Raw genomic sequence first — 144,179 nt, forward strand, 5'->3', positions numbered from 1 at the left:
TGAAAATATAATTGAAACATTTTTTCGTAATAAAGATATTTTATCGATTATGAAAGTAAAACATACAAGGATATTAAAAAAAAAAATTTCGTCGGCGAACACGGTGCGCCCCCAACTTGCTGCGCCCAGGGAAAAATGCCCTGGTTGTCCCGCCCTCGCGACGGGCCTGATGAAAGTTAATTAGTTGTAAGCCTAAAGCAATTACTGTAAAATGAAAAAAGATAGTTTTAATTGCCGGTCGCGATGAATCATCACTCCTCCCCACGCCACAGTACGCCTTCGACTACCTAGCCGCGCCCGCTCTCACTCATGTCAAGTTCTCTCACTCGTTGTTATCACTCACACGACACAGTACTGTACTGACAAACGCAATTGCACAATAAAAATTACTGCATTATTATTCCTTATTCATAATATTATTTTTTGCCTAGCACGGACTTAACAATACAGTAATAGTTGAAATTGCGTTTTCAAAACTATCGTATGTTTTAATTTTTTTTTCACGAACGCGGGGCCCGGGGCGGTCGCCCCAGTCGCCCCGCCCTAAGGCCGGAATTGTATAAAACATACAGTCATAGGCGGATCCAGGGGGGGGGCACGGGGGCACGTGCCCCCCCCAGACCCTAAAGGCCTGTTTACACGATACATTAACACGTACGAGTTAATGTACGTTTGCGTGAATGTTTGAGTGAAATTTTGGTGGACCGGAACGGAACATGTACGAATGCATGAACCAAACAAGAACAGGTTTTATTTTCTGTGCATGCATTCGCACAAGTTGGGTGCATTTTGGCGTTCATTTTCGCATTCATACATTCAGACATTAACCCGTACGTGTTAAGGTACCGTGTGAACAGGCTTTTAAAATATGCAAGATTTTTAATACGGTCCTATTATCATTGCGTTCGTTTTGTATTATGAAATATCCTTGTGCCCCCCCCCCCCAGAACAATATCCTGGATACGGTTTTGCTTGTGCCCCCTCCAGAAAGAAATCCTGGATCCGCCCCTGCATACAGTGTCCGACGTGATACGGCATGTAAAATCTTTGATATTCAGCTTACAATGGGAGACCACGTACCTTGCTCCGCCTTTTTCAATGCCGTATTTTTTTTATGTCCTTCGGAATGGTGAACACATGTCTGAACTAGTAGTGGTTCCGTTGAATGGGCCTTAGTTTGGCTCTAATTAATTATTTTCATGCGATACTTTTCACAAGCCGTATATATTTTCAAAATATCGCATACCTCATTAGACGGGTCAGGTGGGGAAGTGGTAGCGTATATGACTCCCACCCTGGGGGCTAGGGTTCGGGATTTCATCAAGGAAGTATATTTTGCTGTCTTCATTGTGATCATATGGCGTCAAGTTTTTCATCAATTTTAATTGCAGCAAGCATAGACATGAGACCATTTTTTATCATCATAATGGCATTTAGGTATTTAGGCAGTGTCATTTCAAACGCGAAAAAATGAAGGCTACACTTGCTACTCTCTTCAATAAAATATCGAAAGATTAACGGCTATAACAGTGGCATTTTTCGGACAAATGACATTTTTCGGTGGGCCTCTTATTATATTGGAAGGGCTACGGAATATTTTGGGAAGCGCCACAAGACACATTTGGCGTAATGGTGGCTTTTAACCCTCTAGCGGGCGCAACTGTTGTTTTTACACGACCGGGCGAATGGCGTACTTTGATCATGACATGTGCAGTGTCGCCGACTCCATGGGGCCTGAGGGGGCCCGAGCCCCCTCAAAAATTGGTTATGGGTGTGACTAAAAATGTGTCAGGCTTGTCGATTTTCCCCGGAGTGTCCAGATATCGAGATTCGAGTTATCAGGGTTCTAATGTTGATCGTATGACTCTTCTAAAATGCTTAAAAAACTAAAAACACACTACTTATAAAATTTCCTGGGGCAAGGTCCCCGGTTTGGGCCCCCGCAATATTTTTTGTAAGTCGGCACCCCTGGATATGTGCATATCTGATAACACTCGATTTTTGTTAAAATTAATCTTTATTTGTAGAAATTAGTTAAATGTTGTACATTTATAGGTGATACAGACATAAAGGTACACAGGTGGTACACGGCCGGTCGCGCGTCGTAATTTGTACGCCACGGGTGACTGGTTCCTCTTGGTGATCTTAAAAAAATAGCTACAATCAGGGGCGGATCCAGGATTTCTTTCTGGGAGGGGCACAAGCAAGGCCGTATCCAGAATTTTTTTCAGGGGGGGGCACAAGGATACCTTGTTATACAAAACGAACGAAATTATAATGGGACCGTAATTAAAATCTATCATATTTTTAAGGGTCAGGGGGGGGGGCACGTGCCCCCGTGCCCCCCCCTGGATCCGCCTATGCTACAATCCCTCGAACTTTTAAAACTCGCAATATAAACAGTCAAATTACATTGTAGGAATACACGAGACCATTCTAGCCCAGAATGTACTTACAATGTTGAAATCCTTGGTTTTCGAAGATTGGCGTAATATATATCCCAGCGCGCCCGGTCCAGGGTTATCAACTTTTATGTCATCCTATTTGTTAATTGAAATTATACTTCGGAATGGTTCTTTTAGCACATATGTACTGTGTATGTGGACTCCCTTTGGAGTAAAGGAAATTAAAAGTGTTCGAGAGATACGGCATTTTATATTCGTTTTGTGTTCGTATTAATTATGTCTCAGCGCATATTGTTGCTCGCCGCAAGCCTTTAATGGCATGTGCTCTCGCAAGAGTGGTTTTCATTTTTAATGTGGAAGGAAGTAATTATTTTAACGATACGAAGATACATGAAGATGAAGATACATGAAGATGAAGAGTCAATAAGGAAAGAAAAAAATTAAGATTTTAACGCAGACCAACCCTTGCTACTGTAGTCGTGGTACCTCCGCGTTTAAAATGACACTGCTTAAACACCTAAATGCCATTATGATGATAAAAAACGGTCTCATGTCTACGTTTGCTGCTATTAAAATTGATTAAAACTTGACGCCATATGGTCACAATGAAGACAGCAAATTATACTGCCATGACGAATCCTGAACCCTAGCCCCCTGGGTGGGAGTCATATACGCTACCACTACCCCCACCTGACCCGTCTACTAACTGTAAGAGGTGCGATATTTTGAAAATATATACGGCTTGTGAAAAGTACCGCATGAAAGTTAATGAAAAGCCAAGTTCAGCCTTCCTTCTGTTTTCTTTTTTTCGCCTCTTTAATGTAAATGAGACAGAATCCTTCACTTCCGCAAGCTTCCAAATTTGTTTACACAAGTATCGTCTTTCGTTTGTTTTTCGTCCAAATGAGATGCATCGTGGCACACCCCCGTCCCGTTGCATACAACTTTTTGCATCAAAATTTTTGATCCAAAAATTTTGATGCAAATTTTTTAATGCAAGTTTGACAGGAATCATGAGGGTTCTAGGGGAACCCTCTTGGGGTTACAACCACCGGGGCCGGGACCCAAGCCCGTGGCTTATTCGCCCGATCACCCGGGGAGGGGCAGGACGGGAAGGAAAAAGGATGGAGGCGCCGTCGCGATCGGAGCCCGCCGACGCCTCCAGGGAAGGGAAAGGGCTGGAAGGAAGTGGGAGTAGGGATAAAGCACCCCAGTGCTATGGAAGCAAAAGGGGCCCTACCTAGCGAAACCATGTGTACACAATTAATATTCTACCAATTCTAGTAGATTTTCCTTTGAGGAAGAAAAATCTATCGATCGAATCGGTAGATTGCAAGTTTGACAGTGGGACACCGGCTTAAGGCCCATTCAACGGAACCACCACTAGTTCAGAGATGTGTTCACCATTCCGAAGGACATAAAAAATACGGCATTGAAAAAGTTAGGTACCTTGATAATGGCACGAGTTGCCGAAACCAAGTTTAGGGAGTCGTCAAGGCCGTATAATTAGTAGTCTTCATTTTGATCACCCAGGGACAAGTGCAGTGAGTCCTCGTTTAACGTCACTTACCAAACAAAATCGACCTTAGAAACGTTATTATATAGCCCTTGCTTCATTTCCTACCCTTTTCAGCACATTATTATTGAGAAAAATTAATAAAAAATATTTTTATTGAGGTAAAGAAGATAAGAAAACAAAAGGAGAGGATCGAACTCCAACTTCCTACTATAGCATTCGACCACCCAGTCACCAATGTCCAGAAGAAAGTGATAGGAAATACGTATATGCGACGTAGACCCATTTTTTTAACGCTTTTCAATGGCTTTTTTCATGAGAAATTACGAGAGGTGCGCTGTTTTCCTTCGGCATCTTGAATTGATAGCCATGATCTGTGAAATCGGAAAATTTGAGCTCAATCGGCCACCCGAAGATCGTGTATTTCCCTTGTGAGAGAAAAAGTTGCCTGCAGTAAGATTCCTCAGTTAATCTGAAGGAAATTTCATTTAAAATGTGTAGTACATCAATGCTTTGAAAAAGGTAATTTTCAAATTTAAAAAAATACAAATAATTTTAATGAAACTTTTGACGAAAAACAGTAAATTTTAGGATACAGTGAGTCCTCGTTTAACGTCACTCACCGTTCCTGAAAAATGTGACGATTAACGAAATGACGTTAATCGAAGCGTAATATCCCATAAGAAACAATGTGAAAAGTGAATATCGGCTCCTAGACCTCACAATTCATACGCAAAAAAAATGTTAGCGTATCATATCTGGGGCATTTTGCACGGTGGGAATGCCAAACTATGGCATAAATGCGAGTTCCTGTCTTCATCGACTACAATAGCAGCAGTGACGTAAATCCTTCTCCATTTTTGTATCTTCCAGCAATTGCTTTTCGGCTTCGCTATGGTGGTCGCCCGGGCGAGCGTCGCCTGGGCATCATCATCGCTAAAACATCGTCGCAGTTACAGGAACCAAAATTATTGTGAAAACGGCGAAAAAAGTGACGACAAAAACTCCGAGTTCTACCGGAAAAAATGCCTTGAAATCACTTTTTAGGTTCCTGAAAACCATTATGTCAAGTAAAACCTTGCGCACCTACGCAAGAATTCATTTTGCAGAAATTTTTGCTAAAACCGTAATCGCAATTAAGAAACACACCGTTTTACACTTTGCTTAGACTGACTGCATTACCGCCCACAAAACGAACAACCTGCAACGCCCGCCGCTTCGCGTTTTTTCTCGCGCGAAATTTAAAAGCTTTGACGTTATCGCGAAGCGAAGGTGCGATAAACGAATGACGGTCTCAAAATTTTCGTGACGTTATCGCGAAATGACGTTAAACGGGGTGACGTAGAACGAGGACTCACTGTATTTCATTCATTTTTTCGCAACAAGCACATGCGCAAGAGAAATTTTTATCATCATAATGGAGTGTAGGTATTTACACAGTGTCATTTAGAACACGGAGGTATGACGACTACGCTATCAAGGGTTGGTGTGCGCTAGAATGTTAATAGGGTAGTTTCCTTCATCAAAGAAAGCGAAAGGCATTGATTGCGATTCGTTGCTCACCATTAGTGTATTCATAATATACAAATTATTTGGTTTTAGAAATACCGGTTTAGACGAATGGCAACGGTCAATTTTAATCTCATTTGAAAAAGGCCAGATTGGCGCCCATGCGATGCCACTCCACGTGACGTCACAGGGACCTAGTTTCCATACGAGTGGATAGGAGTTTTACATCGTCCGAGATTACCAATGCATGCATGAGGCACAGAGCTCAGGGAAACATCTCTTAATAATCACCCATTAAAATTACCTAAGTTCGGAAAGTTTCCTCCGTTTGATAGAGTAATATTAATCCTTATTTATGCCAAGCACAACCTACTAGGAGGGTACTCTGCTGTCTGCTAGTAGCCTGCATCGCAGAGAAGCACACATCGTCGCCCCAAGGTCATCTCACTAGCGGGATCCAGAAAGACGTCACACGGAGTTTTCCCATCATTCATACTTATCCGTCGCGTTATCGCGGTAAGGGTATTATCTACATCAATCGTCCCTTACAACGTCTGTACCCGCTGGAGATTTCTCAACAAGAAGGTGCAGCAATGTCGACGACAACACCTATGTTAGAAGAAACCTCGTCGACTTCAATGGAAAAGCCTGTCAAGAAGGCTGAGAACAAAGAGGGGTTCATCATTACACGTGGTGGAAGAAAAGTGAAAAAGCCGAGTCGCTACTCTTCCTGGTTTGGAGGAATCATCACATGAACTTCTTATACAAATGTTTAATTCATCAAGCTATTCTTTTGTGGATATAATTCCCAACTAATTGTAAATAAGGTTATAGGAATTAGTGGGAGGATGAAGAATCAACTTGAAATTACGAAAGTGAACGTGTTTATTTTAGTTTCTATGTAATATCGAGATAAATTTGTTGCTTTAATCTTTCTATTAACAATAAAAATTGGAACACTGAATCAATCGGTCAAAACTTTAAATCCTTAAACTCTGTCGGGTAGGCGAGTGGATTTTACATCAATTGTTCTCATTAATTATACACGATGTTGTTCTCTCTATGCCTCGTTCACATTACGATCGTCCGAGCCGTCGTCGTAACTATCGTGCATTCACATTACGATGGTTAAAACCTGTGCTGCGCTCTGGTGCTGACATCTAAAGTGAACGGGAAATTGAATGTTAGCAAAGCTGTTGAGATATGCATGGACAAGATATTACTGTGTTTAACGTGTAGTTACCGAATAATTTTTCTTCCGCCCATATTCTTCCTTCCTAGGACAAATCCATGAAATGCCCATGGAAAAAATAGAGCTTCACGAGCTTTTCGTCTTTCTCTTGTCGCTTCCGTTTCCGGTCTCCCAGCGCCATCAACCATCATAAAGTGGCGACGTTCGGAATCTACGTCAACTATAGTCAGAACTTGCATTCACACGGCTAGCTCGGTCAACTATCGTTAGGACGACGACTCGGTCGATCGTAATGTGAATGAGGCATTATTTTATTCATCTGCAGTGGTATCTAGTCAACAACTTTTTACCCCTGACAACCCTTTGCTTATTTATAAACTTCAACACTTTCCCTTGTTGATTTAAATTAACATTTCGTTAAAACAATTACTATTAACTTCAACAACCGGTATTAAAATTAGCCGTGCTTGGCAAGCCGTAGGGACAAAACACAATCGGCAACCCATTCCTCCTACCTCCCGCTGTCCTCCCCCTACCACCTGACACAGATTCCTATATAAAAGATTTTAAAGTCCCAACTCTTCGTAATCCCTTGAAAAAGCGACCAGCATTGGTAGGGAAACGTTGGGGCAACCCAAGAATAGGGTGGTTTCCTATTATTTTTTTTATTGCCTACATCGAAAGATTATTAACCCTTTCACTGCTGTGAACGTACTTTTTCTTCCTTCCTGCCATGCACTCTCGCAAAACCACTTCGAAGGGTCCCTAATCCTCGACGATCCTATCAACCGGTTTCCGGTTGTCCGCAGCCACATCTACATCTAAATCTACATAATACCCTGCGAGCCACCTCTAGGGTGTTTGGCAGGGGGTGATCAATCACCAGCATGCAGCATGCATTTGGACTCCCACATGTACACCACACCGTCCAAAAAACGTCACGTATACTAACAAACTATACTACTATATGCTGTTAGAAATAATAATTGAATTAAGAAAAATGCATTAATTTTTACATATGTTAGTAGACTAAACTACAAGTCATTCAATCTATTTACGAGTTCTATTGCTGCCGTTATAATCTCTTATTGATCGTGGAAAAAATGACATTCGGAATCTGTCTGTTCTACAATCTATCTCTCTTATTTTATTTATATGATCTGATCTTCCGTTGTATGTTGGTGTTCGTAAGATATGGCTAACTTTGTTAGAAAATACACTAATCTTGAATTTATCTAAAAGGTTTAGTCTGTTTTTCAATCTACGGTCCGACAGAGATTCCCATCCGAGTTTATCTAAGAGGTCAGTTACACTAACAAGACTATCGTAACGACCTTTCACATACCTGGCAGCTCTTCTTTGCACGCGTTCTAACTCTGTTATTAAGCCTTTTTCATGAGAGTCCCAAACACTGGCAGCGTATTCCGAATGTGGTCTAACGAGGGAAAAGTAGCTAATTTCTCTCACTTTGTCGTCGCACTTTCCTAATATTCTTTTAACAAAACCCATTTTACGATTAGCCACGTTTTAGCCAAGTTAACAAAATCGTTAATTTTCATCGCAGAAACACGGTTCAAAGACGTACTTGATTGCTTGATTGGCAGGAGTGCAATGCAAACAATAATTTTTTGATGATCGGATTGATTGATTGATTTTCAAATTGCAGACAGAGCGGTCACTTTTCAGGAGGGAGGCCCCCCACTGGTAGGGTCGATGAGACGGCCCTGCGTGGGTGAGCTCGTCGAGGATAGGGTCCAGGATTAGCGACCCTTTGGAGGGTGTACCACGCCCATTATTAAAGTACCTGCTCCATGGGCCCACAAAACGCATTTCAACCTTTTCGCCGCATGTGAGGAGAAGGTTTTCGCAGATTGAACAGCAGCGAAAGGGTTAAAAGCAGCAATATTAAAATTTGAAAATAGGAACTTCATGCAAGCAATTAAAAAGTGCATCGCTAAAAACTTGGAAAGCAAATTCACCATTCAAAATAATCGGGCTTCCTTAAAGGAAATATCAAGAGCATTCCTAGTAACTCGGCACTAAAAGAATTTTTTAAGAACAATAGGGTGGTTTCCTATTATTTTTTTATTGCCTTAATCGAAAGATTATTACTCCTGCGCCCTGATTATGTAACTGTGAGAAGGGTGAGAGCGATGTCGTTGCCAGGGGCAACGCGATTCCCACGACGGAAGGTGATAGCAGCGATTATGAAACCGTGATCGCTCTCTTTATCACGCTGCGAGCGTCATCGGCCTATCACGTTCGAAACCCATGGTGACAAGCATATGCTGACATAAAAACGAGCACGAAATGCATATGTTAGCAAACAATTATTGTTTATTTAATTTGAAAATGCCCTGTAACCGATTAAAAACCAATATAATTCTTAATTATTTCAACTGGAGTGCTCTGTTGACTTTATAGTTGCCCACGTTGTTCAATTGTTATATGCGCACGGTAGTGAATTCGATAGAGCTGCTTTATTTCCACACAGCAAATTGGAAAGTACTGCTAATTGAAGTACATCCGTGATTTAAACGTCAATTACTTTATATCGAAGTTTAATTATCAACATTTGCCAAGTACGTTCTCCAACATATCAACATCGTTAAACTCAACTGATTTGGGCGTTACCTGTTGGGACGATGAAATGTTCATGATGAAGCAAAACTCAGAACTATTCCACAAACTTTTATTTTAACAGACAGGTTAGTCTTGACGGTAATGACGGTATAAACGTCGAAACTAGTAGACTGTTACAATAAAAGTTTGTGGAATAGTACTGAGTTTTGTTTCACCATGAACATCGTTAAACTCCTTTTCGATTTTTTAATCATCATAAATCAACTATATAACGAACAAAATATATGGAACAAGTAAAGAGAGATGTGAAAGAGAAGAAATACGTAGGAGTGAAAAGATTAGCTGCTAGGAGAACTGAGTGGAGAGCTGCGTCAAACCAATCCTAGGATTGTTGACCAGTGATGATGATGAAATCAACTATTAACTACGTACATTCAAATCGCTAGCGCGATTACACTTCCATTATCATTTCAACATTAATTAGTTTCAATCCAAGATCACGACTTTTTGGCCATTCTCTACGATATAGTAAATATAATGACTGCAGCATCTCCCGGCAAGCATTAGCATAATGGATTACGTTATCACACATCGGAAAGTAATACAACACTTTCCCCATAACTTTACCATAATACGAGTACTTTATTATAATATTATCTATTGGCGAAGCGAAGTACTTAGCTTTGAACTGCATCCATTTTATGTTTTCGTTGTTTGTTATTGTTATTTCAAATACTCCGCAGACGACGCATTCTTGGACAGAGATGTGTCGAAGGATTTCATTGGCTCTTCAGATTTCTCAATGATACCAACCTCACGCGCTCGTACCTGTATGATACGCGCGATGACGGTGGCTTACATGATCGCGTGATACAGCGGAACGTGATAGGAGAACGTGATGGTCATCTCTCGCCGTCGTCGCTGTCACATTTACATAATCAGGGCGCTGGAGTACGTATTTCACGCTTTTAGATTTTTAAATGACAATATCTATTTTTCGCGATTAAATGAAAAGTGAAAATTTTCAATCGCGCGAAAACGCGACGCTCAAGTATGAATGCCGGGAAATATCTCCGTACGTCGTATTTCTGGTTCCCCCTCCCGCCCGGTGAGGTGACCTTGATCGAGGCTCTGAGCGCTGATAGGACGCAGGATGCTAGCGGGTAGCTGAGTACCTAGCTGGCTGGTAGCGCTTGGCTTAAAAAAGGTTTATTAATACCTTATCAAACGAAGAAAACTTTCCGAACTTAGCCAGTTTTAATAGGTGATTATTAAGACATGTTTCCCTGAGCTCTGTGCCTCATGCATGCATTGGTAACCTCAGACGATGTATAACTCCTATCCTCTCGTGTAGAAACTAGGTCCCTGTGACGTCACGTGGAGTGGAATCGCATGGGCGCCAATCTGGCCTTTTTCAAATGAGGATAAAATTTGACCGTTGCCATTCGTCTAAACCGGTATTTCAAAAACCAAATAATAAGTGTATTATGAATACACTAATGGTGGGTAACGAATCGCAATCAATGCCTTTCGTTTTCTTTGATGAAGGAAACTACCCTATTGGAAAAAAGGCATGCTCTATTATACAAAATATTCTGGCAGCTAAAAAAGAAGGAATGCAATGAGGGTGCCCAATTCCATCCCATAGGATTTCATTCCATTGCCACCCCGGTCACATTTTAATTGACTTTCAAAAATGTCCGCTGGGATGACCATATTGCAATCCACTTTTTCCCGTTATTTCGCACAATGGAAAAAGCAAATGTAAGGAATAATATTGAAGAGCTATGAATTTGATAAATATCATCATCCCGAATGCAAATTTCAGTTGATAACCCTAATCACAGCTTATTTCCCCATGAAACTCGTATGAATTTGTTTGTCACCTACGTGAGTTGAGACTTTTATAAACCCATTTAAATGCGTGGTGGGTGAAAACTCATTTTAATTTGAAGATCCTCTTTTGTAAAATTCGTTTACAAAGCCAATGTCATTAGAATCCTCATATACTCTGTACTATTCAACTTAAGGCTGGAAGGCGATACTTGGTGGAACTTGGTGACAGGAAACATTATGAAGACACACTTTTGTATGTTCCACAGGAGTTTCAATAGGGTAGTTTCCTTCATCAAAGAAAACGAAAGGCATTGATTGCAATTCGTTACCCACCATTAGTGTATTCATAATACACAAATTATTTGGTTTTAGAAATACCTGTTTAGACGAATGGCAATGGTCAATTTTATCCTCATTTGAAAAAGGCCAGATTGGCGCCCATGCGATGCCACTCCACGTGACGTCACAGGGACCTAGTTTCTACACGAGAGGATAGGAGTTATACATCGTCTGAGGTTACCAATGCATGCATGAGGCACAGAGCTCAGGGAAACATGTCTTAATAATCACTTATTAAAACTGGCTAAGGTCGGAAAGTTTTCTTCGTTTGATAAGGTATTAATAAACCTTTTTTAAGCCAAGCCCTACCATCCAGCAAGGTACTCAGCTACCCGCTAGCAGCCTGCGACGTATCAGCGCTAAGTCTCGCCTCAAGGTCACCTCACCGGGCGGGAGGGGGAACCAGAAATACGACGTACGGATATATTTCCCGGCATTCATACTTAAGCGTCGCGTTTTCGCGCGCTTGAAATTTTTCACTTTTCATTTAATCGCGAAAAATAGATATTGTCATTTAAAAATCTAAAAGCGTGAAATACGTACTCCAGGAGTAATAATCTTTCGATTACAGCAATAAAAAAATAATAGGAAACCACCCTATTCGAAAATTGCATTAATTTCAACTTAATGAATCTTAATCCGGAAATTAAAGATCGATTGAATATGTTGCTATGCACCGTCGTTACTTCTACGAACATAGTAATCACCATTGAACTCGTCATGAACTGCTCCTGTACGATAGAAATATTGACCAAACCCGATGTTAAAATAAGTTTTACGACATTACGCAGAAATAACTCACGACTTTGTTTCATATAATTCCATTTTCACTGTCAAAGCCCCCGAAAAAGAACGGTGCTACCTCTCGTAATGCAAGTTAATGCACTACGAGTGCGTACGTCCGCAGTTGACCATGCTCAAGTAAGATTGACGGACGAAAGATTGCGAAATCACTACGTTTTCGATACAAATTATTTTATTTTTACTACCCAAGCCCCTGGGAAATATCCATACTACATCAAGTAATGCCCCTTTGCACGCGAGTGAACTCGTCTGAGTGCGTGCCTCTAAATTTAACTTGACGAAAAGGTCGAAATATTATGATTTTCAAAGAAAAACAAAATCAAGCATAAAAATTCATTTAATGGGAAAATTACAAAAAGATTAATTCACGACACAAAAAATTTTCACATTGTTCAAGTACAAGATTCAACTTTGGCAGATCAACAGCAAATGTTAACGTACACAATGCATGGGTGAGTCCAAAAATGCAAAACCGAAATGCAAACAGCTAAGGCGATTGCAATTCATAATTTTTCCAGTGAGCAACTGCCACTCTTCATGATTCATCACAGGAAAGTAAATGGTGAAAGGTTTTCGGAAATGGCTTAATAAAAGGACCAGCAAACTTCCAAGGATATCCTGAAAAAAGTAGAAAGGCTGCGAAAAAGAATATGTATAGCTGGAAAGAAATTTCCTGTACAATAACCATTATTTTTATAAATACACCAATTCCAAAAAATATTACTATAGATAATGTATTTAAATTAAGGTACTAGCAATAATTACCACTTCCTGCCCCGTAAAGTTTAACATATGCTGAGAATAACAATCAAATAACGTAATTAACAGTGTTCTGTGATGCCTTTAGGTAATTACAAAGGGCAGAAGCTGGACTTATGAGAAAATTGACATTGTTAACTGCCCGCATATTCTTTGTAACAATGAAGTGTATTCTACCTAATTGCCTCATAACTGCTATGTCTTCTTCAATATTTTAACTGAAAAATTACAGAACACCACATAACTCCGCATAGTACCTTACAAGCCATCTAAAAGATGTGTGTGACACGTGTTTCAGTCGCATTATTTCCCATCGTTACTATTATACTCGCAACAAAATAGTTAACATGACACTTAAAATACAAATAAAATACTTAATTACTACCGTTGACTAATAACATTATCAACTATTCACATTAAAAGGCACCCCAAACACGAGCACGTTGTAGGTAACAAATTCAATATGTATCAGGTGTAGCGAACATCTCACGCTATATTGCATTTTTTTGACTATTTTATTCTATATTTTACTCACCGGTGGAAAGTAAGGCCTGTTTTCTTCCTTTCCGTGCGATTATTGCACCCGTAAGCCGAGCAGCAAACCATCTGCGAATGCAAAGTTTACATAGCATATATCTGCCTAACGGAATGTTTCCGGATGTAGATAATAATATCCATGAAAATAAACACACTAATAAATATTTACGTACCTTTATATGACCTCTGTAGCCACTGGTTCCAGAAAAAAACAATATTTACTTAACATGTAAGCTTACGGCAAATCGACGAAGCGGGGAAGAGCATGATGGCTAAATGCGCAAAAGTACCGTTATTCCTGGTTATGCCTGGCTTCACCTCAGAGCGCTTATGCCCCCTCCAGATACCTCTATGATGTCCACTATGTACTGAGAAATCTTTTGTTTGTCTACAACACTTGATAATGACATAGTGTACAGCGAAAGGGTTATTAATGAGAGGTGGAACGTAATATGAGAATATGAGGAATTTTATACGAAATTAATTTGTAACTGCGCGGAATAAATTACTGGACTTAATCTGTCTTAACTACAAAGTTGAAATGCAAAATAAATATAGGTTGAGACACAACAAATTGATATGGAGTAGGTCTACTCAGAATTTTCAGATTTCCTTCGTGGCTATTAGCACGAAAAACAATAGGGTGGTTTCCTATTATTTTTTTAATGCCTAAATCGAAAGATTATTACTCCTGGAGAAGATATTTCACGCTCTTAGATTTTTAAATGACGTTATCTATTTTTCGCGAATAAATGAAAAGTGAAAATTTTCTTGCGCGCGAAAACGCGACGGCTAAGTAAGAATGGTGGGAAAACGCCATGTGACGTCGTTCCCGCTGCCGCAACTGAGGTGACCTTGGGGCGAGGCTTTGAGCGCTGATACGACGCAGGATGCTAGCAGGTAGTAGAGTACACTGCTCGCAGGTAGCGCTAGGCTTAAATAAGGATTATTATTACCATATCAAACGAAGGAAACTCCGATCGTAGGCAGTTTTAATAGGTGATTATTAAGAGATGCTTTCCTGAGCTCTGTGCCTCATTCATGCATTGGTAATCTCAAACAATGCAAAACTCGTATCTACTCCGTATAGAAACTAGGTCCCTGTGACGTCACGTGGAGTGGCATCGCATGGGCGCCAATCTGGCCTTTTTCAAATGCGGTTAAAATTGACCATTAACTTTTGTCTAAACTGGGATTTCTAAAACCATATAATTTGTGTATTATGAATACACTAATGGTGGGCAAGGAATCGCCATCAATGCATTTTGTCTTCTTTGATGAAGGAAACTACCCTATTGGTCGTTGGTTTCGTGGGAAGATGAGGCCTAGTATGCGATAATCAGATATACGAGACTGAAGATGTTGCGATAAAATTCTCCATCATAATGTCGTATGTTTACCGTAAGGGGGGAGAGGTAAAGAAAGTACTTGCGTGGCTCGACGAGAAGAGATTGCCTAAAGGATTTGAGAATTATGACGATCAGCAGGCAAGGATTAGCATAGAAAGGACTATGAATAATGAAATCAGACGCATTTGTGAGTATATCCGAAAAAATTTCGATGAGGAGAGATGAAGCCTTAATGGGTGTTTTAATGAATGTCGGAGCGAATAAGGATGAAATTAAAGGAATTATGTGCATAGTACATTTGTTCTGGTGTGGAAAGGATTAATCCGTCCTGAAGAATCAAATATGTTACTCTGTTTGGACACAAAAAATCGATATGGTGTACCTTGAATTAGAATAGGGTGGTTTCCTATTATTTTTTTATTGCTTTAATCGAAAGATTATTACTCCTGGAGTACGTATTTCACGCTTATAGATTTTAAAATGACAACATCTATTTTTCGCGATTAAATGAAAAGTGAACATTTTCATGCGCGCGAAAACGCGACGCTTAAGTATGAATGCCGGGAAATATCTCCGTACGTCGTATTTCTGGTTCCCCCTCCCGCCCGGTGAGGTGACCTTGAGGCGAGGCTTAGCGCTGATACGTCGCAGGATGCTAGCGGATAGCTGAGTACCTTGCTGGATGGTAGCGCTTGGCTTAAAAAAGGTTTATTAATACCTTATCAAACGAAGAAAACTTTCCGAACTTAGCCAGTTTTAATAGGTGATTATTAAGACATGTTTCCCTGAGCTCTGTGCCTCATGCATGCATTGGTAACCTCAGACGATGTATAACTCCTATCCTCTCGTGTAGAAACTAGGTCCCTGTGACGTCATGCGGAGTGGAATCGCATGGGCGCCAATCTGGCCTTTTTCAAAGAGGATAAAATTTGACCGTTGCCATTCGTCTAAACCGGTATTTCAAAAACCAAATAATTTGTGTATTATGGATACACTAATGGTGGGTAACGAATCGCAATCAATGCCTTTCGTTTTCTTTGATGAAGGAAACTACCCTATTACTAATGGTTGAGAAATAACTCTTATTACCCTAACACTCATATGCAGGCCCGTCGCGAGGGCGGCGCAACCAGGGCATTTTGCCCTGGGCGCAGCAAGTTGGGGGCGCACCGTGTTCGCCGACTAAAACTTTTTTTAAATGTTGACTAACAACATTATCCGCTGTGTGGCGCTCTCAGCTCTCTTCAACAAAATGAAAGAGCTCCGAGGCTCCTTCACGTCGCAAAACGCAGACACACATAACATCGGCTCGTGACTTACGCGGTCGGCAAGTTTTTTTACCGACATTTTTAAATATCCTTGTACGTTTTGCTTTCATAATGAATAAAATATCTTTATTATGAAAAAAGGTTTTCAATTAATTTTCAAATCTCCCGATTGCAGGTATATCAATGTTATGGGGGGGGGGGGAGGGGAGGGGCACGATCCCAGTTTGCCCCGGGCGCCAGATCAGCTAGCGACGGGCCTGCTCATATGACTATAAATGTCTGAAGTTAAAATAACCTGAGCACAATAATTATTCCATTTATACAGAACTGAGAATAATAGTTGTAAAATATCCTTTCGCGAAAAATCTTCAGTTCTAGTGTTAATTACAGTTGAATAGAAATGCACTGTCGATGATGACAGTATTTCGATGCGTACGATTGTCGTTTTTATCACCTCTCTGTTGTATCTATTTTCATCTCGTGTACAAGTGTAAGCCTTCTTTTTTGCATTCATGAACTAACTATGGCACTCATTAGTTTATAAACATGATCATTTGATTTCACAAGTAATCACTCCAACGCACTGAATGGTTGAGGCGTTTACCTTGTAGAATTCCTATTTTAGTTGGGATAATAGGGTAGTTTCCTTCATCAAAGAAAACGAAAAGCACTGATTGCGATTCGTTACCCACCAGTGTATTCAAAATATACAAATTATTTCGTTTTAGAAATAGCGGTTTAGATGAATGGCAATGGTCCATTTTTATCCTCATTTGAAAAGGGCCAGATTGGCGCCCATGCGATGCCACTCCACGTGACGTCACAGGGACCTAGTTTCTACACGAGAGGATAGGAGTTATACATCGTCTGAGGGTACCAATGCATGCATGAGGCGTAGAGCTCAGGGAAACATGTCTTAATTATCACTTATTAAAACTGGCTAAGGTCGGAAAGTTTTCTTCATTTGATAAGGTATTAATAAGCTTTATTTAAGGCAAGCGCTACCAGCCAGCAGGGTACTCAGCTACCCGCTAGCAGCCTGCGTCGTATCAGCGCTAAGCCTCGCCTCAAGGTCACCTCACAGGGGGGCAGCGGGAACCAGAAATAAGTCTCACGGAGAGATTTCCCGGCATTCATACTTACGCGTCGCGTTTTCGCGCGCTTGAAAATTTTCACTCTTCGTTTAATCGCGAAAAATAGATATCGTCATTTAAAAATCTAAATGCGTGAAATACGTACTCCAGGAGTAATAATCTTTCGATTTAGGCAATAAAAAATAATAAGAAACCACCCTATTAAGAACTCAACTTATAACAAATTAATTTTAGTCGTCAACTAGTTTCGGTACTCTATATCATCTTTGAGACTAGTGTCGCCATTCATGATACTAATATATACAAACTATTCGACGATTAGCGTTAATTTATAGGAATAAATTTTTTTTCTTAACTCCAATATCTAATAAATCACTCATGTATAGGGACATGCAAAAGTCGCAAATGCGATAAAGCGAATTTTAACGCGAATTCCGGGGGTTTCGCGCGATTTCGCGAATTTCGAGTTAATCGCGATTTTCATCATTTTTTCTTCTTGTCATGCTTTTCTCATGAAACTGTTTTTCGAGGCGTTTATTTAAAAGTTTTGCTTTTTCAAACTCGTCCGACCGCACCTTGAATATGCAGCGATCGTATGGGATCCGGTGCAGAAAGACTTAATCCGCGAACTGAATGAAATACAAAGGAAGGCGCTGCGGTTCGTCAAAAACTGCTACGGGCGTACAGAGTGTTACCCAGATGTTAAGCGAATTAGGTTGGGAGCCGCTGGAGACTCGGGAGGCTGCGCGCTAGGCTTAGATTGCTTGAACAATTGAGAATGGATATTTTTAAGAGCGACACAGTGAAGATAATATTAGAGCCACACTATATTTCCAGGTACGACAGAAGCGATAAATTAAGAGAGATGCTTTGCCGAACGGATAGATATGGGAATTCGTTTTTCCTCCGAACCATTAAGGACTAATAAACGCTAGTCCCAACTTCGTTAGAACACTTAGATTGTTTATGTGTAGACGGCTGGTGTCCTATCACCCCCTGCCACACGTCCTTTTGCGGTTTGCGGGGTATTAAGTAGATATAGATGGAGATGAAGTCTATGGGACTAAGATAGTAATTTTTGTGAATAAATTATGTCGGTGTCTTTGTTGATTACATGAAATTTATATTTTTATGAAGCCTGGAAGAAAGGCTTGCTCAATTAAACACAAGGAAATGTTTGCGATTTAAATTCAAACGTTTATGATTTTAATTGAAGCTTATAGTTTAACTTGATACAATGGGTATGATCAAGAAACATAAATTTTTGAAATATATATAGCGTTCGTGAAATTGACAGGTTCTGGTCCTCACGGGTGGCAATGGTCTTGAAATTTTAAACGGAACATTAGAAAACGCATTCCTAACTGTGGAGATAACAATCTACCGATTTGATCGATAGATTTTTCTTCCTTATAGGAAAATCTACTAAAATTGGTAGCATATTAATTGCGTATTGCTTGGTTTCGTTAGTAGTAGGACCTGCCCGCCTTTGTGACGGTGCAGGATTCCTCGTCCCTTCCTTCCTTCCCCGTCCTTTCCTTGGAGGCTCCTATCGCGGCGGCGCCTCCTTTCCTTGTTCCTTTCTGTCCTTCCCCTTCTGGGGGCGAGGAGAAAAGCTAATCGCTTATAGTCCTCGCCTCAGGAGTGTATCCAGCGAACCCGACCCAAGGGTTTCGTTTTCATTGTGGAGATAACAGCAGATTTGGATCTAGACGAATGTTAGCACCGAGACTATTTTTTGTTGATTGAGAACATTTTCACTTATGCTTCAATTCGAAAATGTTTCGCTTCACACCAAGATTAAATTTTAGTACACATGAATAATTAATAAGGGATTTGTTTAGGTAAAGGAAGTCATGACCTGGATGAACATCGACATATGACGAACTTTTTTTCGACATCGACATATGACGAATTTTCACTTGTCAAACTGAACTTTTTGTATAAAAACCATAATTAACGAGGGATTTTGACGGAGACGTTTTAAAACGTTTATAAAATTAAAACAAACATTAGTGTGGAGTTTCATTGCGACAGAATTAATAGTTTCAAAAATATCCTATGATTTGTGCCTGACCGTTTGCAAAGACTCAATTTTCAAAATCAACATTAAGTAGTATAAACCATAATAACGAAGGGATTTTGATGGGGCTAGTTTTAAAACGATAAGAAAATTAAGGCAATTATTCAATGTATGTCCAATCCGTAATGACCGCCGTGCGGCTTTTGATATCGATCAGTCGATGTCCTTGCACGCTAGCATTTCGACTTTTGAGTCGACTCGAGCGATAACTCGATTAGTTCATGAGCATGAGCACATGTGGATATCCCAGCTGTGGATATCCCAGGGAAGAACAAACTATTTTTTTGTGCGTTTGAAGAAGTGTTCTCATTATTAGACATTGCTTTGGATTTGATTTTGATAAAGGACTTCCGACAAGTCGAGGTTAGTAGTTATTGTTGGTAAACATGTAAGGGGTTAATCTAATTATGTTAATGTGTTGTTGTTCTTAAACAAAGGTGTATTGCTTGTTAGCTTAATAGATCTTTAGCTGGTGCTGAATCCGTCGTTTATTGTTGTGATTTGGAGATATTATTAGATAATCTTTTATTCTCATGTCCTCGTCACTGAATTCGTATTCGTGTATCTTATCCATATTTATGGCGGAGAATACGGAGCGAATAGGCGGAGGTTGGCCAGTGTTTTTTGTGATGATTGGTATCAAGGGGACTCCATTACTAATGTAATATTCGTGATTGGTATCCGTAAAATAAATATTTTCATATCAGCACCTCCATCATGCATTTTGTTTCTCGTGTATCAAGATTACTTTCTCGTGTGTGTACCATTTGGCTATGGTCGGGTTATACGGAATGCTTTATTACCCACCAATCTTTACCAAATTTAGGATTTATGACTTATTCAGCATTATAAACAATCTTAGCCAGGCAAAAAAGCGCTACCACAACTATTTAAATATGATAAATACAGTACAAATCTTGATTAGGAAGTGGCTACTTTCAGGAGGAGCCAGCCAGCCATCTTGTTTGACAAAAGACAATCGGAATACAAAGACGAGGCTTTTCAAACGTTATTTGAAGGCCAGCAATCTCTATGTTTTTGGGAATGTTATATACATTTCGGTGCTGTGTGGCCCTTTCGTAATGAGATAGTGTTTTTTAAATGCTCGCCAGTATGTGCAAAATGTTATCATCCATCTTTTGTGACCTAATATTATGTAAATGGTAGAAAATCATTTGTATTAATCGTCTCTCGCAACGATTCCAGTTTCACATTCTTCTTAGTGTTGCGGAAATATATTCACCCTCGCGATATAAGAAAAATAGCGAAAACATGAAATTGTAGTTAATTCATAGCAAGAAACCGCTATCTTTTGGCTAATAAAATTGAGAAAAACTATGTAGAAAAATATTTAAGGAGTTTTTTAAATTATTACTCCTCCGTTTATAGTTTAGAGGTTTGTGAAAACATAAGTTCTGTTCTCGGATGTGATATTGAAAAGAGAAAATATTTTATGCTAACCGTGTTTTGAGCGTTTGTATCGGTTTGGTGCGTTTATTTTGTTTTAACCTTGAGAATTTACTGACTGACATTCTGGTTTAGGATAACTTGGTTCTAAAGTCGGCTTATCATTGATGAAAATATAAGCTTTTTGCGTTCAGTTAAACGTATCAAGGAGTGTTGAGGTTCTGTACAATTTCTCGGTTAATAATGTAGTCAGTCTCAATATCAACATGCCATGAGAGATGACTTGATCGAAATAAGCATAATTTTGTTTATCGAAAACAATTCAGGTTGGTGGTTGACTGATTCTATGCTTCATACATTGGGATGTCTGTAAACTCTTGGCAAGTTATTTGAGTGCAGATAGTTGCTCTTATTAATTACCGTCATGAAGTGGCTATTTCCATTCGTTCATTATACATACATCTTTTTGTGCTGGGTATCGGGGGATGCTAATGACAATAACTTTGAAGCTGTCTGGTTATTTTGAGCTTTTTACTTAGTTTTTGTAGTTCCAATAGACACTCTCTTTAAATGTCATCATGAAGACCCTATTTTCATTGGGTCACAATGCTTCTTTTCATGCTGATAATTGGGTGTTAATAATAACTACCGCCCTGAATCTGCATTATCATTTAGTGCTAGTGAACCTTCATTTTGAGTGCTGAGCGACTCTTATTATTTTCCATCATGAAGTACCTAATTCTAATAGGGGGGTTTCCTATTATTTTTTTATTGCCTTAATCGAAAGATTATTACTCCTGGAGTACGTATTTCATGATTTTAGATTTTTAAATGATAATATCTATTTTTCACGATTAAATAAAAAGTGAAAATTTTCAAGCGCGCGAAAACGCGACGCGTTAGTAGGAATGATGGGAAATCTCTCCGTACGTCGTATTTCTGGTTCCCCCTCCGCCCGGTGAGGTGACCTTGAGGCGAGGCTTAGCGCTGATACGTCGCAGGCTGCCAGCGGGTAGCCTAGTGCCCTGCCGCCTGGTAGCGCTTGGCTTAAATAAGGATTATTAATACCTTATCAAACGAGGAAAACTTTCCGACCTTAGCCAGTTTTAATAAGTGATTATTAAGACATGTTTCCCTGAGCTCTGCGCCTCATGCATGCATTGGTAACCTCAGACGACGTATAACTCCTATCTTCTCCTATAGAAACTAGGTCCCTGTGACGTCACGTGGAGTGGCATCGCATGGGCGCCAATCTGGCCCTTTTCAAATGAGGATAAAAATGGACCATTGCCATTCGTCTAACCCGGTATTTCTAAAACAAAATAATTTGTATATTATGAATACACTAATGGTGGGTAACGAATCGCAATTATTGCCTTTTGTTTTCTTTGATGAAGGAAACTACCCTATTGTTCGTAATGCATCCATAATGATTGGTTTTGGGGCATCCTCGGGACAAATGGTTCGATACGGCCTGATTATTTTGTGCTTGTGAATTTACGTAAATGTTTTCCTATGAAATTTCTTAATGCATGTTGATAGATGTTTGTTGTATCCATCATGAAGTGCCTATCTCCATTTGCTCATTATGCTTCTTTTATTTCTGATTGTTGGGAGATTCTCATTGAAGCTCACTGTTTGTTTTGTTCTTGTGAAGATGCTTTTCGAGTAATGAGGGTGGATCTCTTCAATCGCTATCATATACTACCTGCTTCCATTTGTGCGTAATGCTACTTAATTTACTTGAGTATTACGGGATGCTAATGACATTTTCTATGTAGCTGTCTCAAATATTTTGGGCTTGTGAATAGGGTAGTTTCCTTCATCAAAGAAAACGAAATGCATTGATTGCTAATCGTTACCCACCATTAGGGTTTACATAATATGTATACAAATTATTTGGTTTTAGAAATCCTAGTTTAAACGAATGGCAGTGGTCAATATTAACCTCATTTTAAAAAGGCCGGATTGGCGCCCATGCGATGCCACTCCACGTGACGTCACAGGGACCTAGTTTCTACGCGAGAGGATAGGAGTTTTACATCGTCTGAGATTACCAATGTATGCATAAGTCACAGAGCTCAGGGAAACATCTCTTAATAATCACTTATTAAAATTGTCTAAGGTCGGAAAGTTTCCTTTGTTTGATAAGGTATTAATAATCCATATTTAAGCTAAGCGCTACCAGCTAGCAGGGTACTCTGCTACCTGCTAGCAGCCTGCATCGTATCAGCGCTCAAGCCTCGCCTCAAGGTCACCTCACAGGGCGGCAGCGGGAACCAGAAATACGTCACACGGACATTTCCCATCATTCCTACTTAGCCGTCGCATTTTCGCACGCTTGAAAATTTGCACTTTTAATTTAATCGCGAAAAATAGATATCGTCATTCGGAAATCTAAGAGCGTGAAATGCGTACTCCAGGAGTAATAATCGTTCGATTTAGGCATTAAAAAAATAATAAGAAACCACCCTATTTCCTTTTAGAGTGGTGATAGACATCTCTTATTAATATCATTCATGATTGCTGTATCCATATTACGGTCATAATGTCTCCGAGTGCTGAATTTTAGGGGTTGCCCATGACATTTGCTTTGAAGTTGCCTCATTATTTTGTGCTTGTGAATTTGCATTTCTGAGCACTGATTTCCAGCTCTCTGAAAAGAGCTATGATCATCGTTGCTAACGGCTTCCGGGTGCTGCTGCGTGTTGCGCTTTGTCGTGCAAGCTTTCGCGACCGTTGCAGGACGCATCATCAGGCGATGAAACACATCACACAGCGCAACACGCAGCTGCACCCGGAAGCCGTTAGCAACGATGCCTCTCGCCGCAAAAACCTACGTTCAGAGCTATGATCACTCAAAAAGAGCCAAGCTACAAACTTTTTGAAATCTCTCCCAGGAATTACCTTAGATCTTTTCTCCTGCATAAAATGCTACAATGCATTTGGAGGAATATCATGAACATTAATTTCACTTAAATGGTAGCGATCAAATCCTCGAGACTGAAAAGGATGAAAAAATACCTCACCCTCCCAATGACCTGTTCTCCATACATTGAACCATGAAGACTATAGCGTTGGATTGCTGCATACACAGAAAAACCGTACAGTTTCTGGGCACAATCTTTGTGCAGCGAAAGTGGTGCCGCTCGATTTGTTGCAAGACTTTTGCAAATGATAGTACAACTAATACCGGTGTGTGTGGGGGTATGGAATACCCACCAGGATAAGCGGTAGGTGCGAGATTAATAAATTTTGAATTTTACGATAAATTGTTCAAAATGATGAGTTTTATGGCTTTCTGAGGGATATTTTTTCAATACTTATACTATTCTATTAGCAATATCAATCCATTTAAGTAAAATGGATTTAACTTAAAAATTTCTCAGAGCTCTGGGGGAGGGGGAGAAATGAAAGGTGAGGGAAACTTAACATTTTTATTTCTTCTTTATCTTTACTTTAACCCTTAACCGGTGGCGTGTTGTCTGAGAGACCTCTGTGTTTTTAAAATTATGAATATTTTCAAAATGACTGTTTTTAAATACAGTAAAACCTCTTTACATCGTAATGGAGGGGACCAAAATTTGGGCAATTTGATGTATGGAGGTTCACTATTATAGAGAGGTTTCAGTTATAGTCACCTTTATTTTATATCCTTCGGAAATGAAAGGCGGTATTGTCCTTTAAACCATGATATTTATGTGTTGAAACAAATATGCGTGCATTAGTGAATCTACATTTATTATTTATTAATAACAGAAAGCGAGCGCTATCGCGTGATTTTTACCATGATTCGAGAGGAAACAATGTTAACTCTCTTAAATCAACAGTCACTTAAAAAGATTAGGATAGTTGGATATCTTTTTTCTTATTTACTGTTAGGTATGCTCTCATGTGGAACAAAATGGCGGTAACTAATGATTAATGTGAAAATTACAGCACATTAAAGGTATATAAGAAAAAAAAATGTGTGAAACATTTATCACTGAATATATCATTCCATGTACGTAATCGCGGCTGCATTAATGGTCTCTAGTTGTCTCGGTATGATTTGCAGAGGTAGTTAGGCCATCTTGGGGGTGTCTCCTTGGTATGATAAGTGGAGGTTCACTACAAAGAGGTTTGCCTATAAATCTGACTGGACCGTAGGGGTGGTATGAAGTATGGAGGTTTATGATGTAGAGAGGTTCACTACATAGAGGTTTTACTGTACCTATATTCAGTGGCGCAGCGAGGGGGGGGGGGGGGGGTTTTGGGGATAAAAACCCCCCAGAGCTCAGAGAAATTTTTAAGTTTAACCTATTTTACTTGTTTGGATCAGAATTACTTATAGAATAGTGTCAGGAATCGTCAAATATCCCTCAGAAAGCCGTAAAACTTACCATTTTGAGCCATTATTCTTCAAATGTATTCAACGGTGTTCGGCGAGATTTTGTGGAACATAATGATACAATGATAAATGAAGAGCAAACTTAGTGCATGTCCACAGAATTTATTTGGTACGACGTGTTTCAGCGACCTTACTTCGCTAACATATGTAGGACAAACTGGTCGGAATTTTGAAGTAAGGACAGGAGAGCACAAAAGATGTTTTGAAAAGAAAGACACCAAATCCCAGCTAGCCACTCACCTTATCAACGAGAGCCATTCATGCAGTTTCCAACCTTAAATACTGGCCTTCGAAGGAAAAGGACGTCGGCTCGACGCACTCGAGCAGTGGGAGATCACCAGGAGGAGAAAACGCAAGGAAAATCTGATGAACGACATTGAGTTCCTGAGTCATTCCCCGCTGTTAGCCCTCCCCCCTCTCAAACCTTCAACCGAACCCCCCAATCTTTACGTATCCCAACCACCTCCCCACCCCCTTCCCCCATCCTTTACCCCCCAACCCCTCTCCCACTTCCGCCGACTCATAAATATACCCCTCCCATTTGCATGATTGTATATATATATATGACTTCTTGACGAAAATATGGCATTTTGTACCTGATGATAGCGAAGTAAGGTCGCTGAAACGTGTCGTACCAAATAAATTCTGTGGACATGCACTAAGTTTGCTCTTCATTTATAATTGTATTATTCTTCAAATTTTTCTGGAGGAGGGTCCCTGCAACTCCTGCTTACCCTGGTGGGTATGCAATACCCCCACACCCGTAAGTATTAGTTGCGCCTAAACCCCCCCCCCTATCCTTAATTCCTAGCTGCGCCCCTGCCTATAATCTTCATTAGCTTCAAATTGTTGTACGATAAGGGTATAAAACTATTATGATTAAACGTTTTTATAATTTAATTCCGCAAAGACATAAGATATTATCAATAACAGACACTTTGTTACTTCCCCAAAATATTTGTAAAAATTTCTGACCGGTTTCGGCTATTACACCATGTAATATTAATATTAATCATGGAGTGCACTTTTGCATTTGTTTATAATGCTTCTTTTGGTGCTAATTTTTTGGGGATGCTCACGACATTGGCTTTTTATCTGCATGATCATTTTGTGTGTGATGACAAAACATGACATGCATGTCTTGAAAGTTGAGATCTATCAGTAGAATAAACGACATAATATACAGGCGGTCCTCGACTTGCGTACACTCGACTTTCGTACAGTTCGCACTTTCGTACGTTCAAAATTGACACCTTTTACTTGACTCTCGTACGCTAAATTTGGACTTTCGGACGTTGGTCTTTAATTTTTTTTAAATTCCCACAGTGTTTATTGCGCATCCCAACATTCAATTGTTTCAAATGGCAGTATATGCGAACAATACGAACGTATATAATGAAGGGAATAGGGAAGTGCACTAATTTTTTTTTATTGCTGAATTTGAAAGTTTAGCCTAGAAAAGAAACATTAGTATAGTCACTTTTATTTCCTGCATCTGGGGTATGCACTTTAAAACGTTTTGAAAGTCGGAAAATTTCATGTTGCGCTGAAACACAGTGCCTCCATCTTGATTGAGATGTGACGTCACAAGGCAGTGGTCACCAGTGGAGTATCGCTGTATTCCGTCGCCTTCTTTAGCGCGGCGAGAGTATCCGGGAATCGGTGGAGTTTGCTTCCTAAAAATGTCGTCTAGTACCGAAAACATGAATTCAAAATAGAATTATAAATGATTTTTTGTTGCAAATTTCATCTCGACGTCGAAACAAAAGCCTGGAGAAGATATTCATTCCCGTGCCTTAAGCACAAGCTATACGGAATAAATGGTTCAAGGCTGCTCCTGACTCTTACCTATCGATGATATTCTGTTTTGAAGATCATTTGAAGGTATTGTAAGATCAAATTGATATTTATATTATAATAAGTTACTTAATAGGTACCTCAGTCACATCAGAAAGTGTGTTGAGTCAAAATATAGCATCTTCCGCGTAGACCTACTTAATTTAAGAACTGAAAGTAGTTTGGTTAAAGAATTATGGCGCGACTGTTATTTTACACGACCGGGCAAAATGCGTACTTTGCCCATGATATGTGCATACATGATAACAAACGATTTTTGTTAAAATTAATCATTATTTGTTGAAATTAGTACATTTATAGGTGATACAGATATAAAGGTACACGGCAGGTCGCGCGGCGTAATTTGTACTCCACTGGTGACGGGTTTATCTTGCTGATCTAAAAAATTAGCTAAAATACCTCGAACTTTGAAAACTCGAAATATAGGCAGTCAAAGTACATTGTAGGAATACACGAGACCATTCTAGCCCAGAATGTACGTACAATGTTGAAATTCTTGGTTTTCAAAGATTGACGTATTTTATATGCCAGCGCGCCCGGTCCAGGGTATCAACTTTAATTTCATCCTATTTGTTAATTGAAATTATATTTCGGAATGGTTCTTTTAGCACTGCTTCTGAAGCAAACTGGTAGGTACTGAGTAAGTAAACTCCCTTTGGAGTAATGTGAATTACAAGTGTTCGAGATATATGGCATTTTATATTCACTTTGTGTTCTTATTAATTATGTCTGTACGCATATTGTTGCTTGCCGCGAGCCTTTAATGGTATGTGCTCTTGCAAGAGTGTTTTTTATTTTTAATGTGGAAGTTGGTCAGTATAAGCAAAGAAAAAATTAACATTTTAGCGCACACCAACCCTTGTAGTCATCGTATCTCTGCGTTTGTAATGACACTGCTAAAATACCTAAACGCCATTATGATGATAAAAAAATTGTCTCATGTCAATGATTGCTGCAATTATAATTAATGATAAACTTGACGCCGTATGATCACAATGAAGACAACAAAAAATAATGCCATAACGCAGTCTTGAACCCTGGTCCTCAATGTGGGGGAACATCTTAGACATCGTACATGCTACCACCACCCCAACAGACCCATTGAGTTATATAGGAAATTTTGGATATATATATATAACTTGTGAAAAGTAACGCATGAAAATTAATTAATTACAGCCTAACTAAGGCCCTAATTGAAAAAGATGGAGCAAGGTACGTGGTCTCCCCTTGTTAGCCTTAACGTCTCGCATTTCTATGGAGGGTTGAACCTGTCCTCCTTTTTCAAAAATTCAGTGACCATAAATATGTACATCAAAGTTTGGTATACCATTTATAAATCGTTGGAGTTTTCCTTCTCCCAACCAAGATTATCTTTTCTTGAACCCATCCTGGACAGCGAACCATTGCAACAACCAGCCAGCACGGAAATAAGGCTAACATCCCATGATTCTAGTTGGGAAGGGCGAACGTTCCGGCCGGCCATACGCAACGAATAAGTCTTGCAGCAAACGTCTGAAATAGGTTTATTAGTTTGACTCGGTTCTTACAAAAAAAGTTTTGGCATGATAAACGGCATTGTGCCGAAATATACCCAGCGAAAAATAAATACCATCATCTATTTATTAAAGATTCAATGTGCTATTCGTACTACTCTTTCCAAACTTGAAGTTGACACGTAAATAAATATTAAGATATTACGCAATGATGAAGTCATTTACTCAAAAGAGAAGCAGCCACATATATATTCTGAAGATATTTTCTGACAGTAAAAAACGGATACCCTCAAATTCTGTAATTTTTCTATGCAATAATAGTGGTAGAATTAAACGGCATAGAAGCTGCCTTCTGCTACTGCCTTGTGACGTCACGGCCAATATTCAACATGGACACCCGTTTTAGCGGCCTTTGAATTTTTCCATATTTCGGACGGTCATGTCGGATCAAATATTCACTATTAGGATTTAAACTGTGGTTTTACGACATTATGTTATTCTGAACTCTAATTTAAAACATGTGTTTGGTGCATTTGAAACTAATCTAGGAGGGGGTGGTGGGCGGTAAGGCGGGGGAAGGGGATGGAGGGAGGGTGTACAGTCACGGGGACTGTTAAGTGCCGTAGTGCTCTCTCAACATTACGTTTAACAGTCCCCGTGACTGTACACTCTCCCTCCATCCCCTTCCCCCGCCTTACCGCCCACCACCCCCTCCTACCTTCCTTTTTAAGCGTAGCGCACTTGATATTTCTGTACCTGATGATGCTGAAAAGCGAAACCGGTAGTATTAATAAATGTAAAATTGTGGAAATTGCTCCTGCTTTTTCATTTTCATTGTGTCACGTTTCCACTCCATCTCGCCTGAAACCTCAGACTATGAAATAAAATCCGTGAAAAAAAAGGTTTTAGTACGTATATTACGCTCTTTTGGAATGTAACCTCTACTTAGTATGGAAGTCAATGGTTCGACTTTCGTATACGTTTTTGGGAACGCATTGTGTGCAAAAGTCGGGGACTGCCTGTGTTAGACCTAACAAATAATATCTGTACACTGTGCAAACGCTTTGAAATTCGATATTTTTAGGAAAAAATTGAAATTTTCAGTATCTTTTAGAATATGTTTAATCATATCATACCCAAAACACGTGTGCCGTAAAAGTTTTGCATTAGGTCAAGTATTTTTAATATAATATATTACACCTGTGGCACAACAATAGGGTGGTTTCCTATTATTTTTTTATTGCCTTAATCGAAAGATTATTACTCCTGGAGTACGTATTTCGCGCTTTTAGATTTTTAAATGGCAATATCTATTTTTCGCGATTAAATGAAAAGTGAAAATTTTCAAGCGCGCGAAAACGCGACGCTCAAGTATGAATGCCGGGAAATATCTCCGTACGTCGTATTTCTGGTTCCCCCTCCCGCCCGGTGAGGTGACCTTGAGGCGAGGCTTAGCGCTGATACGTCGCAGGCTGGCAGCGGGTAGCTGAGTACCTTGCTGAATGGTAGCGCTTGGCTTAAAAAAGGTTTATTAATACCTTATCAAACGAAGAAAACTTTCCGAACTTAGCCAGTTTTAATAGGTGATTATCAGACATGTTTCCCTGAGCTCTGTGCCTCATGCATGCATTGGTAACCTCAGACGATGTATAACTCCTATCCTCTCGTGTAGAAACTAGGTCCCTGTGACGTCACGTGGAGTGGAATCTCATGGGCGCCAATCTGGCCTTTTTCAAATGAGGATAAAATTTGACCCTTGCCATTCGTCTAAACCGGTATTTCAAAAACCAAATAATTTGTGTATTATGAATACACTTATGGTGGGTAACGAATCGCAATCAATGCCTTTCGTTTTCTTTGATGAAGGAAACTACCCTTTTGTAAATTGTGCAATGGGGCTATACCATTTTTCTGAACTGACGGCGGCTGACCTTGACCGTACTCGAAACCCACCCACTCTTCTAACCAATCACTGGAGAAAGTGTGGAAGAGCCTGCAGTCCATCTCCGAACTCCGTGCAGTGCACATCGCTCTCCAGCTAGCAGTGTTGCCAAGCCGAATCTTTGGAGATCACACAGTGGTCGTTCTGCCGCCCCCGAAAGTACCGTTATTCCCAAGGCTAGCAACGCCGATCGGCCATATGGAGGGGAGCTGAGGGGAAGAGGGAAGGGGATGGAGGGGAACGGAGAGGAGGAAGGGGCAGCGCTTCTCATTGGCTAGTTTCTATTTTCCACCCAGCCGCCGTCAGCTCGGAAAAATGGTATAAAAGTAGCAATTTCCGTGAAAACTTTCGAAAATATGTCAACCGTCCAAGTAGTTATTGAGTTTGAAGAGTACTAAATTACATAGAATTGCAGGCCAAAAATTAGTTCAGGTGGAATTAACCCATTGACCAATCATCATACCGCAATGGGTTGTACTTGGGTTATTGACCATCTTATTTATAGATTCTTTGTTTTTGCGTTAGTTTCACCTTTTCCCAGGTGACTTCATCTCCCATGACTAAGTATTGGACCAGGGGCGAATCCAGGATTTCTTTCAGGGGGGGCACAAGCAAGGCAGTGTCTAGGATTTTTTTCAGGAAGGGGCGCAAGGACACCTCGTAATACAAAACGAACGCAATAATAATGGGACCGTATTAAAAATCTTGTATATTTTTAAGTGTATGGAGGGGGGCATGTGCCCCCATAGAACTGCCTATGTATTGGGCCGATAAATCTTAAATGTAGCTCACAAAACTGATTTCTTCTTTCAGGAAGCTGAATGATTAAAGGACAACCTGTTTGAAAGTATTCAGCCTAGACTCATTGAGACTGCTACATCGGTAAGAATGCAAGCCTTTTTTTACATTATGATTCTTTGTATTGATGTAAAGTTAGGGATTAACACCATCTGAATAAGTGTCAGGGATTTGGGCCGGTTTGGAAGCGTGCAATATGTTCGCAATGTAAGTGGCAGGTTTTAATGGCCCGATTAAGAATAGTAAATCTCCGGGTCCGGAGGGAATACCCGCGCGTGTCCTCAAAGAGTTAGCTCCACAGATCGCGCCTTACTTAGAGATCATATTCAAGACGTCACTCTCCGAAGGGAAGTTACCGCCCGACTGGAAAATTGCAAGTGTTACACCCATTTTCAAAAAGGGAAATAGAAATGACCCAGGCAACTACCGTCCAATTTCCCTAACATCAATTATAGGCAAGATACTTGAACATATCGTTGTTAGTAATATCATGACTTTCTTGGACAGACGTACCTTCCTCCATGACTGTCAGCACGGATTCCGAAAAAATAGATCCTGCGAAACACAGCTCGCGCTCTTTCTTCACGACGTTATAAAATCTGGTGAATCAAAAAGACAAGTTGACGCACTATTTCTAGATTTTAAGAAAGCTTTCGACACTGTACCTCACAACAAACTTTTATACAAATTACAGTCATGCGGATTAAACGAAACAGTTGTAAACTGGATACGCGACTTCCTCAGAGATCGTAAACAAAAAGTAGTTCTTGACGGAATTAGCTCTGATGTTGTAAAAGTTACATCAGGTGTTCCACAAGGAAGCGTAATCGGCCCCCTGTTGTTCATTATATACATTAATGATCTGTGCTCCCGCATTAGCAGTAAAATACGTTTATTTGCTGACGACGCTGTCATCTATCGCGAAATTAGTGATCACTCTGACTAAGGAAATCTATCATCGGACTTAAACAACGTTCACTTGTGGAGTCAAGAGTGGGGACTCGAACTTAATCTGAGCAAATGCATGGCGGTACATTTCTTGCGGAATTCGTCCAACACTAACAATGTTTATGCAGTGGATGGCATTAACATAAAGGCAACAGACGAAGTGAAGTACCTGGGAGTTACGATAACCTCGAACCTCACGTGGGGAACTCATATAAAGAATATTTGCGGCATAGCCCTGAAGAAATTAGGATTCGTCAAGCGTATTGTGGGAAGATTTTCGGATGAGAAAGTAAAAGAAAGGTGCTATTTCGCTCTCGTCCAACCGCACCTTGAATATGCAGCGAGTGTATGGGATCCGGTGCAGAAAGACTTAATCCGCGAGCTGAATAAAATACAAAGGAAGGCTGTGCGTTTCGTCAAAAACCGCTACGGGCGTACAGACAGTGTTACCCAGATGTTAAGCGAATTAGGCTGGGAGCCGTTGGAGACTCGGAGGCTGCGCGCTAGGCTTAGATTGCTTGAACAATTAAGAATGGATATACAGTGGAAGCCCCTTATAACGAGTACGGGATATAGCGACAAGCTCGAATTAGCGACAGCTACCCAAGGAACCATTTTAAACCCTATGATTTAAATGTAAAATAAATTCGTATTAGCGATAATGGCTCGATTCCTCTCTTGCGCCATTCGTAATTACGACAGGTTGACTTTTTGACCACGTGCCACATCTCTGGAATTCAATGCTTTTAAAACGGCAATTTTCCGCCAACGTCGACGTCTACATGTTCCGTATTCTCCTATTCTTCTTTCCTCAATAAATTTCTCGAGTACACATTTCATTGCTCTTTTGTCATCTCCCTCCCGCGCCTCCGCAGTGAGGTTAAAAATTATTCCGCCCGTCTGCTAGCACCATGGCTGGTAAACGCAAGTCCTTGGATTTAAAAACCAAAATGAGAATTATTGCAGATTGTGAAAGTGGAGAGTGTTCAAAGAGTGAAATAGCGAGGCGATTTGGAATTAATACATCGATATTGTTCACTATTTTAAAGAAAAAAGAACAAATTCGTTCGTCAGTGCTTAAAGAAGGGCGTCCAAGCACTCAAAAAACACCTGTGGCCCGGAGAGCATCCGCAGCTAGAAACTGCTCTTTTCTCGTGGTTTTGCCAGCAAAGAGCCGCAGGGATTCCTATCACCGGCCCAATGATGAAGGCTAAAGCTGAGTATTTGTGTGAGAGGCTTGGTGAAGACAATTTTAAGTGCTCGGATGGATGGTTTGCACGATTTAAAAATAGGAAGGGGATATCCCTCGTCAAACTATCCGGTGAATCATCAAGTGTTGACGTTAATGCTGTGGAAGGCTGGGCTCCGGTCCTTAAAGACTATTTGGACAATTACAGCCCCTGCGATATTTACAACGCGGATGAGACGGGCATATATTTTAACTAGGGATGAGTCGATTCCAAATGTCGATTCTCGATTCCACCGATTCTCGGGCACGGAATCGGAATCGAGAATCGATCGCCTAAAGTCGATTCCGATTCCATCGATTCCAGGAAGATAAATGTTTTGAGCATAGACTATAAGTTTGGGGCATAAATGCTGCCACACACCTAAGCGGCCGCGGTGTCAGCCTTGCCGGCGCGGAGGATACGCCCCGCACGCGGGTGCTGCAACGAACATACCTAAGCGGCCTCGGAAACATTAAAATGTCAGCAAGAGCGACAAACCGACGAACCCTGAAATACCTCGTGTTCATGAGCAACTCTCAGAGAAAAAAAATTGGAAACCACGGGATCGGGAAGCAACGCATGCGTTTTCCGTTCTTTTATTAACCGCTGGTCACGGCAAATCAAATTGTTACGATTATGAATCACATTCGGAGAATTCATCTGGACCACCAATTTTAAAGTATAATAGATCGAAATATATTTTTTTACTTTCGAATGATATTTGAAGTCTGATGATAATAAAAACGTGCAGAGAGCGAGTTTTCCTGTGAAAAAAGTTTCTTATAAATATGCGCTGAGAGCGGTTTTTTTATATAAGTAACTTTTTTAGACTAACACGCGCCTGCGTCAATAATAAAAAAATTAGACACATTCGCGTTTGTATAGCCCAGTTTCATCAATGCAACCCTTGAGGAAGTTTATACTTGCTTGGCATAAGCCGCCGCGGCCTCCGGGCGGACTCGACAGTTTGCGTTCGGCCGCCACCGCGCACCCGCCAGGCTGCTCTGGTATGTATGGACGCAATGAACGCTACGTTATTGTTTAGCCACCGCGGCCAAACGAGAATGTAGCCACCGCGGCTATTGTTATTTTTAGGGATGGTCGGATCGGATACCTCGGATCCAAATACCAGCGGATATTGCCCTTCATCGGATCCAAAGTCGCGGAAGACATCGGATCTGGATCCGAAATTTTAAATAATAGCTTCAGGGAATGCAATAAGAGTGGAAAGATTTCCGATTCTCTCTTCGAATGCGCCGTCGCATGCGATTCTTGTCCTACTCATGAACTGTTTTGTTTGAAAGCTCTCGCAGAGGTTGCAAGTAGAATTTCAGCCGTGGCCAGGATTTTCAGCATTTCAAAAGTAACTGTGTCGCAGATTTCAGAAAACCACCCTCGGCCGTCCATCAGCCCGTGCCTCTGTTGTTTTTTTTCGCATCCGAAATCACACGGACCAAAATCATTGTCTTCTAAGGAAAATATCAAATCACACGAAAACAATTGAAGCGTGTTTCATCCCTACCTCGTCTCACCAACTGACCTTTTTTGGCCTACCTGCTTCAATTCTCCGTTTCTAGACTACAAATTCTAGGAGAGTGACTTTCTGGGAAAGTGTTAAAATTACTTTAAAACCCATTATTTAGTGCCTGGTTTTTTCAACAATTTTCCCCCCTGGTTTTGGATCCCCCCCCCCAATTGAAATTCCTGGCTATGCTACTGCTCCTTCCCCTCCACCTCTCCTTTACACGCTTTTGCTGCCCACTCCTTCCTTATGCTGAGCGGTTGAAAACCTCGTCGCACGTGACGTTAATACAGTTTTAAATACTTTTAATTGTGTTGCTGATTGCGCAGCTGCAATTTAATTTAATGATGCACCAATAAAAATGTCTTTCATTGTGTATAAACATTTCCATTAACCGGAGAACCAATGAATGCAGTGTGCGTGCACTATGGCGTAAATTATTGCGAGGATGTGCTAAATCCACCTCACCATACTGAAGCATTTTCGGATGAAACACAAGTCCGTATGCGATGAGAAAGTAAAATTCGGGGGAAACGCGTGTGAGGAAAATTTGAATTCAGTCGATAGCAGGGGGGTAGCCAGGAATTTTGTTAAGGGTGGGTCCAAAACCAGGGGGAAAAATTTTTAAACAACAGGGTACAAAGGAGAGGTTTTCAAACTAATTTTAACGCCCTTCATAATAGAAAAAACTTCATTTTTCAGAGATTCATTTTTTTTTCATTTTTGTAAATTCATGATTTTTAATATTTTGTTTCCTTTTATGAAGGAAAGTAATTGTGTTTTTATATTTTGGGGGGTCCTCTTGCTACGCTACTGGTCAGTGGTTTATCCTAAGATTTTTCCTATTTTCATTTCCAAACCCAAGCGTAACAGTTTAGGCCCTGAGTATGTAAAGATGTTTTGAAAAAAACAACTTGAAAGCCCATAAAATAATTTTTCATTTATAAAAATATTAAAATGTGTATGAAAATATAAAAACCATTCCATTGATTGTATGTACCCACAATAAACTTAAATAATGACTTTGTGAAATCGCAGGAAATTGAAAATGCATTTGGATTAGAAAATATCCGATTCGAAAGATCTGGCTCCAAAAATCCTGGATCTGTCCATCCCTAGTTATTTTATTCCATTCAATTCTTAAAGTTTAATGACAGCGATGCTACAGATAAATCAAAATCCCACCTGCCATAAGGAGTAAGAATCGATGGAATCGGAATCGAGAATCGGGAATCGATTTGAAGGAATCGAAATTGGAATCGGAATCGAAAAAAAGTGGAATCGACTCATCCCTAATTTTAACCTTCTCCCGGGCGAAACTCTCGCCACTCGAACTCGCAAAGGAGGGAAGAAAAGGAAAGACCGCGTAACTGTTCTTTTATGCGCCAATATGGATGGTTCAGATAAGTTAAAACCGTTCATGGTGGGGAAATCCGCCCATCCCCGATGTTTTAAGGGAGTTAAAACTCTCCCTTGCACTTACGAAGCAAATAAAAATGCTTGGATGACGGCTGCTATCTTCACGCAGTGGTTACGAGCGTTTGATGCCAGGATTGGTGGAAGGAATAAAAAAGTACTATTATTCATTGACAATTGCCCAGCCCACCCACTAATAGAACTAAGAAACGTTAAAATTGTGTTAATGCCGCCTAACACTACAAGCGTTCTTCACGTTCTTCAGTTCCAGTCAGCATTCCTATCAAAAAGTGTGCGCTACTGCCGCTAGAGGTCTCTACATCCGCTGATATTGCGTCTGATTGCGTGAATCTCTACGAAACATAAATATTGCTAGACAGACAAAGAGTGGACTTCATTTATCATTTGTCCTTCTATTTATTTGAAACAGTTTTTCACCCTTTCCACCGAAGATAATTGATATGACTAATATGCTTTTAGATGCCGTAATGCTGTTCGGTTTCATGATTCCGATAGCATTTGAGTCGGCTGTTTTGAAACACGATAGTAAACCATTCATACAGGCAGACTTGAAGCATAAGAAGATTACTTCCACCTTCATTTCGCCGTTAACCTGAAAAAGATAGAATTGCAATGCTCATGTGGAACCCTAAAATTTTATCACGCTCCTTTCGTCACCCAATTGCAGCAGCCACCCATCATTTTCATTACTACTCGGAAAGATAGAAGGTATGAAATTTTGAACAGATTCCGAAGTTTTAGCATTTAATAGTCTGATGCATAGCCATAACTGGTAGTTATGACATGTATATTTGGAGCATCCAAGAAATAAGGATAATAACAGCTCATAATGCACAGTTCAGTACGAGTGAGTCTGAAACTGGGACTTTTAAAATCGACTTCTTAATGCCTCGGCATATAGCATCCTGCATTATTACATATGATTTGATCATAGATTGCAAGTGAATATGATCATTAGTGAATTAAATGTTCAAAATAATGATTTAAAACGGCTATCATGCTGCAATTTTCGCCTCTCGGCAGAAACAGCCGTGGTGACGCCTGATGAGTGATTTTTTTGTGACGATGTAATTGCATTCGGTAACAACGACAACTCACTATAGCGACAGATTTCTCTGTTCCCAACAGCAGTCGTTATAAGGGGCTTCCACTGTATTTAAGAGCGACACAGAGAACATAATCTTAGAGCCACACTATATTTCCAGGTCCGACAGAAGCGATAAATTAAGAGAGATTTTTAGCCGAACTGATAGATATAAGAATTCGTTTTTCCCCCGAACAATAAAGGACTTTAATAAACGCTTGTCCCAACTTCTTTTTTTTTTTTTTTTAATAGCTGTAAACGGCTGGTGTCCTAACACCCCCTGCCACACGCCTTTTGCCTTTTAGGCGGCTTGCGGGGTATTATGTAGATGTAGATGTAGACCCTCTCGTAATTCCTCACCACCCCACTCGTGGAGCTAGGAACATGAAATCGAATAATACACTCTAATGAATACAATACTAATAATAAATTGGATGAATATTTAGAACCTGTCCTAACCTGTTGGGCGTTCTCCGATTTGATACAAAAGATTGGACCAAAAGAAGGTTGGATACAAATTTGAATGTGGGAGATGGTGGGCTTGCGTTGTATCAAAATTAGATTAAAAAATTTGTATACAAGTTTGACCGTGGGACACCGGATTAATATTCATCAGTATTCCGACCCAATAAGGTATCATGCTCAACTATGTGAAAGTAAATATTCGAAAATTAAAAGAAGACTTAGTTCACTTCCACTGATTTATTTTTTCCATACATGTCATTTTTTGTCATTGTCAAGTACAACAAATTTCAATATAAAGCAAACGTATACTTAGGTACAACTCCCAGGGCTAGACATTTACTGTGGAAATATTTGTTCACGAAGTCTTATATGTGAACAAAGTCTTATTTTCATTTTCGAGTATTAACTTCCACATAGTTGAGCCTAATACCATTGAACGAATCAAGCAAATTATAGCAAAAAAGGCCAAACTGTATCGAATTGTGACAACTAAATCCAGGATGGCGTGGTTGTGTTTATGTCATTATGTTTTCCATAGTTGATGGAATTTTCTTCAGGCCTCCCGCTGTCTCCGCTATGATATGCCTTGTATGTCATCGGAAAGACAGTATGGTTTTTTATTCCCTCTTGGACCTTCTCTTCTAATTCCTTGGTGAACGTGATGAAAATTATGGGGGACAGAGAACACCCTTGTCTCACTCCTTTCATTTTCCAGCTTCTTCGTGGCGGGATCCAATTTTTAAAATTTAGTTTTATACTACTGCATTTCTCCTCAAAATCCCTTTATACCACTGATGTGTTATTAGCATTAATTCTGGGAAGTATTAAAATTTTGTACTAAAAATCGTGGAAATTGATATGGCAGGTTGGCATGAGATTGAATATGAATGTTTTACGGAATACAGTAAAGTTTTTTTTACTCTTTTCAGTTGGGGTAAAATATCGTCGATTAATGTGCATTCCTTCGTGTCGATGGTGCATAACGAGGAAGAGTTGTACCAGTGGATCATACATGAAGCGCTAAACGACTCGGCTCCGCAGCTCCTCCTCCAATTGGTAATCTCCATCAGTCAACTGGGCAACGGCAAGACGGTCGGTGAGTGGATGTGCATGTATGATCATGGTTCAATCTGGGGCCGTATTCTGTATTTCGTCGGTACCGCACCGGTCGGTTTCCCTTCCCAGCCCACTGACAGCACATCATTCCGTACCGACGACGGTTTCCATACCGACGACGGCAAATTCAGCGATTCAGTATGGTCGTCGGTATCCAAGCAGTCGGTACGGTTCCTTCTCCTTCCCATACAGGGAAAATCCGAATATATCCGAAGTTAGAAGTCATCTAACGTGTATCCACCAATGAAAGAAGGGTAAAAACAAGTGAAAACTCATTGGCACAGTTTGGTGTCGTCATTCTCAATCTTTTTATTTGCAGAAATTACGACTTATTGCTAGATTAAGATAATCGATAGTGGATAAGTTGTTAACAATGCTTATTGTGTGGTAGTAATGCTGTACCTACAGAATCGAAGGAAACGATATTACAACATCACAATATAGTTTGTATGTGATGGAGATTGTTTTTGCTGGAATGAAATATTGAAACTATCCTTGAGATTGTAGTTTCTTTTAAATATTGGTTCCGTATATTGCTATTTATTCATGATTTGGTAATATAGTTGTCATTAAGTAAGTTCCGTCTACATGTTATCAACGGAAGGTTATGCCATTGGCACCGTAGCAGACGAAAATCATATACCATGTAACGTGAATGTAGGATTCAAAAGCAAATGTAAATGTTATATAAGAGGAACAAGTTAGGAAATTGTTATAAAAATATGGAGCTGGGTGTAATTGAAAGAAGTGTAATGACGAGGAAGTAAATAAATTGTGATCGGGCGAAATGCATATGTATAAGTAGAGCGCATTCCAAGTGAGAGAAAATGATAATATAGCGGCAAACCTCATACTTATTAAGAAATATCTTCTTTTATCGTCAAGGGAATTAATGGATGACGATAAAATGAAATATAGTTGCCTATTACAAATGAAAGAAACTAATACCGTTACGGCAAACTTCATATTTAAATAAAAAGATCTTATTTCTATGCCGAGAGAAACGCCAAATGATGATCGAGTGCAATAATGGTTTCCTATTCAAAGTGAGATAAAGTGATAACATTGCGGCAAAACTCATATTTAATCAAAAATATCTTTTTTATGTCAAAGGAGCAAATAAATGATGATAGAGTGAAAGAATTCCTATTACAAGCGAGTGAAAGTAGTAACATAAATGAGAGAAAGTCATTATATAGTGGCAAACCTCATTTTTATTAACCAATATCTTATATTTATGTCAAGGTAATCAATATAGATGAAGACACAGTGAATTATAGTGGCCTATTCGAAGGGGCAGAAAAAGATAACATTGCAGCAAACCTCATTATTTACTCGGTGATGAGGTAAAAACAAAATAAAACGTACAATGCGCACCGGGGAGTTCATGAAACCCACTAGTCGGTGGCCGTATCGACACCTATTTGCTGTCGGTACGGCTATCGACGATCTCCCGTCCTCTCGTCGGTGCCGCATCGGGTTCGTACAGAATCGCACGACTTCTTACCGGGAGTCGGTGTGACGTCGCACCCGAGGAATCGGTGCCGCACCGATCGGTTTGGAGTTACAGAATACGGCCCCTGGTCGATGGAATAGAAAAAACTGTCCTACAAGCCTTAACCCTTTTGAGACGGTGGAGTGTTTGTCTTAGCATGACTGCTGTACTTAGTCCCAAGAGACTCTTCTTTCTCGTGGTAAGGAGCATTTTTGGTGGACATTTGTTAAGAAGGGTCTCGCGGAAAATTTTTCAACCGGTCCCCACTGGGACTCAGCATTGTCTTGGACTTCAAGAGTAGTTGTGCTCCCCCCTTTCTGGGTTTGCAACCATACGTGCGGCATTGGTTCGCGGTCAGCTTATGCATTGCTGAAATGTATTTAGCACATGGATAATAGGGTGGTTTCCTATTATTTTTTTATTGCCTAAATCGAAAGATTATTACTCCTGGAGTACGTATTTCACGCTTTTAGATTTTTAAATGACAATATCTATTTTTCGCGATTTAATTAAAAGTGAAAATTTTCAAGCGCGCGAAAACGCGACGCGTAAGTAGGAATGATGGGAAATCTCTCCGTATGTCGTATTTCTGGTTCCCCCTCCGCCCAGTGAGGTGACCTTGAGGCGAGGCTTAGCGCTGATACGTCGCAGGCTGCCAGCGGGTAGCCTAGTGCCCTGCCGCCTGGTAGCGCTTGGCTTAAATAAGGATTATTAATACCTTATCAAACGAGGAAAACTTTCCGACCTTAGCCAGTTTTAATAAGTGATTTTTAAGACATGTTTCCCTGAGATCTGTGACTCATGCATGCATTGGTAACCTCAGACGATGTAAAACTCCTATCTTCTCCTATAGAAACTAGGTCCCTGTGACGTCACGTGGAGTGGCATCGCATGGGCGCCAATCTGGCCCTTTTCAAATGAGGATAAAAATGGACCATTGCCATTCGTCTAAACCGGCATTTATAAAACGAAATAATTTGTAGATTATGAAAACACTAATGGTGGGTAACGAATAGCAATTATTGCCTTTTGTTTTCTTTGATGAAGGAAACTACCCAATTGTTGCTCTCACCTTAATTGCTGACTTTAAATTGAACTTCTCATTTTTTCCGAGCATTGTCAAATTTTAAACAAAGTTCTTAGTTCAATTTTAACGCATTTAATGCAGTAACAATTTCCATATTGGTGTTTATACAGAGCTGGAGATATAAGTTAATATTTATCGTAGAATTTGGTTTAAAAATTGCAAACGCAGCTCAAAAGACAAAGAATTCAATTCTTAGTTTACATTTCTTGAGAAAAGAACAAATATTAATTTCGGACACTGACTGGTTAAACAATTGCATGACCGCAGTCCCTTACCGCTAAGAATGGAAAAAGGGGAAAAATTCATTTCTTAGTTTCATTTTCTTTAGAAGAGAACAAATATTTAAAGGATTTGGTGCTTTGCCGGCGAATGCTGTTGATGAAATCTTCACGGCAAATCAGCCGGGTAATGATGGTCATTGCTGCCAACGTTTCAATGGCCTTCTCTGCCATCGTCTTCAGGGCCAATGATGGACCTGGTTAGTGCCGGGCTTATATACACCGTTGGGGAGGTCAGGTCGTCTATGATTGGTCTTTTTTTTTTTATTTAGAGTTCTTTCCTCCTCTCAGCTTACCCATTCTTTTTATCATTGGGTTCCACAATTTGCTGAGGTTGAAACCCGCGTCCCTATACATTTTATTATTTGCGATTCGTATTTTGATGGCCTCTTTTGTAAGGCGGTCCCAATATCCCTTTGCCTTGCAGAGGATTTTGGTTTCACTGAACTTGATGGTGTGATTGTTTTTAATGCAGTGGCTGGCTACGGCAGATTTCTCTGGGTATCCAAGTCTAATGCACCGCTTATGTTCTGATATCCTGGTTTCGATTGTTCTTCCTGTTTCCCCAATGTAGCTATCTGCACATTCACAGGGTATTTGGTAGACGCCAGAGGTCTTGAGTCCCATTCTGTCTTTAACCTTCACAAGTTGGCTCCGTAGTTTTTCTGGTGGCTTGTGAATTGTCTCAATGTTGCGTTTTATAGAATACGAGACAATTTCCTCGAGATTGTGGAGACATATGGAAGAGCAGCCTTGGCAATGGGCTTAGCTTTGTCATTATATTCAGGAGCCAAAAACTCTTCTGTTGAAGATACAAATTTGACTGTGGGAGATGGTGGGTTTGCGTGGTATCAAAATTAGATAAAAAAATTTGTATACAAGTTTGACTGTGGGACACCGGATTAATATTCATCAGTATTCCGACCCAATAAGTAGAGGCAAAGGTTATCGGGGAATAAAAACTGTGAATTTCGTCATAAAAATCTGTCAATTGCAGTTTAAAATTTCGTCATAAAATTTCAATTTCGTCACAAAAAATACAGTTTCGTCATAAAAATTCACTCGTCATAAATATTCCTTTTTTTATCCCCAGAACAATAATTTTAACAATAAAAATGCTTATTACCATATTAAATATATTTTTAACGGTAAAAACCTTGATAAAGAAGGGTCAAAGCAAATGCTAGAGGAATAAGTTAAGCATTTGTTAGATACTCATACCATAAACACTCTTTGCTATGTATGTACATATTTCAACCTCATAGCGCTAGAGAAATGTGGGAGTTGTACAGACAGGGAATATTTTTGATTGGTCTAAATTTCAATGTCTCATTGGCCTGCATGATATAAAAAATGTATATGTATGTTTTCACTTAACACATTGATAACAAAAGTCTTTAAGGTCTTACACAAAATATAATATTAACACTCACAAATATATATTTATCTACTAATGGGTTGCTTGTATCTATAAAAGTTTTTTTGGAATATGCCATCTGAAGTTATTCACACTCTGGAATTTAAAATTGGCAGAATCCTTCATTTACTGGAATTGAGATCCATTTGAATTGAATCCATCCATCCACAAATGAAGAGATCAAACTTGAATTTAATTCTGCATTTTTTGGAAGTTCAGAGGTTCTTATATTTATATTTCCATACATGGAAAAGCCTCTTTCTACATCAACATTTGCCACAGGTATCCACAGGGTTTTCTCACCATTTTCTACAAAATGGGGAAAATCATTTCAAAGGGCAAGAATTAGTGGAAGTACTGAAAATTCTTTTCCTTTGTCCTGAACTGATCTAACAGAATCCTTCAAAGCAGAATAGCCAAGAAGTTCTAGAGTTTCTATTAATGATAATATGAGGACATTAGCTACAATAGGGTGGTTTCCTATTATTTTTTTATTGCTTTAATCGAAAGATTATTACTCCTGGAGTACGTATTTCACGCTTTTAGATTTTTAAATGACAACATCTATTTTTCACGATTAAATGAAAAGTGAAAAATTTCAAGCGCGCGAAAACGAGACGCTTAAGTATGAATGTCGGGAAATATCTCCGTACGTCGTATTTCTGGTTCCCCCTCCCGCCCGGTGAGGTGACCTTGAGGCGAGGCTTAACGCTGATACGTCGCAGGCTGGCAGCGGGAAGCTGAGTACCTTGCTGAATGGTAGCGCTTGGCTTAAAAAAGGTTTATTAATACCTTATCAAACGAAGAAAACTTTCCGAACTTAACCAGTTTTAATAAGTGATTATTAAGACATGTTTCCCTGAGCTCTGTGCCTCATGCATGCATTGGTAACCTCAGACGATGTATAACTCCTATCCTCTCGTGTAGAAACTAGGTCCCTGTGACGTCACGTGGAGTGGAATCGCATGGGCGCCAATCTGGCCTTTTTCAAATGAGGATAAAATTTGACCCTTGCCATTCGTCTAAACCGGTATTTCAAAAACCAAATAATTTGTAAATTATGAATACACTAATGGTGGGTAACGAATCGCAATCAATGCCTTTCGTTTTCTTTGATGAAGGAAACTACCCTATTGTGCTTAAGTCCCTCACATCAGTTGTCAATATACACCTTGTGTTGAATAATCTTCCCATGGCTGTAATAATGTTCCTCCCTGGGTCACTGTATACAAGGAATGACAACTTCATATTATTCTTTACACCTATTTGCTTCAGGACCTCACACATGGAAAGTTGCGCAGATTTTTTGAGACTATTAAGAGAAGATTCATTTTCTTTTCCAAACTGTGCATTGCTGACTAGGGCAAAGGAATTCAATAAATTAAGGTTGAGTCGGTTCTTAAATTTTTTCGGTTCTCAATAGTTACCGGTCTGGTTTTCCCCCACGGGTTCTCAATATTCAGTTACAAGGATGAACTTTAATTATCTGAATTAATGGAAAATTTAAATGAACAACCACAAGAAGTGAATGAAAATAATTTCACGAAATATGTTAAGCAGGAAAGCTCTGTAAAAAACGTCTCCATAATTTTATTTGCCAAGTAAAAAAGTTAAATAACACGTTGTTAAGAATACATGATTGACCAATATGTCTCATTACATCTGGCAGCCACTGGTTCTTTCACCAGGTTTTTTGTTGTAACTTGTAAGTCAGATCAAAATACATTCTGTGATGAAGATAGCTAAAATTGTTGCTTTAATTGAAAACTTATTTGCATGCTTCACAGTCACAGTTCTTATAGCCTCAACAATAAACTGCTCAACACGCCGGTACAGCGACACTGGATAAACTGAGCGGCCATGAACTAACGCAAAATGTAATGCGGTGTTGCATTCTGCAGGATAACCACCCTTTTTCACGCCTTGCATAGGTTTATCAAATTACGAATAGGCTCTCGAAACGCATTTTGCTCGTATGTCGAAGAATTTCTGTATATATACATGAATCAATCTTATGACCACTCTCAGACGAAACGATTTTCCGCGGGCGCCGTCCACGGCACGGCACACGGCGTTGCAGAGAGTCGTATCGTCAGAGAGCCGCCTGAATTTCACGTGAACGGCGGCCGGCGAAAGTTAGTTTCGTCAGAAAGCGGCCTCAATGTAGCGTAGTCTATATTGCGTTCAACGGAGCGCACCCCCCGTAGACGGCGCATCGCCGGACCGGATTGAAATGTGCGCCGTGCCATCAACGGCGAGATTCGACTCGTTTGCAGACATCCATAGAGACCTATAGCCAATTGAGAGAACGTCACCGTGCTGTGGATGGTGGCAGACGAAAAATCAGCTTGTTTGAAAGCGGCCTCCGTGGCCGCGGCTACAGAATTTTACAATGTTGGCGAGAGCGACAAACTGACGAACCCTTAAATGCGCGAATTAGCAAGTAACTAAAAAGTAAGTAAAGAAAAAAACATGGACGCCATGTAATCGGAAGGCTATATATGCGTTTTTTCACTTTTTGGCCATGAATATGCTGCAGACAATTTCGGCTTTGGGCGCCAAATTCAAATCCTCGCCACTGTTCCGAGCCGGTTGCAAAGCACCGACTTTATGCGATCGGTTCTAGATACCGTTTTTTTAAGAAAACTTAAAGTAACGGGGTATTTTTTATCGGTAATAGTAGAAAAGGTCGCGCCAAATTCGCAGAAAAAGTGCTTAAACGCGAAATTTCGCGCAGCCCTGGAAATTTCGCGTAATAATTCGCGTTTCGCGGTTCGCGAAAATTCGGTGCCCCTACCAATAAGGTATCATGCTCAACTATGTGGAAGTAAATATTCGAAAATGAAAAGAAGACTTAGTTCACTTCCACTGATTTATTTTTTCCATACGACATCTTTCCATCCATAGATGTCATTTTCAAGTACAACAAATTTGAATATAAAGCAAACGTATACTTAGGTACAACTCTCAGGGCTAGACATTTACTGTGGAAATGAAGTCTTATATGTGAACAAAGTCTTATTTTCATTTTCGAGTATTAACTTCCACATACAGTAAAACCCCTTATTTACACTTTTCTAGGGACCCAAGAAAAAAAGTGTAAATTGCAGGAAAATGCAAATAGTGGGAAATAGAGAATTTTCACTTTTATTCACACTCTGGCTTTGGAAATGTTAATTTTTTAATTGTTCACTAAGCATTATTCCATAACATTGCTTCCCTCTGAAGCACAGCTGGCAACAAAAATTAAAAAATAATCCTTTTTGTCTGCATTAAAAACATCTTTTGGGCTGTAACCTTCCAGAAGTCTAATACATTCAGATTCTTTCCACTGAGTTGCTGTCTCTATGTTAACATCTTTGCTTTCACCACTCACCATCTTGTATACAAGACTGTACCTACTTTTGAATCTATCCAACCAACCATTATAGATGCCGTGGAATCTTCGATTCCCAATCTTCTGGGGAAATACTTTTTCTCAAGGGCCTTTGGGCCTGTTTACACGATACATTAATGTCTGCTTGCATGAATGATTTTTGTGGACCGGAACGGGACAGGAAATGTACGAATGTAGGCGGGGGCAGATCCAGGATTTTTCTTTCTGGGAGGGGCACAGAGGGTCTGACAGGCAAAAGATCTTGTCTTAATTGAGATTAAAAACGAGATATAACAATGACTTTACTAATTTCTCTTTATTTTTATATCAAAGTTATTCTTATTGAATTAAATGATTGAACCTCCTTGAGTAATACACAAAATAAAGCGAACGTAATGATGACCATCAGGGACGGAACCAGGATTTCTTTCTGGAGGGGGGCACAATGATACCACATTATACAAAACAAACGCAATGATAACTGGACTGTATTAAAAATCTTGCATATTTTTTAAGTGTCTGGGGGGGCACATGCCCCCCCATAGATCCTCCTGTGATAACCGTATTCAAATTTTGTCTATTTTTTAAGCAGCTTGGTAGGGCCCCCGCCTCTAAATACGACTATGAATGCATGAACCACATTTGAACAGGTTCTATTTTCTGTTCACGCATACGCACAAGTTGGGTGAATACACGGTGCATTTTCGTGTTCATAATTTAGACATTAACTTGTACGGGTTAATTTACTATGTAAACAGGCCTTTAGATGACACCATTTGCAGGAACATTTGATGATCTTTCACCTAAAAACTACTCTTTTGGAATTCTTTCTATTTCTTCTTACCTGGAATTCTTCACATATATTCTCTTTTTTGATAAATGTCCGCACCGGTTTGCATATTTTACAATGGCATCGCGATTTTTCACCACGAATTTGTTTGAATCGATGCGGGTTCCGGTGTGGGAATCAACTAGTAGCTCTAAAATTTTGATTTTCTCGACTGTTAAAAATGTCCGTTTTTCACCTCGAATTTCCATTTTCAAGCAGGATAAATTCTATATCCCGTACTAATTGAGGATAACTTGCCAACACACGAGTGTCTGAACTACTCCTCGGCGATCAAGGAAGTAGTACAAACTGTCGTGAGACTTCATAATTTTTTAAAGTTACAGTTGTTTGCGATACGCTGCTATGTGAATGGGATAATTCAAGTTTAAATAAGTGTTTTTTAAGTATTTAATTAACCCATCTACGCTAGGCAACTGTTGAATGAAGTCAGCGCAAATGATCCCAGTTGTCGGTCAAGTTTTATAGTTCCGGCATTTATCACGTTTCAGCACGTCTGGTTTCCTTTCAAACTCTCGTATCAAATTATAGGCTACATGATTATTGTCAACATTGCTTCAGGAGTTCTTGCATTATAATTATTACATAGCTCGATTGCTCAAAACACCTACTTTCATATGGTGAATCTTTCCGCCGCTGACAGAAAACGAGATGACGTAGTTCCACTTTCTGACGTTAGTGGCGTTCTGTCCCGCCACATTCAAATTCTTCCCGAAAATAGTTCTCATTGTGTCTCTTTCTCTTGGATTTTTAAATACAAATGCGCGAAAGGAAGCCAAAAGATAGTTTTTAAGGGCTGATATGCACGATTTATTGTTTTAGTAGGCAAATAATTTTTTTAGCCGGCACGTCGTGATGCACATGGCGGGAAAACGAAAAAAACACGGCGTAAATACAGGGTTCTATTTACATTGGAGAGATAGGAAATATGACGGGACCCAGAAAAAAACTTGCAATTTGCGAGAAAACGTAAATTCCGATAATGCAAATACGGGGTTCTACTGTAGTTGAGACTAATACCATTGAACGAATCAAGCAAATTATAGCAAAAAAGGCCAAACTGTATCGAATTGTGACAAAGAAATCCAGGATGGCATCATTGTGTTTATGTCATTATGTTTTCCATAGTTGATGGAATTTTCTTCAGGCCTCCCACTGTCTCAGCTATGATATGCCTTGTATGTCATCGGAAATACAGTATTGTTTTTTTTTCCTCTTGGATCTTCACTCCTTGGACCTTCTCTTTTAATTCCTTGGTATGTTTCTTGGTGAACGTGATGAAAATTACGGGGGACAGAGCACACTCTTGTCTCACTCCTTTAATTTTCCTGCTTCATTATAGCTGGATCAAGTTTATAGAAATTAATTCTGTACTACTGTATTTCTCCGAAAATCCCTTAATACCACTGATGTGTTATTAGCATTAATTCTGGGAAGTATTAAAATTTTGGACTAAAAATCGTGGAAATTGAAATGGCAGGTTGGCATGAGATTGAATATGAATGTTTTACGGAATACAGTAGAAGTTTTTTTACTCTTTTCAGTTGGGGTAAAATATCGTCGATTAATGTGCATTCCTTCGTGTCGATGGTGCATAACGAGGAAGAGTTGTTCCAGTGGATCATATTTGGGTCGGCTCCGCAGCTCCTCCTCCAATTAATCATCTCCATCAGGCAACTAGGCGACGGCAAGACGGTCGGTGAGTGGATGTGCATGTATGATCAGGGTTCATTCTGGTCGATGGAATAGAAAAAACTCTCCTACAAGCCCTAACCCTTTCGAGACGGTGGAGTTTTTGTCTTAGCATGACTGCTGTACTTAGCCCCAAGAGACTCTTCTTTCTCGTGGTACGGAGCATTTTTGGTGGACATTTGTTAAGAAGGGTCTCGCAGAACCTTTTGACCCCTCCCCACTGGGACTCAGCACTATCTTGGACTTCAAGAGTAGTTGTGCTCCCTCCATTCCGGGTTTCTGACCATACCTGCGGCATTAGTTAGCGGTCAGCTTATGCATTGCTGAAATGTATTTAACACATGGATAATTGTTGCTCTCACCTTAATTGCTGACTTTAAATTAAACTCCTCTTTCTTTCTGAGCAATGTCAAATTTTAAACGGAGTTCTAAGATCAATATTAAAGCATTTAATGCAGCAAAAATCTTTGTTGATGTTTATACAGAGCTCGAGATGTATGTTAATATTTATTGTAGAATTTTGTTTAAAAATTTCAAATGCATCTCAAAAGACAAAGAATTCAATTCTTGGTTGGTGTTTTTTTAGAAAAGAACAAATTGTTTTTCGAAAACTTACTGGATAAACAATTGCGTGACCATTACCGCTAAGAGTGGTAAAAGACAAAGAATTCAATTCTTAGTTTACAGTTCTTTAGAAAAGCACAAATATTTATTTCGGATACTGACTGGATACACAATTGCACGACCGTGGTCCCTTACCACTAAGTTAGGTAATAAAAGACGAGGGGTCAGGGAAATAAAATTAGCATAAATTTTTAGGTTCGTGCAACGTCGGATATCCGTGCATCGTAGAGCAACGGCATGTGCAAAAAGAGGACCGGAACCCTACTACTCCCTCATATGCCGCTGTTACCGCCGCAGTTATCAAAATTTCCTCTTTCAATTCTATTGGAAGAAGAAATTTCGATAGCTGTCGAAATTCCAGGCATACGTCTGCAACACCGCACGATAGGATAAAAAAATGCCGCAACACTTATTTGCTTTATAGCTTCGATGCTCAAAATAGGGGTGCGCCTCTAACACACGCTTATTCAGTACATGACTGGAGTCCCTTACCGCTAGGTGAGGTAATAAAAGACGAGGGGTCAGGGAAATAAAATTGGCATGAATTTTCAGGTTCGTGCAACGTCGGATATCCGTGCTTAGAGGGGCTTATTTTAGTTATTTTGAATGTTGATTTTTTTGACCCGGATAAAACGTTGTAGTGGCCACAAATATATTGAGAAAGGAGGGCATGATATATTTGCGGCCGATTGAGAAAAGGAGGACATGGGGCAAGACGGGACGTGGGAAGGAATGGCTGGGGGCAGTAAAAGCGGCTGAAGACCATCAATAGAAATCGGTAGACAAGCTATGACTAGGAGAAAACGGAACTATATCACCATTTCGGTGACAACGGGCGCTCTGGTTCTAAATTAAAACAGAGGGAGGGTGCACTCCTCTTGGTCACCGAGAGGAGGGGTGATGCCTTAACGGGATCCAAAATATAGATATATTAACTCTATGGAATTGGCAGCAGTCAGAGTGGTATGGGGTGAATTGGTGTGTGTGGGGTCAGGAAGTGCCATCTCTGAAGTGTCCTGCTGCCAGCTTTTCCGTGAGGCGCCATCTCTGTGAGTTCCGTACTCTCCGCCGTGCAGCTTGCCAACCCGGGAAACCCCGCGCCCCTCACGCCACGACTAAACTGCCGGATTGCACCTTCGAACTCCTAAGTGAGGGACGGGTACGCCAGCAGTCGCGCAGCCGTCACAGCGAATAGCAGTCCTTACCACTCCCGTCTGTCCGAGAGCCGACCGTCCCACGAGCCCGATATCTCTCCTTGAAGGTAAAGTGTCGTTTCTCTCGCTATCTTCTAAGAATGAACCCTTGCATTTTTATTACGACTTCTGGCACCCAGAGTCAAGAACCCACAGGGCAATGTTAGCGTTCGACTCCCTTCACTAAAGGAGGGGGCGAGCACTACAACGTTATCATACGTGAACATGAACAAAATGTGCAACCACTTTGTCGTATATTGATTCCCTCATGCTGAAACGCTGCCTCCCCCCCACCTCCCTGCCACAAGAAGCGTCGTGCTTTTCTTTATTTGCGAACACTACTTAGTCACTTTTCCCTCCTTCCTCTTACGTACTGGCAGAGTGGATCTAGAACGAGTGATAATGTCGAGCCGGGGGACATATGATTCATTTGTTGATGCAATTATATGAATCAAGTACAGTTTAAGCGAAAAGAGGGAGGAAAACTAGCATTTTAACCCTTTCAACTTTGATTAATTTTCTGAGTATTGTACCCTTGTTCTCTATTAATTTTTGTTGTTCTCCTTCAAATGGTAGGTAGTGAAATGATCTTCTATATTATTTCTACTGTATAGATACCTTTTTCTCAACTTATACGCAACCAAACTATACAAATGAGGTACCAAAATGCGCAGAATTTATCAGAGAACATGCGACGGCATATCTTACTTCCTAAATATTGCTATTGTTTCCTAAAGTTGGTTTTTAAATAATAAAAAAAAACAAAAAAAATCGTTTAAGATTTTGGATTAGGCTACACTGCGTTGCAATGTTTCCCCGAGGAACAAATTTGCGCTATATCGAAATTGCGCTAATCGAAAATGCGCTATACGAGACATGGGTGTATTTCCTAAAATTGGTTTTTCAATAGTTAAAAATAAACAAAAAAACTGTAAATATTCCTGACGTTAACGGTGCACAAACTGATACATTTGTATATATTCAACAATATCTCCCATTCTTTAAATAACTTTTATCTAAATGCGGCTGATTCCACATTCAAGCCTCCTGTTGATACCTAAGTATGAGTCATCATGCGCGTTTAACAAAGGATAGTGTAATTACTTCCAATGTTGTGTTTAAAGAGGTCTTCTGACCTCATTTTGTACATGAGCATTCCAATTAAATTTGTACATAAGATCCTGCCTTTTTTTTCTACATTTTAAAATTAGAAATGCGCCTATCCCTCTGTGGACCTGCATTGAAAAGAGCGGGGGAAGCCCTCATGGGAGCGGGTGCATAACACTCGTAATTTGTAATAAACGTAGAACTATGAAATTAAATGTGATCCCAAAATCTCCGTTCTTCCGGTGCTACCACGTCTGGTCGTTTCTTGATGACATCAGTTTCACTAGCGCTTCTGCTAGCGTCTTCAGGTCGAAGATGCAGGTCCACGTTTTTTATCAGGGGCTCATATAGGGGCTCATAATTCCCGTCAGTTGTGGCTGCTGCTCTCTCATTGGTCCTTTTGAGTAGTCTTCTCCAATTGGCATCCAAGTGGTTGCCATCATCCCTATTAAAGGTTTCGCAGGTTTTTCACGCCCCCCTTCCTGTGTGGGCGTTTTCCTGCAGTTGATTTTTTTGCTGAAGGATATTACACCCTTATCCTCATGTTTTTCCCCACAAAAAGAAATCTTTTTTACACAAAATTTTCACATATAGTTGCTTATATTTTTAACATTTCACAAACAGTGCATATTGTGTATTCTTTGTATTGTAAACGTTTGTCTACCATTTTTTAATGAGCTTGCATTGGCGTTATGGGGGGGTTAGGTGGAAGAGGGGACTTTTTAGTCTCAACCTCGCCCAAACAAAGGCATTTAATTAATATTACTATTAAAAGGGTCGGTCCGGGCTATTTCAATTGCTTCTCGGATTAGTCTGGGATAATATCTGCCTTCTTTTACCATTATCCTGGCTTTGTCAAATTTAATGTCATGTCCCGGTTTTAAGGCATGCTCCGATATGGCCGACCGCTGGAATTGCGTATTCTTTGTGGCCCTTCGGTCCTCTCATATTCGTACCTTCATTGAATGACAAGTATCACCAATGCATGTTTTTCTGCAAGAACAAGGCACCTTGTACACTAGGGACGGTCATCAAACAACTTTTTTCGAAATACAAAGTTCGACATATTTCAAAATATAGCCCGAGGTACCAAATAAACAGAGAAAAAATTTTGTTCCTGTAGGTTTACATCCTACGGTGGCACCAGGGGGAGACTAGGCAACCCGCAGCACGTTGCTTCATTTTGCTCTACAGTAAAACTTTGATTTTACGCACTTTGATTTTACATCAAGTCTCGTTTTACGCAGCGACACTCAAGTCCGGCCGGAAAGCATAGGGAATTGCAATGGTGAAACTTCGATTTTACATCTTTTCTTGATTTTACGCAGTTTTTCGATTTTGCGCAGCATAACCCCAGCCCCAAAGAGGCCGCTTATCTTGATTTACGCAGTTGTCTTTCGACTTGTTTTGAAAATCACGACTGGAGCAATATGAAGTTAGGTTATTTATTCGTCTCAATGAGTTGCAAAAATTAACACAGGTACGGTTGAAATGAAGTCGTGCTGTTGAGCGTGAAACTAAAAACATCGCAAATCTAATTATTGCTTCCCCCTGCGCCCTCTCAGTAATATTTCAGCTTCCTTTACGAACGCGAATATCGCTCTTAGTTCAAATTTTCCGTAGAAGGATATCGAAACCTAAAAGATACGGCAATCGCCGTGTATGCGTAACTAATTTTGATTGTGACAGATGATCGCCGGAGATGTTAACATTACAGCGAAACGGAAGGTTTTCTAGAATTTTGTCAATGCTATGGTTTCCGTCGCCCCAGCGAAATATCACAGCGAAATGAGCCATTAAAAATCCTCCCGTGCCAAAATTTTGGCTTCCAAGGTGATCCAAAAAAGATAGTCATACTTCTAGTATGGACGCAAGTCGATAGTGATTCAAACCGATCGTAAAAGCAGCATGTGTTGTTTCATTCTGCGGGCTAACCCCACATCTGTGGGATGATTGGAGGCGAGGGAAAGTTGCTTGCGCGGCGCACTTATCAGAACTGGCTCAACTTGTACATCATTGTCAGTGGGTTTAAATGAAACATGGTTGGAACTTGAATAGCTATTAGCTTAACTCCGCTGGGTGGCAAGCGTTTCTATTTAACTGAACGGGAAGTTAATGCCCTCAGAGAATAATTCGTGTCTTCAATCGTCATGTAATCATTGAAGTCAAATTCAAGACGTGAATGATAAGGCAGTCCCTTTAAACTCAGGAATGGCTTAGCACCATTAAATCGAAATACAAAAAATGTCTGGTGTTTTTATCAGATATGGGGAAGCAAAATATTACGTGAAGATGAGTCACACGGCTGGTGAGTCAAAGGTCCCGGCGCTGAATTCGCGGAAGAATGCCGACAGAGAAGCTATACCCGGTAGATTCGATCTACTAATGCTAAAATTTCATGGGAAAATGGTTTTTTTAATGTATAAAAATTATAAAGAGGGAAAGTTGTTCCGGACTCATTTTTTAAATCATCACTGGCGGCATGACGGCAGTTGCGCGGTTATTTAAATAGCTCACTTAAAAAAAGTGATCTAAAAAACAGAAAAATCTGAATTTCCGGGTCCTGTGTGCTCCGTATTATCTATGATATGCTATTTGGAAGGAGATTACCGACAGCTGGGGTCATTAGCGCCATGAAGTAGGGGTTGGGGGATAGGAACCCTATGTTGGCATTAGCCAGGTTGTAATGATAGGCTCCAAAGGGACCAGGTCTCAACGTCCCATCTGCTGGACAGAGTGGTGCACTGGAAGTGCCCTCCACATTACACTGAAATAGGGATAGGGCCATCTCTGATAAGTTTCTGTTACTGCCAGGACTTGAACCCAGGCCCACAGGGTGTAAAGCCTTTGTGATGTATTAGAAAAATTTTGCTCCATGTTAATGGGGTTAATTTGGATGACTATATTCAGACATCTGATTTCTTCCATCTCCAACCTTTGTTTGTTTTCAGGTGGTTTAACAGATTTCCTGAAAACTGCTTTTAATGAGAATATTTTCGAAAATTAGCTTCTCTGCAAGCATTTAGTATCAGCATTCCAAAATTTCTCCTGGGTAACAAAGTAATCTTAGTGCCAGAAATGCTAGCAATTCAACCATGTTATTTAGGCTTCATTTTCTTGCCTCCAAATGAGTAATTGAATCTGGGAAATGCATATTTGACACGATTGAAAAGGATTTCATGCTCATTTAGTGTAAAATCTCACATATGAGACTTTTTCTAGTTCCGGTTCTGGCTTTAAATCAGAAGTATACAACAGTGTGTACAGTTCTGGCTTTAAATCAGAAGTACATATACAACAGCGTTCTAAAAATAATGAGCAAGTGTTATCCTGAAAACTATACTCCTCCTCAATACCAACTCTTGATTTTACACTTTGCCCATATTTCGGTCCCTCCAACTGTGTAAAATCAAAGTTTTACTGTATTTCGGCGATAAATTTCGTGATTTAAATGGTTTTTTTTTTCAGCCGATTCTGCACCAGTCATGTCTTAAATTGTCGAGGTAAGCAACATAGATCAAATACTCACATTTTTTATACAATCATCGGTACTAAAATGCAAATAAACGTAAAAAACTTTGAAAATTTCTTGAATAATGGTATATAAATTTAATTTGGTGTACTCATATGGGCATTATCGCACTAATATTATCCTAAAATGGGATGGGGTGGGAATCCACAATACAAAAGATTGGACCAAAAGCTAGTTGGATTCAAATTTGACTGTGGGTGATGGTGGGCTTGCGTTGTATCACAATTAGATTAAAAAATTTGTATACAAGTTTGACCGTGGGACACCGGATTAATATTCATCAGTATTCTGACCCAATAAGGTATCATGCTCAACTATGTGGAAGTAAATATTTGAAAATGAAAAGAAGACTTAGTTCACTTCCACTGATTTATTTTTTCCATGCGACATCTTTCCATCCATAGATGTCATTGTCAACTACAACAAAATTGAATATTAAGCAAACATATACAGTAGAACCTCGGTTATACGATATACGATGACCTCACTTACACGCCGATTTGTTTTGGTGCGGTGAATAACCCCATATAAACCCATGTATTTCCAATCTCAGTTGTGAGACTCTTCACTTATACGACGACCTTGGTTACGAAACACATTTTTCTAGTCCAATGAGATAAAATACCTCACTTATACAACTGCTCTACGAGAAGATTGCGGTATGCACGACGATTTTAGTCACAGGAGCGGGTTTAGTATCTGCTCATTACATAGATATGTCAATGAAGACTAATAAGTTTTAATAATGAGCGATGCTGTTTATTAGATATTAATTTATAGAATGGACGCAAGTCGATGGTGATTCAGATGGTGAAAAACAGCATGCCTGGTCTCATTCCACGGGCTAATCCCTCATCCGCGGGGCGAATTGAGCCGGGGTAAGTTGCTTACGTGGTGCGCAGATCAAAACTGACCCAACTTGTATCCGTGGGTTTAAATGAAATTATAGTTTGACCTTGAGTAGCTATTAGCTTGAGTCTGCCTGATGGCAAGCATTTATTTTTTAACTGAACGAGAGTTAGTACGAATGCCCTCGGAGAATAACTGGTGTTGTCAGTAGTAATGTAATCATTAAAGTCAAATTCAAAAACGCGAAAGATAAGGCAGTTCCTTTCGACTCAGGAATGATTTATAACCATTGTTTTGAAATAAAAAAATGTCCGGTGCTGTTATCAGATACGGGGAAGCAAAATATTACGTGAAGACAAGTCACACGGCTTGTGAGTCTTAAGTTTCCGGCGCTGAATTCGCAGAAAAATGCCGACAGAGAAGCTTTACCTGGTAGATTCAATCCTCTATTGCTAATATTTCATGGGGAAAATTCCTTTTTAGTGCGTTAACATTATAGAGAGGGGAGATTTTTCCGGGCTCTTAACCTAGTTTGTTCATTCATCTTTGACAGCAGTTACGCGATTATTTCAAATGCTCACTCAAAAGAAGTGATCTAAGCACCGGAAAAGTCTTAGTCGCAGAATATCCTGGGTACCAGTGGCGTAACTAGGAATATACTTTGGGGGTGGTGGTAGTACCTGGGGGCAGCTACGGCCCCCCCGAGGCAACGGGGATTCCCGTAAAATTTTTAAAAAGGCATGCCTGTAAACTTAAAGTAGATGCAGTTGCTGTTTATCACAGCTAGACTTTTGTTTTAATTTTTTTTTCTCTGAGGCTTTGGAGAGGGATCTATCCCCTCATCCCCCAACAATAACTACGCCACTGCCGGGTGCTCCATATGGCATGGTATTTAGAGGGAGGAAACTGACTGCTGGGGTCATTTTCCATGAGGTAAGGGAGTGAGCATAGAAACCCTGTGTTGGAATTAGCCAGGTTGTAAAATTAGCCTTAACCAAGGCTTAACGTCCCATCTGCTGGACAGTGTGTTGCACTGGAAGTTCCGTCCTCACTACTCTCAAGCAGGGATACAGCCATCTCTGAAAACCATTTCGAAATGTCTCCTGTGTGTTAGCTCCTTGAGGGTATGTACCAGATATGCTAGACGTTCAACCGTGGGTAATGTTATTCAGGAATGTAAAATTATGTTTCTCTTAAAGTAACACATCATCGGTGGTGTTGCTTGTGAGTAAATAAGATTATTAGGCTTCAGTTTCTTGCCTCCAAATGAGTAATTGCATCCTGGAAACAAACCAGCCCCTATTGGAAAGGATTTCATGCTAAATACCGAAAAACCTCGCATATGAAACTTCCTCACTTGTGAAACTTTTTTGGTTTTCTGCAGAAAGTTTCATGTGCGAGGTTCTACCGTACTTAGGTACAACTCCCAGGGCTAGGCATTTACTGTGGAAATATATGTTCACGAAGTCTTATATGTGAACGAAGTCTTCTTTTCGTTTTCGAGTATTAACTTCCCCATAGTTGAGCCTGATACCATTGAACGAATTAAGCACGCAAGTATAGCGAAAAAGGACAAACTGTACCGGACTTTGACAATGAAATCCAGGATGGTGTCATTGAACATATGTTTCAACACCACTAGATGCCTTGTAGTAGATGCCTTGCCCTGAGAGTTGTACGCAAGTATATGTTTGCTTAGTATTCAAATTTGTCGTGAGTACTTTATAATGACCGCTGTGGATCGAAATATGTTGTACGGACGAAATAAATGGTTGGAAGTCATCGAAGTCTTCTTTTCATTTTGAAATTCCGACCCAGTCACAATACAGTATTCGAAACGGAGTAATCATGGCTGAAGGTCTACCAAAGTCATATTTCTCAACACTTTCCGGGTGCATCTGGACAGAGAATCGTGCCCGGCAGGGTCTGAATTCCACAGTTTCCAAAACTGGGAAATCTGCATTATGCCCCGCAATAACATGTGCATTGCTACAGAAAAATTTTTTAAAGGTTATATTAACCAAATAATAAACTATAAAAAAATTGATAAACACGAAATAATTATTAAAAGGAAACAATTGCTAAAAATTAAATATGAGTGTTGTTCTATAAGCCATTGAATAGAATCTCCAAGAAATTGGTCTCTTAGTGTCAAAAATTAATGTTGACTATAAAGTAGCACTCTTGACTATACAGCTGTTTAAGTTTCACATGCTCCCATCCCGGAGTTTCGTAGCTTTTGCAAATTATAGTGAAGAACTTTCGTTTGTTTATGAAGATGGATAAAATTGAGTTTTGTGTGGTGATCAAACATTTGTTTTTGGAAGGGTTAACGCCGAAAGATATGAAAGCTAACTTTAATGAAGGTTATGGAAGACCTGCTCCTGTGTTTGAAACTGTTTACAATAGGGTAGTTTCCTTCATCAAAGAAAACGAAAGGCATTGATTGCGATTCGTTACCCACCATTAGTGTATTCATAATACACAAATTATTTGGTTTTTGAAATACCGGTTTAGACGAATGGCAAGGGTCAAATTTTATCCTCATTTGAAAAAGGCCAGATTGGCGCCCATGCGATTCCACTCCACGTGACGTCACAGGGACCTAGTTTCTACACGAGAGGATAGGAGTTATACATCGTCTGAGGTTACCAATGCATGCATGAGGCACAGAGCTCAGGGAAACATGTTTTAATAATCACCTACTAAAACTGGCTAAGGTCGGAAAGTTTTCTTCGTTTGATAAGGTATTAATAAACCTTTTTTAAGCCAAGCGCTACCATTCAGCAAGGTACTCAGCTACCCGCTGGCAGCCTGCGACGTATCAGCGCTAAGCCTCTCCTCAAGGTCACCTCACCGGGCGGGAGGTGGAACCAGAAATACGACGTACGGAGATATTTCCCTGCATTCATACTTAAGCGTCGCGTTTTGGCACGCTTGAAAATTTTCACTTTTCATTTAATCGCGAAAAATAGATATTGTCATTTAAAAATGTAAAAGCGTGAAATACGTACTCCAGGATTAATAATCTTTCGATTAAGGCAATAAAAAAATAATAGGAAACCACCCTATTGGGTAAATAAGTTGAAACAATGCCGTACGTCCACAAAAATGAACATTGCTGTTGTATGCACTGTGGAAGTGTCTATCCCATCAAATTGACAAAATCCACGGTAGGATTTTAAGTGCTACACGAATCAAAATGCGCGACATCGGTAAGGGCACAGGCATATCGCAATGCACAATTGCTTTCATTATGCATGAAAATTTGGGTGCGTTGTATCTATTGTTTGACTGCGCTCGTCAACCTGCAGTGTTTTCCCCCAGCTATATCTTTATATTTTGAACAAGTGCATTTTTACCCAAAATTCGGGGTTTACGGATACAGTACTAATAAATTAAACGTTTGTATACAGAGCATGGAGGAGCGTGGTGCATGCGATTAGCTCCAGAAGGGAGTTTGATGAAGACCTGCGTATGTTCTACGAGGAGATAAATAGATTAGGTGGTGATTGCTCCGAGCAACTGTCGGCGGAACTAAGGTGAATACAGGCATCCCCCGAGTTACGTAAGGGATGCGTTCCGGCATACTCTGCGTAAGTCGAAATTTACGTAAGTCGAAAATTCTGCGTTAACGCTTCAGAGATTTCGATCGGTGGGGTGAATTCTCAGCGGAGAAATGCGCGGTACATTTTCGGTGGAGTTCCATTCAATTCACTGCGATATTCATGAACTCTTCCGCGTATTCTTACGTTATTAGATACAAAATCAATAACATTGTAATAGTCGGCGAGTTGCATCTCAAGCATTGCCAATCAAAATGCATAGTATTATTCACCGAGTTGACCGATCGCGTAAAAAACTCTATAAATATTCGAATTTTTTTTCTGCCATTGGGTATACGAGCGAATATCTACTTCAACGCGCTCGAATATGAAAATTAACGTAATAACTTGAAGTACGGTTATCACTTACGTAAGTACGGATTTGCGTAAGTCGAGGCATACATAACTCGGGGGATGCCTGTACCATAAAAATTCACTAATTCTTGTTTAACTTTGTGGTATTCCATTATTTCCTGGATATAGACAGTTACTTATACCACTTATTTTATAAGAGCGCTTATTTATTTATTTTTAAACCTCATTCCACCTTAAGGAGACTGATCGTTAAATGCAAGGACCATATAGACCGATTGGATAGATGTGGAGTATATTCTTTGAAATGCAGCGATTGCAATGGTGTATACGTGGGACAGACAGGAAGAAGTTTTGAAATCAGGAAAAAAGAACATTTAAGTGCTTACAAACATAATAAAAATGAAAAGAGTAATTTTGCTAAGCACTTAATATGTAACTGCCACAGAAGCGATTTTAAAATGAATATTTTAAATTTTTGCAATGACCGCCGAGAACTGGATTCTAGGGAACAGTTAAAATTTTTAAAAATTATTGAAAATCAAGATAGTACCCTTATAAATGAATACCTCTACCCATCCTTTTCACCTATTCTGGCGTCCGTTTTAAAATTCATCAAGTAACTAGGTAACAACAAGATAAACAAATTAAAATTAGCGCCTGATGATGATGATTACTCATTGAAACCCGGGTCGCGCTCTTATAAAATAAGTGGTATAAGTAACTGTCTATATCCAGGAAAGAAAAAGTGAATACCATAGTCGTAGGCTTACTTCATTTTAAGTTTTATTGATGAAATTATATTTGGCTATTGATAGCATTTTTTCAAGAGGCTAATGAATAATGATTTGAATAAATTCATACTTGGAAAACTATAATATTTTCTAATTTTTTTAAGGCATTGCAAATTTATGTTAATCAGATTATGAGTAGGAATAGAAAGAATGATAACTTTGCTATTCCCACTATTATTGTCTATTACTCCTTCTATTCCTATGATTGTGGATTTATACCAAGTTACGCCTGCTACAATTAATTACAGTGGAACCTCGTTAAAGCGAGTACGGGCTATAGCGACACCCCCGCTTTAACGAGAGATAGCCGATGCACCATCAATTGACCCTTTAATAAGCGTGTTAAAAAATTCGTTTTTACGAGATCCTTTCGGTGTTGGCTCTCGCCATAGCGAGGGTTTCACCGCCGGAAGACTTTCATCAAGACTCCTTAACCTCTGTAATTGCTAGCGATCTGTTAGAAGTGAAGTTAATGGAGTGCTCAGTCTCAAATTTATGTGGTAAACTGTCGTTCTATATTATATAATGATTGACGAAACAATGCTTTGCGTGATTTTTATTCAGTGCGGTGCTTATAAATTGTTTGAATAGTTAGTCGTTATTTTAGTAAGGAGATTTAGTGATGCAAAAAAACATCGCCTTTCGTCTGGATTTATGCTTACGTTTATCGGATAGATGTTTATCTGTCGCCGCACCACTCCTGTTCCTGTATATCTGTTTGCAACAGGTATATTGGCTATTATTTGCTCCGCCTCCGGTAAAGCGACAATTCGCTATAGCGAGTGTTTATTAGTGTACCGTGGGGTGTCGTTATATCGAGGTTGCACTGTAGATTATGAGTAAATTTGAACTAAAAAGGCTATGGCTTAAGGAATCAAAAGGAACTGCAGGAGTTTGAGTATCAAACTAATTATTATTTAAACTGTCCATTTTTAAGATTAAGTCCACATTGGAACTAAGTCGGAGAATATCAGATGCATTGTTAAAATACAAAAATTTTAAATTGGAGTTTGAAGTGTGTTAGTCATTATCATTTGCCAGCCATTGAATGTCCTAATAATAGTTAATAATGCAGTTACGAAAGAAATCATATAGATTTTTTGTTCATCTATCTAACTCCTTTTTAATGCAATGTTGATTATTATGTCAAAATCCAGTTAAGCTTGTACAAATGCCGCATTTGAGCTGATGTTAATTTTGTTATGGAACAATTTTCCTCATTAAAATAAATAATTATGGGTTTGTCCCAGGGAAAGGAGACAGAAGTGATGTTAGAATAATTAAGAAACTGAAGAGGTCCAACAGATAGTTTCACTGTATCCAGTGGATTGACATAAACTTCCAACATTAATTCCCTTTCATATCTATGCTGTTTCAAAATTCCGTAGATCCCCGCTTTAAGATGAGTTCGACAAACGATCTCAGCTAATAATTCGATTGATTTTTTAAATTTCAAATTATTAATATACGTTTAATATCAAGTATTGTTTTGATAGTGCGTTAGATTCCGTTTAATGGGTCCACCGGTTACTTGGGGCAGCTGCTTAATTGGGGCAGATCTTGAAGAACAGAACCCAATAGAGGAATATCCCAGAGTATTCTCCGCTTAATTGGGACAGCACACCACTTTATTGGGCCATGAGTTGGCGACATACACTCTATACTCGCGACTAAATTAAATTTTTTTGTTTTCTGAAACTATTTTTTTTTCCTCCTTTGATTTACTCTTATTTTTCACATATGTTCCTATTCTTGCCCTATTTTGAAATCTCTTGTTGTTATACTATCTGCAAGAGGATAGGACTTTTCTTTAATTGTTCTTAGAAAAAATACATTCATTCGGTGTCGCCAGAGGCTGTGAAAAATATTATTAACTAAATTGTTATAATTTTTAAAAATTATAGTAAATTAAATAAACACGCTGATTTATTAATCAAATTAATGTTTTAATATACTTATATTGCATTATAAACATTCTTTAGTCTTCTTTCTATCATTTCAACGTTTGTGTTTGCCCATACACAGGATAGTTCGCCTAATTGGGACAGCCACTCAATTGGGGCAAGGTGCACAAGTCCCGATATGTCCCAATTAACGGGAATCTACTCTATATTTAAAAAAATCCACGATATGTCGTATGCATTGGTTTGTACCTCTGGAAGGATGGATAAGTGCTGATGTTATTTATTAATCCAAACAAAGTGAATTCTGCTTGTCATAAAGTTTCACCTTAAATTTCCAGTTAGTTCAAAATTGACCCACAGAAACCCCTTCACGATAATTTTCCCACTACTTTCATCATGTTCCTTGTGGTCTGATGCTTGGGCGTACCCAGTGAGGGGCAGGGGGGCTGCTGCCCCCCCACCTTCCCCCCTCTAGAAGCAAAAATAAAAAAGTCTTTGAACAAAATCGGAACTGAATCAAAACGAAAGTATTCAACAAATTTTCTTTAAACCCACGAAAAATGATATATCGATGGCTAAAATCTAACAATACGTACCTGTAAAGGCTGGTCTAAGTTAATGCTGCTTAGACTGTAGATGAAAAATAATATGGAAGCACAAAACAACTCTTTGTTTACAAAAATTTATGCTTCTTTATCAGTTTAATGTATTTTTGCTTTTAATTTCAATTAAAATTATACAGTGGAACCTCGCTAAAGCAAGTACGGGTTATAGCGACACCCCCGCTATTACGAGAGATAGCCGATGTACCGTCAATTGACCCTATAATAAGCGTGTTAAAAAATTCGTTTTTACGAGACCCTTTCGGCGTTGGCTCTCGCCATAGCGAGGGTTTCACCGCCGGAAGACTTTCATGAAGACTCCTTAACCTCTGTAATTGCTAGCGATCTGTTAGAAATGAAGTTAATGGAGTGCTCAGTCTCAAATTTATGTGGTAAACTGTCGTTCGATAAATATAATGATTGACGAAACAATGCTTTGCACGATTTTTATTCAGTGCGGTGCTTATAAATTGTTTGAATAGTCAGTCGTTATTTGAGTAAGGAAATTTAGTGATGCAAAAAAACATCCCCTTTCGTCTGGATTTATGCTTACGTTTATCGGTTAGATGTTTATCTGTCGCCGCACCACTCCTGTTCCTGTATATCTGTTCGCAATAGTTATATTGGCTATTATTTGCTCCACCTCCGGTAAAGCGACAATTCGCTATAGCGAGTGTTTTTTAGTGCACCGTGGGGTGTCGTTATATCGAGGTTGCACTGTATACAATTAGAAACATATAATCATTTTTTCTCTCTTGAAAAGTTGCTATTTTTGAGATATGTGCTGTTAGAACTTAGGCATGGATATATTAGTAGAAGATATGTGACTAAAATAAAACTTTTATTTCAAGGTAATAATGTTATAAATCCTATGGCTTGCCCACCCCTTAGACCATGGCTTGCCCCCCCCTAGTTATTACCCTGGGTATGCCCTCGTTCAGATGTTTGCTTTGAGCGCCACCATTGACGTATGGGCGCATTGTGCAATCTATGGCCGAAAGTTCCCCACGGATAATTTATCGCTATGTTGTTCTAAAAACTGGCCTTTAGGCTGACAAGTGGGTTGGATGTGTTGCAGTACTGCTGACGGGAAACCATTTTCCTTTAGTGAAGAAAGGAGTACAGACTAGTCTGTTGAAGCGTTGGCTTAGCCTTGGGCACGAAAGTAAATTTGTTTTACTGCATCCTTTACTCCACGTTACATTATACTCCACACTAATTACTCCATACCCGATGCCTGGATTGCACATTGTTTTAAGAATATCAAATTTACTGCTTCGTGAAATTAAAACTAGTGATATTATTACTGAATTACTTAATTGGAGCACTTTTCTAAGGAAACCATGTGGCATTGCTAAGGGTTCATTGAAAGAAAGATGAAATTTCTGTTGGAAGAGCATTGAAAGGGAATTGACTTTTAGCTTTTACTTTGTAAGGGATTTTTAACTTTCGTCTCAGGTGTGGTTTATTGGAATTATCTTAAGAGTTTAAAATTTTTTTAAAAATATTGTGTTTCCAAATAGATTTACAGTAAAGATTGTCTTAACAACTACTCCTCCCAACAACCAACATTTGGACACAACATACAACCCTCCCAATGACCAACATTTGGTCCTGACCAACGAAGGACCTGATTGTAGTATCCGTATCATTTGGAGTATTCCATATGCTTCTTTAAGGACTGCACCTCACTCTGACCAGAGGCCACCTCTGTGAATGAATTTCCGCTCAATTCAGCGAATAAAATTCGATATATTCAAGGAACCAACGTATTTTACCACATCATTTTTCAGTGGAACCGTCAGTGGTCTCTCATTACAGGATTTACTGAATGATGGAATTCACGTAACAATTGATTTTTTCATCTTACATCTAGTCATTATGTTTTCCATAGTTGATGGTATTTTCTTCAGTCCTCCCGCTGTCTCCACTATGATATGCCTTGTATGTCATCGGAAAGATAGTATCGTTATTTTTTCCTCTTGGATCTTCACTCCTTGGACCTCGTCTTTTAATTCGTTGGTACTTGATGAACGTGATGAAAATTATGGGGGACAGAGCACGTCCTTGTCTCACTCCTTTAATTTTCCCGCTTCTTCATGGCTGGATCCAATTTTTAGAAATTAATTCTATACTATTGTATTTCTCCTCAAAATCCCTTTATACCACCAATGTGTTATTAGCATGAATTTAGGGAAGTATGAAAATTTTGGACTAAAAATCACGGAAATTGAAAATGCAAGGTTGGTATAAGACCTGAATTGATAAAAACGAAATAATTATTAAAAGGAAACAATTGCTAAAAATGAAATACAAGGGTAGTTCAATAAGTCCTTAGAATCTCCAAGAAATTGGTTTGTTAGTATCAAAAGTTAATGTTGATTAGAAAGTAGCACTTGTGACTATACAGCTGTTAAAGTTTCAGCTGTATCCATCCAATGTCATTGTAGTTTCGTTGTTGTGGCTGATTGTAGTGAACATCTCTCATTTGTTTATGAAGATGGATAAAATTGAGTTTTGTGCGGTGATAAAACATTTGTTTTTGGAAGGGTTAACGCCAAAAGATATCAAAGCTAACTTGAATGAAGGTTATGGAAGACCTGCTCCTGTGTTTGAAACTGTTAACAATTGGGTAAATAAATTAAAACATTCTCTCTTATTAAAAAAAACCAAGACATGTTTATTAAAAATTGTGACATTCATAGTCATAATACAAGAAGCCAAAATGAAATCCATGTAAGTCAGCACCGAGTAAATAAAACAATTAAAGGCATAGACCATCAGGGAATACTTGTGTATAATAAATTGCCAAGCTATGTAAAAAATATCAAAAGTTCCTTTAAATTTAAGTGTGCCGTGAAAAAACTACTTTTAAGGAAATTATTCTATAGTGTGGATGACTTTTTAATGTAAAAAAATTTAAGTGTGTAATTGAAATGTGTTCACAAAAAAAAATTGTAAACTGTATGTATTTATATTTTATTATATTGTTTTGTTATTTGAGCATTGTTTTTCCATTCATATTGAGTAATACATGTAACATCCTTGACAAAGCCATGCATAATGCAAATGCTTACGGTGACTTAATAAATCAATCAATCAATCAATTGCCGTATGTCCACAAAAATGGTACGTTTCTCGATGAACACAATGAAGTTTGAAAATTGTGGACTAAAAATGGTGGAAATTGAAAATAATAATAATAATAATAATAATAATAATAACAAATTTATTTCACCATTGGCAAATTATACATCTGCAAGGCTAAAGTCAATATGAGATACCAGCATATGGAAGGTTGGTGTAAGACCTGAATATGAATGTTTTGCAAAATACGCTAGAATTTGTTTTTTTACTCTCTTTCTCAGTCGGGGTGAAATATCGTCGATAAACGCGCATTCCTTCGTGTCGATGGTGCATAACGAGGAAGAGTTGATGCAGTGGATCATACATGAGGTGCTGGACGAGTCGGCACTGCAGCTCCTCCTCCAATTAATCATCTCCATCAGGCAACTAGGCAACGGCAAGACGGTCGGTGAGTGGATGTGCATGTATGAGCAGGGTTCATTCTGGTCGATGGAATAGAAAAAACTCTCCTACAAGCCTTAACCCTTTCGAGACGGTCGAGTGTTTGTCTTAGCATGTCTGCTGTACTTAGCCCCAAGAGACTCTTCTTTCTCGTGGTACGGAGCATTTTTGGAGGACATTTGTTAAGAAGGGTCTCGCTGAACCTTTTGACCACTCCCCACTGGGACTCTGCATTATCTTGGACTTCAAGAGTAGTAGTGCTCCCTCCATTCTGGGTTTCTGACCATACCTGCGGCATTGGTTCGTGGTCAGCTAATGTATTTGCTGAAATGTATTTAACACATGGTCTCTCTAAATGGTCATCGCCGTCAGTCAACTAGTCGACGGCGAGAATATAATAATAATAATAATAATAATATGCTCAGAAAGGACTTAATCATTTGGGCACCCTCTTGCTGATTTGCAGGTAAATGTGATTTTCCAATTTATAAATAACTCTTGGTTTTCTAGCCAAATGAGAAATTTTGCTGTCCACATTCCAAACGAACACTCTTTACCATTAACCGGTGATGTACGGTCTGAGAGACCGCTGCATTTCTAAAATTATGAATACAGTGGAACCTCGTTAAAGTGAGTACGGGCTATAGCGACACCCCCGCTATTACGAGAGATAGCCGATGCACCGTCAATTGACCCTATAATAAGCGTGTTAAAAAATTCGTTTTAACGAGACCCTTTCGGTGTTTGCTCTCGCCATAGCGAGGGTTTCACCGCCGGAAGACTTTCATCAAGACTCCTTAACCTCTGTAATTGCTAGTGATCTGTTAGAAATGAAGTTAATGGAGTGCTCAGTCTCTAATTTATGTGGTAAACAGTCGTTTGATAAATATAATGATTGAAAAAACAATGCTTTGCGTGATTTTTATTCAGTGCGGTGCTTATAAATTGTTTGAATAGTTAGTCGTTATTTGAGTAAGGAAATTTAGTGATGCAAATAAACATCGCCTTTCGTCTGGATTCATGCTTACGTTTATCGGATAGATGTTTATCTGTCGCCGCACCACTCCTGCTCCTGTATATCTGTTCGCAACAGGTATATTGGATATTATATGCTCCACCTCCGGCAAAGCGACAATTCGCTATAGCGAGTGTTTATAAGTGCACTGTGGGGTGTCGTTATATTGAGGTTGCACTGCATTTCTAAATTAAGATTTCAAAACATCTATAATTCTCATTAGGTTCATATTTTTGCATAACAAGGACATCCCACTCTTAAAATTTAACGTTCCTTTTATCAATTTCTGTAAATTTGCAATTGAATTCGATTAGCGGTCTGTTAGACCGCAGGTCACTTACTTAGAACGCATCAAGAAAAGGAATAAGCGGGGTAAATTTCATGGCTGCTTACTACTTAGCCTTCCAACTTTAACATTTAAGGCCATTTTTGAATCTGGCGAAATATTGATACATAAATATAATAATTATAACTCAAGTGTTTTTGGCATCAGTTTTTTGATCCAGCTTCAAATCATAATTTTTTATGACAAATTGGTTCGTATTGGGAGTGTAAAAATTTTAATATAAGTTTTAGAATAGTTAAGCATTCAAAGAAAAATTAAACAAAGCAATAAAAATGGCGTAGTAATATTTTATGAATTTTGGACTTGATGCACAAAGGTTAAGAAAAGACTTAGCTGTTTCACAAAATATTTTAAAACTTATTGTGTTCTCCCAGAATGGTTAAGGGTTAATGATAATAATAATATAATTTTTTTAGCTGCGTTAATAGCGCACTTGATAAAATTGATTGTTTGAGGCGTAACTTGGTGAAAGCGATTCATAATTAAATTAAAAAAAAGAACACCTGAAAACACAAGAAAAACACCTGATGATGACCTCTAACGTTGAAACCATGGTCGTGAATAAATATTAATGTGAAAGCACAAAGTTCTTTTTTTAAATTTAATTATGAATCGCTTTCACCAAGTTACGCCTCCAACAATCAATTTTAATATAATTTTATTCCATTTAAATTCAAATATATTACACTAGAAAACACTTAAATAATTATGGAATATATAGTTACCCCTCATTGAATAGTTATGGGGCTATTGATTTACACTTTTTGCGTAGGTCTGGTGCTAACACAAATGAGAAATAAATTTATTACTTTGCATTCAGTTATTTGTTATTTTGCCGATTGCTTTCATTATTATAATATGATATTTCAAATATGTACGCAAGGGTAACTATCTTTCTTATATAATCGCATAATTACATAAATAGAATACAGTAGAACTTGTTTAGTACGTTTCTGAAGGGACCACAAAAAATGAACGTACTAACCAGGAAAACGTGCTAACGAGGAAAGTAAATAATAGCAGTCGGGGTAATGGCAATCTGTGGAAAAGTCATCATAATTACAATTACTGCCGTTAGTTCTCATAGGAAACGCATTCAAGATCGCCTTCCTGAACTCTTTTCACTTTTAAAATCAAGAAAATGAGAGTTACATTGAAAAACAATACCATGTGAATAAAAATCACAGTGTTTCATAGATATCCTGAAGACAATAATTATAGCAACAGCCGTACACATTCGCTTCTGGAATGATACCATATCGATTGTTGTTCGATCGATATATCGATTGATAACACGCCAGATTATTAAGGCCTGTTTACACGGTACATTAACACGTACAGGTTAATGTCTAAATGTATGAATGCGAGAATGAACGCCAAAATGCACCGTGTAACCACCCAACTTATGCGAATGCATGCACAGAAAATAGAACCGGTTCTAATTTCGTTCATGCATACGTACATGTTCCGGTCCACAAAAATCATTCACGCAAACGTAACATTAACTCGTACGTGTTAATGTGTCGTGTAAACAGGCCTTTAGGTTACGACGTAATTACAAGAAGATTTGATATTATACAGTTGAAATTTACTTTCAAAATTTGTCTAATGTCGTCTGCTTCCGTTCTGAGGTCAAGTATTTTTAAGCTAAGCTTTGCGCGGAGATCTAGAGCATCGTCTGCTCCCAAAACGGTAGTCAAGAAAATACGCACGTACTCGACGTCGAGTTTACGGAGTACGTGCAGTACTGCTTTAGATAAAGTGGGAATTGGATAAGACTCATTTCTTCATCATGATAACTCGTGCAATAGCAACAATTGAGCATTTGCAAAATTTGTGCGCAGGAGCGGGCACTCCAAAGGCAACCGAAGGTGAGGAGCTCGGGGTGGGGAAAATTGGGGCTTCTCATTGGCTGTAGTTTTTCATAGTCAGACATTCCCGAAAAATGACCGCATTTTATTATTCATCATGTCACAAGAATTGCATTTGGATAAATCACGGTCGAAGAAAGAGATGTGTTAATGGCTAATAATAATAAATTAAATCATGAATTCGGAGGTTTACGACCCTTAAGAAGATATTAGAGAACGAATTGCGGGTTGCGTCACGGCAAGCAATTGAGCGCACTAACCAGGAAAGTGCAATTTTTTCAAACGTACTAACCAAATACTTTTGCCTGTATTTTGTTAAGATTGTACCGGGACCGAGAGAAATTGCCGTACTAAAGAGGAAAACGTACTAAGGAGGAATGTACTAACCAAGTTCCATTGTACAGTGAGTCCTCGTTTAACGTTGTTGATTCGTTCCTGAAAAACTCGACGTTAAGCGAAACAACGTTAAACGATGCAGTGTTTCCCATAAGAAACAATGTAAAAAATTTAAATTGGTTCCTAGCAATCCATTTCTTCGTAAAGAATCCAGAATTTCCCGGGCGAGAATCCAAGGAGGCCAATTATCGGAGCCGTAACTTTAAGCAGACTTCGTGACCAATCGGGAGACACCTGAATCAGGCCAAAATGAAAAAAATCTGAATCTGACACTCGGAAGCACGAGGACGAAGGGCGAGTCAATTTTCGTGATGATATGAATTCTTTAACACGGCGGAAATCGCGAGAAATATTCATTACCGATTATTCACTTCAGCATGATTACGATTCATTCGAAACGAATTTCCATAACGAAAAGGTTGGGAAGTAGGCATTATTAAATGAAATATAAAAACTAAAAAGAAAGTATTTTAATGGCGAAACATCGATATTTTAAGTAACAGAAGAAATTTTAATTGTAATAATTCGACCTGCAAACTTAAAACTTGACCGATCTCTCCAGCAGTTGCACCTTCTTCAATTCTTTTAATAATACCTAGTTTTTGTTCTAATATCGACGTTTTTTCGTCACGTCTGAAGAACCACCAGGATAGCAACTCTTCTTCGTGGGCATTTTTTTCGGTTGGCATCAGAAAAATATACGGATAATGGGTAAATTAAGCGATAATTATTCGCTTAGATGTATATTTAACATACGCTACCCACGCCAACCTTTTCTGTCGAACGAAAATTACCAATCGCATTAATATAGTAATATTTACTATACATCAGATGCGCTTGCGTCCTATTCGCCATTCATTTTTTTTTCGTCGCGCATAATTTGAACAACGTTATCGCGAAGCAATAACGACGTTAAATGATCAAGGGTTTCAATTTTTGGACAACGTTATCGTGAAACAACGTTAAACGGGACGACGTTAAACGAGGACACACTGTATACAGTATACCTTTAATAGTAAACTTTTTATGCCACCTTTCTTAGTAGAAACTCTACTTCCTCACACCTCATAAGCCATTTTTTTTTTAACAGCGGATGCAAATCCCCATCTTTTTTCCGAGTTTGCCATTTTTTTATCTTATTTGTGGTATCTTCCTGAGCATATGCTGGTAAAAATTTTTACTCTGCTAGAATGCCGTGAGTTTTTTATAAATATTATTCTCCAAGAAAGAACTAAATCTTATGTGATTTCTCAAGTTTGAATTATTAAGTAGTTTTTTGTCTTTCTTCATAACATCCTATATCCATTCCACACCTATATTCCATCGTTTCCATTCCAATGCATTATTTGTGGTCCAATGAAACCCTTTCACGCCGAATGCTGCACATTTGTGGCGTCAGTTTTCTGACGCAAATGAAGGAAATGTTCAGTGCAGGGTGGAGGAAAGTGACCACTGCGAACAAAATAGACCCAGCATTTTGGTTGCCCAAAATAGATCCAGCTTAGCACTAATGCTTGTATTGGGCCCCGAAACAAAGACGTCGTCCACCTGCGACCGTCATAAAAGGGGGAGAGCTAGAAAACTTATGTGTATGGCTTTCGTTCTCTTAGTCAGGAAAATCTCAGTCGGAAATATACGGCTTTCATCTCCCAGCAGGGATATTCCACTAATCGTATGACCGGGCCATAAGCCGAAATCGACCATTACTACGGCCTTGAGACATATGTATGGCTTCGAGCGATTCTACTCTGATGGAAAGTCCATAAGTCGGGCGGTAGCTATGGCCTAAAGGCCGTAATACTATGGCCTGCCTAGGAGGCGGTCATAACTCGGGCCATACGAAATAACATTGCTCGCCTAAGGAGTTATAGAAGAAATTTACGGAGTGTCGTGAATTAGATAGCGATTGTTTCAAGAAATATATGAATATTGCGGGGGAGCACATACACGGATTCAACGGACATTGGCTAGATATATAAAATAAAGATGCCGATTTTCTTTGGAAAGAAGGAGTATACAGGATACGTGTAATCTGTTCGCATACGATGATGATATTTTCATTAAATATTTCCGCCCGCCAAAAGAAGTTGTTACTTAATTCGTAAATAGATATAATGGATGAACTAAAAGTTTACTTGTAGTGAAAAAGTTAGAAATACTTTTTTAATGGATGCTCTGTTAAAGTGAATGGGGGAACGGGCTTTTATTTTCTTTCTGTGCTACATTTGCTAGCAGATTTCTTACTTGTTTCGAAAAGCTGCAGGTAGCTTGAAATATCCACTATTAAATGTTTTATATTTCAAGATTCTCGTAGCATTACGGTTCATGAGGGAGAAACATAGGGCAACACATTTTTTTGGCAGTAAGGCAATCTTCAGTAAGTCGATGCGTAAAGGACAAATGTCGTCCATAAAACAAGGAAAGAATGATGGTCTCATATTGATCATTTAATTTTATACAGCTACCTAAACATAAGCCTCTGATAATAAAAATAATGAAACTTAAAGTTTCAATTTCATCTTCAGATTTCGTGCATTGGCTGGATTTCTACGGCTTTTGAGGGCAAATTATTGCAGCCATGAGACAATAGTTACACCATGGGAAGGAGAGAAAGGGGGTTAGAACTACAATAGGATGTCGTGTACTAACTCTATCAATTACATGTACAATTCACGAATATTATAATACTGTAGGGTACAAATAGGGTGGTTTCCTATTATTTTTTTATTGCCTAAATCGAAAGATTATTACTCCTGGAGTACGTATTTCGCGCTTTTAGATTTTTAAATGACGATATCTATTTTTCGCGATTAAATGAGAAGTGAAAAATTTCAAGCGCGCAAAAACGCGACGCGTAAGTAGGAAAGTCCGTGCGACGCATTTCTGGTTCCCCCTCTCTCCTTGTGAAGTGACCTTGATCGAGGCTCTGAGCGCTGATAGGACGCAGGATGCTAGCGGATAGCTGAGTACCTTGCTGAATGGTAGCGCTTGGCTTAAAAAAGGTTTATTAATACCTTATCAAACGAAGAATACTTTCCGACCTTAGCCAGTTTTAATAGGTGATTATTAAGACATGTTTCCCTGAGCTCTGTGTCTCATGCATGCATTGGTAACCTCAGACGATGTATAACTCCTATCCTCTCGTGTAGAAACTAGGTCCCTGTGATGTCACGCGGAGTGGAATCGCATGGGCGCCAATCTGGCCTTTTTCAAATGAGGATAAAATTTGACCCTTGCCATTCGTCTAAACTGGTATTTCAAAAACCAAATAATTTGTGTATTATGAATACACTAATGGTGGGTAACGAATCGCAATCAATGTCTATCGTTTTCTTTGATGAAGGAAACTACCCTATTGTGTACAAATTTCTTTTGCTTCTTCTGGTCCGTGATTTGCGTTCTTCACTTTTTTTAAAGATCTCCAGCGTCTGCCGCCAGATCAGAGTTTAAAGAAAATCCAAATTTATCCTTTAATAAGAGTCCATTTCAGTTAAGGAACATAGAATTAATTTTGTATCCACGTTGGAACAAACTTCCTTCTCAAAAAATGACTAGTGTTGAAAAAAAGTGAACCCAACTTATAGTACCAATTGTAACTCTCATACTCGCCTGCAGAGAGGGCGTTAGAGACTTTTGGCCGGGCCATACGATATGGCCCCTCGAGAGTGGTTTCGGTATAGGCCGTAATTTCGGGTCGGGCCATAAGAAACTTACGGCCGGCCATATGTATGGCCCTGTTTAGCAGAATAGCCCTGCAGGTCAAGAAACGTCCACACGTATAGTTACGTCTATAGTAGGGAAAAAGTCAAAATCTGGGAAATAAGGAATGGAAAGTTAGAAATAGAAATGGAATCCTGGTTATTTGATGCTACTTTATTTTGCTTCTGTCAACACTCAATTAGAGATAGGTACACAATCTAGCGGCAGAGCTTTTTGAATATTTTTCTGCGCATTCACGGCTTGATCACTCTGATCACTGTCCTCGACCGCAAAGATCCCTGCAAAACTGTGCGAGTATGTGGGCACAATTTGTCGGCTGCATGCGAGTCTTATCTCATCACACGCTTCTGACGGAGATATGGGCAAAGTGATGGAAGTTAGGGGGGACGAGTTGGTCACCAGGGTGCCTCGTTTTGCCACTGTTTTTTAAGGGGGGAAATCGTAATATGCGGCAAAAGTTGCGTACTGGGGTAGGCAATACAGTTATGACTTTTTTTTTCAAAATGGATTCGTATCATCTGCTCGTCATTTTGTCTTGGAATTTCGAAATTTTAACGAAAAACATAAAAAATGTAAATAATTTAAATTGGCTTTAGCAAACACATTCTTTTCCAGTGGTATATACCATTGGTTTTTCCTTGATATTTTAGACCAAACACGTCAGCTCTATTGCTTTTATTGAGAAAATGACCTTTTATCGTGGCCCTGAAAGCAGTTTTATGGGGCAGGCAACCCGCAACACTCAGCCTCATTTTATGCTATGCATGCGATAAATGACACAAAATAGAGTAAAAAAAAATTCAGTCAAAAACGTGGAAATCATGTCTGAAGTTCTCAAGTGCCCCACAGCAATTTTGTTGCAGTGTAAATGTTTAAGGACTGGGCCGCCTATTACCTGCTTCTAATAGGGTAGTTTCCTTCATCAAAGAATACGGAATGCATTGATTGCGATTCGTTACCCACCATTAGTGTATTCATAGTATACAAATTATTTGGTTTTAGTAATTCCAGTATAGACGAATGTTAATGGTCAATTTTAACCTCATTAGAATAAGGCCAGATTGGGGCTCATGCGATTCCACTCCACGTGACGTCACAGGGACCTAGTTTCTATACGAGTAGATAGGAGTTATATGTCGTCTGAGGTTACCAATGCATGCATGAGGCACAGAGCTCAGGGAAACATCTGTTAATAAACACCCATTAAAATTACCTAAGTTCGGAAAGTTTCCTTCGTTTGATGGGGGAATTATAATCCTTATTTAAGCCAAGTCCTACCTGCTAGCAGCCTGCGTCATATCAGCGCTCAAGCCTCGCCCCAAGGTCACCCCACACGCCGACAGCTTGAACCAGAAGTACATCACATGGTGAAGTAAAATCTGATGCTTTCCCGGCGAATATGTTCAAAAAAGGCTATTCGGGCTTCCAGCCGGGTGGTCTCCCTCCATTCTGCAGAAACGTCGAAACGTTGGCAGAATGGAGGGAGACCACCCGGCTGGAAGCCCGAATAGCCTTTTTTGAACATATTCGCCGGGAAAGCATCAGATTTTACTTCACAGACCTCTACGGGGAGAAAGTTCATCGCAGCATCCGACAACTAGAGAAGCTGCGGAAGGAAAGATCAAGACTTCTTAGTTCCTTGGCTTTTCTCTTGAGATGTCGAGAGGAGGAAGCAGTACCATCATTTGCCCTTGTAAAAGCATCTTTCGATTCACCAGCTGTTCAACGCATTCTTAAACGTACGAGCCATGCTTTAGTTCGCGAACGTATACACGACAAAAGACGACACCTTGACAACAATGCAAACAAATTATTTAAACTTCATCTCTATCTAACGGCCACCATCGGGCCCTGTGACTGGGAATATATTGATCGAGCCACTGCAGCCAGCGGTGAATTACTTTTGAATAAGGAAAAGGAGCGGCAGAAGAAGAAGTTTGACAAACTTGTTCCTTCACGGCCTGCCGCAGCATGTATGGATCCTAAACGGTTGGTAATAAATTTGTCTAATAAGGTTCTTGACAAGCCGACTATATCAGTCTTGTCTAAGGGACTTAACTTTGCTCTGGCTCCAAGCATCATTCCATACCGAGATGTCATTGGGGGCATCGAACCAGCCGTCCGAAAACTGCCGAATGATTTAGCGGAGGAAGTTCGTTCTGAGGTTTCTTTGGTCCTTTTGAAGGCCATTCCTCCGAAACCAAATACAACCAGAGAAGAGAGGTTCGCCATTCGTGCCCTTCGCAACGACAACACGGTTAAGGTACTGCCAGCAGACAAGGGGAATGCCACCGTCTTATTGAATACGGACGATTACCATCGGAAGGTCCTTGATATCCTACAAGACCCAGCTTACCGAAGACTATCACGGGATCCCACTGATTCTATCACCAGGAAGACGATAGCACTAATTAAGAAATCAGGGCTTCCTATTGAGGCTGCCAAGAGACTTTATCCACCGGCGCCGGCTCCACCGAAGCTCTACGGTGTTCTGAAAATCCATAAGGCCAACGTACCATTAAGGCCTATCGTTAGTTCCATTGGGGCGCCCACCTACCAACTAGCCAGATACCTCGCGGGTATCCTATCCGAGCACATTGGCCATGGCGACCATCACATCCAAAACTCATCTAAGTTTGTGAAAACAATTGCTGATATGCGATTGGAGAGCACGGACATAATGGTTAGCTTTGATGTCGTATCTCTTTTTACACGTGTGCCAATCATGGATACGATGGAGCTATTGAAGGGAAAATTTGACCATGACACAGTGCTTCTCTTTCATCACGCCCATACCACGACTTACTTCAAGTACAACGACACCTTCTACGAACAAACAGATGGAGTTGCTATGGGTTCTCCTTTATCTCCCGTAATAGCCAACTTTTTCATGGAGTCTTTCGAAGAAGAAGCACTTTCATCTGCAACCCTCAAGCCCAGATGCTTCTATCGCTATGTCGACGATACCTTCATCATTTGGCCTCATGGGAGGGAGAGTTTACAACATTTCCTGAGCCATATGAACAGTCGACATGCAAATATACAATTCACGATGGAAATCGAGGAAGACAACTGAATCCCGTTTCTGGATATCCTTATCCATAGAAAGAACGACGGTACGCTCGGTCACAGCGTCTACCGCAAGCCGACCAACACGGACCTCTATTTAAATGGGCGAAGTCATCACCACCCCGCCCAATGGAGAGCAGTTTTGTCCACCCTTTTCTATCGAGCCAAAGCCATAGCGGACCAAGAAAGCCTGCCAAAAGAGATAAGACATCTGAAAACCACCTTCAAGCAAAATGGCTACAGTAATGAGGAGATACACTCGGCCCTAAAAAGGAGCATTAAAAATCTAGGCTCTTTAAAGGAGGAAGAAAGACCAAAGCCCATCGCTATTGCCAAAATTCCCTATGTGTCTACGGTGTCCGGGAAAATTTCAAGGATCCTCAAAAAACAAAGTATTGACACCGTTTTCCAACCATGCTCCAAACTAAGAGATCTACTTCTTAAAGCGAAGGATCCTTGTGGTTTTGAAACTCCAGGGGTCTACCAAATTCCTTGTGAGTGTGGGCAGGTTTACGTGGGGGAAACGGGGAGAACTATCAATACAAGGATAAAAGAACATAGGAGACACCTTAGGCTCTGCCAACCGGAAAAATCCGCGGTTGTAGAACACTCCATTGAATCCGATCATAGGGGAAAGTGGGATGACGTGAAAATTCTATGCCGCGAGACTGATTTCTGGAAAAGACTGGTTAAGGAATCCATCGAGATCCGGCTGGCAACTAACACCCTCAATCGTGACACAGGGTATTCACTGAGTAATGCATGGAAACCGGCACTTAAGAAAATAAGATTGGCTGCCTCCGAGCCAATCACGTTAGACCTCACAACCAACTGAAAAGTAAACAAGCTGGCAAACTTCATCCACTCACCATTAGCCCTGAGGATGGAACCCGACTCGTGTTCCGAAACTTCGGCAGAATGGAGGGAGACCACCCGGCTGGAAGCCCGAATAGCCTTTTTTGTACATCACATGGTGTTTACCACACATTCCTACGTAGCCGTCGCGTTTTCGCGCGCTTGATAATTTTCAATTTTCGTTTAATCGCGAAAAATAGACATTGTCATTCAAAATCTAAGAGCGTGAAATGCGTACTCCAGGAGTAATAATCTTTTGATTTAGGCAATAAAAAAATAATAGGAAACCACCCTATTTTAAAGAAACTAGACAATGAAGTCAATCGTACCTCACACCTCAGCATCAATGTTATTCATTTCTGTTATGTACCCTTTGTTTGTCCCCCATGTAATTCATCTCACCTCACTCAACCACTGGATTCGTGTGTATTTTTGGCCACTCAAAATGAAGTGGAAGGGCTTTCTTGAGCCATTGAACTATGCTTGAAGGTGGCTCAAAAACAAAGATGTCATGCGGTACAAATTTGAAGGTATGGTTTTGAAAGTAGGTTCCAAAATTAATAAAAAGAAGTTTCTTTTCTCATACTATTGTCGGCGTCAAAATGATGTGCCGCTCTACTTTGCAAATTTATATCTGGACTTCAGTGCATGCCATAATTATATATAATACGTCATTTTACAGGAAATTTTATTCTTAATTCTTATTTATTTTTTGTTTTACGGAAAATGCAAAAATATTGACACGCCAGACCAATAAATGTCTCCGCACACCATAAAATTAGCCGTTTTGTCAACTTCATGAACTTTGTAACTCAACCTAGGGAAAACTACTACGTCTACAACATTCATCTTGTACAAAAAGTTGCATCTATTAACCCTTTCGCGCCGGACCTTCGTTGAAGGAAATTCGTCCTCAATACGAGTCTCTTGAAAGTTTTCTTTACTCCTCTGTACGAAGCCTTTCTGCGTCGACTAAAGGCAGTGGGTCCCTCCCTAACCTTTTTTGGACCCAACTCAGAGGGCACCGATCCCTTTCCTCTGCCTCTGCCCCAGACCCTAGAAGGATTAAAAGCCCCTTCCTAGCACGAGTTCGCAGTCAACTGGCTAAAATGTTAATGCAAAATATTTGTTGCTCGCACCGATTTTTTTACATTCAAAATGAATTTTGTGTTTTGTTTCTGAGCGTGCAGAAATTTTAAACGAAGTTCTAACGTTGATTTAGACGGATTTAATGTATTTACTTGTTGTTCTATAACTCCGTTGAGATTAACGTTAGAATTTTGTTTGAAATTTCCATGTGGTCAGCAAAAAAAGATGAATTCATTTCTAGCATTGAATTTCAAAAGTACGCAACAAATATTTTTTTGGAAAACACACTGCAAATAACAGTAGTTGACCGCGTGGAGAGGATAGGAAAGGGTCGACCTGAGCGGCCGAAGAAGGGACTGGGCTCGCGCTAAGGCGGATCACAAGGGGCGACCGCGTCCGTGGGTCTATTGTGTCCGCCACGGTCACTTTTTTCGACCTGTGCCGCACAGGCGCGGCATACGTTGGTTAGGGTAAGAACATTCAGGACGCACTGGTGTGGCATTCGTAGTTGAGGAAAAAAAATCCTCGCCGTTGTGGTGCGGGATTCGGCGCAAAAGGGTTAATTTACATTAATAAAATGGCTTTTGTGCATTATTATAACGCATATTTTGTTGAAAAATAACGAAAACGTTTAAATTCTATCTAGTCATACAGTTTACCCCGAAAGAAAAAATAAGATTGATAGAAACACTTCTTAATTTATTTGAAAATTTTCTATGATCCAATATCTGTAACAATATTTATATTTTTGAATGTCAATAGCTTCTATTAATGTCATGTTTGCCAAACGTGGCCGCGCCAGGCCTGTGCTGGTTACCAGGAAGTAAAGTTTAGGGAGCAAGACGTGGCAACGCAACTTTCGTTCGCTCCGGCGTATTTTTTTAATGCCCATACATAATCTGTACTACATAAAAATCATGTATTTTCGGATCAGATAAATTTCAAATATAGTCGGACGTGTTTTTATAAATTTTATTTTTTCTTTCGGGGTAAACTGTAGGACTAGATAATGTTTAAACACTGTAGTTATTTTACAACAAAATATGCATTTTTAAAATATGCAAAGGCCACTTTGTTAATCTAACTTAATGTTTGAAACTTATTGTGTAAGATGAATGTTGTAGACGAATTAGTTTACCCTAGGTTGAGTTACAAAGTTCATGAAGTTGACAAAACGGCTGATTTTATGGTGCGCGGAGTCATTTATTGCAATCGCGTGTCTACATTGAAATCTAGAAAATCTAGAAAAGAAAAATTGCAATACGTCGGTTATCCCAAGTGCATTAAACAAACAAACCACCGTCCCAGTAAATTGATGAATTGTAGCAAAAAATGGAAACTGAAAAGGCATTTTACATCAATATGAATGCTTAAAATATATTACTTGCGACGTTATGATGGCTTAATACCAAAAATATACAGTGGAACTTGGTTAGTACGTTTCTGAAGGGACCACGAAAAATGAACGTACTAACCAGGAAAACGTACTAACGAGGAAAGTAAATAATAGCAGTCGGGGTTATTGCAATCAGTGAAAAAGTCGTCATAATTACAATTACTATCGGTAGTTCTCATAGGATCGCCTTCCTGAACTCTTTTCACATTTAAAATCAAGAAAATGAGCGCTACCATGAAAAACAATACCATGTGAATAAAAATCGAAAATTTTCATGGACATCCCGGAGACGATTTCATGATTACGGCGTCTATCTCCCGTGATTTATCCTATATATATTTACAGAACGAGGACGAGTGAAGCTCAGACAAGCGAAGACAAGTCATTTTTCTTTCTCACAGCGTACTCGGAGAATATAACAACAACCCGGAGTAAGTCAACTGGTTTTTTAAACATCATAAAAATTGGGCAAACTTATATTGACTTTCAAATTACGGCAACAGCCGTAGACATTCGCTTCTGGAATGATAGTACCATTTCAATTGTAAAATCGATCGATATATCGACTGATGACACGCAAGATTATTCGATTACGACGTAATTACAAGAAAATTTTATATTAAACACTTGAAATTTACTTTCAAAATTTGTCTAATGTCGTCTGCTCTCGTTCCGAGATCAAGTATTTTTAAGCTAAGCTTCGCGTGGAGATCCAGAGGATCGTCTGCTCCAGCAACAGTAGTCAAGTAAATACGCACGACGTCGAGTTTATGGAGCAGTACTGCTTTAGATAATGTGGGAATTGTCTAATACCGTTAAGACTCATTTCTTCATCATGATAACTCGTGCAATAGCAACAATTGCCCACTCACGAACTTTGTGCGCAGCAGTGGGCACTCCCAAGCGCTCCAAAGGCAACAGAAGGTGAGGAGCTCGGGGGGCTTCTTATTGGCTGTAGTTTTTCATAGTCGAACATTCCCGAACAATGGCCGCATTTTATAATTCAGCACGTCACAAGAATTCAGAAACGCATTTGGATAAATTACGGTAGAAAAAAGAGATGTGGAATGAATGGAAGAATGTTAATGGCTAATAATAATAAATTCAATCATGAATTCAGACGTTTGCGACCCTTAAGAAGACACTAGAGAACGAATTGCGGGTTGCGTCACGGCAAGCAATTGAGCGTACTAACCAGGAAAGCGCAATTTTTTCAAACGTACTAACCAAATTCTTTTACCTGTATTTTGTTCGGATGGTACCGGGACCGAAAGAAATCGCCGTACTAAGGAGGAAAACGTACTAAGGAGGAACGTACTAACCAAGCTCCACTGTAATTAGAAAAATCTTTAAATTCCCAGAAATACCAATGATTTGTCAACGTGGTTTCCTTAGGTATCCTCGGAGCTCCACTTCCGAATTCGGCCAGTAGTTGGCGTATTGCTTGTCTGGATTCTCGAATAGGGTGGTTTCCTATTATTTTTTTATTGCTTTAATCGAAAGATTATTACTCCTGGAGTACGTATTTCACGCTTTTAGATTTTTAAATGACAACATCTATTTTTCGCGAATAAATGAAAAAAATAAAATTTTCAAGCGCGCGAAAACGCGACGCTTAAGTATGAATGCCGGGAAATATCTCCGTACGTCGTATTTCTGGTTCCCCCTCCCGCCCGGTGAGGTGACCTTGAGGCGAGGCTTAGCGCTGATACGTCGCAGGATGCTAGCGGATAGCTGAGTACCTTGCTGAATGGTAGCGCTTGGCTTAAAAAAGGTTTATTAATACCTTATCAAACGAAGAATACTTTCCGACCTTAGCCAGTTTTAATAGGTGATTATTAAGACATGTTTCCCTGAGCTCTGTGTCTCATGCATGCATTGGTAACCTCAGACGATGTATAACTCCTATCCTCTCGTGTAGAAACTAGGTCCCTGTGACGTCACATGGAGTGGCATTGCATGGGCGCCAATCTGGCCTTTTTCAAATGAGGTTAAAATTGGCCATTGCCGTTCGTCTAAACCGTTATTTCTAAAACGAAATAATTTGTATATTATGAATACACTAATGGTGGGTAACGAGTCGCAATCAATGCCTTTCGTTTTCTTTGATGAAGGAAACTACCCTATTGTTGACAAAAAATTAGACAAGGTGCTCACAAACACAGGCATTCCGAACGCCAAGGGTAATTCCCGCTACACACATATACATCCGTGTCATGCAGGGAAGCCGTATCATTAGGATACGAGCAACGCGCGGTGATGTTAACCTGGATCCGCCCAATGTAACATAAATGTCACACCCTGTATCGCTCCACTGTAATGGCTCTTGCATCGTTCGGGCACGGTATATTGTTGTGTTTTATACCTTATAAGAAAGAGGAAGCTAAGTGCTTCAATTAAAGGTAAGAATTGTCAAGTGAGAGTGAAGACCTATCCTTTGAGTACCCCTGGTACTTATGCGCCTTCCCTAGACACTAAAAATGGACGTTCGCTTTGTGTAAATATTTAATTTTTTCATTAACTATATGCGCTACAGCGACAATTTTTGGTATGTATCAATATAATGATACAAAATTATTAATAATACATTAATATGTTTGGTATTGCTTTCCATTTCTGTAATATACTCTGATAAATGTTACTGTGACATAAATGTCACATTGGGCGGATCCCTATGCAAATCTTCAAAGTTTCGAATTTTATGCTCTAGTTAGAATTTATTCCATTTTCAACGTTTTTTCCTTCGTATTCTCGCCAAAAGACTTATTATTTATCAATTAGTCGATAAATTTGCATTTATTAACTTTTATTCCGGTAATTACTTTTGAATTAAATTTTTTAATATAAGGGATATCGATAGCTCAGAGATATTACACTGTGTGAAGCCAAATAGCTTCCGGAAAACGAAGACTTTGACGAAGTACAATATACCTTGAGCTACCAGAAGCAGCAATTGTCACTGATGAGGACATTGCAGATGACCAGGCTGGTGGACTTGTGGAAAATTTAACGGGAAGACATCGGGCAAGAGTGGAGCTTGTTTTGCAGCTTGGTAATGATAATACTAATGAATTTCAAGAGAAGTCCTGAAGTATTTCGGTACCAGTTAGATGTAAGGAAAAGGATTCGAAGTCAACGAAGCTTACATCACTTCTCCAATAGCAAAAAGTAAAAAGAGAAGCTGCCAATTTGCGACAAGAAGGTCATTTTGTAAGAAATAGGTTATTCCCCGAAACAGATCTTCCTGGATGGAGGGAAAAATTAGGTGTAGAAATTTTTAAAATGGTTTTTTCGGATGACATTCTTTTTTCTCATGGCAGAAATAGATAATTATACTACTTCTATTGTTTTTTCATCTTCTAGCATCAGTAAAGAGGAGATGAAAATTTTCATTGGGATTTTACTGTTATGAGGTTGTAACTGGTTTCCATCCTGCGATGCTCCTGGGAAGATTCTGGGGGTGCTCACAACTAAATGGTTACCCTAGCATAGCGAAGGAATAGGTTCTTTGTGATGAGTAGATACCTTCACTGTGCAGACAATACGATGCCCGACATAATAGACAAATTGTGGTAGCTTCGCTGTAGATCACTAAATTGAAAGAATGTTTCAGAGGGATTTTTCCCACTGAAAAAACTCTCTTTTGGCAGGAGTATGATTGTGGAGTATTTTGGTATCCATCCTTGCATGTAATTCATTCAGCGGAGGACAATCAATTTTGGTGGTAATGGTGGAATATTTTCCTTGACTTTTGGATGTAGCTGTTCACAATCTGAAGCTGTTCACAATCTGTTCACGAGCGAATTCTGGCCATTGTATGTCACAATTAGAGATCAGGCGTGTAATAATGCAAACATTACTGACCATACATCGATGCAAAGGCAAGTATAGCCGCCGTACTACTTCATTTTCAACAGAGGCAGACAGTGAAATATGTTACGATGCTAATGATCAATTAGTCTCAAAAGATTGCGTCGCCGTGCTGGAGAACATTGCGCTTCCGTCAAATGCACTGCATGCGATGCATGAAATATGGACAAATATTGCTTTACTACTTACCACTCAAAATGGTACGTATACACCGGCATTGAACTCTAAAGCAATCTTTAGTTTATATGAAACAAATTGATTCAAATTTAATTCAATTTTATAAGGTATTACACCCTTATATGTCGTGAGAATATTTTTAAAACATGTATATTTATTCTATGTATTTTCCAAAATAGGGAAATGCATTTTCAACTATTTTACTTATTAGCCATGTAAAAATATTATTTAAATGTACCTTCAACAAATCCATTGATTGTGTCAATTCAAGGTTCTGTAATTTCATAACACTACTGCCGAAAACTTAAATTTATACATATATTTAAAATAATTTTTCTTGATGTGTATTTGACAAGTTTATAATATAAACATTATAAATTTAAATATACCCCAAACTTGTGAAATAGCATTGAAAAAATCCAAAACACTTCTACATCTTAAAAAATCACAATTTACATCGAAAAATTTATGAATCGCGGGCAATGGAACTCTGAAAATTATTGCTATATTTTTAAACAATTTACTTTAAATTTAAACAAAAGCTTGAAAATAGTGTACGTAATTAATAATATGTTTTTCTAGTGTTTTTTATCATTTAAATGAACAGTGCAGCTCAAATGCGAAAAATATTTGCTTTTTCTGGGGAAATATTACCTTGCACCAAAAGACAACAGATCCGCCCAATGTGACATTTATGTCACAGTCTGTATCTCGGAAACTAAACAACCGATCAACGAAATATTTTCAGAATGTAGTAAAAATGAGACCCTTACCATTCCCCTAGAATATGAATTATTAATCTCAAAAAAAATATTTTGGGCGGATCCAGGTTAATACTTTGCGTGCCATGGACGTAATATTACGTCCTGTTAATCTTTCTGAAGATTGCCATGGACGTAATATTACGTCTTTCTGTTTAATTGGCTTTGTACACGTGAAGCCGTAATATTTTGCCCGTGGTACTACTGCTTAGGTGTTCTGTTATTTCAAAAATCAAATCCTTGATGGAATAAGAGTTCTTTTAATGTCTTGAGGATGAAAATTCCTCTGCAGCTACCGGCATCCTTATCTTAGGCCACTTGGTGTGAAAATTCTTTTGCGGAAAGAACCTTTCGTTGAGGGTGCAGTGACCCTTTTTGTCATCCAGGATTTGTAATGTCTTGCTTGGAGCAATGCTTTTTTATGATTTTGATGCTTTAAATGGTTCAAATTGAGTGTAATAAAAAATTGTTATGCATGTTATGGCGGTAAATCGTATGTTGCAACTTTTTTATTTTTCAAAAACAGTAGGTTTTCATTTCTAAATTATATGTTTAAAAATTAACAGTAAATGTTATTCAACTCATTCATAAAGAAGAGAAAAGTCTGAAGTCATTTTTACTGAAATACCCACCGATATAAATATATTTTTGATGCTAATGTTTTAAAAAAATGTACAAATTTAGTGAAAATGGCTGGATTTTTTAGTAGGGCTTTAAAATTAGCAGCCAGCACTCTTTAAGTATTAAATCCAGCAAGTCCTCAACTTATTTCAAGTGACGAACTTTCAGAAATGGGAACGTTCATGTCCAACCGAAAATTTCAGAAGCAGGGGTGCCGACTTACAAAAAATATTGGGGGGACCCTAACCGGGGACCTTGCCCCGGTAAATTTTATAAGTAGTAAGTTTTAAGTTTTTTAAGCCTTTAAGAAGAGTCATATGATCAACATTAGAACCCTGTTCACTCGAATCTCGATATCTGGACACTCCGGGGAAAATTGACAAGCCTGGCACATTTTTTTCTTACATCTGTAACAAATTTTTGGGGGGGGCTCGGGCCCCCTCCAGCCTCATTAAGTCGGCGCCACTGTTCAGAAGTAACCAAAAAGCCCAATGGAGTAGTTTCCTTCGTAAAAGAAAATGAAAGGCATTGATTGCGATTCGTTACCCACCATTAGTGTATTCATAATACGCAAATTATTTGGTTTTAGAAATCCCAGTTTAGACGAATGGCAATGGTCAATTTTATCCTCATTTGAAAAAGGTCAGATTGGCGCCCATGCGATGCCATTCCGCGTGACGACACAGGGACCTAGTTTCGATACGAGAGGATAGGAGTTTTACATCGTCTCAGATTAGCAATGCATGCATGAGGCACAGAGCTCAGGAAAACATCTCTTAATAATCACCTATTAAAACTGCCTATTGTCGGAAAGTTTCCTTCGTTTGATAGGGTATTAATAATCTTCTATTAAGCCAAGCCCTACCTGTTAGCACGGTACTATGCTACCTGATGGCCTACGTCGTAGCGGCGCTCATAGCCTCTCACTAAGGTGGCCTTCACACGGCGGTAGCCGGAACCAGAATGACGTCACACGGGCTTTTATACTTAGCCGTCGCGTTTTCGAGCGCTTGAAAATTTTCACTTTTCATTTAATCGCGAAAAATAGATATCGTCACTTAAAAATCCAAAAGCGTAAAATATGTACTGCAGGAGTACTAATATTTCGATTTGGGCAATAAAAAAATAGTAGGAAACCACCCTATTCCTCAACATAAAAACAAGATGCATTTCCAGACCTTGCTCATAAGTTGAAAGCTGATGTTACCCCATAACAAAATGTGGCAGCAGAAATTACTCACTTTAAACAGTACCATTCTATGGATAACCAGTCCTCACGGTAATAGCGAGATTCTTTCATCGGACGTCAATCTCTCACCCTAGAACTCGTACTTTGTCATTCTTTTTGTCAATATTTTTGAACGAGAGCCTCTGAAGGAATATATCCAATTAATATAATAATAAGGATAACATTTGTCATGGTGAGGAATTTATTATGTGCATCAGGCCCAATGTCTAATCTACACACTGTATTGCCATTCACATAGGCCAACTCCTAAGGCACCAAATAGGGTAACAGTATAAAACGAGCGTGATGTGCCCGCTCCCATCGGGCTTCCCCCGCTCTTTTCAATGCAGGTCCACAGGCGCGTTTCTAATGTTAAAATGTAGAAAAAAAGGCAGGATCTTAGGTACAAATTTAATTGGAATGTTCATGTACAAATTGAGGTCAGAGGACCTCTTTAAACACAACATTGGAAGTAATTACACTATCCTCTGTTAAACGCGCATGATACTTGTGTATCAACAGGAGACTTGAATGTGGAATAAGCCGCATTTTGATAAAAGTTATTTAAAGAATGCGAGATATTGTTGCAAATTAACAAACGTATCAGTTTGTGCACCATTAATGTCAGGAATATTTAGTTTTTTATTTTTAATTACTTAAAAACCAATTTTAGGAAACAATAGCAATATGTAAGAAGTAAGATATGCCGTTGCATGTTCTCTGATGAATTCTGTACATTTTGGTACCTTATTTGTAGAGTTTGGTTGCGTATATGTTGAGAAAAAGGTATCTATACAGTAGAAATAATATAGAAGATAACAAAATTCAATTGTTGAAACCTCACTATTGATACCTTTAAATTTTCACTCCAAAATTCCTCGGCGGGTGACTTCTCGTCGCAGTATTTCTCGCAATCACGGGTATTTTGCATGTTATTCACGAAAGACAAGACATGTATGGAAATCAGTAGATATTTAGTGCAATATCGTTGCTGATGATTTAAATGTCGTACATGAATTAAGCAGCACGAAAAGGGAAAAGCACTATAAGAAAGAAGCACTTTTATCTATTGATTTCATTGAAAGCTGCGTGATAGTATCTAGTCAACTTTTTTGAAAAATCTCTCAAATGAAGGCTGAACTGCAGCTTTTTTCTTCTCTTGATAAATGAGCCTATAGCAAGCTGTGTCTCTCTAAAAATAAAAACCTTGATTAAAGTCAACACTGCGATCGTATAGGTTCGTATTGTCCGCATTTACTGCTACATGAAACAGTTGAATGTTGGGATGCGCAGGAAACATCGCAGGAATTTAATAAAATTATAGACCAACATATAAAAGTCTGAATTTAGCGTGCGAAAGTCAATTAAAAGGTGTCAATTTGGAATGTACGAAAGTGCAAATTGCATAAAAGTTGATTGTAGGAAAGTCCGTCTGTATATACTAAGGTGGTGTGCTTGGATTGGAAATCGGCCAAAGCCAAATAATTTTTTATGCTGAATTTTATCCTTGGTGGCGATAGCTTTGCACTTGTGCGCATACTCGGGCATACAAAGTTGTCTTTTACAGTACTTTAGAAAACAGATGGTTAATATTAAATTCTAATGTTTTTAGTTCTTGTAAAATCGGGTGAAAAGCTAATTCCAACCTAGCTCGAATTCCGTAGGAGGGTCCAAAAATATGCAATGAATTTGAACGGTGAATAATCCTTTTAAAAAAATAGTGAATTTTATAATTTAGTTAGCGGGGGAACCCTGAATAATAATCTCTAAGGTGGATTCATACATGTAGTAAGGTGGTATACAGGCGGTCCTCGACTTCCGTACACTCGACTTTCGTACAATTCGCACTTTCGTACATTCAAAATTTACACCTTTTACTCGACTTTCGTACGCTAAATTCGGACTTTCGGACGTTGGTCTGTAATTTTTTTAAAATTCCCGCGATGTTTATTGTGCATCCCAACATTCAATTGTTTCAAATGGCAGTATCGGCAGTATTTGCGAATAATACGAACGTATATAATGAAGGGAATTATTGGTAATTGAGTCTAATCTAGGTGATTTATTTGGGAGATAGACTGCCTGCTATAGGCTCCTTTATCAAGAGAAGAAGAAAGCCTTCATTGAAGATATATTTCAAAAGAAGTTGACTAGACATCATCGAATAGCTTTCAATAAAGCTAGTAAGACCTTCTTTCTAATTGTGTTTTTTCGTTTGGGTGCTGTTTAATTCATGTGAACCATCAGCAACGATATTGCACGAAATATCACGCGAATTCCGTATGTCTTTTGTCTTTTTTGAATAACATACGAAATATACGCGATGACGAATGTCACCTGCCAAATATCAAATTTTGGTGTAAAAATTAAAAGGTGTCCAGAGTGCGGGTTCAACAAATACATTTTGTTATGCTTCTTGAGATGTCCTTTTACAGTAAAACCTCTTTACATCGTAATGGAGGGGACCAAAATTTGGGCAATTTGATGTATGGAGGTTCACTATAGAGAGGTTTTAGTGGAAGGCACCATTTTTTCATATCCTTGGGAAATGAAAGGTGCTACTATCTTTTTAATCATTAAGTAACTATATTTAAACATATATGCATGCATAAGTGAACATATATTTACAGTTACACATTAGGAAAAGGATTACACAAAGGTAAAGTAACTAGTTAAAGAGGCCTTTTTAGAAAATAAATTAGTTATTGGTTTTGCTTAAAATTTTTTTCAAACTCTTCCGAAATAATGTTTTCAATTACATGAGCACTTTTTAATGTCATTTTCACTATAAATAAGTCACCAGCTGTTTTCGTTAATGCCTTTTGACCTAAGAAATTATTCAATTTACTAATAGTGTTCGGAGGAAAGTACAATAGTTTTATATTTCTCAACATAATTTCTTCATCCTCGTACTTCACTGCCTGAGTGTTTTAATTGTGCAGCCTAGATAGACAGTTTATGTTTTTCCTTGGTTGTTTAAAATAGATGTCAGGGTGAATGATGGCTTTCCAAAGGTCACTGCTACATCTTCCTTCTGCCAGCCCTCGTTGATGGCTAGAGAAATAGCTAATTATGTGGTAATGTCAAGTAGTCGCCTTCTTTTATTTCTCGAATCCATCATCAGCCTATGATTAATTAAGTAATTTTTATATTTTATGGGCAATAATTGAAAATACTCCTGATAATATCTTTTAGAGAACTGATTTATCATTCTTATAACATGTGACTTGTTAAAAATTATAAAAATATAAATAAACATGTGACTGCTGCAAAAAATAGACAAGAAATTGAGCACAATTTTGAAAATTTCATTGAATTCTCTCTCTCCAAATTATAATGCATTCTGAAGAAAAAATCTGTCAGGGGTACACAAAAATGCTAGGTCTGCGAAAGAACGTGATTTCCCGGCGAGAATGCTGGGCGAACTACTTTAGAATGCGGCGGCGACGGTAAGAAATTTCATTGCCCTACCGCATATCAGCTAATTAGCTGTCTCCTTCACCTAACATTGTCGCGCATGGATTGATGTTTGTCAGTATTGCTAGAAATTGACATCCCGGACTCCCGATGGAAGAGTCAGATTTTGCAGCATAAATACGCAGGCAAGGCATATGTCGCTAAGCGCAATAAATTATAAACTACGATCGTTCACGAAAGCATAGAAAAAATTACCAAGGCGGTAGTAAGAAAGTGCTACACTGGGAAATGTGGGAATGAAATAATTGCAAAATTGTATTTGATTTATTTCGAGTTGCAGTATATTCATGAAATATTTTCATTTTAGAAGCAGAAGTAGCAATGCGGTCGAGTAATTCTGTCTCCATGGATGGGAGAGAAGTTGGTTGAAATATTTTCGCCAGCAAGTGATTATAAGCTGCGCTGGTCGCCTCTTTTATTAACTGAACATTGTATGTAAGCACTTACAAGAAAAGAAAGCCATAAGTAAATGAAAGCGATTGCTATCGCAAGATTTTGACCATGATTTGAGAGAAAACAATGTCTTCTGTCATCATCATCATTAACTACCACTTAATATGATTAGGAGAGTTGGATGCCTTTTTCTTATTTACTGTTAGGTATGCTCTCATATGGAACAAAATGGCCCAAACTAATGGTTAACGTGAAAATTATTAAAGATGTATAAGAAAAAAATAAGCGTGAAACATTTATCGCTAATAATGTCATTCCATGTTCGTTATCGCGGCTGCATTGATGGTCTCTAGTTGTCTCGGTACGAAATGCGGAGGTAGTTAGGCCGTCTTGGGGGTGTCTCGTTGCTATGATATATAGAGGTTTTACCATATAAAGAGGTTCACTATAGAGAGGTTTGCCTATAAATTTACATGTAAAACTGACGGGACCAGAGGGTTGGTATGATGTATAGAGGTTTTCGATGTAGAGAGGTTCACTACATAGAGGTTTTACTGTATTTATAGTGGACGTAATAAGTGGAATGTCAACTTGAACGCCAAGAGGAAGTTTCACTCGATAGCCAACGGAGTTCTTGTTTTATAAACTTTTATTTGCATTTTCTGCGTATTTTCGAAAGAAATTGGACGATTTGAGGAGTTTTATTAACATATTATTAAAATTAAGTCAATTGAAATGAATTCCGTGAAAAAAATGTTTTAGTACGTAAATTCTGCTCTTATGGAACGTAACCCCTAATTAGTATGGAAGTCAATGGTTCGACTTTCGTACATTCGACTTTCGTACAAGTTTTCGGGAACGCATTGTGTACGAAAGTCGGGGACCGCCTGTTCTTGGATTGGAAATTGGTGTAAGCCAAATAATTTTTTTATGCTGAATTTTATCCTTGGTGGCGATAGCTTTGCACTTGTGCTGTACAAAGTTTTTTCATGCAGTACCTTAGGAAGCAGATGGTTGATATTATATTTTTAGTTCTTGTAAATCAGGTGAAAAGCTAATTCCAACCTAGCTTGAATTCCGTTGGAGGGTCTAAAACTGTGCAATGAATTTGAACGGTGACTAATTCTACACACCAGGTGCAGCGTTTGCGGCAAGCGCTTTGCTCAGAGGGGTCACGCCGCTCTCCACACCCGCATCCACACGGGAGAGCGGCCGTACGCCTGCCCGGTGTGCGGCCGTGCCTTCTCCCTGCGTGCGCACCTTGTTCGTCACGTGGCGCTGCACCAGAGGGATGGTGAGATGGGGCCAGGGAGGCTGCCTCCGCTGCCGAGGAGGGATCGCAGGGGCTGGGATGGCGTGGAAGTGGTCGGTGCCGACGAGGAGGAAGGAGAGGGTGCAGTTGTCGGCACAGAGCTGGCAGCGGACCGCGGCATGCATGAGGAGATGGAGTACGAGTGTGCGGTGGAGGAAGAGTATTACGTGGAGGAGGTAAGGGTTGTACATCGTAGTGATTAATTCTTCTCGGGTTCCCACATAGCAATGGACCTCTCAGAGACTTCTCACTATGGTCTTGAATGTCTCAGAGATGTAGTCGTGAGACGTTCAGGAATTAAAAAAAAAAGTATTTAAACGCCATCAATGCCACCCATATATATTTTTCGGTGCAATTCTGCAGTTGTGTTTATGAGAATCGTAACTTTTAATATGGGTTTCTTATTTTCAAAAGGTCTTCCATCAAAAATTTATCACTAAAAATGATCGTGATAAGTAAGCCATAACTGGATAATTTGCATTTAATTATTTTTTGCCTACATTTTTAAGCATACCATAATACAAACTCTCAGGAGACATCTCACATTGAGACCATTTTTTTCGGACATATTGACATCTCAGAGATGGATCTGAAGCTCTCAGAATGTCTCTTGAGAGGTAACATGCGATATTCGAGACATATCCGAGACGTATCTCTGCTGTGTGGGTGCTCAGCCAGGTTAATTCTATCGTGTAAGCCTTACGAAAAAATTCATGGTGAAATAATTCTTGGAGTAAAGGTCAAATGTATAAGATGCAAAAAAGTTGTTAGCCAGCTTTTCAGTTTATTTAAAACTATCATCATGAATGAAAACATGAAAACAATATAAAATACAATGATATACAATATTTTTACGTAAATAAATGTTACGAAAGAGATTTTTTTTGCTCTAATATAATTTTAAAAAATTTATAAGAAGAGGATACACAAAAAATTTTGACGTACCTTAGCTTCACACATATTTATTGATATGACGTTACTAAGCTATTACCAAACCTAGTTACCATCAATTAAAAAAATGGTAACTAATGGTATGGTAATGGTAATGAATCAAAATTAATGTAATGTCTTGACTTTCAATAATTTTTAAAATTTCTAACTGTTCCCTAGAATCCAGTACAATACCCTTATAAATGAATATACCGTATAAGCTTGTGTAAGAGGCGCACACGTATAAGAGGCGCACCCATATTTTGAGGAAGGAAGCTATAAAGAAAAAAACATTTTACGGTATTTTTTTTATCCTATCGTGCGGTGTTGCAGACGTATGCCTGGAATTTCGACAGTTATCGAAATTTCCTCTTTCAGTACTATTTGAAAGAGGAAATTTTTATAACTGCGGCGGTAATAGCGGCATAAGAGGGAGTAGAAAGAGTTCCGATCCTCTCTTCGCATACGTCATCGCTCTACGTTGCTTGTCCTACTCACGAACAATTTTGTTTAAAAGCTCTCGCAGGAGTATTGCAATAGAATTGCAGCCATGAAAAATTTTAAGGCAAAACACGACAGGCACATAGCATGAACCTTCCCAAGAGATAGGACAACAATCGGGGCAATCTCAATGCCTTAGGATAATAACCACGTCGTAGATTTAAGGCCCCTTGCACACACACCGATTTTGGACGGCCGGTAAAATATCGGCTGTCCACATTCCAATGGTGAACAATGGGAGAGCATTGGAGCTTGCACACGTACCGAACACGCGCCGGCACAGGCTAAATGCCGGTTAGCTGCCGGCTATTGTCACTGTGGATCGCCGTCGCCGGCTCAAAAACATAGCAACTTATCGTTTGACCGGTAAAAATCCGGCGTGTGTGCAAGCATCGGCCGATATTTTACCGGCCGTCCAAATTCGGTGTGTGTGCAAGGGGCCGTTTTTTTCCTTTCCGGGACTCCATAGGAAAATAGGAAATTATCAAGTTACAGGGGATCAATGGAAATACGTTTCATCCCTACCCCATCTCACCAACTGACCTTTTTCGGTCTACCAGGTTCAATTCTCCGAGTTTCTGGAGGTCAAATGCTAGGTGAGTCACCTTCTGAGCTCGAAAATATATCTCGATATCTTTCAGCAATTGTATGACACGCACGAGGTTATAAAAAGAATTAGACCTAACGCGACGTATATCTGACAGCATTTAAGTTTTTTGAGCTCTAATTGATTGACACAAAGATTTATAGCTAAAACAAGGCTACTAATATTCAACTTAGTCCTAACAGCACAATTTCGGAAGAAACAAGCGTAGCATAAGCGCATTCAAACAAGGCGAGACGCGAGAAGCCAAGGGTGAAATATGTATTCCAGGAGTAATAACATGTCGATTTAGGCAATAAAAAAATTATTGGAAACCTCCCTGTTAGTAATTAAAAATTAGGAATTAAGATTTCATGCTAACTTGTGGAATGATTTTCCCCGTGCATAACGACCTTTATTCGATAATGATATTTATTTAAAAAGATGATTCAATTATCACCGCTTCTGCCATTTTCACGCATTAAATAGGAAATTAAAGCTTAACAATATGGTTGTAAACAATAATTACGATTAATCTAAGTGTGATGAGCATTGTTTGCGTTAATGTTTATTCCTAATCAATAATTTTAGAAACTGATCAACAATCGTTTCTCTCAACAACCAAATCAAATATCCTCCTGGAATACATACATGCAAATGACAGAAAGCAAATATTTGTGTTTTTGACCCTGTTCCACCAATTTTAAAAATCTGAAAAAAATTATGATTAAACTTTAAGATAGGGGTAACAACATATATTTTTTTCGGCGTGTCTATTGTTTCCTAAAATTTTTAATTATATTTTGAAACTTTCAAACGTATGTAAAAGTTTAGGTTTTGGTTCTAAAATTTTGAAAAAAAAATCAGGATGGTAGACCACAATAGTATACACAATTTAAAATCAAGAAAGTGATTTTACAAAAATAAAAACTGGAGATATGGTTAAAAAACTAAAAATCGTGTTTCAATTTTTTCTGCGGTTATTTTCCATTGTTGAGGCCTGAAATTTTGGGTAAACACATAATTTTGGTTGCACTTTAAGGGTATATTTTTTATTTTTCAAAATATCGGGGGGCACTTTTCACCATCTTAACCTCCTAGACCCTTTACATGTAAAGCTGACGGGACCATAGGGGTGGTATGAAGTATGGAGGTTATGATGTGAATAGGCTCACTACGTAGAGGTTTTACTGTAATGCTACGGTGCACTCTCGATTGTTCGGGCTAATGATGGGGAAAGACGGCACAAATTATTGGAAAACAGGGATAACAGAAATTTTCACTTTAATGTCCTGTAATGTTCATAATTGACGCAAAACAAACAATATATTATTATGCGGTTATTCTGTTATTTTAGTGCTTCCCGGACTCATTGAGAGCTTTCTTCACCAGTTTGCAATATTTTCAGTTATAACATGGTCTTAAATAACATGACGATAACTTGTTTACACTCATTTGTTCTAGAAAAACTTGATTTGTTATAGAAATATTTTGTAAATTCTTGATTTTTCAATATTTTGTTTTCTTATATGTAGGAGAATAATAGGATGGTTGCCTATTTTTTTTATTTGCCTAAATTGTAATATTATTACTCTTGGAGTATGTATTTCAGCTTTTAGGTTTTTAAATGATAATATCTAATTTTTTGCGATTAAATGATAAGTAAAAAGTGCACGAAAATGCAATGGCTAAGTTTGAATGCTGGTAAAATCCCGTATGATGTCATTCTGGTTCAGGCCACCGCCGTGTGAGGCTATCTTGGTGTGAGGCTATGTGCACCCCTACGATGCAGGCTGCTAGCAGGCAGCAGATTGCCCTGCTAGCAGGTAGCACTTGGCTTAATTAAGGATTATTAATACCCTATCAAACGAAGGAAACTTCTGAACTTAGGTAATTTTAATGGGTGATTATTAAGAGGTGTTTCCCTGAGCTCTGTGCCACATGCATGTATTGGTAATCTCAAACGATGTAAAACTGCTACAGTAAACTTTCGATTATACGAAGTCAGTGGGACTGGAAAATTGGCACTTCGTAAAATCGAGTTTCCTAATTTCTAACCTTTTTAATAAGTGAAGAAAAAATGTTCGCTTTTATTTCCTCCGCCCTTTTCTGTCTTTAGGGACCTTATTTTAACATTTTCGGTGGTTATTCACGGTAGAATTCTTAGGAAAAGCTTTTTGTTATCAATTTATGCTGTGAAAGATCGTTAAATAATTACATAAACCACCATAAACTTCCCATTTCTTGTACTTCAATATCAACGATCGCTTAAGATTTTTTCCCGACCAGTTTAGAAAACGTAATCAAATAATGAATTGCAAAGTTTATTATAAGAATTTAATGTTATAAATTTGTGGTTAGGAGCGAATAGCAGCTTTTAAGTATGCCCAAGGTATTTATTTGTTTCCAACACCCACGGAATTTTAGCGACAGCCGGCCTAACTGCCATTTATGTCGCCCTCTATCGCTCAGTGATGAGAAAAAAAAGAAAAAAAAAACGGTCTTAGCCCATTTCCAAAATAACCTTTGTAAGTTAATATTTCGAGTTACTTCGTATTTTCAGCAGAATGTGCTATCTTTTCAACTAGTTATTTTCACTGAGATTCAGTTACGATCATAAATTATGTAGGGTATGATTATCTTCTGGTGACTATTTGAAGTACATTCTGTTTGAGTTCTCCGTCCGACTACTGTGCTCCATCATCTTTGCAGACGTTGCTATAAAAGACTTTATTCTTCATCAGGACCATATTCTTCATACTGGGTGTGAGGTGACATGTTCATATAGTATGTCTCTCTTCTTTTATGCCGACAGGAGCAAGTAAATTCTGTTTGAGTTCTCCGTCCGACTACTGTGCTCCATCATCTTTGCAGACGTTGCTATAAAAGACTTTATTCTTCATCAGGACCATATTCTTCATACCGGGTGTGAAGTGCTATGTTCATATAGTATTTATCTCTTCTTTTATGCCGACAGGAGCAAGGTTTCCACCAACTTGCATAAATGGGAATCAAATTGGGGGTCCAAATCGTTAGCCAGAGCAAAATGTCTTATTGTTTGGAGGGCAGCGTATACTTCTTTTTTATTTGGTGAAATTACTTCCTCACTTTCATCTTCGTCGTCACTGCTATTATGACTAGTCCCAACCGCTGCTTCTTCCGACACAGGTACCGGCATCGAATCGTCGCAAGCCTGGAGATCATCATCTAGCGCAATATGATCGCTTGATGTTGCACGCTGTGCTCCTGCTTTTTCCAGATATTTTTCAAAATCATCTTTTAAGCCTCTAATCTCCTCCGCGATTTCATCTGCTGCAGCTTCCTGAAGGTATAACGTAATGAATCAACCATAGCCATGATATTATAGCAGTAAAATTACTATTAGGTTAGTTGTATCAAATACCAACCTCGGGAACATCCTCATGATGTGCTATCAAAGGGAATCCGGCCGATTTCCAGCAATTTGCGATTGTAGTGGAGGGAATCTCTCTCCAGGACTCGGCTATGGCGCGGATTGCATGTATCATCGTCCATTTTGGGATGTTATTCATTTCTGTTCCCATTTCTAAAAGCAGCAAATAGATTTGAAAGAATGATAATCACAAATAAAAATATCTAAATCGATATCCAAAAGCACATGACCAAAATAGATGAATGTATACATACCGATTCCATTGCAAGTAATACCGCACAAGCTTCTTCCGGTACAGGACTTAAAAATTCTGGATAATGCCTTGGTGCAAGGGCTGGGACTTGCTAGTCAAGATCGGGGGTAAAAAGAGGACTCGAACATTAGCCAATTTTAGATCTTCCACGTATTTATGGACGGTGGCATTATCCATGATTAAAACAATTTACTGCTAATTAAAATTAAATATTATAATTTTTCAAACAATTAATTCAGGACAATAATATTAATAATAGACTTATAATATAAATTTCCAAATACATAGTATTAACTAATTTTTCGTATCAAATACGATCAAACGTATGAGATAGCAGAAAATGTTCTCCTGGTTCATTCAAAATCATTGTTCAAAGATTGTACAAAAATAAACAATGCAGTCATTTTATACGCATATATGCATATGTTTGAAAAACTAATTCAGTTTTATGATATGTATAATGTCTATTTACTATCTCCTGGACAATCTCAAATTAGAATGTAAAAAAATAATTGTTTAAACAAAATGTGAAATAACAACTTAAGTATTGCAAATACATAAAAAATAGTTCATCATCATTAGTCAACAATCCTAAGATTGGTTTGACGCAGCTCTCCATTTCTCTCTCCTATCCGCTAATCTCTTCATAGCTACATATTTATTCTCTTTTACATCCTTTATAACCTGTCCTATATAACTCATTCGGGGCCATCCCTTGCCCTTTTGCCCGTCTTCATCAGACCATCGTGCCTCAAAATGTGGCCAACTAAGTTGTCCCTTCTTCTGCTTAATGTTTTTAGGAGGCTTCTCTTTTCTCCCACTCTCCTTAGCACTTCCTGGTTACTCACATGGTCAATCCATTTTATCTTCATCATTTTTCGGTAGCACCACATTTCGAATGCTTCCACTCTTGACTTCTCTGCTGCTGTCAACGTCCAAGCCTCGCTTCCATAGAGAAACATACTCCATATGTAGCATCTGATGAATTATTTCCTTACTTCTATGCTGGTATTTTCAGCTTTAAGAAGATTCTTCTTTTTGTAGAAAGCCCTCTTCGCTTGCACTATTCTACTGTGTATTTCTTTCTTGCTCCGTCCATCGCTGGTAATTCGGCTTCCCAGGTAAGAGAACTCGTTCACCTCTTCAAGCTTATGCTTTCCTAGGTTAATGTTTGTTTTAGCCTCCTCTCTTTTGCTGCCAACTAATATCTTAGTCTTCTTTTTGTTGATTTTCAGCTGATATCTGGCCATTGTCCTTTCCATGCTTGTCAACGTCTTCTTCAAATCCTTCTCTGTCTCAGCTATGACTGCTATGTCGTCAGCAAATCTCAGCATACTAATTTTTTCTCCGTGGATATTGACACCCAAAGCTTTCTGCTTGATTTCGTTGATGTCTTTCTCAATGTAAACATTAAAAATTAAGGGGGAAAGCGCACAACCTTGTCTCACCCCTTTTCTTATTCTCGCTTCTGCACCATTTGGTCCACATTTATTCGCAGCTACTTGGTTTTTATACAAACTATGAATAATTCTACGATCATTGTAGAGTACCCCGATTTCTTTCAAAATTCTAAGCATTGAATTCCATTCCACGTTATCAAAGGCCTTCTTTAAATCGAGAAATGCTATGAAGGTTGGTTTGTTTTTCTCCATTCTCTTCTCTATGATCATCCTAAGAGCCAAAATTGCTTCCCTTGTGCCCCTCCTTTTCGTAAATCCGAATTGGTCCTCATCCAGGAATTCTTCTGCTCTTCGTTCAATTCTCCTGTAAATGATTCTTGTCAGAATCTTCGACGTCTGTGTCGTCAGGCTTATGGTCCTAAATTCTTCGCACTTCTCAGCTCTCTTCATTTTGGGTATGGGAATGATGATGTTCTTCTCGAAGTCGCTAGGTAAATCTCCTGTTGAGTACATATTGCAGATAGTTTTATACAGTTGAGTTAAGACCTTTTCTCCTGCATTTTTTATTAACTCTGCTGGAATGTCATCTATTCCTGGGGCCTCATTCTTTCACAGGTCTCTTACTGCAGCGTAAAATTCCGATCTGAAGATGCTTGCTCCAATATTATCCTTTTCAACTTCACTTTCCTCTTCGAGAACTTTTGAGCTAAGTTTGCTCCCGTTGTATAATTCCTCCAGGTATTCCTTCCATTTCTCGGCTTTGTCTTCGTTTTCAATTAGAATGTTTCCATTCCTGTCCCTTATGCTATTACATTTTGTGTTTCGTTCCTTGAAATGGTTCCTCACTATTCTATAGGACGCTTCCACTTTCCCTTTTACGAGGTTATTTTGTACGTCCTCACATATGTTCCTTATCCACGCTTCTCTGGCTTTCCTCGCTTGGCAGCAAATCTCATTCCTTATTCTCTTGTAGCAAGCCTGTCCTTCCTCAGTATTCGTATTCTTATACTTTCTCCTTTCTTCAATGAGGTCTAGGATTTCATCCGTGATCCATGGCTTTTTCTTAACACATTTTCTTATCCCTAGAACTTCTCTAGCGGCCTCCTAAAATCCACTTTTTATGGTAGTCCAGTTATTCTACACTGAGTTTTCAGACTGATCTAGTCCTATCTTGCGCTCCACTACTTCTTGAAAGGCCTGTTGATTTCTTGGCTCCTTAAGTTTCTCTAATTGCCAGGTGTTCTTTGCTGATTTCTTCGATTTCTTGAATTTCAGATGGCATTTCATCATCACTAGATTATGATCACTGTCGATATCTGCCCCCGGGTAGCTTTTACAGTCCTTTATCTGGTTTCTAAACCTCTGCTTCACTAAAATATACACCCATGTCTCGTATAGCGCAAGGGATGCGTTCCTTGGGGTCTTTGCGCTATACGAATTTGCGTTATACGAGAGCGTTTTAACATTGGGAAGATAGGGATGCGTTCCTGGTAGCACAGGTCTTGGGTATTGAATTTCCTCTAAAACATATATATTCCCATAAATAGCCTTAGAAAACATTATTTATATAAATGTTTATAGTCTAAAACATCTTTAAAGATAGTATGCACGCATTTGAAGACTTTTATTCACGTTAAAAAAAATTCTTACGTGCTTTTGAAATTCCCTTCTGTCGTGCGGGTGGGCTAACATCTGCTATCTCAGGGGTTCGTAATGCATTGCCGGCAGTTGTCGATTTTTCAAACCAGTCTAAAAACAACTATTGTGTCACCCAGGCCCTTTTGTCGCTCATCGAAATGACAGGCAAATGCTACTTTGAATGCCATTTCATAGCTAGCGGAGTTTATTATTGATAAATCATTTTAATTTGAAGTCCTCCGAGTCATTAGCAGCTATGTGAAACAGTCTTTAAATGCCTTGAAACCTGACCCAGGTTTTCTTTCCCAGAAAATTAATGAACGAGAATGCATTCTTTTCCAAAAGAATATCGTCCCGTCAACACTAAAAACTAGTTGAGGGGGAAAGGAACCACTTTCAATCACAGCTTGGACTTCATCAGAAAATGTTGTGGTGACTGCGCTATCAACACTTGCAGATTCACCTGATATCGCCGCACTGAAAATACCTGCTTGCCGTTTAAATTCTGGAACCAACCGGAGCTTTCACTAAATGTCTCGGAGCGATTACCACTTTCGTCTTTTTGTACTGATTCACTATGAACTTTCCGTATGTGTAGACCGCTTGGTTGAAGTTGGTGCGGCTGAGGTCACTGATGTTTTAACTTCGTTTTTATTCAGAATAAGGCATCGTGCGTTTAAACTTCCGCGCAATACCGCTTTGACGTTCTCCATTTTCAAAGCAATTGACCTCTTTCAATTTCTCTTCTAGGTTTATGGTTTTTCTTGATAACTTCTTGATTTTTCTACCCGCATTCCTATTTTTTGCCATTTTCTCTTGGTCCTTACTCTGCATGGCTCTATCGAAATCACCTTCTACTGCTAAACTGTATTCTTGAGACGCAGAGGGCCTACGACTGCGGGGAGGGAACGAAGCTATTGTGTTTGAGACTCTATAGTGGACCCTCTTATATGTTGACGCTATTCATGCGCCACTCGGCCACCGCTCCATTTCTCCCCCATGAATACCGATGACCTTGAAGGCTTTAGCGTAGCCCCTCTACCTGGAAGTCAATCGCCCGCTAACCTATGACGGCAAAAATTACGTCTCAACCAGTATTGCTAAAAAAAACTCATTTCCACTAGCCCCACGCTTAATTAATGATCTAAATTAAGTCATTCTGTTAAGGAGACGAGATAAATTACTTCGGTAGGCCGGCTATCTGGACCCAATGATGAGTAATACTTTTGGCCATTGCACAGCAATGGATTTCGATTAATACATAAACAAAAAAGAAGATTTGAGGCAAGCAATAATATTAATATGCGTAAAATGATAGAAATTTCGTGTGTACTTAGCGCAAGTTCACGTTTTATCACGAGAGCGTTAAAGATATTTGATTAGGCTACACTGCGTTGCAATGTTTTCCCGAGGAACGAATTTGCGCTATATCGAAATTGCGCTAATCGAAATTGCGCTCTACGAGACATGGGTGTAGTCTAGTTGAAATCTTCTTTTGTCTCCTGGCATTTTCCATGTGTATCTTCTTCGCATGTGATTCTTAAATAGAGTGTTGGCAACCACTAATTTGTGTTCTGTGCAGAACTCTAACAGCCTTTCTTCTCTTTCATTTCTATTTCCTAATCCATATTTTCCGGTTATTCTTCCATCCTGGCCTTCGCCGGCGACAGCGTTCCAATCACCTAAAACAATTAGGTCTTCTTCACCCCTTACCTTTTTGATTACTTTCTTTACATCATCGTAGACGTCTTCAACTTCTTCATCCTTGTAGTCTGTCGTGGGCATGTAGACCTGTACCACTACGGTATCTACCGGCTTAGTCTCTATCTTCACCATAACTATCCTTTCATTGTACTGTAGGAAGCTTTTCACACGCATTCCGGCGCTCTTTCTGAGCATTATCCCAACCCCAGCATTACCGTTCAGGGATCCTGTGTGTATAATCCTATAGCTTCCACTCCAAAAGTCTCCCTCCTCAGGCCATTTCATTTCGCTGATTCCTAGCACGTCGATATTCAATCTTTCCATTTCCACTTTAAGGTTTTCTAGCTTGCCGCAAGTCCTGAGTGATCTCACGTTCCATGTACCTATCCTCATAACTTTATCACAATTGACCGATGTACCCTCTGGGGTAGTCCCCGCCCGGAGATCCGAATGGGGGACTAGTTTACCTCCGGAATTTTTTACCTGAGAGAATTCCATCATGTCAGACAATTTAAAGTTGAGTAACTGCGCCTCCTCGGGATAATAAATAGTTATAATTTCAGAATAAGCGGGTCAAAAGCAATAAGAATAGACCTTTAGGTCAAATACCGTATAAGCGTGTGTAAGAGGCGCACACGTGTAAGAAGCGCACCCTTATTTTGAGCATCGGAGCTATGAAGAATAAAAATTTGCGGCATTTTTTTTTAATGCTATCGCGCGATGCTGCAGACGTTCGTCTGGAATTTCGACAGTTATCGAACTTTTCTCTTTCAATATTAATTAGCGGTAATAGCGGCATAAGAGGGAGGAGTAGAAAGAGTTCCGATCCTCTCTTGCATAAGCCGTTGCTCTACGATGCTTGTCCTATTCACGAACAATCTTGTTTAAATGCTCTCGCAGGAGTATTGCAATAGAATTGCAGCCGTGGAAAATTTTAAGACAAAACACGACAGGCACATAGCATGAACCTTCCCAAGAGCTTTGACAACAATCGGGGCAATCTCAGCGTCGTAGGATAATAACCACGTCGCAGATTTAACGGAACCACACTCGGCCCTCCATCAGCCAATGCCTCTGCCGTTATTTTTCCTTTCCGAGACCCCACAGGAAAATAGGAAAACATCAAGTTACAGGGGAACAATGGAAACGTGTTTCATCCCTACCCCGTCTCACCAACTGACCTTGATCGATCTCCCAGTTTCTGCAGGCCAAATGCTTGGTGAGTCATCTACTGAGCCCGAAGATATCTCGGTAGCTTTCAATAATTGTATAACACGCACCTAGCATTTGGCCCGGCGCGCACAGCACGGCGTTCAAAAAAAGAAAGAGATCTAACGCGACGCATATCTGACAGAATTTAAGTTTTTTAAGCTCTAATTGTTTGACACAAAGATTTATGGTTAAAACAAGGCTACTAATATTCAAAATAGTCCAAACAGGACAATTTCGGAAGAAACAAGCGCACGTTACGGACGCTGCTGCCGCTGAATTTTTTATCGTCAGTCGCCGCGAAATACGTGAATTATTACGTGCGCGTCACGCGCGAGTATTCTTTCCTCTGTGCTTCGTCAATTTCATTTGCCAAATAAAGTATAGCGTCAAGACGCAACGCGCCTTGTGGCGCGATGGACGAAGAATCGAACGATTCGGACGCCAATGGACCCTGGTCCAACGATGATGACAGCCCGCCTTCCTCTCCTGAATCCCACCTGCAATCCTCGCCTGACTCTCCGCCTCCGAGCCCACCTACTCCGCCATCCCATGCAATCAGCCCTGTTCCTGTCAACCCTGTTCCTGCCTCGGTAAGTCCGGGCATTGTTCCTGATTCCTTTCCTTCTCCTACCTTAGTCCCACAATCAGATTCTCTAGTTCAAATCAGTCTGCCTGCTGAAAAATTAAATGACCCGAAGGTCAGAGCAATTCTTGGCTTACCGCTTCTTCCGTCAACTGACCAGCCTGCTTCACAGGATCCATTTATCACTGATAACAATAGAAAACGCAGAAAATGGTTCAATTCCCCACCTTTGTCTCCAACTCCACTAGCTACTAGCAATAGATATAGTATTTTAGATCATGAGCACGAAAATGGCCCTCTTAAGGCCCCTCAGGCCAGCAAAAGTGACCAAACGACAGTAAATCACGTTGAAAAGAATGGTTCTCCAATGCTTACCACTCAAAACGGCCTTTTTCAAGACCGCAGCAACAATAATGCCCCTCAGGCACCGAGGAAATATAAGATTCCTCCCATCTTTTTAAAGGACCAATCAGATTGGTCGATTAAAAACAGAGCCATTATTACGGCCACCTCACGGCCACCAATTTCTAATTCTACTGGGTCACAAATTCGAATCCAATGTCAATCTCCGGACGATTTTCGTGCTCTCATTAAGTTATTCAATGATAAAAAATGGGAATATTACTCCTACCAATTAGCGGAGGATAAATGTAACTACCTTGTAATCCGTGGCCTGCTCTCAGCCACTACAACTGACGAAATTCGCGATTCTCTTCTTGAAAAAGATCGTCCAGTAGACGATGTAATCCAACTGCGAACTAGTAGGCCTCTTAAATCCGAACGTGACCGTCGCGAGCGCCTTCAGCGCGAAAATCCAAACGCTGTACTGCCTCCTCTGCCCGTTAGGCTATTGCCCTTGTTCCAAATTAAATTGCCATCAGGTGCCGTAGTAGACAACTACAAAAACATTTCCCACCTTTGCGGTCTCGCAGTTAAAATAGAAACTTTCCGTCCGACGCCAGGTCCCCCGCAATGCACTAAGTGTCAACGCCACGGTCATACTTACAAAGCATGCGGAATGCAAACCCGCTGCGTTCGATGCGGAGGTGACCACTCTCATACAGAGTGCCAGCTCTTCAAGCCAGCGCCTGCTAAATGCGCTAACTGCTCCGGTGAACATCCTGCCAATTACAAGAAATGTCCGCATTACCTGTCCTTTGCGGAAAAAGTCCGTAGCAGCCGCCGCCCGCCAGCCAATCCGCCTGTCCTTGAAGAATCTTCTTTTCCTCCGTTAGAACCAACTTCAGCTCCCGTTCCACCTGCTTCAGCCGCTTCTCAGCAACCGCCGACTTCTGAATTCAATTTGCCATCGTTTATCACCTCCTTCCTAACTTCAGAAATGAAACAAAAAGTTACCACCTGGCTTTCTGGACTTATCAAGAAACTTCTTGCCCCATCAGCACAACCAAAAACTGAAATAATTATTAATGAAGTCATTCAATTAGGTCTCTCATTGCTCAGCGATGGCTAATCGACCCGCCAATAAATTAAAGATATTACATTGGAACATACACGGCATTCTAGGAAAGCAAGAAGAACTCCGTCACCTTCTTCAACTTCATTTTATCGACGCGGCATGCATTCAAGAAACATGGCTTAATCCTTCGAAAAAAATCTACTTTCCCGGATTCACACAATACAGATTGGATCGCGCCGACGCACAAGGCGGCGGCGTTTTGCTGCTAATTAAATCGAATATACCGTCTTCCCAGCTGCCTTTTCAATGCAAATCCAACGTAGAAGCAGTCGGCGCCAAAATCAGGACATCGTTAGGTGACATCCATGTCTGGTCAGCCTACCGGCCGCCCAAACCTGCCAAGAAGGAAGACTTCGCCGCGCTCAACTCTCTTTTGAGAGCCCGGGCCATTGTCGCCGGCGATCTAAACGCAAAGAACTTCAGCTGGGGCTGCGTATCAAACAACAGAGCCGGCAACATGCTCCTCGCGCTGCAACGACGACGCAACCTTGAGATAATTGCTCCTGAATCTCCGACCCATTTTGTACTTCGCGGAACCAACGACATTCTGGACATTGCCCTTTCCCTTAATATTCCTCCGGCCGGCCATTCTTCTACTATAGACTATCATTCATCCGATCATCTGCCGATTCATTTCACGATTAATTGCCTCCCAAACCAGAAACCCCTCAGTAAGCGCTGGATTAATTATAATAAATTCTCGCGATTGCTTGGCGACAATTGCCACACTCTTCAGTCGCGGCCAATTGCAACCCGGAAAGATGCTGACAACTTCATTGAACAACTCACCATTCTCATTCAAGACGCCGCGAACGATGCAGCATACGAAATCCCAGAAAAATCCCTCCCCGAAGCCCTGCCGGCAGCAATTCTTCATTTAATCCGTAGACGCAATCAAGCCCGCAAGCTCTGGCAGCATTCCCGTCAGCAAGAAGATCGCCGAATTTTCAACGCCCTTCGCAATCGTGTACAGCACGAAATTTAATTGCATCGTAGCGAAAATTGGGATAGAAAAATAAAATCACTACGCCATGAAGATGGCACAATCTGGCCAATAGCGAAGGCCCTGCGAAAACCGCGCCGCCAGATACCTGCCCTAAGCACTCCTTCCGGCCGAGCCACAACTGATGATGAAAAAGCCAACATTTTCGCAGCCATTCTCGAATCAAGATTCAAGAACACGCTACCATCAGAGAAGGAAGAAGATTGCCAGACATCTTGGCGGAGCCTGCTTCACTGTCCCGCATCCGCACCTGACTTCACTTCTCCGGAGGAAATCAGCTCCATTCTGAAAAGATTAAAAAAGAAATCCGCGCCCGGCCCTGATGGCATTTCTAATCGTCTTTTGCATAACTTGCCGACCAACATGCTCCCAATTCTTACTCGCTTATTCAATAGTTTACTTAAAATGTCATATTTTCCTACCGCTTGGAAATTAGCGAAAATCATAATGCTTCCGAAACCTAATAAACCACTTTCCGATCCGACTTCCTATCGACCAATCAGTCTGCTTAGCACGTTGTCCAAACTATTCGAGGCAATCATTCACCATCGTCTCCGAAAGTTCCTGCAAGAGAATGACGTCATCCGGCCGGAGCAGACCGGCTTCCGAGAGAAAGCCTCCACCACACATCAGATTCTTCGTCTCGTCGAAGACATCGTCGCTGGCTTCAACTGCAAACACATCTCTCATTGTGTTTTCCTGGATTTGGAAGCCGCCTTTGATCGCGTCTGGACCCTGGGCCTGATTGAGAAGCTGATCAACCTTGAAATTCCCTCCTACCTATGCAAACTCCTTCAATCCTTTACCTGCGACCGTTCCTTTTACGTTAAAGTTAATTCCTCTGATTCCTTTTTCCACCCAATTTCCTCCGGCGTGCCGCAAGGCGCCATTCTCTCCCCAACCTTATTTAACCTCTACGTCAATGATACCCCAACCTTTCCTCAAACCAACCTCTATCAATACGCTGATGACACCACCATCTTGGCCCAGGGTTCAGATCCCTACCGGACCGCCGAGACGCTGCAAGAACATCTAGATGAATACCAAGAGTGGGCAGACGAATGGAAACTAAGCGTTAACGCCAGCAAATGCACCCACGTCATATTCTCTCGCCGACCTAAAGCCGGAGAGGGACCACAGCTGTTCTACGACGCCACAAGAATTCCTAAGAGTCAAACTGCAAAATATCTCGGCGTAATTCTTGACAAACGTCTTACATGGGCTAGCCATATTAGAACGCAGACTGAAAAATCCGTTGGAATCCACACCGTGCTATTCCCATTACTAAAATCATCATCGCCGTTAGCTTTAAAAACAAAATTATTGCTCTATTCCTCCACTATTAAGCCGCTGCTGACGTACGCTTCGCCGGCCTGGTTGCATGCTAGTGCTTGCCACCTAAAGAAAATACAATCATGCGAAAATAAACTAATCCGAAAAATAGTTGGCGCACCTTGGTTCGTAAGCAACCGTCAAATTCGAAAAGACTTACGCATTTGCCCAATATTGCTCTCACTCAAATCTGCTCTGACGACATTCCAAAAATCCTTTAAAAAAACTAAAAATAAGCTAATTGAGAATCTGTGGGACTATGACCTTCCTGCCAAATCCACGCATAGATACCCTAAATCAGCCATTTCCCATTCCCATATTCCTTTCCCTACCTAATCCTTCAATGCCCGGACTGAAACTTTTCACCAAAATAACTCATCTATAGTATATAAACCAACCCCGTTCCGGAAACCTTAAGAAGACAGCTGATTGGCTGGGTGCTTGAAGAAAGGTATAAAAGAAAACTCCGCTTGGCTTGGCTTGGGAAGAAACAAGCGTAGCATAATCGCATTCAAACAAGACCAGACGGACTGGAAACTTTAGGCAACGCAAACTGCGTATATCACATTGCTGCGCCTTCGCCCCTTCGCTTTGAAGGCAACGACGTCACATGCGAGATCGGACGTGTTCTTCCCGTGCTCCTTCGCTCATAGCCTCGTAGTTTGAAATACGGAGGGGAGGGATCGCGCTCCTTCCCTGGACCTCTCCTTCCGCGCTCTTCACTTAAAAGCATTTCTGATTTCTTCCATCCACAATTTAGTCCAACAATGAACACACTCGTTCGTATTTTTTTAAACGCAGGTTTTGACACCAATATAATTTTCAGTCGCAGTAATCCTCATATTAGCGTCTGAAGATGATTTTTGGAAAATCAGGTCCTCAGCGTAATGGAAATTACTCAGCAAGACAGATATTGACTATTAACTAGGTATGTCCTTCAAAAATACACGTTTCTCAACTTTTGATAACCGATTACTATATGCAGTATAAATGCCGCGAGATGCCCACTCGTGGCAGTAAATTTAGCGCGCCCTCCGGAGCAAAAAACCTTGCGCGATCTTCCATGTTCACCTCTGGGGTACCGACGTAACGGCACGATGCTTACAAGAAAAGCAAACAGGAGCATTTTGAAAATACGTCACTAAGGGAGAAACTCCCCTGCCTGCCGCTTGTTTTTGACCGAGGATTACAGATGACTGACTCACACTGAAAACCAAGGCCACTCAGTTCCCCTTAGACTTGCGACCGGTGAAGGGGAGGGGGGAAGATAAGAAGTTTGTGTAAGAGGCGCACCCTCATTTTCGGCTGCAATTTCTAGGAAAAAAGGTGCACCTCTTACACGCACTTATACGGTATATGCATAATGACAATGGCGTAGTTAATTTTGGCCAGCTTTTTTCGATTTGGGACCACTGTGCGGCGTAGCCGTTCAACTTCGGCCGTCCGTCGAATTTAATGGCTTTAGCCCGTCGAACACCCAGAGAGGTAAGAGTTTTGTAGCTCGTTTTATTCCGCACATCTATGAAAAAACTGAAGCATCGAAGACTTCTGCAACCTCCACGGTTATCCTGAACCGAGGAAGGCAAGGACGTTAAGATGTTAAAAAATAAAGAGATAAGCGGCACGAAGGAGGGAGTGGTATCAATGAAACGATTGAAGAAGTATGTAACGTGATTTGTGACAGTGGTATGAGGAAAGATGAGCGAAATGGGCATGGAAAGATAACGGAATTAAAGGAGTAGACAAGAGGGAATGAGAAACATCGTTGATACAAGTCGGGGCTGCACTGACTACAGGAAAATACGATTAGGCCATGCGTTAGATAACTTTCACCGCATCGATTTTTGTCATCAATAGTGGTATTTCATTGTTATGGAAATAAGACATATGGACAAAAGGTTGTATGAAATTCTGTCTTTTGTTTTCGATCGCAACAGTGGAGATTTAAACTAAGGATAAACAAAGATAAAATGGAGAAAAAGGCCCGCGATGAAAGCCTTAATTCGTTCAAGAGTTTTCCCTTTCATGACACAATTACGCTCAGTTTCTCACTCTTATTCTGTTCGTATTTTGTCTAGTGATGGGTCGATTCCAAAATTTTAACGATTCCGATCCCGATACTGATATTTCGATTCCGATTCTACCAATACTGATTCCATCGACTCTGATGCCACAGGCTCCAAGAAAAATATCACTTAATTCCAGGCAACAAGACAACCACGTAAAAAATTATTACTCTGTATTATTAGGTACATGAGATTCATGATAGCGTTTCCTGTCGGCAGATTTGCTGGACCTACTAGCCTCGAAAGCTCTGTAACAGCAACTTACTAGACTCGACATTCGTAATGCTACTCTCGCTCGAGTCTAGTGTTAACGACTCGACTCAAATTTTCGAGTACTCGCACATCCCTAGAAGATTGTGTTTTGTTATTACAATTACGTGGCGCAAAAATTCAAATGACTGTTGGAAACACAGTCGTATATAAATTTGTTGTTTGAAGAATCGGAATTGATTTTTCACCTTGGCAAGTACTCATTTTCGATTCCGGTTCTTGGCCGAGAATCGAGGAATCGAGGAATCAAACCGACCCATCACTAATTTTGACCAAATATTAGATGCATAGAACTCCACAATGAATTTACACTTCCTAAAAAACCACAGTCGGCGTGGTATCCTATAAAGGTGAGATTTGAAGGCACGTATTGTTGATACTAAAGACTACTCTGCCGATCAAAGAATGATATAAAGCGATACCTAGGCGAAATGATCGTCGCCGGCCATTGTTTTTCGCGTTTGGGATGGAAAGCACCCATCGGGTGCTTTCCATTCATCGACACACGTCGACACAAGTCGACTTGCGTCGCGATTTTCGTGTTCCATTCTGTGTGTGTCGCCGACTGTTGTGACACAAGTCAACAAACGATTACGCGTAGGAATTGGAGAGTTAAAAACAGTTACCGCGAGTCGGCACAAGTCGGTGCGTGAGTCGCATGAATGGAAAGCACCCGATGAGGATTCCCATCGCTATTTTTCATCACTCGTCCGGTCGCTATAACTGTCCCTAAAACCCCATATCAGCCAATCAGAACGCAAGCCCGTATGGAACGATTGCGGTGCAACGTTTGACAATTGTGGGAACAAACATGCTGTATGTTTTCGTGATGCGGGTCCCATGACAACGAGCTGTGATATCGGAAATGATGCGAAAAGCGACGGCGGGAGTGACCGTGTGATTCAGAAAAATGATCACTGGAGCGATTGCTTTTCGCGACGGGAAAAGTGATCGCGTTAGTGATCACTTTCGCGACGAAAAAAAATGATCGTGTGATTCAGGCTTAAAAGAATGGCTGCTGAAAAAAGTTGACCATAATGCAAAACTGTGCATTTAAAATAACTGTTAAATTATCCTGTATAATGGGACCTATAAAATACTATCCAAATGCAACACATCAAAACAAAACAATATTTAAAAGAGAGCACCTTCCGACAAGCCTCTTGGGCTCAGCACGATCATGGTATCAACATATTTCCTCATTTTGCCACATATTTTATGGAATTTCTACCGAAACGGCTTCATTTGTATCAATTGCATAGACATCGTAAAATTCTTATCATTATTCGTAATTGATTATGGCATACAGCAAGTATCAATATACTTACAACGTTTATCTTATGATGCAATGGAATTTAAATCTTTATCCCATGTCGCTATAGCGAAATGGGACTGCAATGTCACGGTTTTGAGCCCAATTATAGTAAGGGTGATGTTTTTTATTATTTAAATTGGCATTTTTATTGCATAGAATAATGCACTCAGTTTTTTTTCATAATTTTTTCCTATTTTATTTTGCAAATTTCTCGGCGGGTTAATGTCTCACTTTTGAAGCCAAATCTTGAGCCTTGCGCCTTGTGCGTCCAAATCTGCCTCAGTGCGTGGCTGCATGGAATAAGGTGGAGTCGAGGGACGGTAGTAGCAAGTTTCGATCCTTTCTTAGATGACACATTTTTAAGGAGCAAGCAGAGAACCAACTTCCCGCCTCGTCACCTCCAGATAAGCAACCATTGGAGTGTTAGTTTTGGGGTTACGCTCAGGGAGGACTCTAGTGGGTATAGGTTTGCGCTGGGATTATTTGCCAAAAGGGCCTACAGAGCAGCAGTTGTGCGGGAGGGACCTATGAGTGAGAGAGTGGTAAGAGGCGTATAGATAGACAAGGCTTTTTCGTCGTCATAATTTCACTTCTTGAGGTAATTTTTGTACTGTAAATCGATTGATTGTTAGTAGTTCGTCGGAGACGCATCAAGGGAACGGGGTGATGAATTAAGTAGGCAACAGTACATTCTACGACATGCTTTATTCACTATACCAAACCGACTGACGCCTCCTCCACGCGCGTCCCATCCGCACAACCGTCGTCCGCCTCGTGTATGCTGACCCATCATCAGCACCGTTCCACCCCCCACCCCTTGAGGTGAGCGTTCACTCCTACCGTGGGATTGCGAGTCAGCAACAGCGAGCGACGAACGGAAGTCGACGGGAGGCGGGGAAAATGCAGAGCAGTCATTACATTACTCCCCCCACAAAGAGAAAAATTGACACACTGGAAATTTTTCTACAAATCATAAATTGCATTGAAAAGTCCAGCCAGCAAAAGAATAAAATTTCTAAATGGTAAAAAGAGATACAGTGAGTACAATCTCCACTGGCAGATAACGGAACTAATGTTAGACACAAAATTAAAATATTGATGATCCTAATCACTAACTAATCAATGACTCGCCATTTCTTCAGGCGTATGTTTAATCAACCCACGAAATCCACAGACAAAATATTAAGAACCAAATCCCAGAAACACCCATATCCAAAATTCACAAAATTACTCCCTCATCCTTCACCACAATTTCTCCTGCAATTAAAATCAAAGGAATACCCACAAAAGACATTTATGTTACTCAACCCACGAAATCCACAGACAAAATATTAAGAACCAAATCCCAGAAACACCCATGTCCAAAATTCACAAAATTACTCTCTCATCCTTCACCACAACTTCTTCTGCAACTAAAAACAAAGGAATACACACAAAAGACATTTCAAATTAACACATTAGTTCAATGTTCTTCATGAGGTGAAATAACCGTGACAATCAATTACTTAACACCACTACCCCAACTCGATACCCCCGTCACATGCCCACCTTAAACCATAACGCCACAAGTATGCCGTGATGGCCCCCAGCCCGCAGGCTAATAGCACAAGTAACAGCGTAAAGCACACCATCTTCTTCTTCTCACGCTACTTGCGGGGGCGCAAATTATAACCCTCTTCTATGGGGAAATCACTCCTCTCTCCCTCCTCCTCCCCCTGGTCCTCGGTCGATTCGGAGGGAGAATTCGGCGGTCCTCGGGATCTCAATGCATACGGGGATCTGGGCGGGAGGGGCGGCGGCAAGGGGAAGGGTGTGCGCTCGCCGAGAGCGTCTTGTTCTTCAGGGGCGGTCACCACAAGGGGGTTTGGGAGGGCAGTGGGGCTAACTCTTCTCTCTTCTTCGCTATCAGCTGTACCGGCAGGCGACGTGCTGTCTGCGGAGCCCGAAGATGAGGGGGGGTCAGAGCGGGAACGGAAGGGGACGGCTGGGGTGGAGTATCTGCCTTCGTCCGCTAAGAGTGAAGCGTTGGTGCGTCGGGGGCAAACTTCACTGTCGAAATCACTCCATTCCCCCGAGCTTTCCTCTTTATTTTCCGGCGCACTTTTCCGTGGTCTTCCCCTTTTTCTCTCCCCAGTGGGAGGGGGCGGAAGTGACAAGTGGGTGGGATGGGGCTTAATGCGATCACGGTGAACAACCACTGTGCGGTGCTGCAGTTGCAATTTTAAATTAGCGGGTGGCAGAATTTCAATTCCCTTATAAGGTCCTTTCCAAGGTTTGTGAAACTTCTTTACCCACCCACTCCTCACCGTCGGGTCACTTAGGTACACGAGGTCATTCACCTGATAATGTTTTTGCTTGGTGACCTTCGCAGACCTTGCTTGTTTCCGATGAGCCTCCCCACTATTTTTATGACACTTTTCCCACATTGTAAGCAACCTTTCGTTTAAAGTGGCAACGTAAGTGTTGTCCAAAACAGGGTGATCCCACACTGCACACTCAAACGGACCCCTCATTTTCCTCCCGAAAATTACCTCATATGGAGAGAACTTAATGCTAGAGTGCCAGCTACTATTATATGAACAGACAGCATAATCGACCCAGGAATCCCAATTGTTTGACTTACAGTTCACGTAATGGGAAAGGATTTGGGCGATTGTTCGATGCACTCGTTCCACTCTCCCGTTGCATTGAGGGTGAAAAGGGGAAGTTCTCAACTTGGAAATTTTTAAAAGTTCGGCAACCCTTTTGAATAAGTCGGAAGTAAAATTACTTCCCTGATCAGTGAGGAGTCTACCTGGCACACCAAATTTAACCCTCTGGAACACGCAATCAAAAAATTCCGTGGGAACGCGCAACGACCTGAGAGGTCGTTTTCGTATTTCCCCGCAGAAACTATATTTTATTTTTCAAGTATTGCGAAATTCTGTTAATTTAAACTTAAGAACTGTTGCGTATTACTTTTTTTGTGGTTGATGTCGTCTCTGGTCTTCCACCAGGTCAGGTATTCAGCTACCGCCGACGTTTTACTGGATGACATCGGCGTCCTCAGAGTGTTGACGCCGTAATTGACGACGCCCGAACATCTTCACTGGTCTAAGACCTGGAAGACTTTACCCACATCTTATGCCGGGAAAACGACAAATCCTTCATTACTTTATTCAAAAATGGATAAACTCTAAAATTTACAATACATCAGGAGGTTACACGGAATGAAATAAATTGTTGAAGGAACAATTAGTGCAACCAGGAAGACAAAATAGTAGATTTCACCGAGGAGTGTAGAATTTGAAAACAAAATTCAAAATATCATTTTTATTGAAATTTAATGGCATAAATATGTTTAAAGGACATTTACAGGAAATATTACTGAAGAATAATTATCATGTTACCATTCTTAAGAGCTTACACATTGTTTATGTTTATATCATACTCTTTTCTTTGGCGTTTCAATTGAAATTAAAATCACACTATATGCCCTAAAAATCACGACAATATATATATAAAAGAAACACATCAATAAATCATTATGGTTATTTATAAAAATTTCTTCTTAGAGCAAGAATTACATATGATTACCGCATGCTCAAGGCACAAATACGTGTCACAAAACTTGCAGCTGAATCTCATTGATTTTTCCTTTTTTTCATGCTTGTTAGGCATGCACTTTTTCCTCTTTACCCCAGGTGTTACAGAATTTGAAGCATTACCACCTGTCTCAAATCTTCCTTTTACATCAGGCTCCTTGTTCCTCCTGAAGACTCTTGTCGGGTGGCTCCTCCACCTTCCATTGACTCAGCACCTTGGTGGCTTTTTTGAGATTCTTGGCTGATTTTGGAGCTGCAGGGTGTAGGTTCAGCAGTGGCTAGCGTGTGTTTATCGGCAGTGATTTCTTGGAGTGGTTTACTCTCCATTTTTGGAGTAAACTCTTTTATTTTCAGCTGAAGAGGGAGAGTGATACCCCTTGAGGTCATTTCTCTTCGAATTAGCTGGTCTTACACCAATTCTTCGCCAAGATTCTTCAAAAAAACATGTCGTCTCACAGGTTTTACATTATTACCAGCAAGAATAACTTGGGAATTAATACCAGCCAAATTGAGCATCGAATAAAATATTACCATCGGCCATCGTCTTGTGCTTCGATTGACACTGTAGGTTTCGTACATTTCATCACTAGTGTCCACTCCACCCTTGTGTTTATTGTAATACGTGATGATTTCTGGTTTTTTATTTTCACCCGTGGTACTGTCAATACTATCGTCAGTAGGGAACAAATGAGGTTTTCAGGCCAATTTACTTTTTACTAAGTACTTACCAGCTTATACGATGTTCCGTTTGGGCCAAATTATTTCCAAGGCTGTCTGGAAGCGTTGACAATCCCTCCCCCATAACCTATGAAGTCTAGACTGCCTCCACCCATCACGAAAACATTCCGTATATGTTCTGTCCAAATACAATAGAATAATACTTGAAAGTACTATCTCAATTACCGAGAGAGTATCGGAGACCTCTAATCCGTCCACTGAACACAATCCGAGTCAACCCAAAAACTCGAAAAAAGATGCAATGTACTAAAATACTTCCCCTTTGAAAGCGAATGCAAGATTGGATAAAAGTTCACACACAGCATATCCGGGTCCACCCAAAAACTCGAAAAAAGGTGCAATGTGCTAAGAGGACTTTCCCTTTGAAAGCGAATGCAAGCCTGGATAAAAGGTCAATTGCATGGCGAGACAATTACTCTCACGAAATCAAGTTTTCAGGCAAGGAAGTAATATCCTGGAGCAAGTCCGCTGTTAAATAAGGAAGCCATACACAAATCCTGCTTTTACTTACATAAAAGGTCACTCCCTTTCTCTCACGAAATCATATTTTTTGGGTACACACACGGAAATAAACCAGGGACCCGTATACGTTCACAGACTTAATGCAATGATGAAAAATCTGTATAAATACTCGTACCCGAAACCCAAGAAATCATTCCACCAACAGTCAACGATTGCAGAGGTAAGTACTTACTGTTACTCCATTCGATATGCAATAATTATTCTTATAATTCGCATTTTTTAATTGCCACCGAATCCAGAATTATATTTGTACTATAGTTGAAATATCAAATAAGTCAGGCTAAAGCGACGAGTAAAAATATCTTATGAGCATTTGTACTAATATGTATATCTTTCAATGGCTTAAGAACATAAGAATTAATTTCAATACACAAACCATTGGAATACAACATGAATGAAACGTTAGCGAACGGACGACAACTGATTCAAATGTATACAATTAATCCACAAAGCTATGAATATATGGTAAAATGACAACTTACTCTTATCAATTCAGAACGATACGCAATACAGTGTAATGTGAGATAAAAACAAATTAAATAATGCACTTAATTTAATTCAACACAATGCCTGTCCTTTGTAATTAATAATCAATATAGAATATATTCAGTAACTTACGATTCACTGATAACTTTAATTCTAATCAAACAATCTTTGCATCGTCTCTGACGACGTGGAAATGTTACGGGCCTCGTCATGCACCGTACGGCCCTCGTTCACTCATTCGCCACCAGGTGCCACCCAGCGACGGCACGTCTCAAGGCCATAGATAGAAAGGTTCAGACATCCTTTGTGGAGCGCCTTGCCGACTTTCGCGAGTCGTCATTGGACGACGCTATCTTGACGTCACGCACCCGCCATCTTGTGGCCTGAGATTCCCAGTCTTGTACTGAAACGCTTTGAGATTGTATGCCTTGTGCTATATCCTGCGGCCTAGCGAATACTGCTTTCACCATTTTCATCGTTTCAACTATTCATCAAAAAGTTCTTTTAAGGACTTCCATCGATCACTCATCACAGCTCTTTTCAGAGCTCTAATTTTTCATTTTAACTCTTCTTAGAGTCCGGTGTCTACGTGTTGAGGCTCTACGCCAACAGGCCACGCTATTTTGCTTTCTCTTTTGGAAGACGTAAGGCAATCATGCCTTGTTGTTGTGCGGTAGGTTGCAATAATCGAACCGATAAAGGCTTCAGACTCTTCCGATTCCCTGCTGATGCCTCAAGAAGGAAAATTTGGCTGGCTAAGCTTCGGCGAGACCATTGGGAACCGACAACGTCCAGCAGGCTATGTGAGGTGAGTATCAGTAAATTTAGTAGGCTAAAGCTCTAGCTTTTATGAAGATGGTTATAATTTACAGTTGTTATTCATTTTATATTGCATATACGTCATTAATGCGAGAGTTAGATATGCACATAACATGATTCAAGTTCACTTCGTAAACACAAATTAGTAGGAATTACATTTGTAACTCGGCATAAATACCGCAGATAGATTCTGTGAACTTAAAAGTGAGGCTTATACTTCCACAAAATAATGAGTATTCTTATTTCAGGCCCATTTTGATTCGTCACAATTCGAGAATAACAGAATGGACGGCCGAAGATTACTGAAACCTTTTGCAGTTCCTGAGATATTTCCACATCGTCCAATGAAGACACCGAGAAAACCACCCACCAAGCGTGAAACTTTAAGTCAACCACCCACCAAACGTGAGACATTAAGTCAAAGGACAGAATTAAACACGAACGAGGGTAAGTAAACGTATCACAAAATTTAAAAAAAATCCGGGTATTAGATTATCACTTCATGGAAGATATAACTAAATTTGTTCTATTGCCAGTGTATTTTTTTAGGTAGAATTTTCATGTCTTTTGTAAGGTATGATTTAGGAGTTAGTAGAGAGGAAAATTTACTGGGTATTATGTTTTAAAACATTTGCAAACAAAAGCAATTGCTTTGAACTAATATGAAGTTTGAATTGCATTATTGGTAGGTGGTGTTCTTGCATCAAAAATAATTTTCATGTTGGTTGTAAGAGTATGTTCAATGACTATAAGGAAAATTGAAAGGGTATTGTGTTTAGCTTTGAACTAATATGAAGTTTGCATAGCATGTATGGTTGGTAGGGTTTTTGCAGCAAAAATAATATTCATGTTAGTGGTTAGTGTATGTTCCATGTTCCTAAGAAAAATTCAAAGGGTATTGTGTTAAGCTTTGAACTAATATGAACTTTGAATAGCATGTCTGGTAGCATCAAAAATAATTTTAATTTTAATAATGGGTGGGTGGGTGGGAAAATATTTTTGGTTTTACTTCATCATAATGATAATATTTTATAGCCATTATTATACTTCTTACTTTTCCGAGGAAAATTTTTTTAAAATATTTAAATAAAATATTTTTTCGTTATGGTTCTAGCAGTTCCTAGCTGTCATGAAGATATCACCATGGTCCTTGAGGGAGAGGAGAATGTTTCCGAGGATCTGTTGGGAGATGTTAGCAATGAGAATGATGAAGCTGATAAAGATGAGATCATTAGAAGACTGAAATTGAAGATATCTCTATTGCAGAGGAAGGTGAAGAAATTGGAGTCTTCCTTGGAGGAAACCACACGAAACCTAAATGTCTTCCTCAATCATGACCAAATCCAGGCATTGGGGAAAAAGTCAACCAGGGGCCAGAAGTGGTGTAATTCCACTTGTAAAACAGCTCTTCAAAATCGATTTGCATGTGGTGTTAAAGGTTACAACAACCTTTTAAAATTGCAGTACCCGCTTCCAAGTGATCGAACCCTTACAAGGCGCTTGGAAAATGTTAAGTTTCATCCTGGAATACAAAAGGAGGTATTTGAATTCCTCAAGTTGAAGGTGGCTCTTTTGAGTGATACAGAGAAGTTATGCGTTCTTTTACTTGATGAGATGGCCATTGAGCCAAAGATAGAATTAGACTTGAGTTCAAAGACAATGTATGGGTACTTCACATTACCTGCCAATGGGTCTATTGCTTCTCATGCTCTTGTTTTCATGTTGGCAGGGGTTTCCACCAGGTGGAAACAGACTGTTGCATATCATTTTACAGGTAATTCCTTCCCTAGTGTGGAAGCCAAAGAAGTGATTTTAAAATTGATTGAAATGTCATTTGAAATAGGGCTTACTGTTGTGTGTGTGACCTCGGATATGGGAAGCAGCAATAGGGCCGTTTGGAGGGAATTCGGAATTACTTGCGGGAAATACTCCCAAACTATTAATTCCATCCCCCATCCATGCAACCCCAGTGACAAAATTTATTTCATGGCTGATATTTGCCATCTCCTAAAAAACATTCGAAACCATCTTCTGGATGGTGGGTGCATAGTTTTGTCAGATGATGTTGTACAAGAAAATGGTTTAAGTGACGGGAGGGTGTTTTTGGAACCAGTGAAGAAACTTGCCCAGTTGCAAGGGGACAAGGATCTCAAATTAGTTCCCAAGCTGACTGAGAAGCACATTTTTGTGAAACACTTCCAGAAGATGAGGGTAAGAACTGCATGTGAGCTAATGAGCAGGGATGTAGCCGCTGGGATTAGGTTTTGTGTCAAAAACTATAATTGGAATGACAGCTATTTGACTACTGCTTGGTTTTTTGAGTGCATCGACAAGTGGTTCTCACTAATGTGCTCCAGGAATCCCGTTGTGGCTCTGAGCAAGAATAGAATTGATGTCTATGAGAGTTCGATTCAAACTCTCAAAGACTTTGATACTTTTTTTGAAAAAGTTAAAATAGGAGATGGGAAGTGGAAGCCTGTTCAAACAGGCGTTAAATTGACGACAGCTTCCATTTTGAACCTGCAAAATGATCTTCTGAACAAAAAGTGTTTCGGTTACGTTCTCACCTCCAGATTCTACCAGGATTCTCTGGAAAATCTTTTCTCCACTGTGAGAGTGAAGAACCCCATCCCATCTCCTGTAGCATTCAAGGTGGCAATGAAAAACATTAGCATAGGGCAGTTCATGATCATTCTCCCAAGGAGTAATTGTGAAGCAGATGAGGGCAATATGCTCGCTGATTTTTTTGATGTGGTGGGTCATGGGGTGGGAGGTGAAGATGACCATACACAAGTTGAAATCCCTGAATATGAGCTGAGTGACGTGGAGATCAATTCCCTTTATTACCTTTGTGGGTTTATTGTGAGGCAGATATTGAAAAAAATAAGCTGTGATATTTGCAAGGGAGTTCTGTGTGGGGATGGGAGTGATATTCCCGAGTCTGTAAAAGACTTACTCATTGCCAAAGAACAGCACGAGGGGTCTTTGGTGCTGAGTAGTAAGTGGTGTTGGGACTTGGCAAATGAGGCTGAAAAGGTCTTCCAAGGGAAGAAGAGTATTCTTTTGCACCAGGGGGTAAATGTGGTGGAAGACATGTGTAACTCTGTGGTAAGTGACGTGCACAGAGTTACACATTGTCATGACTTGAAGGAGCTATTTCTTAGGAAATTTTTTATCCTAAGAATTCTTTTCCATTCTAAGTCGGTAACGGAGAAATTAACCAAATCTGACCGGTCAATGGGCCATGGCAGTAGGAGTGTACATATGAGGAAAATCGTTTAAATAAAATTCTTTCATTTGACATTGTTATTTCATTTTTTATGGGTATTGTTTGACATTCCTTTCCAGATGGCTCTTCTTGATGACATTTTCATAATCAGTGCATCCACAAGGTTAGTGGGTAATTTTTTACTTTCAAATGGAAATTATCGTAAGAATGTTATCATTAATATATTCTTTAGGACCAGGCTGCTGTCTCTCAACGTTTTGATGAAGTTGCTAGCTACTTATTGCTAGATTAACATTGCTATGAGTTCCCATAACAATCTGAAAATCATCTTCTATATAAGCTTACTACAGTGGAACCTCGTTAAAGCGAGTACGGGCTATAGCAACACCCCCGTTATTACGAGAGATAGCCGATGCACCGTCGATTGACCCTTTAATAAGCGTGTTAAAAAATTGGTTTTTACGAGACTCTTTCGGTGTTGGCTCTCGCCATAGCGAGGGTTTCACCGCCGGAAGACTTTCATCAAGACTCCTTAACCTCTGTAACTGCTAGCGATCTGTTAGAAATGAAGTTAATGGAGTGCTCAGTCTCAAATTTATGTGGTAAACTGTCGTTCGATAAATATAATGATTGACGAAACAATGCTTTGCATGATTTTTATTCAGTGCGGCGCTTATAAATTGTTGGAATAGTTAGTCGTTATTTGAGTAAGGAAATTAAGTGATGCAAAAAAAACATCGCCTTTCGTCTGGATTTATGCTTACGTTTATCGGATAGATGTTTATCTGTCGCCGCACCACTCCTGTTCCTGTATATCTGTTCGCAAGAGGTATATTGGCTATTATTTGCTCCACCTCCGGTAAAGCGACAATTCGCTATAGCGAGTGTTTATTAGTGCACTGTGGGGTGTCGTTATATCGAGGTTGCACTGTATATTCTAAATTGAACTTTGGTGGATTACGTTATTGGTCGGGTCATTAGGTAATATTTATTACAGTATATACAGTTATATGAAATACGATCAATTTATAGAGCTTCCCATTTATTTTTTAGAAAAAAAATGTGATCATTTTCGTTATTGTTCTTGAGGGTATGAAATTTTCATCACATTGTGTAGTATTTATCAGTCAGTCTGAAGTCAGTTACTTCAATTCACCAGTGATACAACTTGTGAGAGCTTTATTTTTAAGTACATGGGATCAATTTTTCATGATTTGACTCCCGTGACATCGGTAATTACCTTTTTTATGATCATATTATTCGCTGGATATCAAAACTTCGTTCCTCACAGTTTTATTTGCAGCCAGCTAGTTATGTCTTCACTCTTATATATTTATTTTCCTAAATGTTAAAACGTACGTTTTCTAAAGCTACCGTCGCATTTTTTTTAGGGAATCCTTTGTATAAGGACGTAACGTAGGTGTTTCTCATGTAGCAGGTGTAGCCTTATTACAGTAGAAGCTGTCTGCTCTAGGCCACAAAATGGCCGCCATCGCGAGTTGTCTGAACCTTTCTATCTATGGCCTTGGCACGTCTCATACTGAGTCTGTCGGCGTGAGCCATCTGGTGGCGAATGAGTGAACGATTTGAAATCCCGGCCCCGCGCTGAGTTTGAATGAGTGATCGCAACGCCGCGTGTATGTCACTATCACAACTAAACACTTCGCGATAATATTTCGTATGTCGCGTTAAATACTTCGCATTGGAAAAAACTCTTAGATTTTGTATTGAGATAAATATGCTTGAAGCTATGTTATTTAAAATAAAATAAAGTAATAAACTGGACACGTAAAAATACTATACCTCGTGGGGAATGGCTAAAAAATTGCGGAAAAAAAATAACCTGTATTATTAAACTCCACTGAACCTAAGAATTAATTGTAGATCTAATATTATTATTATCATTATGTTATCAGTTATATCAAAAAAATATGTACGTAAGAGGTACATTAACACTGAGTCCGGTGGCTGGAAGGACCTTGGAGCCAGTGCATCGTCTGAGGCGGAGACTTCGAGGCATTGGTCCGTACGAATTACAATCACGTGGGGACGTATTAATTCTACAGATGAGTGCAGCTGACGCCACCACAGCCCGAAATAGATTCCTCAGAGCAATGCGGATACTCTTGAACGTAGCCAATATGAGTGTTGTTCATGAGATGTCTCCGGACCCGTTTTCGACGCCATACTCCACATTACCGGATTCTACCAACACTACAGCCTCAGCCGCGTGAAGCGTGTATACATCTCCATGCAAATTGCATAGTTATCCAGGTAAGCATGCATCTTCATAGTTGAAATATTTGTTTTTAAAACGTAACAAATCCTCAAACATATATATTATCTTCCTTTGATTAAAACTCATACTAAATACATCACGTGTTTTTCACCATTATGAACAAACAATCCAATAATAATTACATCAATAATAAATGGTGGGGGAGAGGATAAAATTGTTAATAAAAGCAATTCAATTCTGGTTTATAAGAGAGAACAAACAGCTAAAGTCATTCGCTCAAAAAAAAGGATGTTTGTAGGGCAGGGTGGAGAGAAACCTGCCGTGGGGGGAGGCACTAGCTCGTTAAAGGAAAGACATCAAGGGAGTAACAGATCAATGTCCCTTCCACAGGGATACAACAGGGATAAGACAATATTTGAAACAAATCGCTACCACCGCAGGGGGATTTGAACCAGGTGACCAACACTCTAACCACCACACGCTAACTCGATGCCTCTGATTTACTTTCTCAAATAAAAAGAACTGAATAAAACTATTGGAATTAAGGAAATAAAACTTTGTAAGGTTCACTGATTGTTTAATTAAGGGCACGACCCGGGTTTCGTAACTTAGTTACATCGTCAGGTGACTAAACCTGCATGCATCATACATTTATACCCAAAGTGGTAAAAAACCCTCGACCCAAACCAAGGCTGCCCCTTCTCCCTTCCCCCCCCCTCCTCCCCCCTTTTTCCCTATTTCAGTCCGTGTTTAACCCTCACCCCCGCTTCCGAACTAGTCCTTTTTCCTTTCCGACAGATGTCCTCACAGTCACTTGTGTACTTTGGGTATATATGTATGATGCATGCAGGTTTAGTCACCTGACGATGTAACTAAGTTACGAAACCCGGGTCGTGCCCTTAATTAAACAATCAGTGAACCTTACAAAGTTTTATTTCCTTAATTCCAATATGGAGAGGTTTCACAAAGTAAAGCCTGAAGTTATTAGTTATATTTTGAATAAAACTATATTATAGGGTAAAAAATAAGAACAAATAAACTCAACACATATCCATTAAAATATTTTTATTAAATTATTTTTGTCTCTGCTGACATACAGTTCTTCTCCTCCATGGTTGAATATCATAATCTCTTTAATAGACAGCTTAAGAAAAGCTGGCAATACCAAACGCCTTACAATGCCCCGCACTTTGATGTGCCCCACCAACTTCTCCCCATATCTAGTATTTATTTTTTCTATTTTTGTCACCATAAATTTTTTGCCAATGGCCATCTCCTCCTTCTTCAAAAATTCGTTTCCTTTTTGCGCCTCTAGGAGAGTTTGACGGATCTAAAAAAAAACAACATTAGATATGCAAGTTAAAATAGCTTATAAAAAAAGTATAAAAATACTAACTGAAGGAGCGAGCATGGTTGGTGGAGACGAAGCGGATAGTGACCTAAAAAAGAAAGAACTTATTAGAGGAATGGCTATCATATGTAAATAGATCTTCAATAACAGAACTACAAAAACTATTTTTAACAGATATGACCAATATTTACCCCATTGACGTGGATGCAGATGGAGAACCCTTCCTATCATTGGAGGCAGAGAAGGAGGCAACATCATCTGTGGAGAAATCTGCAACGTCGGAGAAGGAGTCGAAAGCATCTATGGAGAAATCTGGGACGTTGGAGAAGGAGGCAACAGCATCAATAGAGGAATCCTGGACGATGGATGAGTCAAAGAAGATGGTTCGCACAGCGGTGGCAGACGGTGCGGCAATGATTAGCAAAGGTAATATAATTATATATATATTGCACAATTTTATTTTCCTTCATTCCCGCGCCGGAGAGCTGCTTGTACGTCGACTCCGTCGAAATGTTTTTACATCAGATGGAAGTTTTTTAACCTTCTATAAACACATCACTAGATTTTACTCGTCGGGACATAAGTCCCCAACAATGGAGGAAAATGAGGGTTACACCTCGGGAAAATCATTGATAGATGACATTTCAGCCACTCAGAGGAAGTACCTCAGGAAAGGCTCGTCAACAGGTCGGTTGCAGTTCGAAGTTTGGACTTAAAACTTTCTGTTGCATGATCTCTGCCTTCTCTTCGGGTTTCCACTGCGTCCGTTGCCTTTTGGCGAGAACAGTTTCGACAAAAGCCAACGGTGGAAACCAGAGGAGAATGCAGAGATTATCTGATCAACGCCGCGAAAATCTTCGAACCTACTTTATGTTGCATGATTATAACAAATCCTGTATTAGTGTTGAAAATCTGTACTTAAATGAATAACTTGTTATCAAAGACAAAAAAATAGGTTTTGGACTGTTAAAATGTGTACGAAAAGCAATCAATATCTAATATACATAGAATCAAATGTTTTATAACAATTAATGAATGGATAACTCAAGATTCTAACGCGATAACATATTTCAGCCTACTAATTAAGATTCCCCATGAGGCCTACGAAGCAAATTTTGCTTGCAGTTTCGATACACAAAACTGCATAATAGGAGGTTTAATTCCGAAAAAGGGGAGGGTGGATAGTTTTGAATCGCCATATTTTTCTAGTGCCGCAGCAACTTACAATTGGAATATGCCAAAAATACTCCATTCGATATTGCTATATAAATGCTCACCGCGTAAAATGTATCTTTGGATATTTAGTTTTTCGGCCCCTGGGAGAAGGGATTCATTCATATAATGAGGCAAGAATTCAAGTAATGAGTGAACCCGGGCCCAATTGCAGCCGCTATTTGTTTTACTTTTAAGAACCTCAACTAAATGCTAACGCTTAAAACAAAACTTTCCTCAAACGACAATTAGTCATGTTATTGACGAGACGACGATTATCACAACTATGATCAGAATAAGGTCTCAAGGAAAGACAAAAACATGCATTAGATGATCCCCGGCCCCATACGTAAGACCTGGGGGCCGATTGTGTAACTTGGCTACCTTTCGATCGTTAGAGATCCGTTCACTCTCGATTGAGTTCCCGGTATTCGAACGATAGCTGTAAGTGCGATTGTGTATGGACGATCGTCAACAAGCAATCGAAAGTTACGACGTTGTCATATTTACTTGGAATTGGAAATACGTTACGCGATTGTTTTCCTTGGGCGCATGCGCAGTAAGGCCGAGAGTGGCTGTGTTTGTTTTGAAAAGCGAAACTATGTTAACAATATTGGTTTCAGAGACAATTAGCCAGTTAGGTTTATATTATTGAAAGAATTTAGCTTTGCGTAAAGATCAATCTTTTTCAATTCAGTATAAAATACCCTCCTTTCCGTTGGAGCGTAGCTGATATTTGGATAAGTATTTTTACTCAGATATCACAGAGTATTTTGAAATGCCGCGGTAAGTCTCCGTTTCGTTACTTTTGCAATTCGCTAAATAATAAATTGTATCATTTGTAATTGACTTAATTCATTTAGAGGAAATATGTGAACGTATGCTCGGTATTGTTAGGCTCTCGTCTTCGCCTTTGTATGTCCGCAGCATATTGAATATTTACAGGAACAAAAACTTACGAGTGTGAATTAGTACGACATGTTTTAATAATAGTAGTTAGGTAAACATTAAAAAACGTAACTTTTGAAATAAATAAATACCTTCATATTCTCATCATCACAAACCTTTCACCCATTACTTGAAAGAAAAAGCAAATATGCATAGTCATGTTTGATACCTCCTCTCGTCTCAAACACCTGAATATCAGTTCGAAATTTACCCTTTTTGAGGAAACCATATCGCATCGGAGACATTAATTGAAGTACGTAAAAACATATAAATTCCACTTAATTTACGAGGCCATTGAGAAGTTAAGATAAACTATTTGAGTACATAAATTAAATCATTTCACTTGTCGATAACCGCTCGACGTTCTGAATTACATTAAACATTGTAGAGAATATAATTTTTTAATATATTATAGCGCAGCTATAATTTGGCCTATATATAAAACAGTGCAACCACGTCTACATCAAGCATGCACAAAGGATTTCATTTCAATTACACACACGAACTACACACTTATTACATAGATAAGCGAATGTAAACGTCCTCATCTTTGTATTACATAGTAAACTAACACGTACAAATTGTATTTATCTATGCAAATGCACTACTCATCCACGTTATTAAAACAACAACGCAATCATGTATAAATTAAAAAGAATGTGTAACTCACTTAATTCCACAAAAGATCATTTCATTTCAATTGCACACACATTACATAGCGAAGCAAATGTTAAATTCCTCATCTTTAGAGCATTGTGAACCGACACGTACAAATTGTATTTATCTGTCAATTCACCACTAATTCACTTAATTATCAACATAACACTGCGATTTATAAATATAATTGACTCCACGGACATACAATGTGACCATGAAAGGTAGTAAACATTTAAACTCCATCCCAAACCTCACCTGCGAACGATTCGATAGCCTTATCGTCAAGTGATGTGTTGACGAAGAGATGCTTTCGATCGAGAGCCGGAATACTTTCGAAAGTAAAGTTACACAATCGCTCCTTCAATTGTTTTCGAGTTGTTGATCAAAATTCCACGGGAACCGGATCGTTACGTTCGAACGTAAAGTTACACAATCGGCCCCCTGAAGTAAAAAACTGGTACAGCCGAAAGAAACATTTCCATTTTCGACGTGGTAACAGAATGGGCCATTACTCATCCCGCTATCGAGCAAACAAATCAAGGTCACCGACCACCCCTATTCCCAAAAATGCTACTGCTGATCCATACCTCTTTGTGTTCGTTGGAAGCTGCGCGTTTAAGAATTCATTACCAAATACTTTTAAGCTTTAATTACCAACTGTGGTGAAGAGGCTATGACCGTTAGCGAAAGGCAAACAGTGCATTGTTGTTCAGTGTAGAGATCCAATCTCGCATTCCCTTTTTATCGTAATATTCCGGCACTTGGTGTTGTAAATAGCATTTACACTTCACCAAAGTGAGGTATTTCCTATCTGAAGTTCTGAAGCACACTACGCGAAATGTATTTCATTCGATATGTTGATCGTTCAACGATGCAATGACCATCAATAAGATTTATATTGTCTCTTGAAGCGAAAAGATCTTCCCTCACGGAAAATCTCTTCCTCGTCAAAACAAAACCCTCGCCTCGCCAACCTATCTGATGGCAAAACGAACTCCTTATGAGGCGGGAGCTTTCTGCGTAGACCCAGGCCAGTAAGGAAAGCCTGACGAGGTGCGGCCATTAAAAATGCATAACTCCCTTTGTAATCGAGATAAAGTTACAATTCTTTCACCAAAAATAAATTTATAGTTTTGTCCAAATTTCATACGCAGCATATATGGACCTATATCGTAAGATACGAAAGTTAGCAGGCGATTGATTTTTACCCTGCAAAATTCCAAATTTTTCGTCCGAAAGATATGAACACACATAACAACGTTGAAACTGAGTTATGAACAAATTAAAGTTTACTAGTATGGAAAAAAATGTGCTATGAACATTTCCTGCAAGATTCAACTTTATACTAAGAACAGTCTGCCGGAAAATGGATTAGGAATATAAACTCGGAAAAGTCAAGTAACTAGCCGAAATTAGAGAAAATATTTTTTATAGCAATTGTTATAAACAAAATCGAATAATTAATGTCCTTACTAAACGTAGCAACCCTTTCTGCTTCAGAATATATTTTTAGACTTGTGGAACGAGCAAATTAAAAAAATTGCCAAAATTGTTCATAGCCATCTGGTTAATTGTTCTAGAACTACACCAAAAACGTATACGATTTTTGTACGTGTGGTGAGCTCTCTATATATACTTAATCTATGGTGTTAGTCTAAAAAAGATACATATATAAAAAAACCCACTCTCAGCGTGTATTTATAAGAAATTTTTTTCACAGGAAAACTCGCTCTCTGCACATTTTTTATTATCATCTGACTTCAAATATTAGTTCGAAAATTCTCCGAATGTGATTCGTAATTGCAATACTTGATTTGCCGTGACCAGCGGTTAATAAAAGAACGGAAAACGCATGCATTGCTTCCCGATCCCGTGGTTTCCAATTTTTTTTCTCTGAGAGTTGCTCATGAACACGCGCCATTTCAGGGTTCATCAGTTTGTTGCTCTTGCCAACATTTTCATGTTTCCAAGGCCGCTTAGGTATGTCGTCGCAGCACCTACGTGCTGGGCGTATCTTCCGTGCGGGCAAGGCTGACACCGCGGCCTCTTAGGTGTGTGGCAGCCATTATGCCCCAAACTTATAGTCTATGCTCAAAACATTTATCTTCCTGGAATCGATGGAATCAGAATCGACTTTTGGCGATCGATTCTCGATTCCGATTCCGCGCCCGAGAATCGGTAGAATCGAGAATCGACATTTGAAATCGACTCATCCCTAAACGAAACGTTGCTATACGCAAATCTACTTATGTTTGTACAACATCTTTACAGTATTGCTCTAACTAATGTTTCAACTGCATAGATTACAACCTTGATAAAATGAGACCCCACGGTGCTCAAATAAACACTCGCTTTAAAATAAAAACTCGCTCGAATAAAAATAAATAATAGGAAAAAGTCATTCGGGTAGCATAGTTGGCAGGAGAACGTCGAAATTTTGATACACGTCTATCTACATCTACATAATACCCCGCAAGCTGCCTTAAAGGCGTTTGGCAGGGAGTGTTAGGACACCAGCCATTTACAGATATAAAGAAATGAAGTGCTCTAACGAAGTTGGGCCTAGCGTTTATCAGAGTCCTTTATGGGTCGGGGGAAAAACGAATTCTCATATCTCTCCGTTCGGCAAAACATCTCTCTTAATTTATCGCTTCTATCGGACCTGGAAATACAGTGTTGCTCTAATATTATGTTCTCCGTGTCGCTCTTAAAGATACCCATTCTCAATTGTTCAAGCAATCGAAGCCTAGCGCGCAGCCTATGAGTCTCCAGCGGCTCCCAGCCAATTAATTCACTTAACATCTAGGTAATGCTGTCTGTACGCCTGTAGTGGTTTTTGACGAACTGCGCAGCCTTCCTTTGTATTTTATTCAGTTTCCAGATTAAGTCTTTGAGCACAGGATGCCTTAAGCTCGCTGTATATTCCAGGTGCGTTTGCAAGAGTGTGAAATAGCACCTTTCTGGAAAAAACCATGAATTTTATAATTTAGTTAGAGTGGGAGTGATTATGAAGATGACGAGGTAAACTCGTCATTGCGCGGTTTGACATCAAAAGTTCATGACGAGCTAGACTCGTCATTACAGCGCAAGTAGTTTAGTAGTAGTTTACTCGGGGTGGTTATTGTTGACTAAAAATTACGCGTGGTGCTCACAAACAAAGGCATACCGAACGCCAAGGATAATTCCCGCAACACAGGCATACATCCGTGTCATGCAGGGAAGCCGTATCATTAGGATACAAGCAACGCGTAGTGAGGTTAAATCCAGCAAGTCTTCAACTTATTTCGAGTGACGAACTTTCAGAAATGCGAACGTTCATGTCCAACCGAAAATTTCAGAAGTAGGGGTGCCGACTTACATAAAATATTGGGGGGGCCCAAACCGGGGACCTTGCCCCGGTAAATTTTATAAGTAGTAAGTTTTAAGTTTTTAAAGCATTTTAGAAGAGTCATATGATCAACATTTGAACCCTGATAACTAGAATGTCGATATCTGAACAATCCAGGGAAAATTGACAAGCCTGACACATTTTTTCTTAACATCTGCAACGAACTTTTGGGGGGGCTCGGACCTCCTCGGGCCCCATGGATTTGGCGCCACTGTTCAGAAGTAACCAATAAGTCCAATGGGGTAGTTTCCTTCGTAAAAGAAAACGAAAGGCATTGATTGCGATTCGTTACCCACCATTAGTGTATTCATAATATGCAAATTATGTAACTTTTTTCATAGACTGACACGCGTCTCCGTCAATAATAGAAATTTAGGCGTATTCGCGTTTGTATAGCCCAGTTTCATCAATGCAACCCTTGAGAAAGTTGATACTTGTTTGGCATAAGCCGCCTCGGCCTCCGGGGGGACTCGACAAGTTGCGTTCGGCCGCCACCGCGTACCCGCCAGGCTGCTCTGTAATGCATGGACGCAATGAATGCTACATTATTAATTAGCCACCGCAGCCAAACGACAATGTAACCACCATGGCTATTTTTATTTTATTCCATTCAATTCTTAAATTTTAATGACAGCAAGGCGACAGATAAATCAATATCCCACCTTTTAGAAGGAATAAGAATCGATGGAATCGGAATCGAGATCGATTTGAAGGAATCGGAATTGGAATCTGAATCGAAAAAAGTGGAATCGACTCCCTAATTGAAAGATAGCTAAAAGATAAAACATAATTATCACCATTCATCAATCTTAAAGCCTCAATCACACAATCATTTTTTCCATCCCTAGTTTCTCCAAATCCTTATTCCACCTTGGAAAATCTGCTAAGTGAGTAAGTGGGCTTGGGTGTTTGTTGAATTGTTCTTTCAGTTTAAATTACCGTATTTTTTCCTACTGAGAAACATCCCAAGCCTCCCCTGTTTTGCCCAGCAAGAGTACGGCCTTGGGGAATTTAATTCTTTCAATTCATTCGCTACTGTGTATTGTATTAGTATGCTTAGCATGGGCATACCCAGCGAGGGGCATGGGGGGATAGCTGCCCCCCTAGAAGCAAAAAGCACGAAAGTCTTTAAGCAAAATCGCTACCAAATTGAGACGAAGTATTCAATAAATTTTCTTTAAACCCTCGAAGAATGATATGTATTAGTATTAGATATGTAACTATAATTTAAAATTTTTCAAGGAAATAATCTCATAATATAATAAAGCACTGTTATAATTTTCTTAATATGTTGGTTTCATTCACCTTTTCCATGCTACAACGTCACAACTTGGCTTGCCCCCCTTAGTTATGATCCTGGGTACACCCTTGCCTTACATCCTTCCCATTTTGGCGTTACTCCGACATATCCGCGTTGTAATACCTACGTTCCAATAAAATCCAAGTACAGTGAGTCCTCGTTTAACGTCACCTACCGTTCCTGAAAAATGTGACGATAAACGAAATGACGTTAATCGAAGCATAATATCCCATAACAACAATATAAAAATTGAATATCGGCTCCTAGACCTCACAATTCCCATGCGAAAAAATTTTGGCGTATCATATCTGGGGCATTTTTTACGATGGGAATGCCAAACTATGGCATAAATACGAGTTCTTGTCTTCATCGACGACAATAGCAGCAGTGACGTTATTAAATCCTTCTCCATTTTTGTATCTTCCCGCATTTGCTTTTCGGCTTCGCTATGGAGTGCGGTCCAATGAATGCTACCAGACGCTACAGACCGGGGATCCGGAGCACCGGTCCATAGGCCCTACGTTCGCTAGGAGAATTTCTTTTCGGACCGGTCAGGAGCAAAATCAAAATGGCGGAAATGAGCGAGGGCGGGCAAACTGGGATTATGAAATAAAAGAGATGGTTTTAATTGCGAATTGAGGCGGGCGGGCGTCACCTGGGCATCATCATCGCTGAAACATCGTCGCAGTAACAGGAACCAAAATTATTGTGAACACTGTTCTCTTGGACATTTTCGTGGAAATGTCTCTGATGCTAAAATTTGCCAAAACCGTAATCGCAATTAACAATATACACACCGTTTTACACTTTGAATAGACTGACTGGATTACCGCCCACGAAACAAAAAACCTGCAACGCCTGCCGCTTCGCCTTTTTTCTCGCGCGAAATTTAAAATATGTGACGTTATGGCGAAGCGAAGGGGCGATAAACGAATCACGGTCTTAAAATTTTCGTGACGTTATTGCGAAATGACGTTAAACGGGGTGATGTAGAACGAGGACTCACTGTAGTACTTATTTCTACCATTCACCATGACGCAAGTATTTATGCCTCAAGTGGTAACAAAATGCTTCATGACATAACTATATCATTTTGCAATACTATCAAGGGGGTGTGGATTCAAATGACCAGCTTTGCTCAAATTGCAGTTTCGGCCGAGGAACGAAAAGGTGTCCCTTTCCGTGGGATGTTGTCTCCCCCCTAGACCATGGCTTGTACCCCCCTAGTTATGATCCTGGGTAAGCCCTTGATGCTTAGAACACAATATAAATGCTTGTCTCTTTATACTCCCTAGGAGGAGGAGTATGTGGAGGAATTGGGTGCAGAGGAGGGGCCGTTTGAAGGGACGCTTGGTGAGGAAGAGGCGTATGACGAGCACTACGAAGGGGGTTACGAGGAAACGATGGAAGAGGAGACTGGTGAGGAGGGGCAGCTAGAGGACGTAATGGATGTGAGAGCAGCTCCTGCAGATGGCAGCACGGAAGCTGTTGCACTGGTGAGCTCCAAACAATTTAAAGTAAAACCTCTTCACATCATAATGGAAGGGAAAAACATTTTTGGGCAATTTGATGAATGGAGGTTCACTATAGAGAGGTTTTAGTGATAGGCACCATTTTTTCATATCCTTCGGAAATGAAAGGCACCACTATCTTTTAAACCATTATATTTGTGTGTTTAAACAAACATCCATGCATTAGTGAACATGTATTTATTATTAAATAATTACAGAAAGCGAGCGCTATCGCACGATTTTTTCCATGATTCGAGAGAAAACGATGGGATCTCTCTTAATTTAACAGTCACTTTAAATGTTTAGAATAGTTGGATGCCTTTTTTCTCATTTACTGTTAGGTATGCTCTCATATTCAACAAAATGGCCATAACTAATGATTAACCTGAAAATTACAACTTATTATAGGTGTATAAGAAAAATAAATGGGTGTGAAGCATTTATCGCTGAAAATTTCATTCCATGTAAGTAATCGCGGCTGCATCAATGATCTCTAGTTGTCTCGGTATGATTTGCGGAGGTAGTAAGGTCATCTCGGGGGTGTCTCCTTGGTGTGATAAGTGGAGGTTTTATGAGATAAAGAGGTTCACTACATAGAGGGTTGCCTATAAATTTACTTATAAATCTGATGGGACCGTAGGGGTGGTATGAAGTATGGAGGTTTATGATTAGAGGTGTGCGATGAGTATCTGTGAATACTCGAATGCCTCGAATACTAGAAAGTATTCGATATTCTAGGTCTCGAATAGTTATACTAAAGGTACCATCTCGAATACCTCGAATACTTTGAATTTCGCATCATATACTGTTGCATGCACGTCATTGGTAGTTGACTTGGAAAAATGTACAGAACTGTAGTCGTTTTATTGTACGTAGCACTGTTTTAGGCAAGTTGACAAAGTACATCAAATTCGTGGATTAGAGCGGTGAAAAGAGTTTGACGTGGGGAACCAAAAATGATCGTGTGAAAAAATCCAAAAATCCAATCGTGATTCCCCCCTCCAGGAGAGCCTCAGTGCTGTGGGATAGTAACTACATAGCACAATTCCCAAAATCCGCTATCCCCTCCATCCATCAGCCCTCGGCCCTTCCTCCGGACCTTTCCTCCTCTCCAAAATTAAACAAAAGGCCCCAGCTCGTGCAGGGTTCGTATTACGAAGACCATAAATCAAAAGCTTCAAAAGAAAACATCAAGTTACAGTAGAATAATAGAATCGTGTTTCACCCTTCCTTCTTTCTCCCCCACTGACCTTTTTCTTCCTACCTGCTTCGAAGTTCCCCATTTCTGGAGGTCAACTGCTGCATGAGTCATCTATTAGCACAAAAGGTGTCTAACAATGACTTTCGTCAATTGTTATTACACCTTTATTGGATTGAAATATTAGTAATGTGCACGTAATTTCAAAAAGAATAAGACCAAACACAATGTGTTTCAGACTTTATTGAAGCAATTTACGCAAAGAAATAAATGTCAAAATGAGACGGAGACTTAATGTTTTGGCGAAACTCAATATCCTCGCAACTGAGCTTCTCGGAAGTTGTTGGGGATTTTTTTTTGAAAACTTATATCCAGTTACAATTTATGAGTTATGCTATAAATCTCTATTGTCACGGTCGAAGGGATATTTGCTCAAGATATTTGATTTCTCCCTGCTAACAATTCAAAGTCATCTGCTTATCTCGTGAGAATTTCAAAGATGGACTGAAAATAATTGAAGAAAATCCGGTGGAGGAGCAGGTGTATTTTGTAAAACACCTCAGATTGTCCGCTAACACTTGACAATAGGAGTGGGGGTAAAACGAGCTACCAGTTGAAAATGAGAAGTTGGATGAAGCCGAGTATCAGATCGGCGTGCCGCTGAAATGGCATTTGGTAGATAAGAATGTTTACATCAGACAGAAATCCATTGTAGCAGTGTAAATCCCGAGACGGCATGCAATCATTTTTTCACAAGGTGGTGTGTCCCCTCAGGATATTTGAAAGAGATGTTGGTTGAATCAACTATATGCCCAAATTGTTTGCATAAAATTAAAATATTCCATTAATCAGCTAAATTCCTGTTTAAATCCTTTAAAGGAAATCACAATTACATGCAAAAATCATGGGTTTCCTGCTGCATATGCAACCGAATAAACATTCCCGCATTTGTCGTTTTTTTCGTCGATCCCCTTGAAAAACGATAGATCGAGGTTCCACTGTATACCTTTTTATTTATACATTGATCAAGAGAAACGAAAGAAAAAACGTATGTTTAATATGATTTGGGCAATTCTAGTATTCTAGGTATTCCAATATTCGAGCAATGATTTAGTATTCGAATTCGATATTCGAGTTTGAGGAATCTGCTATTCGACCCATCTCTATTTATGATGCAAAGCGGTTCTCTACATTGAGGTTTCACTGTAATACTACGGTGCTCTCCGGATTATCTGAGCTAAGGTCTGTTCACTTTATCTTTGCAGGTGAGCTGGTGTGGCTTAACCAAGTTGGGGTGAGAGGAGGGAAAGTTTATCTACACGTGACTTTCCCTCTTCCAATCAGCAGACAGTAGGCGTGGCCTAGCACTTCGGAATTTCAGTCGCTCTCACACCTCCGTCGTGTCAACTTCGTGAATGTGCTAGCTGTGTTGCCAAATCTCGCGCGTTCTCTCGGTGCTCTTCGATTCTTACATTTAAATCCAACTTATAACTTACTGTTCCTTATTCTTCCACTTCAATCCTTTTCCATCGCCTTTCCAGTAAATTTTTATATGCCTTTTGCATTCCCATCAGCACCGACTCCCTCCCTCCACCTATTCCCTCTCAGTACTTTTCCGATCCCTTTATTACCAAACCCTAAACCCTTTTCCTCAACTCAATATTTACTTTTGGGCATTACAACCTATATAGTTTTGTATACCTCTGATTTAAAAGAGTAGCATCTGAGCGTGTTTATTGAAGGCTCCGAAAGTGACTCCGAAAATTAAGACACTGACGGGAGGGAAGACGAGGAAGTTGATTTATTAGCCACACCACTCCAGCAATAAGTTACAAAATAAATTATTTAATATAGTACCCGTCGTGCTACTTTTCTCCATTCTTTTTGCATCCTCATCCTCACAAATTCCCTTGCAATCCCCATTTATAAGAATGTTATGCCTATGTATGCCTTTCACCAGCGGTCTCGCATTTAGCGGACAATATCCTGGCTTCTGAGATGGGATTATCCTCAATCCCCTCTAAATAAGTAGCTACACATTGTATGCATTGTTTCGCTGCCGGGCCCAAAATATCTGTGGCCACATATGAGTCACACCTTTTCAGTGGAACACTAGGGCGCCTGTGTACATTTGGCAACGTAAAGGTCGCTCCTGCTCTCTCTCTCTCTCTCTCTTCAGCGAGGTCCCTCCCCCATCAGCGAGGCCCTCCGAGAGTGTCCGGGATCTCACAAAAGCTGACCCGCAGAGATAAAATGAACGGATAATAATGATGGGGAAAGATGGGACGAATAATTGGAAAACATGGATAACCAAAATTTTCACTTTAATGTCTTGCATTGTTCATAACTTACGTAAAACAAACAATATATTGTTATTCTTGCCGTTATTCTGTTATTTTAAAGTGCTTCCCGGACTCTTTGAGAGCTTTCTTCAGCAGTTCGCAATCTTTTTAGAGGCAATAAAATGGTTTGACTCATCTGTTATGGAAATATTTTGTAAATTCATGATTTTTCAATTTTTTGTTTTCTTTTATGAAGGAAAATAATGGGATGGTTTCCTATTTTTTTTAATTGCCTAAATTGAAAGATTATTACTCCTGGAGTACGTATTTCACGCTTTTAGGTTTATAAATGACGATATCTATTTTTTGCAATTAAATGAAAAGTGAAAATTTTCACGGGACGGCTAAGTATGATTGCTGGGAAAACCCCATGTGAAGTCGTTCTAGTTCCTGCTGCTGCAAGTGAGGTGACCTTGGGGCGAGGCTTTGAGCGCTGATACGACACAGGATGCTAGCAGGTAGCTGAGTACCCTGCTAGCAGGTAGCACTTGGCTTAAATAAGAATTATTAATACCCTATCAAACGAAGGAAACTTTCCGACCTTAGCCAGTTTTAATAGGTGATTATTAAGAGATATTTCCCTGAGCTCTGTGACTCATGCATGCATTTGTAATCTCAGACGATGTAAAATTCCCATCTACTCGTATAGAAACTAGGTCCCAGTGACGTCACGTGTAGTGGCATCGCATGGGTGCCAATCTGGCCTTTTTCAAATGAGGTTAAAATTGACCCTTAATATTCGTCTAAACTGGGATTTCTAAAACCATGAGTACGGAATCGCAATCAATGCCTTTTGTTTTCTTTGATGAAGGAAATTACCCTATTACTGATGGTATTTTGGTCAAAAACGCAGAATTTTTTAAACTGCAGAAACTTTGCGCATGCATAATATTTATTAACGTAAATTTGTCTCTTCTTTTCAGGTGCAACAAGACCAAGATGTGAATACAGCTCTTTGAGGAAAATTTTACTTCCGATAACAGCTTGTTCTTCATTTGCGTCTTATTTGTCTTGAGGAAAGGAAGATATCCCGGTTTATGTCTGGGTAATGTGATTTGTTCTTGGATTGCCTAATAGGTTTAAATACAATTATTTATATGAGTTATTGGTGCCTAGTAACCAAATGAGTTTTAGAGAGCGTATCAAATCAATATAAATCTATATGTATGCACGAAAACTTAAGTTAAGAGAAAAGAATTTGAGACTGAATACCGCGGGAAAGTTGTTTGTTATGTGAATGGTTATGTGAATGACATTGTTTGGTGAAAAGATAATTCTATAATATACACTTGAATATGATATATATTTTTTTGTAAACGTTGGTCCAGTAGACGGTGTAACATAAGAATATCATGGTGCTAAGAGGGTCGGATTGTTGATTAATGTGGAAGAATGTTTATGAGAAGAGTTGGTTTAAATATTGCTTGTTAATAATGTGGTCTAGGGCTCCCAATTATGGAGATTTAAACATGTTTCTTAGCTATCAAGGTCTGGGTACATCACGATCAAAGGTAAATTTAGTATCTTAAATTGGACCGTATAGTTGATGTTTTCACATTGGAAAATAGTTGTGAATTTTTTGGAACCTATGGGACTGATATGAAGTGGAATATTTAAAGCTAACTACAATTGGACCATTTTTTCCCTATATGTTGAGCACAAATATTTCTTTTGATGTAGTTAACGTGAAAGTTACAAGAAAGGTAAAATTAAAGGATGGTAAATTAATCCCTTCTATATTGGTTCACATTATTTAAATTATTTTACCCCCAATCTGGTTTTTGATCAAGTATTTCATTTTCAAAGTTTTTATTTTCACAAACTATCATTGATGATTTTTGTTACTGTATTTTATGAAAGCTGCCTAAAAATATTGCGCGGTTTCCATCATGTATGCCCTGTGGATGACTTATTGATGAATTTTCTGTCATTTTCTAATTACCCTGTGTTCTGTTATATCCAGTGTTCCCCAAATTATGCGTAAGAAAATTTTTCCAGTACCAGTTTTTTTTGTTGAAGTTCGTAGGACTAGCTGAAGCTCCTAGGCACAATAATTGGTTTGTACACAGAATGGAACCTTACCTTTGTACACTTAAGTACCCAAAAAGTAGCTTTTTCATTACCATGAAGTTCATTTTTGTATCAAATTTTTTCATGATTTTGTACCCTGTAATTTATGTTTCAAGAATACGACAGAATTCATTAACATTCAATGCCTTCTTATTAAGTTGTAAACGGTAATTTAAAAATTGTTAAGATTTTTCTCTGTTCACAGTGAAGTTGTTCTAATAAAGTTCTGAAATGCTTTTACTCTGTTTTTAGCAACTATAATGTGAAAAAATTTTTTTTCTACGAAAGCAGCTTGTGTAACAGGCGTATTATGTATTTGCTAGGGATGACTTCTTTGAATAATTTATTGCTGCGTCCAGCGGTACTCGCAGTTGGTATCTTTGTTGTAGATTTGTAACTGCTGAAAATTTTTCTTTGAATAATCGAAAATTCAAAGCAATGATTAACCCTCGAGCGGGTACGCCTGACATTATTAAACGACCGGGCACATGGCATACACTGTCCACAATATATGCATATGCATTTATGATATACAGTAAAACCCCGTATTTGCGTTATCGGAATTTACGTTTTCCCGCAAATTGCAAGTTTTTTTCTGGGTCCCGTCATATTTCCTATCTCTCCAATGTAAATAGAACCCTGTATTTACGCCGTGTTTTTTTCGTTTTCCCGCCATGTGCATCGCGACGTGCCGACTAAAAAAAATATATGCGTACTAAAACAATTAATCGTGCATATCAGCCTATAAAAACTGTCTTTTGGCTTCCTTTCGCGCATTTTTATTTTAAAAACTAAGAGAGAGAGACGTAATGAGAACTATTTTCGGGAAGAATTTGAATGTGGCGGGACAGAACGCCACTAACGTCGGAAAGTTGAACTACGTCATCTCGTTTTCTGTCAGCGGGGAAAAGATTCATGATACGAAAGTAGGTGTTTTGAGCAATCGAGCTATGTAATAATTATAATGCAAGAACTCCTGAAGGAATGTTGACAGTAATCATGTAGTCGATAATTTGATACGAGAGTTTGAAAGGAAACCAGACGTGATGAAACGTGATAAATGCCGTAACTATAAAACTTGACCGACAACTGGGATCATTTGCGCTGACTTCATTCAACAGTTGCGTAGCAATTATGGGTTAATTAAATACTTAAAAAAACTTATTTAAACTTGAATTATCCCATTCAAATAGCAGTGTATCGCAAACTATTGTAAATTTAAAAAATTATGAAGTCCCATGACAGTTTGTACTACGCACTTGATCGCCGAGGAGTAGGTCAAATACTCGTGTGTTGCCGATCGGCAACTCGAGTTACCCTCAACTCGTACGGGAAATAGAATTGATCCAGCTTGAAAATGGAAATTCGAGGTGAAAAACGGACATTTTTAATTGACGAGGAAATGAAAATTATAGAGATAGTTGATTCCCACACCGGAACCCGCATCGATTCAAACGCTGGCGACTCGAATGTTGGGACTGGCAATCCGTTCGGATTCCCAGTCGCAACATACAATACCGTGGTGAAAAATCGCGATGCCATTGTAAAATATGCAAACCAGTGCGGATATTTATCAAAAAAGAGAATATATGTGAAGAATTCCAGGTAAGAATAAATAGAACGAATTCTAAAAGAGTAGTTTTTAGGTGCAAGATCATCAAATGTCCCAGCAAATGGTGTCATCTAAAGGCCTGTTTACATAGTAAATTAACCCATACAAGTTAATGTCTAAATTATGAACACGAAAATGCACCGTGTATTCACCCAACTTGTGCGTATATGCACGAACAGAAAATAGAACCTGTTCAAATTTGGTTCATGCATTCATAGTCGGATTTAGGGGAAGGGGACGTGCCCCCCCAGATGCTTAAAAAAAGAGACAAAATTTGAATACGGTTATCATAGAAGGATCTATGGGCAGGGGGGGGGGGCACATGCCCCCCAGACACTTAAAAATATGCAAGATTTTTAATACGGTCCGGTTATCATTGCGTTCGTTTTGTATAACGTAGTATCATTGATCCATTGATCATTTGATCATACCACTCCAGATCAAAATCCTGGATGCGGCATTGCTTGTGCCCCCAGAAAGAAATCCTGGATCCGCCCCTGATGGTCATAATTATGTTCGCTTTGTTTTGTGTATTACTCAAGGAGGCTCAATCATTTAATTCAATAAGAATAACTTTGATATAAAAATAAAGAGAATTTTGTAAATCATTGTTATATCTTGTTTTTAATCTCAATTAAGACAAGATCTTTTGACTGTCAGGCCCTCTGTGCCCCTCCCAGAAAAAAATCCTGGATCTGCCCGTGTCTACATTCATACATGTCTCGTTCCAGTCCACAAAAATAATTCATGCAAGCAGAAATTAACTCGTACGTGTTAATGTATCATGTAAACAGGCCCAAAGGCCCTTGAGAAAAAGTATTTCCCCACAAGATTGGGAATCGAAGATTCCACGGCATCTATAATGGTTGGTTGGATAGATTCAAAAATAGGTGCAGTCTTGTGTATAAGACGGTGAGTGGTGAAAGCAAAGATGTTAACATAGAGACAGCAACTCTGGAAAGAATCTGAATATATTAGAGTTCTGGAAGGTTACAGCCCAAAATATGTTTTCAGTGCAGACAAAACAGGATTATTTTTTAATTTTTGCTGCCAGCAAAAACACTGTGCTTCAGAGGGAAACAGTGTTATGGAATTATGCTTAGTGAACATTTAAAAAATTAACATTTCCTAAGCCAGTATATGAATAAAAGTGAAAATTCTCTATTTCCCACGATTTGCATTTTCCCGCAATTTAGACTTTTTTTCTTGGGTCCCTAGAAAAGTGTAAATAAGGGGTTTTACTGTATATGCATTTATGTGATAACACTCAATTTTTTAAAAATATTTACTTTTTTTGTAAAATTCAGTCCAAGCTTTTATATCAATAGGCATTACAGATATAAAGGAACACAGGTGGTACAAGACCGGTCGTGTGGCTTAATTTATTCGCCATGGGTGTCGGGCTCCTCTTCGAGATCTAAAACAAGATTGCTGCAATACTTTGTACTTTGAAAACTGATGGTACTAACAGTCAAAATGACATTGTGAGAATTCACGAGGACATTCAAGAAAAGCAAAACACGAGGTACAGGGCCAGTTGCATGGCGTACTTTGTACGACACTGGTGTCGGTTCCTCTTGCCGACCTAAAACTGAATTAGCTACAATACTTTGAGCTTTTAAACCTCACACTATGGTCAGTCAAAATACATTTTAAGAATACACGAAGCCATTCTAGACAAGAACGTACGGACAACGTTGAAATCCATGGTTTTCAAAGATGGCGGACTTTGTGCACTAGCGCACTCTATCTCAAGGGTTAAATATTCATTTTAGCTTCCAATACTAAGCACATTGGGTGCGTGGGGCTGCTGCATGATCTTGAATCTGGGAATGTAGCTTGCGAGGATTACACAGGTCAACAGTGGTTTTGGTGCCGGCGCTTTTAAAGCTGATTTAAAGTATAATTAGGGTGCTGAATCCAAATATGATACAGTGCAACCTCGATATAACGACACCCCACGGTGCTCCAATAAACACTCGTTATATCGAATTGTCGCTTTACCGGAGGTGGAGCAAATAATAGCCAATATGTATACCTGTTGCGAACACTTATACAGGAACAGGAGTGGTGCGGCGACAGATTAATTTCTATCCGATAAATGTAAGCATAAATCCAGACAAAAGGCGATGTTTTTTTGAATCACTTAATTTCCTTACTCAAACTACGACTAACTATTCAAACAATTTATAAGCGCTACACTGAATAAAAATCATGCAAAGCATTGTTTTGTCAATCATTATGCCAATGCACAACCGAAGAAGCCATTTTTCTATGCACTTAATTAGCGCATTTACGTAATCATTCTAAAATTTTGGTATTTTCCATTGAAAATTCAAAAATTAACTGATAAAACTGTATCGCGGTTATTTAATGCCTCAAATGTTTCCATTGGTGTATGTTTATTGTTCCTGTTGGTTAAGCGACAATGGGTGAAATAACGTATCGCATTTGTTTCTGCAGTTTACCACATGAATATGAGCACTCCATTAAC

The 144,179-nt window shown here is 39.5% G+C and overlaps 2 protein-coding genes across 7 annotated transcripts; both read left to right on the forward strand.

Annotated features, from left to right (window-relative positions):
* The first annotated feature begins 19,508 nt into the window (after nucleotides 1–19,508).
* On the forward strand, nucleotides 19,509–115,720 carry LOC124172899. Of its 2 annotated transcripts, XM_046552403.1 has the most exons (7): nucleotides 19,509–19,637; nucleotides 31,177–31,245; nucleotides 38,776–38,942; nucleotides 49,007–49,161; nucleotides 67,045–67,211; nucleotides 92,625–92,976; nucleotides 115,476–115,720. In XM_046552403.1, the coding sequence occupies exons 5-7, from the start codon at nucleotides 67,088–67,090 to the stop codon at nucleotides 115,534–115,536; spliced, it is 537 nt and encodes a 178-aa protein (XP_046408359.1). In that variant the 5' UTR covers nucleotides 19,509–19,637; nucleotides 31,177–31,245; nucleotides 38,776–38,942; nucleotides 49,007–49,161; nucleotides 67,045–67,087; the 3' UTR covers nucleotides 115,537–115,720. The 2 variants fall into 2 exon arrangements, with proteins under 2 accessions (XP_046408359.1, XP_046408360.1); XM_046552404.1 differs by lacking the exon at nucleotides 31,177–31,245.
* A 7,008-nt stretch (nucleotides 115,721–122,728) lies between these two features.
* Nucleotides 122,729–140,211, forward strand: LOC124172877. 5 transcript variants are annotated; one of them, XR_006868308.1, is made up of 4 exons: nucleotides 122,729–124,131; nucleotides 125,658–125,873; nucleotides 134,248–134,448; nucleotides 138,927–140,211. XR_006868308.1 is itself a non-coding variant. In XM_046552381.1 (3 exons), exons 2-3 carry the CDS (start codon nucleotides 125,624–125,626, stop codon nucleotides 139,016–139,018), a joined length of 342 nt encoding a protein of 113 aa, XP_046408337.1. In that variant the 5' UTR covers nucleotides 122,729–124,131; nucleotides 125,622–125,623; the 3' UTR covers nucleotides 139,019–140,211. The 5 variants fall into 5 exon arrangements, 3 of the variants coding, with proteins under 3 accessions (XP_046408337.1, XP_046408336.1, XP_046408338.1); XR_006868309.1 differs by having other exon boundaries at nucleotides 134,251–134,448; XM_046552381.1 differs by lacking the exon at nucleotides 134,248–134,448 and having other exon boundaries at nucleotides 125,622–125,873.
* Nucleotides 140,212–144,179: the final 3,968 nt, after the last annotated feature.

This window comes from Ischnura elegans (genome assembly GCF_921293095.1).
Source record: "Ischnura elegans chromosome 13 unlocalized genomic scaffold, ioIscEleg1.1 SUPER_13_unloc_3, whole genome shotgun sequence".
In the NCBI taxonomy this organism is placed as follows: Eukaryota; Metazoa; Arthropoda; class Insecta; order Odonata; family Coenagrionidae; genus Ischnura; species Ischnura elegans.

Coding starts and splice junctions, on each gene's coding strand:
- LOC124172877 (XM_046552380.1), top strand. CDS start 124,012: ATGAGATGTCTCCGGACCCGTTTTCGACGCCATACTCCACATTACCGG. Junction 124,132..134,247: donor CAAATTGCATAGTTATCCAG/GTAAGCATGCAT, acceptor TATACTCCCTAG/GAGGAGGAGTATGTGGAGGA. Junction 134,449..138,926: donor GCACGGAAGCTGTTGCACTG/GTGAGCTCCAAA, acceptor TCTTCTTTTCAG/GTGCAACAAGACCAAGATGT.
- LOC124172899 (XM_046552403.1), top strand. CDS start 67,088: ATGGTGCATAACGAGGAAGAGTTGATGCAGTGGATCATACATGAGGTG. Junction 67,212..92,624: donor AGGCAACGGCAAGACGGTCG/GTGAGTGGATGT, acceptor TCTACACACCAG/GTGCAGCGTTTGCGGCAAGC. Junction 92,977..115,475: donor AAGAGTATTACGTGGAGGAG/GTAAGGGTTGTA, acceptor GTCTTCCACCAG/GTCAGGTATTCAGCTACCGC.